Source organism: Lipophrys pholis (genome assembly GCF_963383615.2).
Source record: "Lipophrys pholis genome assembly, chromosome: 14".
NCBI classification, from domain to species: domain Eukaryota; kingdom Metazoa; phylum Chordata; class Actinopteri; order Blenniiformes; family Blenniidae; genus Lipophrys; species Lipophrys pholis.
Window position 1 is genome coordinate 14,301,292 of NC_137633.1, and position 144,179 is coordinate 14,445,470.

General features: G+C 42.1%; 7 protein-coding genes across 7 annotated transcripts in view; 4 read left to right on the top strand and 3 right to left on the bottom strand.

The window, feature by feature from the left end:
* The window catches only part of LOC308120337 (B2 bradykinin receptor-like), a 6,362-nt gene extending 1,641 nt beyond the window's left edge, over nucleotides 1–4,721 (top strand). Inside the window, exon 2 of the mRNA XM_080480885.1 lies at nucleotides 2,309–4,721. Within this exon, the coding sequence (XP_080337011.1) occupies nucleotides 2,309–3,323 (1,015 nt within the window). The 3' untranslated portion in view covers nucleotides 3,324–4,721. The remainder of the gene's footprint in view (nucleotides 1–2,308) is intronic.
* Nucleotides 4,722–8,587: 3,866 nt separating this feature from the next.
* gpr65 (G protein-coupled receptor 65) lies at nucleotides 8,588–9,535 on the top strand (the record flags this gene model as incomplete). The annotated part of the gene is made up of 1 exon (XM_080479854.1): nucleotides 8,588–9,535. One exon carries the CDS (start codon nucleotides 8,588–8,590, stop codon nucleotides 9,533–9,535), a length of 948 nt encoding a protein of 315 aa, XP_080335980.1.
* Nucleotides 9,536–21,564: 12,029 nt separating this feature from the next.
* kcnk10b (potassium channel, subfamily K, member 10b) lies at nucleotides 21,565–37,735 on the bottom strand (the record flags this gene model as incomplete). Its single annotated transcript, XM_080480675.1, has 7 exons — nucleotides 21,565–22,212; nucleotides 23,172–23,314; nucleotides 23,394–23,586; nucleotides 24,278–24,438; nucleotides 26,431–26,548; nucleotides 34,116–34,531; nucleotides 37,681–37,735. The coding sequence occupies 7 exons, from the start codon at nucleotides 37,733–37,735 to the stop codon at nucleotides 21,565–21,567; spliced, it is 1,734 nt and encodes a 577-aa protein (XP_080336801.1).
* A 4,263-nt stretch (nucleotides 37,736–41,998) lies between these two features.
* Nucleotides 41,999–47,743, top strand: spata7 (spermatogenesis associated 7). Its single transcript, XM_080480699.1, has 12 exons — nucleotides 41,999–42,206; nucleotides 42,719–42,781; nucleotides 43,485–43,574; nucleotides 43,690–43,737; nucleotides 44,232–44,335; nucleotides 44,432–44,886; nucleotides 45,014–45,059; nucleotides 45,194–45,315; nucleotides 45,399–45,449; nucleotides 45,556–45,633; nucleotides 45,812–45,869; nucleotides 45,971–47,743. Exons 1-12 carry the CDS (start codon nucleotides 42,164–42,166, stop codon nucleotides 46,577–46,579), a joined length of 1,767 nt encoding a protein of 588 aa, XP_080336825.1. The 5' UTR covers nucleotides 41,999–42,163; the 3' UTR covers nucleotides 46,580–47,743.
* A 585-nt stretch (nucleotides 47,744–48,328) lies between these two features.
* On the top strand, nucleotides 48,329–63,593 carry ptpn21 (protein tyrosine phosphatase non-receptor type 21). The gene is made up of 19 exons (XM_080480280.1): nucleotides 48,329–48,502; nucleotides 49,143–49,472; nucleotides 51,337–51,506; nucleotides 51,623–51,720; nucleotides 53,406–53,473; nucleotides 53,562–53,632; nucleotides 53,876–53,963; nucleotides 54,070–54,158; nucleotides 54,564–54,651; nucleotides 55,124–55,203; nucleotides 56,241–56,301; nucleotides 56,541–56,622; nucleotides 56,777–58,308; nucleotides 59,503–59,643; nucleotides 60,086–60,304; nucleotides 61,427–61,555; nucleotides 61,668–61,902; nucleotides 61,989–62,149; nucleotides 62,229–63,593. The coding sequence occupies exons 2-19, from the start codon at nucleotides 49,293–49,295 to the stop codon at nucleotides 62,355–62,357; spliced, it is 3,621 nt and encodes a 1,206-aa protein (XP_080336406.1). The 5' UTR covers nucleotides 48,329–48,502; nucleotides 49,143–49,292; the 3' UTR covers nucleotides 62,358–63,593.
* Nucleotides 63,594–63,837: 244 nt separating this feature from the next.
* On the bottom strand, nucleotides 63,838–67,779 carry fam98b (family with sequence similarity 98 member B). Its single transcript, XM_080479500.1, has 8 exons — nucleotides 67,592–67,779; nucleotides 67,326–67,474; nucleotides 66,388–66,516; nucleotides 66,123–66,301; nucleotides 65,617–65,697; nucleotides 65,418–65,534; nucleotides 65,163–65,330; nucleotides 63,838–65,067 (listed from the first exon to the last, which is right to left on the bottom strand). Exons 1-8 carry the CDS (start codon nucleotides 67,627–67,629, stop codon nucleotides 64,750–64,752), a joined length of 1,179 nt encoding a protein of 392 aa, XP_080335626.1. The 5' UTR covers nucleotides 67,630–67,779; the 3' UTR covers nucleotides 63,838–64,749.
* A 5,659-nt stretch (nucleotides 67,780–73,438) lies between these two features.
* Nucleotides 73,439–106,474, bottom strand: spred1 (sprouty related EVH1 domain containing 1). The gene is made up of 6 exons (XM_080480542.1): nucleotides 105,650–106,474; nucleotides 91,292–91,562; nucleotides 85,782–85,950; nucleotides 81,492–81,538; nucleotides 74,866–75,021; nucleotides 73,439–74,748 (listed from the first exon to the last, which is right to left on the bottom strand). Exons 1-6 carry the CDS (start codon nucleotides 105,679–105,681, stop codon nucleotides 74,062–74,064), a joined length of 1,362 nt encoding a protein of 453 aa, XP_080336668.1. The 5' UTR covers nucleotides 105,682–106,474; the 3' UTR covers nucleotides 73,439–74,061.
* Nucleotides 106,475–144,179: the final 37,705 nt, after the last annotated feature.

Here is a 144,179-nt window from a genome sequence, read left to right on the forward strand (position 1 = left end):
GCTGCTTCTGTGCTATGATGGGAATGGAACCCAGACAAACTGTTCATAGAGCTTATTATTGGAGGGGTGACAATGAATTTGAGATGATGCAGTTTTTTTTCCCAGACAGAAATGGCAAATTACAAATGGGAGTAAGGTTATTGAAGTTGTTCAGGTTGGAGCCAGTTTTCTTTCACACTGGGGTTATACTAGCTTTAAGTGGCGGTGGAATAAAACCAGAGGAAATCAAGGAAGAGATGATGGCAGTTATCAGAGGTGAGAAGAAGGAGGTGCATGATTTAACTAAAGCCGTTGGTATTAGGTCAAGCTGGCAGGTATGTGATTTGGATTTCTGGATGAGATCTGACACGTCAGCAACTAGGGAGATGGAAAAAGTAATGAAAAACAGAGGGAGGAGAGCTGGCGAAGCTGAGATGGGGGTCCGTTGCTTGTGGATCTGGTCTATTTTTGGAGTGAAAACATGTCACAAGTGTGTTACAGGTGTGGAGTAAAGGAAAAAAGTGTAGGGGGGGGGGGGGGGGGGGGGGGTGCAAGTGACACTGAGATTTTGCTGTAATTAGAAAGTCCTTATATATGTGGTTATGGTACATTTGTTTATGAATAGTAACACCAGTTTTCTGGTAAAGTGTTTCCCGTTAGTGCTATTTGGCCTTGAACAGAGGTAGAGGTGGAGAAAACCAGAGGGTAAAGTGGGTGGTACAGTAGTTGTTAATGGAGCATGTGAGCCCAGCAGAGAGAAAAGAGTATTATTATAATAAGAGACCAGTTCATCAGAGGGAGAAAATGAGTTTAAAATATGGAGATTGTCACAACCTGATTGTAATTATGTTAATGTTTTTGATAATGTCGTATGAAATGACTCGTAGTGTTTTACTTTGATGAGAAATGAGAAACTGCGCTCTACATGTACTTAGACGCATTTGGCTGTTTTGTAGCTATTGAGGAAGCTTTTAATGGGCGATACTCAAACCACATGGCCATCACTACTTTCAGTCAATTAGTATTGCGTGTTAACGAATTTCTGAAAAATACGTTATCACAAACATCAATAATTTATCTTATTTAATCTTAATGTCTGTGCGCTCACCTGTCACACCCTGTGTCTGGGCTGCTCCTCCCTCTTTGGGAAGAGGAATGATCCAAAAAACATGAATGAATTTAATCTTTCACCAACTCATGGTCATCAGATTTCCATTTATTTTCGCACACATAATAACCACATGATCAGGTGTAGGTGATGGCTGAGCAACTTAAATTTGTTTCATGTTTTATATTAGATATCAGAGAGTGCTCAACAGATGGACTATAACTTTAAGGTTAACTTTAATAAACGTAGAGGAAAAACGGTTGTTCATATTCCTGTCTATTTTAATGTTTGTGCTTCTGATCCGTGGATCATGGAGAGGCTATATATGTTCTCAAAAGAACTTGTAAAGACTTTTCAGGGCTTATGAATCATAAAGAGTTAATGGAAACATTGCATGGATGTAGAGTATTATGAGTTGATTGGGTGAAAGCTGAATTAATGTCAAAATAGCAAAACAAGGCTATGCTGGTCAGACTCTGCACTTTCACATGGTTTAAGTCAAATGGTCTAAATTAACTAGGAAAACAATGGCAATATTTGGAATTTGTTAGACTTGTTTACATACAAAATCCTCTTGTGTCCCAATTCATTTTAACCATAGCTCTTCAATGTACATTTTGACGCTATCCCTACTTTTAATTCCACTTTTACCACAAGAGGATAGATTGGACATGAAACATGCCACAAAATCAGCATTATTTTAATTTTCCATAGTGTACCTTTAAGAGTATTCAACTGAACTCTTACATACCCCCACTGCACAGCTGCTGTGCACCCTTTCTTTTAATGCTGACTCAGTATTTTCTTTAGTCCAATTCAGTTTCTAGTTCATTTCTTTCTGAGTCTTATGGTGAATATAACTTAAATTCAGGCAGAAACATTTCCAAATGTCAAGTAATAACCTACATTTTAATGAGTCAGAGGGGGATTAAAAGCAGATCTTTAAACATTTTTGAGGCATGTTTATCTGTTGTTTGAAGTTGTCTCAATAAAATTGTTTTAATTGGCAGTTACTTTTATTAACAATGCTTGACCAAGCCTCCATTTTTCATCTCGACAGGACATACCTGGATTGATTTTTTTTTTTTTTAAAAAAGGCCTTAAATGAATACAGTAGAAATCATTAAGGCAAAATTAAGTGTCACTTTTTTTTTATTATTATTAATCAGAATATTTAGTTTGTTCCAAAGGTGATGTTTGTTTTCTCCATTTTCTCTGCAGCAATCCCGGCAACGTCAGCAATGAGACATCAAAAACCTTTCCCTGCTATTACAATGACCCCATGATATACACTGTGATTCCAGTGTATATCATGATCATCAGCGTGCTGGGAATAATCCTGAATGTGTTTGTGCTGCTGGTATTCTGCCTCCACAAGAAGGCCTGCACCGTGGCTGAGATATACCTAAGCAACCTGGCTGCTGCTGACCTCCTGCTGACAGCCTTCTTGCCCTTCTGGGCTCAGTATACAGCAAACCGATACGACTGGCAATTCGGTGACTTGCTGTGCAAACTTGTCAACGCCGCCATCTTCATGAATGCCTGCAGTAGCATCTACTTCATCGTCATAATCAGCATCGACCGTTACCTGGCGCTGGTACACCCGATGTCCCATGGAATTATGCGCAGGCCACGTAACGCAAAGCTGGTGTGCTTCGTGGTCTGGGGTCTGGCTTTGGTTATGACCTGCCCTACAATCATCTATAGGGTAGTGAAACGTCGCCCCAATAGAAATTCATGTTTTTTCAATGTCCCACATCGGGTTCCCTATGATGCACTAATAATCATACTCACCTTCATCATCCCCATTGGCTTCATCTTATTCTTCTCTGTAAAAATCTGTAAAGCTGTGAGAAACAGGTCATTAACAAAATTGGCATCAAACTCTCAGGTACAGGAGCAGAAAGCCACCGTACTGATCCTATCAGTCCTTCTGGCATTTCTGATATGCTGGGTGCCACACCACATCCTTAAGATCATATCCCTGGGGGCCGAGCTGAACATGATGGGAGGATGCACGTTTGCCCTCAACCTGAGCCTCTCCAGAAACATTTTCGCCTACTTCACTTTCTTTAATAGTGTTTTGAACCCCATTCTCTATGTCACTGTGGGGAAAAACTTTCAGAAAAAAGTTAAGGAACTCTTCACGCCACGGTGTGACAATGAAAATCGAGTGAGCTTCAGCCTTATTTCTTCACGCCTATCAAGAAGCGTCATCACAGACATTTCAAACTGATCAGCAGTGTGGCACATTTTGGGGATAAGGGGCTGTTCAGTATCATGACAATGATAAATAAAGTACTCACAAAAAATTGAAGGTGTTGGGCTTTCGAGTGAAATTTCAGGATGAACCTAAAAAGCCATTTCACATTTTGACATCATGAGGCCAACACCACAGCTAACAAATGGTCAACAGGATCTCGTTATAGAGAAGCTTGAAACAGGATGTTCTCAGTTTCAACTGAGCTCAGAATGTCATCAGCAGGATGAACAGACATACAGAGAGACTGTGAGAGTGAGAAGCGAACGTCCTTTTTCAACATCCCACACTGATGACCTCCCAATATCATCCCAAGTGGACCGGACCCTTAAAATAGTGGCATAATAATCTTTAATTTAAATGTTTTTATCACTTGCAGGACTGAGTATTAGTTTTAAAATGTCTGTTTTTGCTAAACCCAACAATTCCAGTGAAAATTGCTACAATTCCAACAGCCACGCTGACAATAAGCCGACTTGTGAACAGCATGAGACGTTGTTGTCCAGCTGTAAATGATGCGGCACATTGATTGAGGCACAAATGTTGAATGAATAAAACTGTTGAATGTTGAAATGTTGAATGAATAAACTGTGGACTCATCGTCCCAAATGATTACTCAGCGTTTCCTAACAGTCTCATAAACCCTAAGAAAGTAAGCGAAATAAGAAATAAGCTCTGATGTGTCAGTTCACTTCCTAGACTGGCATAAATTAATGTTTTTTTTTTATTATTATTTTATTGTGGAAAATATCCTCCACTCCGGGGCACTTTATCATATCCTGTTGACATTTCCATTTCTGTTTCCGTAGCATGAGTTTCAAATAACAATCCCCCATCTTCCACATGTATTTTAATCCTGTTATGGCACGGCTGCATATTTAAACTGCACTGATGTTGAGTTTCATGTTACCAGCTTAATGGACACAATCACAGTGGCACTAATGTACAAAAGACATGAATGTAGACTCTGTGTTTCTGTTATGTCATTCTTAATGAATCCTATAAATTGTAAGGTATCCTGCATGTCTGTATGTGCACTTCTGTAGACCTCCATGTCTGTGTTGTGACAAATCTTAAGTGTTGTCAGCATTATGCTTAAAAGGATCTTCCATACTCAAGCATTAATTGTAAACCGTGTGTGGTAATATGACTTAAGCAATTCATTCTGCATGTAAAAGTTTCATTGCGCCAAAAGCTGTGCACACATTAGATTACTTGCACTTGTAGTTATTTTGTACTTGGTATAGTATAGTAACTTACATAATTCACTCTCACCAGCAGTAGCTGGTAATGACATAAAGCATTTGTATTTTACTGAGTTGTACTATTGCACTACTGAAGTATTAAAGTTTGAGACCTATGACTTTTGTTCCCTACATTTGTGTACAAATATCAGTATTTTACACTTCGTCCACTACTTAGAACTGATTTGTTACCATTTTCTGTATTTAAGTAAATAATTTCATAACTTATGGCAGCCCTGTCCCGCAAACAACTTAAATACATTAATCAAGAAAATTTTGTATGAAGTTCCCTTTTTCACCTGGACTGGGCCTCACGGGACTTCGACTCAGGGGAACGCAGGAAACTATAGCCTCGGGGAAAGCAGTGCCTGATGAGGAACCGGGGGAAGGCCAGCAGGAGCAACATCGGTCCCTCTCCTCCGACGACAGGTGGGCTAGCCATCCAGTCCTCTGGGGCATCTTGATTGCCCCCACTGCCCAGCTGCTGTGGACCCTGCCAGGGCCTGGAAGCATCCTGGGCCCCCTGGAGAAGCAAAGAGGTGGGCTGCTGGGTCCATGAGTGGTCGGCTCGTTCTGTCAGGACATGAGCAGATGGACCCAAGCGCAGACTCACAGAGTTCCATAAAAACCAGGTTCATTGTACAAAATTCCAGGGAACACAAGACAACAGAGGGAGATGGGTTTAAATATACAAGGAAAGGGGGGACACAGGTAGAATTCTTTATGACAGGTGCACACAGAGACACACAGGGGCAGACAGACACGGACCTGACACTGAGGCCATGTTTACACGTACCCTGGTCTTTACAAAAACAGATATTTCCACCTCTACCTTTAAACAAAAAATCTCTGTTCACACGTACCTGCATATACACCTGGTTGAGAGCTGCTATTAGCATGCCAAACCTGTAGGGGGCAGTGTAGCGAGAAGCATGAAGCCATGATAACCAATCAGAATCTTAGAAAAAATTACAGCATCAGAAATTGTAATGTGTTGAGGCCACGTTTCCACGTAATACACATAAATAATGTAGTTTGTCCATGACCTGCACATCGAACCCCCCCACCCCGAAAATTCTCAAAAAGAAGATGGATTTTTGTAAAGATTCGCTATTGAATTATCCTTTTTGCTTAAAATTGCAGCAACGAGGTCCCGTATTGAGTGACTTATTTCCACGTCCAGTTGCAGCTGCATCCAAACATTACAAATGACAAGGTGGCGACAGTGTCTTGTTGACTACAGTCAGGTTTTATTCCATATATTCAAAGTTCATTCAATATATTCATGGTTTCATTCCACATATTCAAGGATTTAATTTCCTAGATGGTAAGATGCCATACATATATATATATATATATATATATATATATATATATATATATATATATATATATATATATATATTAGGGAAGTGTGCATCTCTATTAATTTCTGTACAGCACTGAGGTCTAACTGCTACACTGAGCAGCCATTCATTGTACTATATCCCACTTCACCATAAGAGGGCAGTACAAGCTTCAAGATTGTGTGAGACACACGTTTTACAACCTGAGGCCAACGTCGCCCTCACTTGGAAAGTCTTGGGGTACATTTTCTTCACCATGACTTTATGTTTCCAGTCATTCACACAGAGCACTTCCTTTTTGTCCCTTATGCCCCACCACACTGTGTTTCTGCTCAGGACTTTACTGGAGCCTGGGCTCAACTTTAGGAAACTTAGAGCTGAGTTTTATAAAGCAATGCAGAAGAAAGATGCAGAGATGAATCCAGGAAAGAAAGATAATCTATAATAGAAGAATTAATGTATTTTTGCTTGCAATTCAAAATAGCAAAGGTGTCACATCAGATATATATAATCTTCATTGGCTTTCAAAAAGTTTCAGTTTCAGAAAGTAATTAATTATACATATACCTTATAAAGCTCTAAATGGCCTGTCAACCCTTCATATTCTAAATGACCTCTTTCATTCACCACTGACATGCTGCTTAGGTCCTCAAATCAATACATATTAATGGTTAAACAATAAGAAAACCACATCTATTAAACCCTTTGCTGTCACACCTATGCTCCGTGACTTATAATAAGACCAATGCATTTTTTTTGTAGTGCACTTTATGTTTGTGAATCCCAAAGTGCTAAAAACAACAATACAAAGCTAAAACAACAATACAAACACTCTTTGCTGAACTTGACTGCTTTGACTGCCATTCCTGATGTGGTTTTGATGTTTATTATGGATGGAACTATTGCAAATCTCTGTCTATATGCCCAACAAGCATTTTATGTGCCATACTGAGGCACACAAGAAATTTAGTTTCAGTTTTACGCATATTAGAGACCTTATCTATCCATTGCTTGCTTTTCAACTGGTTTAAGAGAACAAAGATTCACTTATAACCAACAAGACTAAACCTTTATCATTCTCAGTGTTGTATTGTGTCTTTTTTGTTTCATTAGAAAACACAATTAGGCTACAACAAACTCAGGAGACAGCATTATTCACCTAATGTTAGAGGTTAATAGAGGTGTCCTTATTCCTTGATAATGCCTCCAGTATTCGTACCATTGTTATTTCAGATTCATGTTGAAAATTACCGAGCATCTCTGTGGCTGACAACTCATCCAAACATGGCTTTATTGACTTTGTGCAGGTTTATATTATTCAGTTTATTACTTCTCAACTAGCTGGCAAACAAAACTTTATTTAAAAAGCAGTATTTGTGGAGGGGTCAAATAAAGTGTTTGTTGCAATCTTGCAGCAAAACAGTCATTACATGTGCTTGATTGCTCAAAAAGTCGGTTTCAGGACAAAGTTGTTAATTGTTTTTTTATCTGCTTTTTCAAAAGCGCAGCTCTCACTCCCAGTAACCAGGCAACGCAACATTACACTGTGAAAATTATTTTCTTTGGCATGTGGTTATTAAATCAGCTGAGTATAGTATGTCCATATTGACTAATCAAACATGCAGACACAGATATACTGCAGCGTCCAGGTTGTGTTTCCGTCATGGCTTATCACCCAGTAAATGACAGATGGTCATCGGAGCAACAAGAATGCAGCTGCAGACCTTTCCTGTTTCTTCAAAGCCTGATGTATGAAACAGGAGATGGCAAAACAACTCCCCAAATCAGCTCTTTGAGGTTTTTAACTTCAATTCAATGATTTTAATTTACAGAGTTTGGAGTCAAAATACAACTGCTTGAAAAGTAAGTAGAACCATTTTTCTTCTTTTGGCTGTTGATTACATAATGTTATTTTTTACAAGTTTATTAAATTATAATGGTAAATCTTACCGCAATCACAAGTTCAATGAACTCCAATAATATTTCCGGGTTCACGGTGATCGAAAGGATGTGTTACAAATACTCCAATTAATATAAATATGTAGCATTTTTGGAGTATTCTTAAACATGTGCCTTCACTCACACTCAAATGCAGCGTACACAATGTATTCTACTTAACCATGACCAAATGTTAAACCTCATGGTCTCTATTTTTACTTGGCCATTGTTGAAGAGATCCTGCTTCATGACCACACTTTACCAAAACAGACACCCAACCTTTAGATACATTATATTGTACATATATCAATCAAAGAAATTCCATTAGATTGCTGATGTTTTATAAATTGCAGCAAATTCATGATTTTGACAATGTAATTAAATTTGCTTATAAAGGAATTAATGTTTTTGGATAATTTGATACTATTTGAACCAAGTATTTTCCCTGCAATTTTTGTAATCTGGTATAAGTTAGGCAACATAGTAATAGAAGTACCACTTTTAGTAACTCTTTACACCTTTGCAGTTTTGAAAAACTTCAAGAAAATCTATTATTTTCACAGTCCACATGTCTACTAAGACATACAATATGAACTGACCTAATTGTAAAGTTTTTGTGAAACCTTAAAGGTTTAAACTGTAATTTGGATTACTTTCTGCCTTCCTCTTTACATTTCCACAAGGTTCAAGCAATATGAACGCTCTTACCACGATGGAAAACCTGAGCCTGACCGCCAATCTGTCTGATTGCTTCGCGGTCCAACACCAATCCGGAGCGAAGCTATTTGCGTTTTTCTACGTGGCCCTCATCGTCATTGCGATCCCGTCCAACACTTTCTCGCTCTACGTGTCCTGGCAGCACATCAGACAGAAGAACGAGCTCGGCGTCTTCCTGTTCAACCTGGCTCTGAGTGACCTGACCTTCACCCTCGGCCTCACTCTGTGGCTGGACTTCCTGTGGCGGGGGCTTTGGACCCACGGAGGCCACCTCTGTGTGTTGTGTGTCTACGTGATCTACATTAACTTTTACACAAGTGAGGCTCTCCTCTGCTGCATCGCTGTGGACCGCTACCTGGCCGTGGTCCACCCGTTAAAGTTCGTCAATATCAGGAAAGTTGGAACTGCAGCTGCAGTCACTGCTGCCATCTGGGTGCTGGTGCTCTGTTTCACTGTGACTACTGTCACCTGGGTGGACTCTGACTATGAAGATGAGACGTTTTCTCTGTGCATTAACATCTCCCCGAGGTCAGAGAGTCAGGTTCGTGGAAACATCATTCGCTTCTTCCTGGGGTTCGTTGCTCCGGTGGTCCTGGTGTTCTTCAGCACGTGGGGCATTTGCGTGTCTGTGAACACCAACCAGGCCACAAAGGAGCAGGAACGTAAACGGATCTCAAAGCTTTTGGCTTTAGTTCTGTTCAGCATGTTGTTCTGCTTTGGACCCATCCACATCGTGATGCTTGTGCGCACACTGGCGACCGACTGCAGCGGTTTTCAGCGGCTCCTCAATCCATCAAAGATCAGCATTGCTATTTCGAGCCTGAACTGCCTCGCCGACCCGCTTCTCTATTGTTTTGTCACTAGAACCGGGCAAGCAAATGTCAGTCAAGTCGTTCTGTTCTTGCAGGGAAAGACAAGAAGCAAAGATGAGAGTATTACATGATTAAAGTACCAACACAAAGAACTGTGTTCACCCTCAATTTGCTCTAAACGTTGAATATTTACTAGTGAAGAAACAAATAATTCAGTTTAATTTTTATAGATCAACAAGATGGATGTCTCAAGGCAGTTTCTTTTTACCATGACCAAACTTCCAGAAGCAGCTATACTTGCACTTCTTGGACTTAGTAAGATTTCATAATCAGAGACAATGAGAGTCAGTTGTTGTGTGGCAGTAAAGGCAACAATTAGGCTTGATGTTTTTTTTAATGTTTCTAAATGCCAATATAGCCTATTAAATATAGCACTGTTATTTAGGACCTCAAACTCTTTGATCGCTTGTTTGTGGGACTTTGTCCTCGACTGGTCTGCTTGATTGAAGATACGCACTATCATACATGAGCGATTCAGCGTCCCAGGATGCATGTTGAAAACTACATGAAACTAAACTAAATATGTATCTAACACAGTATGTCCTGCCATCAAATTGTGTTCCATTGTAAATCTCGATTATTTTTTTTAAATGTATTTTCATTTGTGAGTAAGATGTATTTGTGGGCTGCAAATACTCATTTTGAGAAAAGTTTTTCATGCGCACAATCCTAAAAATGCATGTTCTACAGTGTAATAGAGTTGTGCACCATTTGACTCGGAAAAAGAGATTTATTGTCAAGAAGCATTGCTTCCAAAGAAAAATAGAAAAAAAGAAATCTGACATTTTACTACTTTGTTCTCTGTTTGGAAAAATTATAGAAATCATATCGTGCCAGAAATTTCCACCAGCAGTTGATGAAAGACAATATAGTACATCAGTTCACCTGAGAAGTGACCGCAAATTATTTAGATGTTTCTATGTGTTGCTGGATGTGTAGATAAGTGAAAGTTATCTTTAGTTATTGTCCTTTTCTGCAGCTGGCAGTGGTATAATAAAGCCTCCTTAATCTTTGTTTGACTTGAACAGATTTTGGTTGATGAATGCAGAGTGCACAGCAGTCAGAATTGTATACAGTCTCATTTCAGACTTTGTTATTCAGTTATGTGGTTTTGAGGGCTAGATTAACCGCATAAAGGTCAAGTCAACCAAAAATCACCATTAGATCGCATTAAGCAGACTCAATTATTGCCACATAAAACAAAGACGAAGGACCAGTGTGGAAGGTCTTGGCAGAGCTGAAAGTTAATGAGTTTCTGCAGCAGTTCAGAGTAAATGTTTACAGTATTTTTATTATACCCTTCCGGTTTACACTGACAGGTACATGTACTGGTGAGATCCTTTATTAAAAGCTTCTTGTTTTTTTGTCAGCTGTGAGCCATGAAGCATTTGTTCTGAGACAATGTGTGCCATTGCATGAAACCTTCAAACAGGTACAAAGATAATAAATTGTATTTGACACCTTTCGTCTGAATGAAGTGTGAGTTTAGAGAAATAATTACTTTCAACCAACTGTGGCTTCCATCGACAACAAGGTGACACATTTGAATACTTTCACTTCAGCTTTTGATCCTTTGTTCATAGTCACACAGTGCTTTGAGTTTTTTTTTTTTTTGTGTTTGTCAGGCAAGTGTGTGTGCATTTCATCTAAAATTATTACCATAAGAACAATTTTGAACAAAATATTACATTTAAGAAGATTAATGAAAAGTAATTACCAAAACACACTGGAGTCAGAAATGTTTGACGTGTTTTTCTTCATCTATAGTCTTTTACCCTCGGGAGTGACCACAGTGGATCATCTTCCTCTATTTCATATGATCTCCGGCTTCCTCCACTGTTACACCAACCATCTATGTCCTCCTTCATTATATCCACGAATCATCTTCTCATCTCGCCAGCAAATGTCTAAAACAACTCAGCTTGGCTTTTCTTTTAAAACTCAACTGTTCAACCTTTGCCGTCAATCTGATCTGTTCACTTATAATCCCGTCCATTCAGTTTACTCCAATGAAAATCTAAACTCTGCCTGTGGGCTCAAAAGTCTGAAACTGATTAATTGCTGTATACTTTAGATGAGAGCAGAGGAAATACAAACAAATTGAGCTTTCTTAAGATAATCACTGAATTTTTTATTAAAAAAAAAAAACAAAAAAAAAACGAATTGCTGATAAAATATCAACCCATTTTGAATATTTCCTACTTCAATTTCATGTTGCAGTGTTAAACCTGCAGTTAGCACAATAACGAATTTCTGGCGCCCCCTGGTGGGTGGTTATGCAAGTGCATGAAGTTGTTTACCTTCGGTAGTGTCCATAAATCTTCTGTACTGTACTGTCTTTTGCATGAGATCATGTGCTATGTACTTTGTAGGGTTTAGTGGAAATTTATCTAATATAGAAATGCAAGCACATCTTAACCTTTGACCTCCATCAACTTTTGATTAAAAAAAAAAAAAAAAAGACACAAATCTGACTCAGATAAAGTAGGTAGCATAACTATAAGCAGAATATCCAGATTCCAGCAGTTTACAGATGTACCGGTATCTTTTGTAAGCACGACAACCATCCCACAAAGATCAACATTCATGTTCTCAGGAGGGAGCTGAATCTGCAACACGTGGTATGTGATCTGACAAAACAGTGCGTAGATTTATGACCTTGCACGATGTCTTTAATCGGTTTATTAACAACGCATGCCTCTTCCTGTGCAGACTGTGTGGTCGTAGTAAACCACAAAGGGATGAGCAGGACATGTGCTCCTCCATGTGAGAGTTTGTCCCTCTCCCTCTTCCCTCCATCCATCCATGTCAAATGACATGCTCCATCTCACTCCGAATAACCTGCATCAGCAGAACCGAGCAGCGATAAAGCCCCTCTGAACCTCCCCCCCCCCCCCCCCGACTCTCACCTTCCCATGTCCTTGGCAGTGTAACAGACATGCTTCTTTATATGTAAAGTACAAGCATATCAGGAGATAGTGAGGATCAATAGGTTTTGTCAGTGACGTCTGGTCTTCACCTGGATGTTTGGCAGAGTTTCAGCAGCCACACGTGCGGGGAGGCCCGCGCCGTGTCCGTCATGATGAATAAATGTGCCTCTAATCTACACCGCTGATCTGACTGCGTGCACACAAATGTAATAGCAGATTATTCCTGGACGTGAAGGTGAAAACTGAGCCCAAGCAGCGACTGCAAAGATTATAGATGATCTGAGAGGACTGTTGCTCTTATCTAAGTTTCCATCGCATGCAACAAGCATCTGAATCAGGTGGCAGCGCTACATTTCGAACCAATCCCAGCCATGGCAGCTGCGATTTGCACTCTGTGCTTGCAGGCTGTGGGAATACTCGGGGCAACGTAGACATGCACGTGCCGCAGAGAAAATCTGAACCAAACGCACACATGTGTTAAAACAAACAGATGGATAAATATAGCAATCAAGACTTGTGTGGTAATGACATTACATAAGCTATTTATAACGTAAACAAGAGCAGAATTGTTCCATCTTCACTGTATTTACTACGGTAGCCTAGTACACAAACGGTAGAACATAAAATCTCTAATAATGTCTCCTTTTATAGTCATTGCCTCGGTGACACGTTCAACTTTACTTTTCTCATCTAACATCCTTGAGAAATCTGTTCACGCGGCACATGTCTCCACGGATACAGTCCTTCTCTGTCTTCAGTCCAAACCGTCACACTGTTTCTCACTTGTTTTTTCTCACCACTCTGCAGATGTGCACAGCCAGGATAATTGTTCTCTCTTGTCATTAAGAGAGTTGAGAAGCAGAACGCATCAGGGCTGCTGACTCCAAATGTCTCATTAAGCAACACATTTTTTGGGTAATGGAACAAAATTAAGCTTAAGAAAAACAAAAACAAAAAAAAACAATTCTAGGTCTATTATCATTTAGTTTTTTCTCCCCCATCAAAGAGACCCAACTAAAAATACATTTCTCACTAACATCACGCAGCAGAATGTTCGGTCCAGGGGGGTCAAACATATGGGCCAAAATCGGCCTGCAAACCAAACTTGCACAATATAAAAAAACAACTGATATTAACAACATTTTTTCCAATAAAGGGAGAGTTCTTCAGCAGTGAAAGTGAAACACCTTGTGGCCAGTGAAATGAAATTCACATCAAATCATGCATAAAAGAAACACACTGACAGGAATAATATTAATTTAAACATTTTCGAAAAGTACATTTCAAGTTTTTTTAACAGATTTTGAACAAAATCGTGAAAAAATGTGAAACTTTGGAGTTGCCATAACTTATAAATTATTATTATTATTATTCTTTTCACAGTCTCGGCTGCATGTGATCCCTGGAGTGAAATTAGTTTGACCCTTTCGTCCATAACTGAACAAACCATTGGCTGCACACTCAGACAAAGATGGCATCCGGCTGTGTGTCTATTTGATAACTTACTGTACATGAACTTACATGCTATCCTCGTTTGATGCACAGAAATATGTGGACCAATAGGACCCGACCAGACTCGTGCCCGTGATTAATATATACCACTGTGCTTCTTCACATGTACGGTGTTACAGCCAAGGGTCTGAAAGCCAAATGTTAGAATTGAACCATCAAAGATGGTTCTTTTAGCAGCTATTATCTTCCCAAGCTGAATTAGTTAACTGTTTATATCAGGGATAGGGCTTATTACAATAATTGTTGCTTTTTCTTAGAGGAATAGAAAGTTTGAATATGTGTTTTTTATCCGTTCACCTGCTGGGTCAATATGTCCACATTTTTCTATACACTGCACTGTTGTGTACTCCAGAGACAACATATTGAACATTTACTATGTTTAAGGTGCCAGTGAAAGAGGAGCAACATGAGTAAAATACAGTTATGTTTCACATGCAGGGAGTTTAAATAGAATCATGGGCTCTGCTCCACAACCATTCAGCCATCAGGTGACCCCAGAAATTACTTTTTTTAATAAATAATTTTGATATAAATGTCAATCAAATCAAACTAGACATGGCATATGTCAGTGCAACATGATGTTCCTGCTTCTTCCTGATAACATCACATTACACCTCTCTTCACTGAAGTATCTCAGCTGTCAGGCACGTCAGGCAGATTTCACGTCTCTCCTCTGTGGCGCCTGCTGAGCTCCTCCAGGCCACCGTCTGGCACTCCCTGCAACCTCTCCTCTGCATCGTGCCTCCTGTCACTTCCAGCACTTTCACACTTCTTCTCACTCTTCTTCACAACTCCTCGTTCTGGCAGCAAACTCTCAAAGGCTCGCGGGGTCAAATCTGATAAGATGCTCAAGTGGGATGTTGGCTATTGACGTTGAAGCAGAGTCATATTTGATTAGCAGGTTTTAGGCTAAATACCTTCTACTTGTTCCAATTTTGTACCGATAACATATTGATTTGTTTTGTGTAGTCTTTGAAATGAGGAAAAACATGTGCACTGTAAGTCTGTTTTGTCCTCTGCGTCCAAAAATTGACCAACATATTGTGGAGTCAGAGTTCATCCCACAACCGAATGAAGGGAATACAGCCCGAAAAAGATCTAATATGTTCAGTCTTTTTCCCCCAAAAAACTTCCCAAATCACAAAGTTCATCTGACAAAAGGGAGAAAATATTGTGCTTCTATTAAGCCACAGTTTTGACGTTTTAGGTGTCATCTGTTTTGTTTTTTTAAAGCTTCTGATCTAACAGCACTCAAACCGAAGCCAATCTAACCACGGAGACCTTGAAGAGAAGGAGCTTTTATCGACTCCCAGGAGAGCCGCTCAGGTGAGATCAGTCTGACTGATTACTGATCACACTGAACAGACTCACGGCAGGAGCGAAAATAGAAGGAAAAGCACATTTTGTCAACTTCTCCGATGCTACGATCATCTTCATATCTACTGCTTGTTTGTGACTCATCTCATTCAATGTTTGAATTTTTTGTACCAGTTACTCTGCGCAACGTGGGTCTCTCAAACACGGATATGACAGTAGACTCTTGATTGCTCCCCTGGAATGAAGGTTGCAACAAAGAAATTATGATAAATATCTGGAGGGAAGTGTCACTCTCCAGAGGATAAAGTTATCACAGAAATTGTCTAATAAAATCTTCACTCACTTGCTATTTTGTGTTTCTCTGATTCTGCCATTCTAAGTCTCCGACAGCAGGATTTTAGCCTGTCTTTAGGCTCTGCTTACATGAGGATGGTTGAACTGGAAGAGATATAATTATTCAGTTTCCGACCAAGTACGACATCGAAAGTAAAGGTTTCAAACATACAGTCCACAGCTGGACAGTAACTGCACTTTTGCCAATAAAGGTAACCACGTTTTGTCCTTTGTCCACTGGAGACTTGCACTGTTTCAGTGAAAGTACAGAACAAAATGCAATACTGTCACCAAAAACTGAACAAGAAATACTATTCAGCTACTTCGAGATAAAAAGTATTAAACAAGTGTGTTAAAGAGTACAAATATCTTGTTTCCGAAAGCGACAGGCTTTAGAAATGTTTTTCTCTCAGAAAATAATTCAACAATTCATCCCAAAAATGGGAACTTTTTTTTTTGTGTTTGTTTGTTTTGGGGTTTGTTTGTTTTTTGCTCTAAGCCTTAGGGAAGATTTGGGAATTGTCCAGTCTCACTGAGATGAAATCGGGCTGCAATGTTCACAACAAGATATGAATTATTTTTGTGTCAAGCCAGCAGCAGTAGAAGCGGTGATGTAATGGTTGGCCCTCTTGACTTGTCGAGGTGGGTCGTGGGTTGAAACTCACCCTTGATCACTGGTCTCCAGTGTCCCTCCACTGTCCAAAAACATTCATGTGACCATCTCGTTGTTTTCCCCCGTGATGGACTGGCAACTTGTCCATGGCGCCTGCGACCCTGCACACGATAAAGCATAGAAGATGGATGTGCAGATAGATGCATGTATCAACCGACACAAATGAGACAAGCCCTCAAGGCCTTTTGCACACACTCTTAATGCATTTCCCTTTGATTAATGACATCTGTTAAGATATTCTCATTCGTCAGAGAGCCAAGACAAAGACCTGAGTCATAAGAAACACTTTTTCCTCACCAAAATAGCTTTCAGACTAGAAATAATCTCTGTCATTATCTTTAGCCAAAGGGTCCGACTCTTTTCACATGAAGCTCAGATGAGTGACCTCAGAATTAGATAAACACCTGGTCTCTGCTGTTGAACAAACTCGTTCGTCTAATTTACAAGTGTAAATTGAAACTGCACAAAAACAAAGTGCCAATAAAAACACTCGCAGTTTGACACATCCTGTGTAACCTCTGCTGATTGAGATCACCTGCTTGCAGCTCCCAGTTGCTGGAGTGTCTCTCCAAACCCTTGTGTCAGCATATAGAGAATTGCTTTCCAGCTATTCTCTATATTCATGTTCTTTTCTGATTATTCTCTTGGACTATTTTCTTTGCCTCTCTTTGTTTTGGCTGGATTTTTTTTTATTTCCTTTTCTGTATGGCCTGGACTTCCTCTCAGGTTCTCATTATATTCTACACTTGGCTCCCAGTTGAACGTTACAATTTTCCCATACAGCAAAAAAGATCACGTATCAAGGTTGCAAAGTTACAGTTACTAGTTTTAACAGCTTTCTCTTTCTCGTTAAATCCATCTTTACAAATTAATACACAATGCATAGCACAATGTTAAACTTCTGCTTACCTGCATAATGGTGGAGGTGAACGCAATGATTTTGAGTTTTTAAGTGTGTATTCAGTGTTTTATGGGACTGTCATACACTGCAGACACTGACAAATGTCAAGATGTTTCTATCCAACATTCATCTTCTATTTTCTGAAAGCCAATTCTATAGATAACAAAGCGAAAGGATTTATTTTTTATTTTTTTAATCCTTGATCAGTCAGATCTGTGAATTTCACTGCAGGGTACATTTTGATCCTTGGCGAACATTTTCAGCAACAGATTTCCTGAGCCGATCAGAATATTCTCTGCCAGCTTCATCCACACATTTGAAATTATCTAACTGCCTATTACAAGAGCATGTAAGCTAATAAGAAACACACACATACAGAAAATACACACATGTGGGAAGGTAAAGATATAAAACCAGAAAAGCAAAGAGGGAGGCGGAGCGGGTTATGGCCACTTTCACCTTGGGCGAAAACCACACACACACACACACACACACACACACACACACACACACACACACACACACACACACACACACACACACACACACACACACACACACACACACACACACACACACACACACACACACACACACACACACACACACACAGAGAGAGAGAGAAAGAGAGAGAGAGAGAGAGAGAGAGAGTATTCCCCTCCCTTTACTGTCCTCCTTGCCTCCCTGGATAATTTATTTTCTGATGCTGTCAGCTTCACCTGTTTATTGGGCGAACGTGACTCCGAGGTAGACATGCGCGGATGGAGACCTTGGGCTCCTGCACTCAGAAACACGCCATGAAACGGTTACGTAATGCCTATGTCTGTCTTTTAATTACCTAAAAGCTGCTTCGAGGCAAGTGCTCGGTGATATAGTTTATATTTAACAATGGCTCGGTGTAAATTTTGAAAGGCCTGTGAAGGGAATGAAAGAGATTGGGTGGTTCTGCTTTATGTGGTGTTTGAAAATGTGTTTTATTAGTTTTATTTACTTGAGATTTATAACTTGTAATCACTTAATAGGCTTTGATATGGAGTGTGCTTGCATTGAAAGTACCTACTGTGCCGACATGATGAGTCGAAGTGCACTGTACGGTGGAGCGGGGGTCCAAATCCAGCCGAGGGTTAGGGTGTGGAGTTTGCATGTTCTCCCTGTGTGTGTGTGGGTTTCCTCTGTGGAACTCTGCCTGAGTGCTGCTCTGTGTGGCTGCTAACGATAGGTCATTCGCCCGAAAAATGGCCTAAAGAAGGGAATCAATTCAGTTATCTAAAAAAAAAAAAAATTGAATTGAAAACTCTGCCCACTCTGGTTTATTGCAAGTGATTCAACAAAAGGTGCATGATCCCCGTTTCTCTTCAGTGGCCTTCCAAGAGCCACTGTTCCTCGCAGGCAGCCTGTGCTTTGGGTTTGGCTCAAAAACTAGAGAGATACAATCTGCAAACATCGATGTGGCTCCAGATATTTGGAAAAACAAGTGATAGGCATTGAAAAGGAAAAATACCATCCAGTTGACCTGAATATGTGAAGCGTAGGCTGTTTGCATACACATATTGCCACTTTTATATCTTTTCCTACATTATTCTGCCAAAAAAAATGAGTCTCTGTTTTGTAGTTCGTCTTGTTTCCATGGCATCACTTATTCTCTCTTTTTTTTTTTTTTTTTTTTTTCCTGTGTTTTTCAGAACATTTGAATACGTTTATTATTGATTTGGGACATCTCTGGATTTCAGAGCTGAATGGTCAAAGCATGTTACAAAAAGAGTTTAAGCCCTGAAATGCTTGAGTATCTAAGGCTGAAGGACACGGTACACCCGAGACAGGTATTGAATTTCAAACATATCTTACAATCCTTTCCGAGGTATCAACTTATATAATCTGCTTCCTCTGAACACATGAGGCCTTTTTCAAGTATTGGTATTGACTGGTTTTCACTTGTTATCAGAGCAGCTGGCTGAGGGTGGTCGACACCAAAAGACTGAACAGATTCATTCGAAAGGTTAGCGACATTGTGGGAGGCGGAGGTGGGATCTGTACAGGTGGTCTGAGAGAGGAGGTGGCTATAAAGAGATTTTTCAGTCCATACCGGGAAGGCATACTTTAAGTAAATTACAATTATAAGGCATGTTTGTTGAAACATTGAGTGTGGTTTACAAAACTGGGCCAGGTGTCCTCTTTTTTGGAAATAAAAGATGTTGTTTCGTGACACTGAAAGCCAATCAGCGGAAAGCATTTGAAGCTGGATGTGAGTGGCTGCAGCAGAAAGTTTGTCATACTGGGTCCCAAAAGAACATCGGTGTTGTTGTTGATGTCACATGCTTTTCCTTCCTGCTGTTGTGGCGCATGTGACAGCATGCGGAGCCTCGGGCACAAGTCTCTCTGCCAAATAGTGCGATTATTTTAATACAGATAGAATAAAGGTAAAGGTAAGAGGTAGCTTTAAGAACAAAGTAACGGCGGGAAAAAAAACCTTTTTTTTGTTCAGAATTATACGTAAGTAGAAATGAAACGTGTGGTGCTTTAAAACTATTCTGACAAGTACAATTTATCCGAAAAGTGTGTATATTGTGACAATGACTAATTTTAGATCTTATATATGTTAATCTATTTCTGTAAATTACTATGTTTACACTATTATTAACAATTCCCCCGTTGAGTTAATATAAGGATCTCAATTATAATAATATCAAGTATTTTCCATTGTACGATCATCACATATTCTCTCACCGCCACATCTCACATCTCCAGCTTATGCTTTGACTCCGGGTTTAACATAATACGACAAACTTAAATGTGTTGTTGGATTGTTGGAGGAAGTTATTGTACACGCTAGCTCACATTGCAAATGCTATCCCTAAACTACCATGCAGCCAATTATAAATCCTTGTCGGGTCAGTACTTTTGTAGAGGGTCCATACAATAAGGAATGTCCTTTATGTAAGAAAATAAAATATGTGTCTGTGGCATGAATAATTCAACGCTACTAGTCGTTACCAGTTTGACTTCTTGAATCATATTTATTACCTGGAAAAGGCACTCACTACATTTATTGTGATCTCTTCATAAAATAAACTGTACACAACAAACAGTTGCTTAACATGTCACAGGTCATGGTCATGGAAAGGTGATATCATCACCATCAGATAAGCAGGTGTGTGGAACAACTGTGTGTTATTCCCCTTGGAAAATGCATTGAAAGCATGCCAGTGATACATATAAAAATTACTGTAAAACTAAAAGTATCATCTTTGAGTCGTGGTTATTAGTACCAGTTTGTAAATGCAAATAGTGGGTCAGGTGTGAAACATTTCTGTGAGTAAAACCTCTAGCAGCTACAAGAAAATATTAAGAGTGAAGATGTCCATAGCCGCAATGTTAGTCTTAGAAAAACCGAGCAAAAGCAAAAACGAAGTTATTTAAGTTCTATTTTACAGGGCAGCTTGGCTGATGTTAAAAAAAGTAGTAAACATAACAGCAAAACATGTTCGGTGAATCCAAAATGATATTGTCACATTCATTGAGGCACACTCAAAATGTTGGTGGTAATGTAAATATAATGTACAAAACTTGAAAAAAGTTTGGAAATTGTGTTCAACATGACAGACAATCTTTGTGTGCCGCTTTGTGTGTATCCCTCCGTTAATATACAATTAAGAAAACAGTCCAGAAACACATGTTGTGACCTGCAGATGAGCCAGAAAAATATGAATGAAAGCCCAACAATTCATTCTACTCAAGAAGAGACGTAATTACAGCAGTGACTCCGAGCTGTCAAGTGGGTTAATACCAGATATCGGCTATGGTTGTGTCTCAAAAACCATGCATTAAGATTTGTCCGTTTACATAATCAATGCCACATACATTGTAGAGAATAGTTGTACATGTCGCCTAGGTAAATACTCGCGTTGTTTATATTGATCCAATGGAAGACACATCCTCCCACTCTCCATTCATTAAATGTCGAGGTCCTTTTGGAGCAGGCTGCTGGGATAAAAATAGCTCCCGCAGTATGAGATGGCAAATGGATAATCGATGATGTTTCTGAACAAGGGTGACATGAGTGAAGCTCCCTGGCTGTCCTGCCCACATTATCAAAAAATAAGATTCAGCATGAACAGATGGCCGTCGCCCAAGTGTCTCAGGAGAGCCTGGAGGGCTGAGATTCTAACGAGCCCCATTTCAGAGCAACATCTGTAATGAGGTATTTTGACTACAGTCTCTTCTTCAGCTTCAGTTTTTTATTCATTTTTGGCAAAATATTTTCTTCCCACGGCTATGGCACGATGCATGTGTCCTGGGAACAGTTCCAATCCAAGCATAGGAAGCAGAAAGGCACATTTCTTGACATCTCTAAGGACGTGCACTCGTGTCTGAGATCCGTTCTCTGTGTGCCTCTGCACTCCTCGTCTGTCTGTGGCTTTTCTTCAGTTCGATTCCTTAATCACTCTCTCTGTCTTTGGCCTGTTCTGGTATGAAGCCATTCAACTTGGCGCGCTCCGTCGCGTACTGCGACAGGTTTGTCAGACTGGTGTTTCCCTCTTTTCTTTCCCCGCTTCCCTCATCGGGCTCCCCATCCTCCTCTTCCTCCGTCCTCTCCTCCCCCAGCATCTTGCTGCCATTGTTCATGCCGACACTGGCCCGTCGAACGTCCTCGGTAATATTCCTCCTCAGCTCACGATTTCTGTTGCGTCTGCCGAGTTTGGTGAGGGATCCAAAGCGGAGGTTGAAGAGGTTCTCCTCCGAAGAGGAGGCAGTCTCTGGCGTTTGTTCACTCCCCCGGTGGTCATACATCTCGCAGGCGCCCTTCAGCCTCAGGTTGTTGAGCTTGGTGTCGATGCTCTCCTGGGAGGAAGTTTTGAAACGGCCGGCATCCAGACTGGCAAACATGGCCCGTTTCTCGGGTGACAGCATGTCGAGGGAGTGAGCTCGCTGCTCCAGGCCCAGCTGACGGCGCTCCATGCTGCGGATGGTGGCAGCCCTCTGGAGCTTGTCATGGATCTCCACGCTCAGGCGTCGCCGAGTTTCACGAAACTCTGCCCGAACATTGGCTTTCCACTCCACTGCGTGAGCCTTGAACTCCCCCACCTACGATAAAAGTACAATAAATAAAACATAAGGCAAGAAAACCATGTGTGAAGTTTCAGTCTAGCTCCTTACTGATATGTACCCAGTAATATGATGGAGAGCCTGCAGTTAAGTGTCCATATTACATAGTATACATATTCTGTCAGTTATCTATAGTCACAGATTGGCCTCAGATGTATGTTTACGAACAGAACTGTATTACCACAAGCATGCACACACAGAGAGGATGTGCAAACCCTCCGTCGAAATTCCTCCGAGCCTGGTCTCAAACCAGTGATAATCTCACTGTGAAGTGAGAGCGCTACACTGACATGTAACCCACTCATAACTTCCACTTGTTTTTTAACTTTAACTTAAAAGATTGAAATAATATTCTGATCCCATAATTTTTATGACTTATAAGAAATAAAGTATCCAAAAAAATGTAAATTACTTAAACACCAAAATATCAAAATATTTAAAAGTATGTTTAATAAATCAAATAATTATGTAAACACATCAGGAAATTAGTTTTTCTCCCATTATATTGTATTATTTTTGCAATGAACCTCTAAAATATCACAATAAATGACTTTTAGCTGAATATCCCATCAGTAAACAAGTAGAAATTAACTTGGTTATTTAAAGTTCCCATGTTATGTACTCCTATGAAACTTTTTTTTGTTCAATCCACATGTAAAAGACAGGAATTCATTATCAAAGAAAGAATATTATGGCATAAAAAAAAAAATTCTTCGAAGAGGATTAATAGACCGGATAAATTGATGACACGCAGTGATATATTAAGCATTTAAAGCAATAGTACTCCGTGACAGACCTTTCTAACATGGTCCAGAAATCACTTAATAACTAAAAACAAAGCGAGCAGGCAGACGGAAAAGCGGAGGCAATGAGTGAGTGACATTTTATTTAGTTGTCGTCTTATATAATCCTGGCCGATATAATCAAATGAACCCCACCTCCTCTTTGGTCTTTTTAGAAAGCGCTCGCAGCCAGTCTCCAATCATGCTGAGGACGGCCGCAAAGTACGCTAAACCCACAAGGATCCAGAACCACACCAGAGGTTTGTACCACTTCATGTAGTCGATGGTACGATTCCCACCTGGGGAAGGAGGGATGATAAGCAGTGATCAGAAACGTGTCTTTGAAAAACACTGATTACACTAACTTCGTAGTTCTACCTGCCACGTAGTCTCCTATTCCCACTGTGGTGAGAGTGATCACAACGAAGTAGATGGCCTCGAGAGTTGTCCAGCCTTCGATGTGTTTGAAGATGACAGCAGGGATGGTGACGAAGACGATGCAGCCGGCCAGGATGAACAGGATGACGGAGGTCACCCTGATCTTTGTTTGGCTGATCTGTTTGTGTTTTTGCTGAGGAGATAAACAGGAGAACACGTGACTAATGAAGATCATCAAACTGTGACAGTGGGAATAAACAGTGACAATCCGCCCTCATTAAATTCCTATCAAGTAGATATTAGTAAATATACCCAAGGTATTATTTGCTTGGTGGGATGGAAGGAATCTAAATGTTTTACTATAAACATTTCTGCAAAGTGATTAATGGTACATCACCAGTAAACGGAACTAAGAAACATGAAATAGAGCTGTTATCACACAGCTTATGTTTACCTTATGAGTATTACATTGTGAATAAATGCTTACATCTGGGACTTTCCTTAAGGTTTAAATTATATCGATAACAGCTGAAGTCTCTGTCACCAACATATCTGCCACCCTTGATAATGATCCCACATTTCATTTTCATCATCACATCTATATCACCTATGTTCTACTGAAAAAGTTGTGAAACTTTGTGTTAAAATGAAATTACCATTTTTTTCCCCCAGATTCTTTTTTTTTTTTTTTTTTTAATCTGGTTTCTTTCCATTTTTAGCTCTTCCCCTTGTCCCCCCTCGTCCATCTGTTCACCAAAACTACTCCCTTCCCTTCTGTCATCACATATCACACTATGAAAATGCTGTTAAAAATATTTGAAAGACTCACAAAATCCTGATGATTCTCACATTTTTCACAATGCGGTGTAGTATTTGAAGCTCACCCTGAATATCCTCTCAACCCTCAAGATGCTTTTCACAAATATAGTCCCCAACTGGTCTCCGATCCCCGCCAGCAGGAAGCCAAAAAGAGGGATGCCAAATATGGCATAAAGGATGCAGAAGATTTTCCCGCCTTCTGTGCTTGGAGCAATGTTTCCATAACCTGTTGAGACATGTGGCGCAGGATAAGGAGCGGAGAAGATGGGGGGGGGGGGGGGGAGGGGGATGAATGAGAGAACATGAGATTAGTGACAAAAATAAAGACACAGCGCAGTGCCATGAAGAGGTGGTGGGTAAGACGAGAAGCAGAGGGCAATCAGGGCTTCCTTACGCAACATAATCAATTGAAACCCTTATGCAATACCCCTGAGTTCCTAGGGCAAGGGTCTGAGGTAAACAAGCCCATGCAGACAGTAATTGGGTTCCCAGTAAAGAAAATTACATTTCTAATGACAATATATGAGCATAAATTGGTCCATGAGACTCCGAAACATTTGTAAAGATGAGAAGCGGCGAGCAGAATATTTTACCATCCGTCCGTTCACTGGCATGTTCACTTTCATTTCTCTCTCACTTGCTCATGATGTTCTTGCAGTTTTCTCACATCATTAAAAAGTTTGTATCATGAATATCACATAGTCTACGTTTTCATCCAAAAGAGTGGAAAGAATGAATCCTGCATTGTAATTTTTTTGTGGTTTTTGTCATTAATTCCTCATTCTGAAGTTAATAAAACCACTGAAAATCCTTGGCACTCTGCACTAATGAGAGGCCGAGAACATCGTGTTTGTCGAGGCTCCCACATGAAGGTAAATGCAGTTCACAGAAGGAACAGAAACCTTTATTCCGCAGCATGTCTCTCGTAAATGAAGGCGAATTGACTGGTCTCATATGATCAAAGCTGCTGTGCAACAAATGTCTCTTTGCGTTCATTTTTGAAAGAACTGCGATCAGAAAAAGAAAAAAAAGATTAATTTCACAACCAGGCTGCAAAAGCAACAAATGCCTTACAGGGGAGGGAATGCGGCATTTTGAGATAGGCTGAAGAAAAATGACATGTCTTCTTTCCAAACGTTTTTATGAGAACGGTTGTTAATCCCCACAGTGTGTGAGCTTTGCATCATTTAGCACCGCTGTATGAGCACAAAGCCATTTTGTAAAAACCCACAGGAAGACAAAGAAGCAACAAAAAAAGGGCTCACTTTTTATGGTTCGCATTCTGTTCCTACAAAAAGTGCTTTATAAACAAAGTCAGATTGATTGATAAACATGACTCGGGACTTGTAAATTGAGCCATTTAAAGTCATTTCCACTAATCACCATGAGACTAAATTCTAATTACCTGACCCCTCCTGCTCAATTATGCAAGAGAGTGAAGATGGAAATTTCCTAGTCTGTGTCTTTCAGGGTATCTTATCACATCCAGGCAACACAATCTTCTGATCTCTCTGGAAATGTTAAATCTTTCTTTGCACACGGAGACTTTTTAAGCTCAGCGATGTTGGTTTAGTTTAAGGATCAAACAGAAGACGAGGGGTTAAAAGAAATGGTTCATCTTCATGATCTGAGAAAAATCTGCCTATTTCAAATGCAGCAGCAGCAAAAAAAAAAAAAAAAGCACAAAATCTGCTGCTAAATTGTTCTCATTATTCCTCCTTCCCACGCGGTCAGAATCGGCTGAGCTGCAACACTGACGTCACCGCATTTGTCCAATTATATTTCCACCCTCGTATTTCCAGCAGAGATCAATCTGTACTTTCTGCTCTTTAAATATTCATTCTGCCTTCATCCTTACATACTTTTCCACCTTCCTCTTTTCTTCATCTGGATGACCACGTCATTTTGCTTCCTATTTCATAGCACTTCAACCAGCATAGTTAACCGTTTTTAACAAAAAAATCAGGTTGAGAAATGATACTTCATCACTTACAGTGTACTGAAGTAAAACATTGTTACTGGCATCCAGAGGAATAAAGAGGGAATTACTTAAAATAGTGTCTCCCATTATTTTTCCTCCTGGACACCTTTGAGACTGCCTCAGAGAAAAGCTGCGGACCCCCTTTCCCACGTTTGATTTGTCAAAACGTGGCAGTAAAGTCAAACAATGGCCCAAACATCATCATTATCATCAAGAAGCTTCAGGTCGAACATTTACCTATGGTTGTAATGACCGTTCCCGCGAAGAAGAAGGAACTGCCCAGGTCCCAATAACTGGAATTGTAGGAAGTGTCCCCAATAGGCCTCACTCCTGCACTGGCAGCATCTATAGCATGCTGGAAACAGAAATATTTAGGCGTTATAGGGACAAAACGAAATGACCTGATTTAGCAGTAAAAGCATATGGAGAGACACCCTTAAATAGAAAAACAGTTTAATAGCACCTAGCTTTTTGATTGTGTACCAGCTTGGCTGATGCCAAAATGTTTGCTCTGATCTAAGAGAGAGTAATAAACAAACTCTTTACCTACGTGTCTGCGTATGTCAGTGCATTGCGTGCGTTTATGTATTCATGTGTGCCCCCTGCCACTGATTGTGTAACACTCCTGAGGTAACTGAGGATAAATGGAGTGAGACTATACACAGCATCAGCGGTGGAGGAAACCACCTGAGTACAAAGAAAATGTGAAGCGGGGAAAAAATCAAAAGACGGGCTTGAAAATGGAGGCGAGTGCAAAGAATCGTAAAAGAATAACACAGACATGGGAGTGACATGTGAATTACAACTCATTGAATTGCCCGACTGTTATCGTATATGAGTAGAAATTTAACTGTGTGTCAAAATGCAGTTGGTAATGCATCCATATACTTTCATCTTTTCAGCTTGGCTAAATACACAAAGTTGAACTCTTCTGTGAAAGTAATCATATTTGATCACTTCTGCATTTCTTCCTGTTGTTGCCCTTTCTCCTCCACCCAGTCGATGCAATTCAAGGTGCAGGTTTTCAAGAGCTGCATTTGTGCCTGAGACGAATTCTAAACATACAAAACATCTGATATATCAGATTCGGATTCTGACATCTTAGATAATCTACTTTTCCACTGATTGCATTAGCGAATAACTTCATAATATCACATAATTGTATTAAATGGTGGAGGATATCACAGCACAATGGTGTGAGATATGACAAAAAGGGAACCAACATAGAATATAATTTATTGTAGTCCATATATTTTAACGTGTGCCCCATGGAATGTCAAAAGAGATTGAAGATTCCATGCATCCATCCACAGAAATGTGTGTCTGGGTTCTTTTAGGTAAAATAAAACTAGAAATAAAAGCCAGGTATGTGTTCCCTTGTGACCTTTATAAGATATCTGACTATGCCTTATCTTATCCTGTTGGACAGTTAAGTTTTGAAGACACCAGGTCCGCCAGATGGTCTTTTCGTGTTTACTCGGAATTTCAGTATTAATATTTAGATATGAATATAAAAAATGCATGAAATCAAACCATGGTGACTGTTACACTCGTCCTGCGGATACAAACATTTGTGTGCGCACAAACACACAGAGCACCTTGTGTAGATATTCCTCAGTCTCTACACTCAGCCCAGTCTGCATTTGTTTACAGTTGTCATAGAATTAATAAACATGCGGCTCTCTTCTTCGTCAGAGTCAGTCCTTTTCTTTGGTCCCTCAGCCCTTCTTTAGTCCCAGCTTGTCTAACGTTGAGAAAACCTTTACTACATCATTATTCTCATCGATGCACTCCTGCGGTCAACATGGAACTGTTAATGCACTTGGGTGTGTTGCCTCTAATTCCGTTTTTTATCAACTTTAAAATTTTGATATATGTAGCCTCTAGGTTAAAAGAAAACAGACATTGGTTTAACTGGCATGCAAGTCACTGAATGAATCCCGTAGATAAGGAATACTGCCGTTTCTACCAAACATCTTTAAGGATGTAAGGTTTAAGCTTTAATGGAGTTTCCCCATTCAAAGCAACCCTACTATTTCTCCAGAGAGGCTCAAATGATAAAATATGTATTAACTCTCGTGACACACATTTCAAAGCAGACAGAGAGTGCAGGACCACTTCTAAACACATCGCTGCACATGCCTACTCACAATCTTACATGTGATTACCTCAGCTTCACCCAGCCTGCCCCACCCTCCCCTAATGGAGCCACATTTTATATCTAACATTAGCTGATTGCAATAATGCTATTTCATAGGTTTTAATGGACGCAGCAAATTTATTGGGGGTAATATCAAAGTGGCAATTATATAATGAACTGCAAATAGCCTAATTCTGGAGTCAGGGGAGGGCTATATTTAGCTGCACAATGTATCTGAATTCTTTATGAGGGGATCTATTTTTGTCTCTTGCCTCTTTCACAGCCAAGTTCATGCTGCATGAGAGATGTGAAAAATCCTGCTTTCACACGTGCGGATTCGAGACACGAGTCTGGTGACTTTGCGATGTCTGTTATCGAGACAAATGGTGCTTCTTCATTTTTTTTTTTTTTTTTCCCTCACACATCGAGTTCTCTTCTATTTTGATTTCGGGTTAGCCTTAAGAATCGGCCCGCAGACATTCCTGGAGATGTGCATCGATGCCAAGTCATGAGCCCTCTTAGCTAATGTGTTTTCACTTCCTCCACCGCAGGATCATTAGAGACACGACAAACTCACTGCAGATTTTTTTTATCCTCCCAGTGTGCCTTTCTACCCCACAGCAGGCGGCTGCACTGATCCAGCCAGCAGGGCGCATCACTCTCTCCTTCACCCAACCTCGTTGTGGTACAGTGCCAAGCACCTCTCTATGCAGCACTTTGCACATCAGTAAAAGATCCTAGATTTATCTGAACCACCTTGAAGCCCTAAGGCTTGCCGTATAGGAGGACTGTGGTGCATCACTGCAAGCAGAGGCATAGCAACAGTGTCGACATCGTTTAATATCAGTGACAATGTACGAGCAGCATTTACCTTAGACACCGTCTACAACAATAACAATACAGTATGTCGGGAATCCCCCAAATGCAGCAGCCCGATGTTGCTCTGTCGTGGCTTGAAAAGCATGAAGACGATGTTCTTTTTTGAAAATATTTATTTATCTATCTTTTGTTTGTATTTATACATTATCTTTGTTTACTGGTCTAGAAACACATCTGGCTTGTTTAAATTTTTGCTACGAAACAAGCAGTCAGATTGAAGTATTCAGTTACATTCAAGGAACTTGTGTTTACAGAATGAATAAACAAAAATCGAATTGAAGTCAAATGAAGTAGGAGTATGGACATCCTGGTTCAATTACAGGTGCAAGACTTTTCTGTGCAGTGTTTGCGGGTTCCTCCTGAGCATGTGTAGGTTTTGTCTGAGTACTCTGGCTTCTCCCCACAGTCCAAAGAAATTCTTGTTTAGCTTATTGGATGTTAAAAAAAATGGCTGTATTTCATCTGTCGACAGTTGGGATCAACCCCAGCTTGTTTTTAGCCTTGATTGTATAAAGTAGGTATAAAAGACGGATGGAGTTAATAAATAATTGTTGTGTAAATTGTGTGTTCAGTATTAAAAAGAAAATAACTTGTGAAAATAGTCTATTTGTTACAAAGTCTCAATCTGATTTTTTTTTTTCAAATCAACAAAACACACTCATATTCATCCCTGTAAGCAATTTATGCCCACCGGTAAACCTCAAACTTATGTTATTTGGAATGGGAGGAGACTGGAGTACCCACAGAAAGCCCACTCAAAATGCAAACTCTCCACAGATCGCAAGAATTGAAGAGTGCAAACCACTTCATCACTGCTCAACTCCCTGGCGGAATCCCCTGACAATAAAAAGCACAGTACTTTTGATGCTACTCAGATGTTTTTAACTTGCATCATTTTTAAGTCTGTTTTCATCAAATAATAGAAAATACATCTAAGAGAAGGCATCACTCAGTACTTCATTATTTAAATAAAGTAATTACATTTTTGTTCCATCGCTGCTCTTTGCATGTTCTTACATCAGTTTACTGCAGGTAGTACAAAAGCTTAATGATACATGAGTGCGTCCTCAACGAACGTGGCTGCACGGGTGTCGGTAACAGCACGGCTCCACATCATGCCACAGTGTGAGTCATCATAAAGACCCCAGGAAAGCCAATTAGGTCTGCCATCTCATTGGGCTCGCAATGGGTGGGCGGACGACACGGACACTGTAGCAGACGCATCGAGGTCAGCAGACGTGCATGGACATACATTTAAGTCAACACAAGCTGAGCAGCAAGCCTGAACAAGAGCTCCCTCTTAAATATATGGACACACACACACACAAGCGCGCGCGTGTGTGCGCCTCCCAAGGTTGCCATTTTTCCGTCAACTCCTCCACCAAACAGTTTGACAACAATGAGTCACCACTGCTGTGTCCTCGCAGAAGATCTTCCACTGAGTGACGGCTTGACACAGCATGAACAGACCCATAATGGAACCTGTTAAAGGCCCAGACAGACTTTTTGATGGAGTACTTGTGAAGCAGCATGTCCCAAAGGCCCTTTTATTTTTGTGATGGCAAGAAGAGAAATTGTGTTGTTTGTCAATGTGGGCTTTACACATGGCGTGGTATTTGTGGTGTCTGTTTACTTATTGCTGAAATAACCAGTGGGATGACAGATCAACGTTATCTTTTTGGGGCGAGCACCAATTCGTTTTCTTGACAGGGCTCAGCTGAGAAAACGCCACTGTAAAATATAGATAGTAATTATGACGCTGCACCCGCAGCTTATCACGACGACTGGAAACAACAATACAGGCTTTATTTCCCATTTAAAATCTGAAAATAACAAGTTATGTAATGTCTATGCAAAGTTTGCGGGATCTCTCTGTGAGTGGCATACAGTACTTACTATAAGTTTTTTTTCAGGTATCCCCCCCCCCCCCCCCCCCCCAGTCCACAAATGTAGTGCATATGAGGGAGGGATGGATAAAAGCTGAACGGGCTGATTAATCAGTCCATATGGAATAAAAAACGTGTTCTTTGCTGTGAAAAGCATCACATAAACCACAAATCTGCTCCTGTAATGCACCATTTAAGACAGTTCACTTTAAGCTCTTTGACTTTTCATATCTAAGATTTCGTAGCATGCGATCATATGTGTTTAATCTGTTCGTGATTCCGGGGACACCGGTCTCCGTGAACCATCTGCTACTGCTGGTGTTTCGGCTTGGAGCAGCGGGAGGTGTGTGACTGCTGGCCTGCGCTATGAATAATTGATTCCCTCTGGACCCCCGGCACACCACGGTAAAGGTTTTAGTTTCCCACATCTCCTCAAGAAAAACAACCATTGATTTTTATAAACTCATGACAGGACTTATGTGGCTTCAAGGTTGAGTTCAGCAAGGGGGGGTGGGATGTGTTTCAGAGAGAGATTAAAAGACTTCATAAATATGAGTGGAGATGGGGAGAAATAGATAGGACAGTATTCACTGGAGCAATGTTGAGGATGTCAACATCAAATGAAAGCACTTGACTGGAAAAAACACACAAAAGGCAACTGTTCTGGATTCCATTAAACATAAGACAATCAGAGTGGCCCGCTGTGGCACCAACGTGGGTCATGTGTTTCCTACTCTGAGAGAGAGAGAGAGAGAGACACTGAAAAACCTGGAAAGCAAGTTATTTTAACAAGGTTATTTTTATACTCTAGTAAACTGTATCAGAAGGTCATAACTATTTGCAGTGCTCCTCTGATTTCTGCTAATTTCACAAGGTGTTTGTGTTTCCAGTTTTGGGTCACTCAAATCGTTTCATCTGATGGTGTTTCTAAAAAAAAAAAAAAAAAATCTCCACTTGAAAAGTCTCTGATTGATCTTGCTTGCAGTTTTTCTACCGTTGTATCTCCTCACAAATCAAACTCTCCACTCAGCCGGCTCCACAGATCTCAAATCATTCTCCAATCCGGCTTCCAGCTGTACGTGTCGGGTTGATGGAGTGACCTTAAATCTTGACCCATAATTCCAGGTGGGATGCCAGAGAGCACGGCGAAGTGTCGAAACACTCTTTGCTGTAAAGTAGCCGACTCCATAAAGAGAAATTGTAGTTCAGTTGCAAGGTGATGGTGCTTTTGTGTCATTCTGATGGTCGAGCTCCGTTGTTAAAATGCAGAAAACGGCAAATAGGAAGCTTAAGTCAAACAATCTATCCCACCGTTGAGGCTCAATGTTGTATTTTTAACATTCAACGGTTCTGAGGTCGACATGCAAGTTACAATGTTAGCTTTTCCTGTTTCACAGGATAAAAACTAGAACAGATTTTTATCCTTCATGGGTTCACGTGAAGGTGTTAAAGAGTTTCGAAATGTTTTTTTTGAAAATCTTGGGTTCTGTTTTTCGTTCAAATAAAAACAACATCACATGGCAAGGTAACACCGACACATTTTGGCAGTTAATATTTCTGCAACAGTGCTGTTATGGGCATGAGCGAGTTTCCTTATTTAAAATGTGTGGGTGTTGTTGAAGCTGCACTCTGGAGGTTCATACAGTACTAATACATCTTTGATGGTTGTGATATTATTTAATTTTTTTATTGATCCCCACCGATAAATACATATATTACAAATGTAACAGCAATTGCAACTCTCAATCCTACAATTTGAATAACAGCTTACATTGTATTGGGACTGATTCTACTGTCAATGTATTATTTTGCACACTATTTATTTGCTGTTCTGATAACGTTAAGACATTGTATAATCACATTTTATTGTTCTGTTATGTAAAAAGCTATGGATGTCTTTAAACAAAATACATTTCTGGACTCAGTTCATATAGGATTTTTAAATTCTTTGATCTTTGAGTCAGTTTGTGGATGAATGCAACCCACACACTGTAGCACACATAAACATGTATAAAGGGCATCTATAGTAGATACCAACTGAAGGAGTAACATTCCGAATATGTGCAAATACGTATAGAGGACATAATGATAATGTCAGAGACTAAGCCTCTTTACGCAACCATTGTTTAAGAGAGAAATTACAGATTGTTAGTCATTTATTGACGCACTTTTCTGTGTAAAAAAGACTTCTTTAACTCTTTCATTAGTTTCACAAACAAATGCAACACACATTTTTAAATGTGATGTTTTAGAAATAGAGATATGGGCAACTGTGAGGGTTTGAAGTTAATGTTGAATAGAGGATGACAGTCTTCATAGTTGTTTATGGAGAGCAAAAGAGGAACCAACCAGCAGGTCGTCATAATATCATGGCTGACCGGTACAGATCAGCACTTTTTTTCCACATGGTTGACATGAAAGTGATCGGAGCTAGAGGCTGCTAAACACAGGTGAAACAAAACATAAAGCGGCACAGAGGACACGCAGGGCAGCCACAGATGACTGATAGTGATACTCTTCTAAAGGTTAATCAACATGAGAGTCGCCGTTCGCAGCCACGGAGATATAACAGTGACAAAAAAATATTGTTTAAAAAATGGTTTTAGATCAATTCAGACACAAAATAAAACATATTTTAAATCAGTATTTGAAGAACCCTTTTGCTAAAGGACAATCTGCCCCTGAGGCATTGCATTTTAAGTCTGTCAGGATCATGTCACTTGCAAATGAAACCAGAATTAATTACCTCTTGAACTCGTAATTACCCCTGATAGTAGTGATCATCTATAAAACTGCTGCTAAAAAGGTCACTCCTGGCTTTTTTTCCCTTATCGATTGATTAAAATGACACAGCATAATGCCATTCATCACTTTCCTTTTTCAACCTCATTTTCTCATCCACTTATTCCTTAACAAGCTCATGTGTTCGTGATAACCAGATGCCTGAAATGCAATATGCTGTTCCGAGGCTGTGAAAGTCTGACAAAATCACCATACTTTCACTTCCAAATGCTCACCGTGATGATCGCGTCCAGCTCTTCAGGAGAGACACATGGATGTTTTTTCAGGAAGGACACCTTCTCCTGGGTGATGCTGGTCTTCTTGTCGCTTTCAAACGGCTGCTCCAGGGCCTTGAATACCAGTCCCCCACAAACCAGGTAGAGGACGACCACGATGAACACAGCCAGCACCGTCTTCCACTTCATCACCGAGTGCAGCGCCGCGGTCGAGCCGTCACAGCTCGTGTCCATGCTGGCCACCATGCTGGCGGAGCGGGAGGAGATGGACAGGCGAGGCAGCGGACAGTGGCCGTTGGTCTTCGGGTCGCAGCCCATGGGGTTCTGCATGGTGGCCACGCTTGCCTGGACGAGGGTGGACTTCACCATGCCAGGCTGGACCTTTTTGGGGGGGACCAAGTTGGTCTGAACCGCCACTAGAAGAGAGAAAGAAGCAAACACATGAATAATATACACCTTGTTTAGGTTGTTTACCTTTTTATCATGAATTTTTTTTTTTCTGTAAATTGTTTCTAAAGAATGATGAATCATGATAGCAAGTTCTAAAAGTTGTCCGTCCGTCCATCCATCCATTTTTTTCCACCCATTAGAGTTAAATCAAAGCTTACAGGGAGCAAAAGACAGCACACACCTTGGACAGATTGCCAGTCCGTCACAGGGCCAAGCAACAAGATAACCACAACCACATACTGTCACACGCCCAATCAATTTAAAGACCTCAGTTTAACTTACGTTTAGTCTTTGGACTGTGAAAATAATCATCCATAAAATGATTGCATTTTCATATACTATCATATTTCCAGATTCATATCTCTGTCATTTGTGTGGATCCGTGACGTGTGACGACAAATTAAGAAAATGCAATCTACTCTATAATATGAGTTCATTTACAGAGATGAGATTTATTGTGGCGTTTCATTGTTTTGTAGCTGCACAGGGATCCTGATTCTGCATGAATTAATAGAAGTTCATTCCAGCTAAAGCATACAGCATTCTGTATGAAACTTTAAAAAAACATTGTATTTTTAAAATACTGTAGACTTATTAGCATTAAATAAACAATTTCTGGTTAAAACAGTCACAAGGATGTGACATGTGAGAGGGCAGAGTGGGAGCTCTCAGCCCTCTCTTCCTCACTGCCTCCATCATGTCTTGCCGACGCAAAGGAAATGTTTGTGGTCCACCATAAAGGTGGTTTGGTTGCTCAAAGAAACACGACTGAAGCAAGGTGACGGGGTTTGAAGACTGAAATAGAAATGTTAAGTGATGGGAAGGTATTTGATTCTGTTCAGTTTTCTGTGAATTAGCTGGACAAAAAAAACATATATTTATGACAAAAGTGATTAATACATACAGTGTGTGCTACTGTCAGTTGTTGTCTTCTCTACAGGTTTTATAATAATAATGGGTGTTACAGCATGCCAGCCCTGAGGCGAACTGTACCAAGGAGGCAGCCAAATTTAGATTCTTTTAATCTATATAAAACACTGCATCGGCTTTTCAGAGCTCTGGCCTTCACCCTTCACACCGCCACTCCCCTCACATGGGATAGCACGGATTCCCCCTGAGGTCTGTTGACTATAATGATGTAACCCGTCTCAGGTGAGAAAATGAAAAAATGGGCTGGATTGAGGGTGGCGCTCTTTTGTTTTAATAAGACACAATCATTTGCGGTACAGGCTCCACAAAATGTAAATGCCCCCACACTAATATGTACACACACAAACACACATACACATACACACAAGCACACTCACTTGCATGCACACGCACTCCACCCTGATGAGTCAAGGACATCCAGGAAGTGTCTCATACTCTGATCCAGGAGCTATGAATCTTGTTAGTTAATCCCTATATCATGAGTGAATCAATAACAGCAAAGTGATACAAGCACAGGGAGGTGCAAAGCAGCCACTTTCAATTAGGCCTGTCAAGACGGTGGATGTTATTCTTAGAACATGAAGAGAATTAAAAACAGCTAGTTTTTGTATTGGATTTGTTGTTTTGATTTTCGGGAAAGCATGGGAGCATCTTCTGGCTCATCAGTTGTTGATTGTTTTTCATTTCTTGTGGTGATTAAGTGAAACAAACTATGTTGTGGAATAGTATCAGCTCCGATAAGTCAAAAACAACCAAAACAAAGCGGCGCTGAACACTGTTTGGTTTCCATTTTCAGATTCCTCAGGCTGGGTGCCATTAATACAAAATCCCTTTCAAGCCACTGAAACAGCGTTACATTGATTTTTGCAAATTAAATAAGGCCTGAGTGAAAAGCAACGCTTTTCCTCTGATAGTATCTAATGCTCCCACTCAGCCCTCTCTTCCTCTCTGCTTCCATCATGTCTGGCCGAAGCAAAGGAAATGTTTGTGGTCCACCATGGAGCCGTTCCTCAAAGAAACACGACTGAAGCAAGGTGATGGGTTTTAACGACTGCAATAGAAATGTTAAGTGATGGGAAGGTACTTGCTTCAGTTGAGTTTTCTGTGAATTAGCTGGACAAACACATTTTCCACACGCTGGTGAACAAACCTAAACTATTCCTAATAATAGTAAACATGTTTTAGGGTTGACTTGGGTTGTGTCTTAGCCCAGTTCTTCCCCACAGCACTGGACAGGTTGCAGGCTTTTTGATTCACCAGCTGAGCCTACAAATGAAGCGTCAAGTCAGTCTGAATGTGAACTAGAAAGAAATTCCACAATAAAAGTGTAACGGAACTTGGAACACTGTTCATGTATTTTAGACAAAAATCTGAACATTTTGTTTTGATGTGAACTTAAAAAGACCAGGAATATTCTCCCCAAAAAGGGACAAAGAGGACACGCAGAGAGAGAGAGAGCGAGAGAGAGAGAGAGAGAGAGAGAGAGAGAGAGAGGGGGGGGGGGGGGGGGGGGGGGCTTAGTCATGAGATGTGCAAACACAGCATGTCATCGTTATTGGTCAATATGTTGGCGAACTGACATGGCACGAAATATTTTTTTGTTTTTTTGCTTTTGGAAAGATGATCATTGTAAACTTTGATAAAGTGTGAATACTTGGTGCTCAGATGGTGATATTTTCAATAATCTAGTCACAACAATATAGTCAGTTTCTGCAGATTTTGAAAAAAAAGGTAGACACTTCAGATATAGGCGAGTACTTAGCTGAGGGCGTATTCTTTTTGTGGGAGACGCTCTTTAAAGGCACTTTTTACCTTTCTCTTATTTTTTCACGGGCTATAAACGAATGCTTTTATTTTGATTTCTTTGCACCCGCGTGCACCGGTGATTTGTGCGCGCTTGAGCGAGCGCAGCTGCTTACAAGAGGAAAGGATGGAGAACAGAAATACCCCCAATCTCTTTGTCTAATTCCAATGGTCATTTTACAATGCATGAATAAACCTGCGACATAAATAGAGAGCATTTTCTGAAATTGCGAAATAATTAAGCAAGATTCAGTGAGTCACGAGTGAAATGTGGTTTTGGTGCGATTGATTGCGCTTCAGGTTTCCCCCAGAAGCAATTACTACGATTAAGAGTACTACGTATTCTAAGTTATCAAACAATAAGAAAGCAGAAATCACTGACCTTGCTCCGGGTCCCAGTTAACTTGTTTTCTCGGTGTTTCTATTGGAAATTTCATCTTTGAATTTGTTCTGAATCAAAACGCCAGTAAATATAATCTTTGAGATTTGGGGTGGGGAAAAAACGTGAATTGAGAAATCACGTAAAAATCTTCCCGGTCCTCATCTTCTGCGTCTCATTCTTTTTGTGGAAGTGGGTGTTAATTGTACAGAAACGCATCGTAAAGCCGCATTGTCTGCCCTTCTGGTTCCCCCCCTCCTTTTTTTTTTTTTCTCCCTCCACCTCGCGCGTGGTGCTCGTCTGAAGGACTGAGATACTTGTGACACCTTTCACAGAGCCGTCGCACCACTCAGAGGTCCAAACCACATCCCATCTCACACTCAGCCACACACGCGTAAGTGGTCCGGTCCATTAACGTAAACGGAGAGTGGCTAAAGATCCAACTTTACGCACGCCTTACACCGGCAGTAAGAACAACGGGGAACGCTGCTCTCTCCTCCCTTTATATTCCAGTAACGCGGACTAAATCACCTGCATTTACTCAAAAATTCCAACGATCTCATGATGAACTACGCCTTTACTAAATCGTCCAATTCATTTTTGAATACTTACTCTTGTATTATATTTTCTCCTATTAGGATTATCCTCTCATCGTTTGGCAGCCGGCGAATGAGCACATGGCGCAGAATGGCAAGTCAAAGATGCACACCAAATCATTGGCGGACTTAAACCATTACATCATTCACATTTGTGGGAAACAGTGCATTATTTATGGGCTCCGATGGTTAAAGACACGTCTGCACCTCCATCCGGTCAGTTGCTCCACACTGTGGAGTAAGTCATCATGCAAGAGCATCAGATCATAATGTGGCCAAAGTCAACTAGTCCCAGGAAAAAAAGGCTGAGAATAAAGCGAAATTAGACAAAGATCAGAAGTTGGAATCTTGATTATACCATGTTTATTTATGCTCGAATGACTGAAGAAGAATAATAATAATAATAATAATAATAATAATAATAATAATAATAATAATAATAATAATAATAATAATAATAATAATAATAATAATAATGACGGCATGGTAGTGCAGTGGTTAGTATTCTTTCCTGCATTTATTTATTATGTTTTTATCTGTGTGCATTTAATTGTTTATTCTTTCATTTGGTAGGCCTGTATGTATGTATGTATGTATGTATGTATGTATGTATGTATGTATGTATGTATGTATGTATGTATGTATGTATGTATGTATGTATGTATGTATGTATGTATGTATGTATTCTACCAACTTTTCGCAAGAACTATTAACTCGAATTGCATGAAGTCTTCAGGGATGATTTGTCGGCATCCATGGACCAATCGAATGGAATTTGGGACGTTGACGGCTAAACGTTTCCAAATGAATCCCCCTAAACTGTGAACAAATGCCCCATACAAAGCTAATAAGAGAAGCACCTCATGAAGGAGATCAAAGGAGATCGGTGTCTGTTGCCGTGGAGATGCACTGGAGGGCTGCAGCTGCTGTTAACCATCTGCTAGCACACTGCCAACTCGCCCCCCTTCTCCACTGTCAGTGAATCACATGCCAGCTCACTCTAACAGTGCATTCAAGTAACACAAAACAATGGGACCAACAGTAAACATCGTTTAACCTTAACATTGCAAGGTGGCATCGGCGAAGGTATGCGCTCTACCGAGTGCCCCTTCTCGTGTTTGTCCAATGATGCACTGACGACCTGTCCAGGGTGTATCTCGCCTATAAGCTGCGATTGGCTCCGCAACCCTGCACAACATAAAGCAGGATGGAAGAGGTAGAACATGTAGTTGCTTGACGAAAGGCCCCAAGCTCCGCCCATTATGAACTCACTCACTATCTGAACTCACATAAAATTAACAAAGTCTGGAGTGATTAATTGGAACGAGGAAGGACACATCTGTATCACTTCGGTATATTTATAATATTTTGTAGTTTCTTCAATTGATATATTGTGATACTTTTATTTATCTAATTCAATCAAAAAATATTTCTTGCATCGACTTAAACCCATAAATGCATTTTTTTTTTTTTACATATTTCTACTTTGTTTTTACTTGATCTACAGGATATTTCACATTGCTGTAATTCTATGTTGTTCCACTTGTGACTGCTATAATAGGGAGAGGATTTTTTTTTCAGTCGGCTATACTGTATGTTTTAATGGATAATACAGTTTGGTTTGGGTTTACCTTAATGACAAAATGACAAAATATAAAACATAAATTGTTTTCAAATGAGTGCCTTAATGAGTTAGTGTGAATCATATTTACAGTTCCATAAAAAATAATAATATACTGTGAATACTCCTGATTGAATGTTGATTTTATATTATATGTTAAGGGTCGCATGTGGTGCAGTGGTGCAGTGGTTAGGACTCTGACCTCATAACAAGAATCTCCCAGTCGTGCGTTATAACCTTTTCTGTGCAGTTTGCATGTTCTCCCAGTGCATGCAAAGGTTTTCACCAGCTATTACTGACTAGAGGGGTGACTCGAGCACTCCTAGCTATGAATGTGAGTGTGAGTGAGACTGTATGTCTCTCTATGTTTGTCCTGTTTAGGGACGGGTGACCTGTTCAGGCTGTACCCTGCCTTCCAGTTTCAGCACCCCACAATACAACATTGGACAAAGCGGTATAGAATATGGATAGATGGATTATACATTAAAAACTGCATCTTTGGTATATAGTGATAATTTGAACATATATGTAATGCTTTGATATTCCAACATTTAACATTCCATCTTAGTTTGAAACATACAGTATATTTATTACCCCTTGATGCGTTGAAGTAAGTGAAATCAAATCTAAAAACAAGTCAAATAGGCAGCAAACATTATTTGAAGCACAATGTTGTCTGTAACACAAGTAATTCACTGCTTTTCAATGGTAACTGATGTAAGGGGTTAAAGGGTCAATCAGACAATACAAGGAACATGGCAGATGTAACAATACTGTGTTGACAAAAAGTTTTTATGTTCAACCTACCCAGCTGAATCATAATTTATATTTGCTATCGCGCAATGTTTTCCAAAATTAGCCACTTTTTTTTTTTTATTGTAATTGAGACCACGAAGGGGTTGTGGTTTTCATGATAACAGAATTCTATGGTAGCAGTAAAGAATGAATACTTAGCTACCATTACGATCATGATTATTCATGGCCTTGGACCCCCAGGGAGCATGAATGGAAAAGAACTTGAATTAGTAACGTCATGTTTTGCCTTTTGATCGGCACATTGACAACCACGTTATGGTATTTTAATCCAGGTTTAGACCAGCAACTGTCTGGGCTTCGTCATATTAAACAGAATTTTCAGTTGCATAATATGTTTTTCAAAATTAGCTTCACATTGGATATATTTTTAAAAAGCACAGGTGGAAGTGACTAATTCCTTTATGCATGCAGTTCCAAGGTTTGGTCTTTGTATCATCCCTGATTGCGGATAGTTGTCATGGATAAATGGAATAGCTGAATAGCTGGAGGAGAGGGCTTTTTTTTCTTTCACAGTGAGTCAAATTATCTTAGGTAAGAAGCTAATTGCCTGCAATTCCTGGGAATGTTGATGATTTACATGCAAAAAAGCAGATGCACTTTCTGGCAAAGTATATTAATTGAATGAGTAATGCGCCATTTTTATTCCACACATTTGAAAGTAAGTCCTATTATCTATAAACAAAATAATATAATTGTCAATATCCTATATCCAATAAATGTCCTATAATATAAAATAATTTAAAGAAATAACTCAATCCGGTGATGACAGGACGTTTGATGCTGTTTCTGCTTGCTTTTATCATAGCTGTTTGCAAATTGAGCTGGATATTTAATATGACTAATGTCTTCTCCTATTAGGCATAAATGTCAATAGAATTACAGCCACATTTCTGGGTCGTCTTGCTTCTAGAGGCTCTAACAAACTGTGCTATGACGAATTTGAATGTGCTGGCTTTTCCTGGGTTTAATGGCTTTTACACTGGCTCCACTTACCTCACCCTGCCTGTCTAATGTGGAAACTGTAAATCTAAAAATACAAGTCCACACCCAGAAGTCCCAGAGCTCCATCACACATTCACACGGATGCCTCCTATTTGTGTCTATATGACTTCAGTTTATCTGTTAATTGTCTGCATAGAATTGAATTGAATAGAGTCAATAAACATCAGCCTCTGCTACTTTCACAAATCATGTGTATTTTAACCTTTTTTTCCATGGATATTACATCAATTATCCTCTGCTAGAAATGTGTGCGTCTCCCTTACGCATCAGCGTGATGACGTGAGCAAGCATAGCAACCAGCATGGCGACGGAGAAGCTTTGCTTCGTCTGCTTAAGCTAGGCTAATACTTTCGACTTGTATGATTATTACACAGAATTAACATGTTTACAACCGGGTGCAGTGCAGTTTCTGAATGTGTCCCACTACTGTCGTCTGGTGTTCCTTGTGAAAATGGGATACGCTAACTGTAACGTTATCATGGAGTCCAGAACAGGTATGTAAATACTGTTAGCAATCGCTCGCTGTGTGGCTAACGAGCAAAAGGAGCTTTTTTCTTCTTGTGCTCCACTTGCTCCCTAGATATGAACTCGAACTGCCTGTGTACACGCTCCTAAATGTGGTTTCAAGTCCGCACGAACAATGAGTGTTTTGCACTCATTCTTCTTGCAGTGAGATCTCAAGAAAAAACTTCCATACATGCCCAGAACGTTAGCATGTATTGCGATGCTGTTGACACACGGGTCCGTTTTTTTATATAGTTCTTTTTTTCTTTCTTCTTTAAGTTTTTACGTTTTGATTGTTCGGTCAGTAGATTGTTTGAACACATTGTTTGCGGTTCAAATTTCGAAGCTAATCTACATTTATTTATTATTGCATCGAATCAACTTGTTTGTATGTATTGTACACCACGACAGCAAACCACATGTTTCATTGCTGCATAAAAGTATTGTGTAAACTTTCTGTTGATTAACTCAGATTTCCCATGTGTATGTGTTGTAAATGAAGGGAGTGTGTCATCTGGACTGGGCAGCAGCTCGGGTGTGAGGGGGCAAACTTTGAAAAGTAGTCGTAAGTATACATACGTACATACATACATGCTTATATAGAATAGAATAGAGCTACTTTATGATTCCCAGAGGGACATTATTTTACAGTATTGCTCCACACAGAATAAATAGAAAAGAATGCTGAAAATCAAATAATACAGGGTAGAAATTAAATAATATTAATTAGTAATATGTGCAGGCTTTATGATGACTACTGTAAGCATAGAAATGATGGCCTTCTGTAGTGTATTTTGGTGGTATGAGTCTGTTGCTCAAGGTGCTCCTGCTGTTGACCAGGACATCATGGAGGGGATGAGAGACAATGTTCAGGATAAAGCTCAGATAAGACCGTATCCTCCTCTCTGAGACAACCTGTACAGAGTCCATCTCCACTCTCCACAACTGCCTTTTCTGATCAGCCTGTTTGTGTCAGCCACCTTCAGCTCGCTGTCCCAAATGCAACGACATAGAGTATGGCACTCGCCACCACCGACTCATAGAACACCTTCAGCATAGTGCAACAGATGTTGAAGGACCTCAGCCGCCTCAAATAAATCAAGATGGCTTTGGCCCTTGTTGTAAATGGCGTCACTGATCTTAACCAAGTCCAGTTAATTGTTTATGTACATCACCAGACAGTTGTACTACTCCAAAATATTTGTCATTTCAAAAGTTTAGGAGCTTATTGTTTTTCAGTCTGCTGTATGCTTTTGTTCTGTTTTTAGCTTTCTGCCCGCGCTCTTCCAGCAAGTTGACGCAGTCCATCATTAAAGACCACATGGTGTCTCATTACAAAAAGGTTTACTCAGCAAAAGGTCAGCCACATGTATCACACGTTTCTATGATCATTGCATTATTCCAATTTTTTAAATGTTTAAATATTTGTTGCATGAGTTTATAAAAGAAATATTGTTTTTATTTGTTCCACAGCTGCCATTGATGCCTCAGTACCCAAAAGTTTGCTCTGTAGTGTGAAGTGTGAGTATCGCACTTTCAAATAATGCGTGAAATATTGATGTAGCAGAATACTTTTGCTTTTGAATTATGAAGGTGTCTGACAATAATATGTTTTCAGTATAATAAACCCGATATACTTCTTTTTTTAAACTAGTAAAGTTAAGGCCTTTGTGTTTATCAGTCAGACTCAGCGATGAACTTTGTATTACTGAACTCAACATCATACACAAGCAGTGGATCAGGCATCATTAAACAGGCAGATTGCATCAGCACCAGTCCCATTACATCTGAGTACAAGATGCCCGTCATCCTCATCTTTTATCTCTAATGGTAATGGTCTTATGACTCTGCAGTCCTAATTCCTCTTTTGACATCCGACACAACCCTGAGTAAAGTGTACTAACTCTTTTATTCCCTTGAGTCTGCTGGAAGCATCATTCCAACATTAATTTACAAAGTTCCACACAAATGCTTTGAATCCGTGCATCTATTCGTTTATATTTTCCTATTTGCAGACAATGACCAAATCAGGCAGGAGCGACTCAGGAAAGGAACTCGTCCCCATTCTGCCCACTCTCTCTCCCACAAAAACAACGGAACATCCTGCTCGCCAGCTCAGGTAAGAATCCAAGACAGGGCTACTGCTCCATGTGATATAGAAGAATAAGGGAAGCTTTAAATGCCTTGTCTCATTCCTTACATGTTTGCTTTTTAGAGTAGATCCTCGGTACAGTACGACGACAGCCCCTACTACTGTTCTAGGAGTTCTATGGCCTCCAGCCCCAGGTTCACCACCAGCTTTAATGCCAAGGAGACAGTTTATCCATCCTGTAAAATCAATTCTCATCCCACCCGCCCTGCATCGGAAATAAAGTACTGGAGCCCAGAGGCAACTTTGCAAAGAAAGCAGTCTGCATGCTCCCTCGGGACTTTGGGAGATCAGAGTTCGTTCAGGACTTTCCAGGACCCTGTACAGAAGACATACAGCGGCGACTTACTCCAGAAGCATTCACAGCACTTTACCCAGCACAAGCCGTTCACTCCGAAGACCCTCAAATCAGATAAGAGCTCATACCTGTCTCAATATCGCTACTACAGAGCACCACAAAGGAAATCTACTCAAGACTACAGCAATACGAAGCTGACCAGAGAGGATACTTATCCTGGGAGGTATCCATCTGGGCTTCAACTACTGTTCATTTGAAACATCAGAAATACATCTTTAAAACAACTGATTCAGCTGTGAAATCTATTTTTTGTGGTCTTAAAATGTCCAACATGTAACAATCTTTTACAGCACAAGAAGTAAGGAACGCACGCAGGGCTTTGACGAGCCATCTCAGGTACATGTCGTAAAAGTCGTCACGACTACTTTCATGTTTATTACTCCTTTGACAATGGCAGCCATATTTCACACAATATATAATCTGTATTTGGTGCAATAGAATTGTCATTTTCTTGTCTTTCTTGTTTTCAGGAATTTGTTACAGAGCACGAGTGGTCTGAAGACGACTTCAATGACACATATTTATCATCATCCAGACAACATAGTCAAGCCACCAGGAGCAGAAACCGAACCTTTCTGGACTTTTCACCCAGGTGAGATCATGAAATGAAAATATCATGATGATATTTTTCTGTGGGGTAGAATAATATCCAAGTGTTTACGTTTCATCTCCTAGATTCTCACCAGAAGGAGGGAAATTTTCCAAGATGAGGAGTGTCTCTGCAGAGTAAGTTAATTACTAAGGAAATGCGTCGAGATTTGTCTCACTAAACCTTAAGAATAAACTGAGAATGTATTTTCTGTTAAAAGAGTATCACTCATTTCACCAACAGGGAAGAAGAATTATTGTACCTGGAATTCATTTCTGCTGTGACAGAGGATATCCTATCGAAAGGGCACATTTCTGACAGGTTTCTTTTTTAAATTGACTTCTTTCAATCCCCTTGAAATGCCTTGAATTTTTTCTTATTTGTGCATTAATTCTCGCTATGGTGTAAAGATGTTTGGATGCTATCACATAACAAATTGATATAGCGACTATAGATCACCTGTAAGTCAAAATAACTGATCGTCTCTTTCCGGCACAAGGGTCATAGACCGTGTGATGAAGCGTCATATTGACATGAACCTCCATAAGCTCGATGAGGTCAGTAGTCACCTTCCTGCATCTTAATAAGTTTGGAAAAGAAGTCCCCTTGAGGGCTTTTGAAATTCCTCTCATGCACGTGATGGATTGTTTGTTTTCAGGGTAAAATGCGCCACCTTCTGGAAGTGCTGCGTAAAGATTTAAAAGAACCGGCCAACACATCCAGCTCCAGTGTAGAGCTTGAAAAGAAGGACACGTATCACCTTGATTCACTCCTGGAGATGAAGGGTTCACGAGTAAAGACCAAAGAAGACAGTGACCTGTTTCCTTATGCGTCACTGATCAAATGCTACGACTCACCTCATTATGACGAACCCCTGATGGTTTCGACACCCACCTGCTCCCCTGAAAGAGTCACTCCAAATGAAACTGAAGAAGATGACGGCAAGGAGGATGAGGAAGAGGAAACTGGCCCTCCTCTGCTCAGTGAGCATGTCCACAATGATGCAGGAGCCGGTGAAGAAGACCTTCGTCAGACCGACACAACGACAACAAACGAAGCCAGCAATGAAAACCACGAGTGCAGCGATGTCACCAGTGATAAAGACCAAGCTGACATCCAGTTTCATGGTCGGTCTGAAGAAGTGGAGGATCTGGGGAAAGATTTGTCAGAGTTGTTGCACTTGTCCAGCAGCTCACATGATGAACAGGCGGCGGCAGTCCCAGAAAATACAAACACTGCTGCTTCAGTCAGTGATGATGAATTCTAACGTTGGTTGTTCTCAGGGATTTTGGATTTGGTTTGATGATTCTGTTACCGAGTGAGTGTTTTTTCAGTGAGATTTGTAATCTTTCCATATAACTGAATGTTTAGTTTTGTAAAGAAAAGAAAAGAGCAATTTATATTTGACACTGGATGTGTTTTCCATGTTTTATAACTCCCCTGAAGAGGTGTTATTCGCTTGGATTGCCTTTTTATAGATATTTTTACAAGAGTGCATTGGAAATGTAAATCAGAGACTTGAACTTTTTCATTTGAAACACTGTAAAATGAGACGTAGCTGAAACACTGCTGACCTCTAACATGTCGCTGTAAATGTAGAAAGATATTTCCCAATAGCAACTACAAAGATTTGAATATTTTCAAAGATGAGATGCATGTAGGTCTTGATAACAATAATTCTGTGTTATTGGCTAGGCTGAGAGGGCTGCAGGCTGTTTTCATTATGTAGCTGCAGTTTGAGATTTTATTTAAATGTGTGTGTATGCCTCGTACATGGAGCCTCTCGGAGTGAACCATTACCACAGTGTCTTTCTTGCACTTGCAATAATTTTTTTCTACTGTGTTCCTCTGAAAGCTTCCATCTTATTTCCACTAATACAAAAAGCTCAATAGTCAGAGACGATCTTATGCCTGGAAAAAAATACCGTTATCAAAATTTGAGAGCAAACGGACTCATTCAAAGGGTCTTTTATATTATCTCATTCAGACGGTACGAGTTAAAGTCAGTGCAAAGAAAGTACGTGTTACTTTATATGGTTTCAAGTAAAATATCTAAATAAAACTGTCTGAAACTTTAGGATTGCTAAGCAGTATTCATTACTTCAATCAAAAATATAAACGTGTCTGCTTATGTACATGAAGATAAGAGATTGTTGAGTGCTTCAGATCTACTGGTGTCCACATTGCAGTTCACCTGGTTGGACTACAAGCATCATCTCCATTCAGGTCAAGAGGACCAAGCATGGAGAAATCCCATCTGCTTCATCCCTTGATTGTCCATATAATATTCTGGTTTACTGTTGCAATGTGTGTTTCTCCAATTGGAGATCAAGAAGGACGTGCAAGAGGCCCCAGACACATTTACACCGATAGAATTCAAAGACAGCCACATCTCCCCCCCAAAAAACAATAAAAGAATGATTCAACTAGTAAAAAGTACCTCTTGTGATTATTGTGATATAATATGACTGGCCATAATTCTTCAGTAAATCTGTGAGGGCTGGAAATGTCTTGTAATGTGCTGGGAGGGGGCTGGCCAACACTTTTGGAGTTACTGCTTGATTATAAATTATTGTCACAAGTGCTGATGTCTTTGTTTTGGGCCATTTTAATATTTATGGGTTGAGTGTTTGTGTATGTAGATAGATAGGAAGCATTCAGAAAGTGTGACAGTAGCTGTGGGGTGAGCATAGAGTGCGTGTCTAAGGTAAACAGAGGTGTAGAGGTGTGCTCCTGACAGCTGTCCCGTTTCTAGCATTTTCACCGCTCTGCATTCCAGCTGTCTGATGTCATGGCTCCGAAAACACCGAGGTATCCCTCCGCCGGGCACTATAAACCGCTTTTACACGGCACCCCTGCAACAAAACACGTCTACAAGAGTTTGAAGTTGCATTTTTGTGAAACAGCGCACATATGACTAGACAATTCCTCTGTTGAAGCGCAAATACTGGAGTAAGACAGCTGGCGGATGAAGACGCAGGACACTTGTTGCTCTTCCAATCCCAGGAAGCGAAACGCGCTCTGTGGAGGCATGGAGAGCTGCGTTAGTCTGGATCGTGAAACTAACTAACTACACACTGATGATCTGCCTCTAACTTCATCGGATGTCACTCCCGAGACCTCCTTCATGGCGGAATCACTGAAGACCGACTTATATTTGGATTACTGAAAGTACACCTAGTGACTAACGGTAACGTTCATGGCTTTTTTTCTTGCAAAATATTGACTGGCGACGTCAGCTTCCCGGGGGGGAGTAGTCTAATTGCTGGAGCGCAAGTTAGCACGTTGGTGTTAGAACTAATGCAACTGTTGTTATGGTTATCGCGATGATAGTTTCTCTAGAATTAAGCCCAACACCTGGATTAAATTGTTAATGTTGCCAGCGTAACTTGTAGCATTATGGAATGCATGGCGGAGGATTTCTCTGACTTGTTGAATCAAGTTGTTGCTGCTTGGTAAGAGACTATTCTTTGGAAAATACTACAAACTTGGAACATTACAAGTAAACTCTTTAAATCTGCTATACTCATTTAAAATATATCATATAATAACTTTCTGTCTAATCTATATATGTGTTTTTACATCTTCATGCATTTTGATGAAATTTAAGATTGTGAATGTACTGTTATCTTCCAAAATGCTCCATTTAAGAGGATCACAGGAGTCTTGTTTGTCTAGTGTGACATGTGTTTCCTCAAGTCAGATCAGTGTAAACACAGTGACAGTTTCTTTACGTCAACGCGGAATTGAACCTGTGCTGTATCTCCTTTTTCTAAAGCTTTCTGGTACCACCATGGACATGTTTTCGAGATGTTTGTCTCACTTTTCAGGTCCATGGTGGTGATGACGAACTTCAGGACTGGTCACATTTTAATGATTCCAGAGTGGATTGCAGGAAGGTGGACTCAGTGACGACCCCCACCTACCCCCCTCCACCCCGCCCCCACCCCTCCATCCACCCTCTCCAAGCAGTGTGAAACATGCCCTTGCCATTTGGCTTAAAACTCAAAAGGACTCGACGGTATACGGTTTCAAGCAAGAGCTGTCTGGTCACTCGAATTCAGCTTCTCAATGGAGAGTTTGTTGAATTTACTCTTTCAGTGGAGAGCACTGGACAGGAATGTTTGGAGGCAGTTGCACAGAGACTGGAGTTAAGGGAGGTATGTATGTGAGTCTGTTTTCATGCAATACAAGTGCCGATTGTTCCCCCTTATAGACTGTTTTTAAGACCTGCCATGTCAGCAAGAAAGTATTTTTGTTAGGTCATTTGCACCTGGTTATAGCCGACCCACGGAAACCAAGATAACCAGTCACTCATTATGTAAGCTTTGATCATCTTATGGCCATACAGAAAAGATTTGTCAATTGTATGCTCAAGTCACTTTTGCACGCAATTTTAGTCATGCAAATCATTACCCAGATCAGGTTATATATGTAGCTCACACTTTCCAGTCTCGCGCAAGTGTCATCTGAAACGTAGCCTGGACAATAAGGTCAAGAAAAGTAGCTCTGAGTCACTGCTGAATTATGCTGAAGTCCCTTTCTGCATGTGGTCATTTTTGTGTCACACGATGACACCGTCTCTTAGTCATGAAGCGGATCTAGGTTTTGGTGCAGTCACACCCAATCATACCTTAAATTAGTCGTAGAGACTCCTGTATAAACATACACTCTGGAATAGGAGCTTGCGTGATAGGAAAGTTCGTATTTTTGTTGCTCAGTGAAACAAGGCTTCATTTGTCACCGAAATTGGCTTGCGATGGTGGCGACAGGTCTCCACCCTTGTCTGGTTTTTTACCACATTCTTTGTGTTTGAAGTCAGTGGGGTAAACTGTGTAATCGTATGGTTCTATCAGACGTCGGGTTTTATTAGAAAGGTTATTTGGATTCTACCACATTTCATTTAGAAATGAGATGTATTGGTACTACCACAGAGATTTAGTGAATAATTATCTAGTTTCAGCCCCGTTTTGCTGAAATGTGAACAGTTCTTGCTGCGTCAATCTGGAAGCAACATAATCCTGGTTCTTTAGGAGTTTAAACGACATACGTGTAATCACTTCACCACAGCTAGAGATCTCTAGAGTTTCATAATACTAGAAAAGGATTGAATGTGTAATGTCTTTTACGTTAAATAGAAAATAGCTAAAACACCGAATGGTTTGGGGCTGACTAAATCGCAGTGGTGCTTTTCTTTAAGTTGTTGTGGTGAAGAAACCTCCTGCAGCTGTTCATTCTTCCTTCAGAGTCACAAGACTGCGACCTAAAGAAGTGCTTAGCTGTTTAGGTCCTTGTGTGTTTTGAACATTATCTCCATGAATACCAGAAGGGGGGGGGGGAGCATGCAGATTTGTGCTTTCATATAGTGTACGCTAAATTCTGACCATATCATCGTAATGTCAGAGCAGAAATCGAGACTCATCAAACCTGATGTGTTTGAACCGTCGCCCCAGTTTCTTGTTCTTAGATGAACTTGTTGTGGTCTTCAGCTTCACGGTTCAAATGTGTCGTGTGGTCGGAGATGAGTTTCTGCATACCTTGGGAGTTATGCATGCTTATTTGAATGACTGTGTGCCTTTCTGCCATCTGGAGCCAGTCTGGACATTCTCCTCTGACCAACAAGACACTTTTGCCTGCTGCTCACAGGATATATATTCTCTGTAAACCTCAGGAGATCGGCGTGTGTAAAAACCTTAAATCAGCAGTTTCGGAATTACTTTCACCAGAATGTCTGGCTACATCATTTGTGTTTAAAGCCACTTAAATCACATTTATTCTCCATTGTCTATGTCTGAACCTCAGCAGCTCATCTTCACCATGTGAACCTAGATATGTAGATTTTCTGCCTTATGATTGGTTGATTTGCTGTCATTGAGAAGGCGTACCTAATGAAAGGGCCAGAGAGTGTATAATTTGGTTTGCAAGTCAAAATTTAAATAAAGTGAAGGAAACATGGTCTGCAAGTTTCCCCCAGAATTCGCTGCATGGTCGAGTTGTAACGCAGCCGCTCTCTCTGCTCCTCAGATAACCTTCTTCAGTCTGTGGTACTTCAACAAGCAGAACCAGCAGAGATGGATAGACTTGGAAAAGCCTCTGAAGAAGCAGCTGGACAAGTACGGGCTGGAGCCCACCGTTTACTTTGGAGTGGTGTTTTACATACCCAGTGTCGCCCAACTGCAACAGGAGATAACAAGGTGATTGGTCACAGAAATTGTCTTGAATAATAGCTATAATAGTTTCAGATATTGGTTTGTAATGTAGTTTTTTGTTTTGTTTGTTTGCTTCTAACTCCTCGCCCCTGTCTCCACAGATATCAGTATTACTTACAGCTGAAGAAGGATGTTTTGGAGGGAAAGATCTCTTGCTCAGTCGAGCAGGCCATACGTTTAGCGAGCCTGGCTGTGCAGGGTAAGAAGCATAAGTTCTACTAATATGTCAGAAGTGCTTGTTTCTCAGGCCTGGTGCTTCTTGTGAAACCTCAATGCCAAACTGATATTTTTCAGACATTGGGTGTTGTAAACTACTACACCTCTTTAGTCTTCGACAGAGCTGTACATACGCACATGTCTAATAAATGCGTTTGTGGATAAATGTGAACACGATAGGCATGTCCTCCAACATTTGCCCAGCCGGAAGAATCTCAAACACTGCTGGCAAAGTTATATCAGGCACTGCATCTTATTGAGTTTGGATGTTACCACTGAGATCACTGACGGTTGCCGCCATGTTCAAATGCCTGAGCAACATTCAATATGACCCCCCCCCCCCCCCCCCCCCCCAAAGAAAAGCCTTGCAAAATGTCTTTATAGTTGTCTTAGTATTTAGCTGCCCTTTCATTAGTTATAAAAACCAGGAAGCTGTGCCGTAAATAAAGTTGCTCAGCGGTATTGGGTCACAGGCAGGATGAGCTTGCAGTGAGGGGCAGTTGTAGCCTTTAGACGTTGCTGATTCTTGGGATACTCGACATACTTGTAAATGTTCCCAGACGGCAGCCTCAAGCTGTAACACATTCGGACCTCTACGTTGTCAGATGTTAGATCCATAACAAATGGCCTCGTCCTCCTAAAATTAGCCCATCAAGTCATCGTACGCGACAGCGAACCACACCATTACGCCGTTCTGCAATTCCTGGGCGCTTTCTGTTGGCTTGTGCCAAATGCAGGAATGGACGCGTAACAAGATGCGTTTAGAAAACGGTGTCGTGAATTCAGTTCTGTTTTTATTTATATCGGGCCAATTACAACATGGCCACATTGTCACATAAGCCCACATAAGCAGCGGTGGAGGAGAAAGCCTCTGCAGAACCTGATGAAAGGAGGGGACAGAAACGGATGGACGTCAACAAACAAGTTGATATGAAACAACAAGCTTATCCGCTAAGTGCAGGGTCGATGTGGTTCAGAAGCACACGTCACACACTTCCAGTTCCACAGGCAGAGATCTTGCAAGGCGTTACTGAGAGGACATATTAAAGGGACGACGAGTGAAAGACGCATCATTTTACAGACATGCAGTGGCAACATACAGTAAGAATGTATAGAGAGTGAGAAAAAGAGAGATGGGCTCGGTGCAATAAAGGTTTTCCAGCGGCCTAAACCTACAGCAAGTCAACTAGAAAATGAGGATTCTTCTCCAGGAACCTCCAGGAAGTAGCACTCTGAGAATGAATTGTTCTCATGTCATCATATTGTATATAATAATACTAATAATAATGATGCATGGATTTTATATAGCACTTTTCTGGACACTTGGATGCTTTTACATGCGTTATTCATTCACTCCCTACTACGTATGTAGCCACAGCTGCCCTGGGGCAGACTGACAGACGGACATATAGCTGCTATAAGTGAAATGATGGACCTGCTTGTTAAAACTTTACGCGTTAAATAAAAATTTTGAGTTCTCTAAAGTTTACAGAAGATACATTTCTATATGGAAATAAGATCGCTCCTGCTAGATTTCATCTTCTTGCTGCAGCAGTTTGAATCAATTGACTTCAAAATCCTGATGACATGGAAGTAAAGTCGAGAAGTAACATTGTGCTTCAATGCATTTGTCCATGATTCTCTAATGTGGCTTCTCTTTGTCTATAGCGGACTTTGGAGACTTCAATCGATATGATTCTCAGGAGTTCCTACAGAAGTTTGCACTATTTCCTATCGTAAGTGTAAATACAGATGTCATGTAAAGAAATATTTGATATACTTTGAGTTTGTTTGGGATTGGAAATCGTCTTTCTGTCTTTGCAGGACTGGATACAGGATGAGCGAGTGCTGGAGGAGGCCACTCAGAAAGTGGCGCTCCTTTATCAGTCCTTCAGGTGAGCAGAATTTTGAAGCGTCACCTTTTCGGTACCCTGATTTCATACGGAGATAAGCTGTGATCAGTTGCAGCTCGCAAAATAGAGCCGATTCGATACCTACCTGGCAGATGTGGCTTTGGTGCGTTTAACCTGTTTATTATTTGACCACTTCACGTAACGCCAGAGAATTCCCTATCCCACTAACCAAGCACAGGTTTTTATACCTTCTCATGAAGTTTTTCTCCTTTTTTAAATCTCCAGAGGATTGTCGGCCCCAGAGGCGGAGATGCTGTACATGCAGGAGGTGGAGAAGATGGAAGGCTACGGCCAGGAGAGCTATCAAGCCAAGGTCGGTCAACAAGGTTCAACTAGTTTTCCTAAACTCCAGCAAACATTACATCGGTCCAGTAGAGTTCGGATTAAAGTGAACATCTCCTTTCTGAATTTCCCCATAGGAGAGTACAGGCACCGACGTTACCCTCGGATCCTGCCTTGATGGTATTTTTGTCAAGCACAAAAACACACGGCCGCTTCTTTTATTTAGGTAAGTCCGGAGAGAAATGTCCAACTGTTACAGCAGCATATGGCGTGTCTCTGAATGTGAGGCACTGAAGAAAAGGAAATCACATGACTCTCAGCAGTAATTAAATGAAATCTGTAGATGTAGATGAAGTTTTGAGGAGATTGTCTCCTGAATGCTTTTGCACCCAAACATGGCCCAAGAGGAAATGTGCTATTGAGTGAGAGCTGAAGAGAATATCAGGGACATTATTTGTGACTCTAGTTTGTCTCCATTGTAGGACTAGTATAATATGTGAAACTGTCATGTAGTTGTATCTCCTCCATGTCACAATGTTTAGTTTTTTTCTCTCTCTCTTTCTCTCTCTCTCTCTCTCTCTCTCTCTCTCCCTCCCTTCTTCCTGCCACTGTGCGGTGACTGGCTGTGTAGGTGGCATGAAATTAACAACATGAGTCACAACAGGTCCTTCTTTGCCCTGGAGGTAACCAACAGAGAGGAGAGTGTTCAGTTCCAAACCGTAAGTCACCGCTCGCTGTCATCGCACTGCCTCGCTTCACCGCCCGCCCACAGCGACATTTCTGTTCGTTATTGGATTCAGCAAAGTTAGGGATGACCTTGAGCGTCGGGGTTATCGTCGTGTGTGTGTGTGTGTGTGTGTGTGTGTGTGTGTGTGTGTGTGTGTGTGTGTGTGTGTGTGTGTGTGTGTGTGTGTGTGTGTGTGTGTGTGTGTGTGTGTGTGTGTGTGTGTGTGTGTGTGTGTGTGTGTGTGTGTGTGTGTGTGTGTGTGTGTGTGTGTGTGTGTGTGTGTGTGTGTGTGTGTGTGTGTAACTTGTCACTAGTTTGGACATCCACATACCACTAGCAGGAACAATGCACTAGTATTCCAGGCACACACAGGAATACTTTAACTCGTACATAAGTGAGCAAACACCACCTCTCTACCAACTGTCTCGCCACCTAATGTTCTTTTTCGTTCTTCTCGTTTGTAGGAAGACATGGAAACCTCCAAATACGTGTGCCGGATGTGTCTGGCCAGACTCAAGTTTTATAAGATCAACAAGAGTAGCCTGTAAGTGTGTGTGTGTGTGTGTGGGGGGGGGGTTTATTTGTTTTTTTAAACCGTGTCTCGCCTAGTTCCTGTCTCTTTGTTCCTTGTTGTCTCCTGCATGTGTCTCTCCTGTGGCGTATCCTCATGTGTGTCCTCCTCTCTCTTCAGAGAGGAGTGTGACCCCCTGCCTTCTGAGGGCTCCCAGAAGTCCCTTCTCACTCTTTCCTTTCCTCGTTTCCCAATGCTCTCTCGTCCCTCTCTGCCTTCTAATAAGGGGTGAGCAACACAGGCAGCCACCGCCTATCTACTGTATGACTGCTGAGCAGGCGCCAGGATTATCAGTGGCTTTCTGATGGTGCAGCCTGCAGCACTAGTCGATATGACACGTATCAACTCTTAGGTCAAACTGCTTTCACGGAGAACCACATTAGATTATTTTGGGATACTTTTAAATCAGTACATCACATGAGCACGCCACACTGTATTTGTTGGTAGGATGGAGTTTCAACTTGAAAGTTTTGCTTGTGCCTTACATTGACTTGCACCACAGTCATTTATACAGCTGCATCTGAAAGAGTTGAATGAAAATGTTAATTCAGTTCAGTTAACTTCTACTCCGTCCATCTTCCATGCTGCTTTATCCAACATGAGGTTGTGGGATGCTGGAGAAACTTGACTGTAGGTGAAGACAAGCCCAGCGAGAGACACTAACTCACACTGCCTCTACAGGCAATTTAATCTGAATCAAACTTATATTGTTGGACTGAGGAAATGGTCGTACTGTGAGGGGAAGGGGGGGGCCCAATCAAACTCTCATAAAGACCCAAAACGCACCAGAAAAAGACCTTCATCCCCAACCAGACTTGACCCGGGAACCTTCTCCCTCTGAGGCCAGCGTGGTTTCAAATACACAGTGTGGCCCAATTCTCCATGATCTTCTAATTGTTTGATATTCACCTGTATATTACAAGGTGCACTACAAAAACGCCAAACATCAGCAAACATCTTCTTGAGAGTTTTATGTTGAGGTTTAATTATCTGTTTATTTTCCTTTCCAGCCAATCCCAGCCCACAGTCGTCAACCCCGTGAGACGGAGATCATCCACTCGAATCTCTCTGGTAATGTCTGCTCTTTATAACTGCACTTGTTCAAAGTCTGGATGTTCCTTCTTTTTTTTTGGTTTTTTTTAATGGCTGTCTCCATAATTCCCCACCGAATGTCTATATGGTGTTGTCGCACATGATACGAGTTAAAATGGTTATCTAACAGCAGTTTATTGGCACACGGTTACGTGAGACTCTTTGCACTCAGACAGTTTTGGATCATATGACTAAATCCCTCTGTTGTTGATTTACAGCCAAAGCCGCAAGCCTACATGATGCCCCCTCCGCAAATGCACTACAATGGGCATTTCACAGAGCCTTACACATCATCACAGGGTTAGTGCTGTATGGAAACTGCCTGCAGCTGCAAACTTGAAAATGAGTTGCATTAGAATATGTGTTATTACGTAACACATTCTTTGTTTCCAGCTAAATAAAACTCTCGCTCTGTATTTACGATGCTTTGTCTGCTGTGTTCTCTTTCTTGTAGATAATCTCTATGTGAACAGTCAGAATGGTTTTTACTACCACTCTCAGACCAGCCTGGACTGCCCTCCTCTGGAATATGGCAGTGGAGGGCGTTTGCGAAACGGCAGCGTGTACAGCGCCCACAGCACCAGCTCCCTGACCAACCCCCAGCACTACCTTCAGCCCTCGCCCATGTCCTCCAACCCCTCCATCACCAGCGACATCGCCAGGCCGGACTACGTCCCCTCCCACCGCCACAGCGCTCTCATACCACCTTCCTATCGCGCCACTCCGGATTATGAGAGTGTGATGCGTCAGAAGAACCGAGGAGTAGGCGGAGGGTTTCTTTTGTCTCAGGAGCACCGGCAGAGCCACTCGATGAGGAACCTCAACATTGGAAACTCGTACGCTTACAGCAGGCCCGATCCACTTGTTTACAGCCAGCCAGAGATCAGGGGAGAGCACGGCGGCGCTGCCCAGCACCACCACTACCCCTTCCACCTGGGCTCCAGCTTCCACGGCCCTTCTCCATACCCCTATCCTACAGAGAGGAGGTCCGTGGTGGGGGCCGTCAGTGTCCCGGAGCTCACAAATGTCCAGTTACAGCAGGCGCAGGAGTACCCAGCCCCCAACATCATGAGAACACAGGTCTACAGACCACCTCCGCCTTACCCGTACGCGCACCCGCGGCCTGCCAACAGCACGCCCGACCTGTCGCGTCACTTGTACGTCAGCAGTAGCAATCCAGACCTGATCATCACGAGGCGCGTGCATCACTCAGTCCAGACTTTCCAGGAGGACAGCCTGCCTGTTGCACACTCCTTGCAAGAAGTTTCAGAGCCTCTTTTCAGCGGGCCGCCGCACAGACACCCGTATCTGGCCCAGAAGCGCAACTCCATCGAAATAGCAGGGCTGGCACACAGTTTCGAGGGGATGAGGGTCAAAGAGAGGACTGTGTCTTCGTCTGCGGCTGAGATGGCCACGCCCCCTCCCGTGATGCGTGGCATTCACTCGCAGGGCTCCCAGCTCAACGTGTTTTTGGAGCGTACAAAGACGGAGGACAGGGGAGAAATGCCGGAGGACTCGCAGTATGGACACAAAAAGTCCCTCTCAGATGCCACCATGCTTGTTCACAGCAGTGGCGAGGAGGAGGAGTTTGAGGACGACAGTGGCCGTCACACTCCACTCTCTCAGGACGCGATCGCAGCCGCCATCTCCGAGCGGCCGCCGCCGCAGCAGCAGCATCGCAGTCTGACGTCTCTCACCTCAAACACGAGCCAGCAGCAGACTCCCGCCGAGCCGCCGCCTGCTTATCCCATAGGCTCCGCCCTCGAACCCTCCATCACCGGTCCCTTGGCCTACAAGATTCACACCCTCATCCAGGACAGCGAGCCCCTATACCTGCTGTCGGAGTTACGCCAGTCCAGGATCATGCCCTCGGTTTCAGAGGGAGACTTGAGCCAGGCCAAGCAGAAGCCGAAGAAAGACTTCAAGCAGAGGCCGGTGTCTGACGTGCCGCCAGGGAAGAAAGCGGTGGAAGGTCTGCCGCCTCCGGTGAGTCCCGTCCCCAAACTCTGTCTCGGCACTAAACTGGTTTCACATCAGATAGCACGTGTAGCGGAAATAGAAGCGGAGCTGTTCATCTCCTGAGATCGCCACCAGAACTGAAACTTGATCATGCGTCTCCCCTAAAGATTTCTAAACGCCTTTACTCTTAAACTTACTGTAAAACTTTGGTCATCATTTAAAAGCTAATTAGCTTTTGTCCTCATCAAGTAACTGGGTAGTATCCACAGGATTAGTAGTTTCGGTGGCAATATTAGATTTAATTACTTGTTTAATTGAGCTATCAATCTTGCTCTTACATTTAGTTTTTAAAATGCTTTAGTTCTGTTTGGAGGTGGACGTTTCTAACTTTCTGCCTCTATGAGCCTGCCTGTTTAATTACACACACTAAACTGCAGCTCCGCTGTTTATGGAATCGGCTGACAGTCAACAGTCTTTTATATTGACTGTGTATACACTCGTATAAAGTTCAGGCAGCGGTTAAAGGTGCAAACTTGGAAATAGACCCAGCAGGAGTGAGAGGAGCTGCTGTTGCATGAGATTGACAGATTCAAATGAGAATTTAAGAAAAAGGTTAGTTTTCTATTTATTTATTTTTTTAGTGGTCATTGCTGCTAATTAATATAGAAATAAATCAATACGTTTTTGTTTTCTATCGGTGATGTAATTGGTAACAGTGTTGTCTTCAATGTTTTTTCGTCACGCAGTAATTGAGTGGAGTTTGAGCTTCTTTGTGTTCCTGTCCTGTGAGGTGTCACCCTAAAACTGGTCCTGCTGGATATGAAACGTGCTTTCTTAAACTCCCATTGAAATTTTCATTTGATTATTTCAAAAATTCAAGCGTGACCATTTTTAAATTACCCTCGGAGATCCGAGGGCAAACTGGTTTGTTTGTTTGCTTAGCCTTGTGTTGTCTGCGTTCGCTTTCACTCATGATGTCAGCGTCTCGCGTAGCGATCACATGAGCGTACATGTAGTTTCAGCAGCCGGCTTTAGGTGACGCAAACCGGCCGACTCCGGCACACGTCGGAGGAATGTGGCCGCCCGATCTGGGAAAACCGGACCGTTGACATTCTCCCACGGAAAGCGCGGAGCGAGGCTGCACCGTCCCTCCCACCTCGCCTCCCTCCGCTCTCACACGGCTCCTCCATTCAACCCGTTCTCACTCTGTGGTCACACCAGGGCATGAAGAAAGGAGCCAGGTCCGAGGTGAAGAAGATGGGCCCACTGAAGGTGGCCCATCTCAACGGGCTGTCGGTGTCCCGGCAGCCGATGCACAGCCAGATCAAGGATGAGCCGGAGCGAGCCTCCAACGACGAGAGGGTAGGACACCCGGGAGCAACTCGCTCAACTTTGTGCCGACTTACTGTGGTTTTTGCTTGTTTGATCTGACTTGTGGTTGAGATGATTCAAACCCTTGTTTGTTAGTTGAGGCCTTTTATGAAAGAGTCTTGTTGCTGCTGTTTGGACAAGACTCCCCCACTTTTTCTTTTCCCCTGCATCTTTATCTAGTCACTGTGTGCACGTATCCTGGAATACCAAACATGCAGGTCACACCAGAGTTAGTTGAGCATTGATAACAGCGTTTGTTCGTCGTCATGCATCAAAAAGTAGGCGGGCCTTACAGTTTACAGTAACGATTTCGCTTTCATTGAAAACCACAATGTTTAGTGTCCCTGCTTCTCCTTAATATAGAAACGGCCGTGGGTTGAACAACGCAGCGCTGCAGCCAGGACAGGCCAGTGACATGTCTCCCGTGTTTCAGTGTAAAGTGTTGGAGGAGCACATGGAGATGGGCGAGCTGATGAAGGAGTACGAGAGCATCCCGAAGCGCCACCCCGGCGGGGAGTGCAGCGTCGCCCTGCTGCCGGAGAGCGGCGACAAGAACCGCTTCCAGGACGTCCTGCCGTACGACAACACCCGCGTGGAGCTGGTTCCCACCAAGGAGAACAATACGGGCTACATCAACGCCTCGCACGTTCGAGTGAGTCGCTCTGAGAGCCGCCTCTTTAAGACGCCCGTACCTCTTTTTTTTCCCCCCCTCTTACTTCATTTTTGATGGATTTTGTGATGGCAGAGCTGAAAAATTCGCAGCACTGATTTTATTCTTATAATCTGGATTATAACCACAGTGTGAAATCAAAACCCTAATATGTGTTTACGTTCACCACGACAAGGAGAACAAACCCTGTTTTATTAAAAATAAACTATTGTGTTTTCTTATCTCACTTACTTACCTAATTGAGTTGGGTTAAAAAAAAAAAAACAACCTTTTGATTTTTGAATGACGTGTATTCTAAAAGAATAAACAAACCTAAACCGTTGTTTACAGAACCTATAAGGAGAACGTAGTTTCCCACTGATTTTTCTTTATATTTACTGATGAATTCGGCCTCCTGTATTTCTCTAATCGTCATGCAGAACTTGAACTAATTATCTGACAATCAGATATTTTACAAACGATCCGGAAGTTAAGCTGCTCAGGAGAATTACTCTTCGGTTCCAGTCGTTAAAAGGAATAGAGAAAAAGAAGGTGCGCCGAAACGTTTCCTCCGTCTTGAAGTTCATGTGCCTTTTGGCAGATTTACAGTCTGTGGATATAAAGCCTCAACTGATACTCACTTTTTACAGCGAAGCATAAAAGTGGTCAGTGAACGCCTCACTCAAGAATTCTGCAGCTTCTCTGTCTTTATAAGAGCAGGAGCAAACAGGATGGTTCAACAGAAAGTGTTTACATTCGGTAATACAACTGTATTCCTGTATATGAAGGACAGGGAGGCTTGGCGCAGTACAAATAAAAGCGTGGTGGTGAATGACTGGTGTTAATAACTACAGTCAGATGTCAGTCGGTTTATTTACACGTCTAACCTTGATCCAGGCTCTCATCTGGCAGCAGATGTTCTTTAGACGTCGGACATTAATGTTTAACCATCCTGCACTCGGGCTCAACGAAAGCTTCACCGGATGCATCCAAACGATGTGACTTGTTGATGAACTGGAACGCGAGAAGCCGTTTTTTTCCCCCAGAGGAACTTCGTTCCCAATTCTGAGCTCGAATGTAAAGTTGAACTAAAGTTGACTGACCGACTGGCGTCTTTGGGTGCAGGTGATGGTCAGCGGGCAGGAGTGGAGCTACATCGCCACACAGGGGCCGCTCTCCAACACGTGCCAGGATTTCTGGCAGATGGTGTGGGAACAGGGAGTCTCCATCATCGCCATGGTTACAGCTGAGGAGGTGTGTATTTCTTTTCTTTCTTTTTTTTTTTTTTTTTCAAACGTTCAGGATGAATTTTTTTTTTTCGTGTCGACCTGTGCTGACCTCCTCCACCTGCGTTTTCCTCCCGCAGGAGAGCGGCCGGGAGAAGAGCTACCGGTACTGGCCGCGGCTCGGCTCGCGTCACAACACGGTGACGTACGGCCGCTTCAAGATCACCACGCGGTTCCGCACCGAGTCCGGCTGCTACGCCACCACGGGGCTGAAGATCAAACACCTCCTGACGGGGCAGGAGAGGACCGTGTGGCACCTGCAGTACACCGACTGGCCCGACCACGGCTGTCCGGAGGACTTCAAAGGCTTCCTCAGTGAGTGGCACCCGTGGCGCCTTGTCCTTCAAACCCCCCCCCCCCCCCACGCCACTCAGTTTCTACTCCTCCTCTCTTCTTTGCAGCGTACCTGGAGGAGATCCAGTCCGTGCGGAGGCACACCAACAGCATCAGCGACCCAAAGAACACCAACCTCCCTGTGCTGGTGCACTGCAGCGCCGGAGTGGGCCGCACCGGGGTCGTCATCCTGTCGGAGGTCATGATCGCCTGTCTGGAGCACAACGAGGTACCGCCATCCAACCGGCACCATCCTTCAGCCACTGAACTCACCAGACTAATCGCGCGGCCGTTTCCTCTTCTTCCAGATGCTGGACGTCCCGAAGTTCCTGAAGTCGCTGCGCGCTCAGAGGATGTTGATGGTTCAGACTTTATCTCAGTACACGTTTGTCTACAAGGTCCTCGTCGAGTACCTCCGCAACTCCAGACTCATCTGATCCGATCCGATCCGATCTGATCCGATGGCACCAGATTTTTTGCCTTTATGCCAATTTGCACTGTAACAATGCAGCTGCGTCAGTGTGGTTACAGAGAACACAAAGGATTCATTGAGACCCGCCTTTGAACAGTATTATTGAGATTAGATTATTAGATCATTTTTTTATGGCTTAAAGCAGAGCACTTTCACAGTATCTGGCTGTACAGATGAACCAACATGAAGCTGCATTAAATCCTATATTCTAGATTTATTATCAAAAAAAAACAAAAAAAACTGCAGATTTATTTTAAGAAGACTTTTGGAGTGGCTGTTGCAGTTATTATTGGTTCTCATGATGAAGGATTTTTTCTGTGGTTGTGAAGTGAACACAAAGCTTGTGAAACGACGATGTGAGTAGTAATTTATCCCGCGCTTCATATTTAAGGAAACCGTGCAAACGCCTGCTGAGGGAAGGGGCGGGGCCACGAGCACTCAAACACTGGACTGATGGGTTTGACGAATCACGATTGATGAAAATGAAATGAAGTCTGCAGGTTTTAAGTACAACTGGAAAAATTATTTTATACTTTTTTGAGTTTTTTTTTTTTTTTTTTTTATCTTAATTTCTAAATTGAGATTGCTGTATTTGAATATCCATTGAAACCCGTTTTATTGAGACAAAGTGCCTGTCTGTGTGTGTGTCTGTCTGTGTGTGTGTGGGTTATGTGTGTGTACGCTTCAGCTGATGGCAAAACATGAAGTGTCCTACTTTACCAAATGGCCTCTTACTGAACACGATGTGTAGAAACCAACAAGACAAATGTTTACAGGCACTGCATGAGTGAAACTTCTTTTATTTCCCCACATTAGAGTATTTCCAACTGACGGTGCCAACGTATGACGTAGCCAGAGTGATCCAAATATTACTTCACCTGATTTTTTTTTTTTTAATGTATTGAATCAGATCATATTTGAAGAAAAATAAACACCTTACTGACGCTGACTATTATTTTCAGTGTCAAATTTGTTTTGGTTTGATTACAAATGAGTCTTAGTTTGGAGACTGAAGTTTTTTTTTTTTTTTTGTCCATGTACAGCGATGTTGTGCATAATGTACACAATGTAAAATTCTGCTTCAATGAATATCGATTCTTGTACAAACTGTATAAACTGTATCTACTGAACGACACACGGTATGCCATTGGAAAACAAATGTAGAGAGAATATTTTCAAGCCAAGAATAAATATTTGGAAGAAAAGAAACTGGGGTTCATATCTTGTTTGCTGCCACCTTGTGGTAGGAAAAAGTCCTTACAATTATCTTAAGTTTTTACATTGAATGGTCAAAAGGGACCAAAAACCCCTGAGGAATTTTTAATATTTGACACTTGCAAGATGCATCGAATGAAGTGGGTGAGGGTCTAAACAAACATGAAAAGGGTCCACAGTTGTTAATAAAGGCAAACTGTAGGAGGGTGCAAAGAAAAAAGGATTGTTTTAGTGGTAGGTATTTTATTTTTTCCCAGAAAAGAGAACATAATATTCAAAAGAACAGAAGCATATGGAACATTCTCCTTTAAAAAAATGTATCTTGTCTTCATGGTACAATTCAGGAAGGTTTCCTATTTAAAAAAAAAAAGGTTTAATGTGATAGTATGATGAAATCACCATGATAAAACCTAAAATGAGACACCAAACTGATATTTCTAGAGGTTTTGCTTTGTTATATTTCCTCATGAAATAAAGACGCATTACAAACACACAATTTGTGCGGCATTAGTGTGATTTGGCGGCTGATCTTCTGTGTATCAGGCCAAACTTCATGCCTCCTGTTACCGGTTCAGATCACATCTTTGAGTCCAGCCTGTGCAGCATTCCTAAACTAACCTAGATAAAGAGACATAACAGACGGATGCATCGATTTCAAAACATATCAAACATGTTAAAACCTATTTCTGGGCTCCTTTTAATACTTTAGCAAACTTTTTTTTTTTTGAACACCTCAGTTTCAGTGTTCAAAAGCACATCTAAGCATGCAATCTGGTAGTCCTTCAGCCTTATTGTGTTTTTAATTTAGTTTGAATGATTTCCAGCTCCTTTAGTTCAAAGGTGACGGATAAAGCCCGGTTCTTTCTTCTCCGGCGCCTGCAGTCAGTGCGCCTGCAGTCAGTACGATGTGATCGCTCTTCAATTCATTCCTATGAGAGACTCGTCGTATCGACACTGCGGAGACTTAAAAATTCGACGCTGCCGAGGTGAAGCAAAACACAGATTAAAGTAGAAGCTTGAGGAAGAGTTTTCACTGCCCGTCGGATAAAAAAAAAATTGTTTACTCCTTTCACATGAAACTTGAGGTCTTGTGGAAAAAACACAGAAGTTTAAAAAAAAAACAACACCACATGCAGTTGGAGCTAATACTGGTACCGTCCCCTCTTTCCTCCGTGTCCTCCGTAATCTCCATGTCTGCTGTGTCCTCCTTGGTGCCATCCTCCTCCTCCTCCTCCTCCTCCTCCACCACCGCCGCCTCCTCCTCCTCCCCAGCCTCCTCCTCCTCTTCCTCCTCCTCCCCAGCCCCCTCCACCTCCTCCTCTTCCTCCTCCTCGTCCTCCTCCACGTCCTCCCCAGCCTCCTCCACCATCCTGTCGTTTCTGCCATGGCGGCATCTCAGGAGGCGGAGCTTGTATCTCTGAGGGCCGTCCTCCTCGGTCCGGCACTCTTCCCATCAGGATCTGTGCAGGTGGTTAGAAGAACGGACAGTATCATTTATCAGTTTGGGGCCATGGATTCTAAACGGGGGGACGGAGTCACTTGTTTCTTGTTCCACCTTGTTGACGGCGCACACAGTCTTCTCTCTGCTGGAGCCGCTGCTCGTCTTCACCACATTGCAGATGTCCTCTCTGGCGGCCAGCAGCTCGGCCACGCCCACCGAGGGCTGCGGCCTCAGGGAGTGTCTCCTCGGCTGGTAGACCTTGGCCATACTGTCCACCTTCACCTAAACAACAAACGCCGAACATGACCCGGCTGAAGTACGATGCGATTGCACCGCCACAGTCTGGCCCGTAGGGGGAGGACGACTTGCCTTGGCTCTGTCGGACCAGCCGAACGACTGAACGGTGACGTCCAGCCTCTTGATCAACATCCTGCGCCGGCACTCGTACTCCGACGACAGGGCTGCGTTGATGCTGTGCAGTTTCTCCTGCAGGGAGTCGAAGAAGCTCGTGTCAACGGCGCAGAGACCATCGTGCCGAGCGCACGCAGGAAGAGGCGGAGCTACATACCCACTGGTCGCCACTGAGAGGCGCTTTCAGCACGGGGCTTCCAACACAGCCGCCAGGAAGACGCCCAAGTTGTTTTTCAACCTGTGCAAAGAATCAAACTGTTAACTCACGGGCTTTTAACACCTTTACGATATTTGTGTGAGCTGCTTATTCTGTTTTGTTCTTTAGTGTGTGTGCAGCACGTTGACTCCCAGAAGCTGCTGGATTGGACTGAACACCGTCGTATTCAGCGTTTTGAGATGCTCCTTTACGGTGAAGAGCAACATAGAAAGCTGAGGCGGCTCTCCTCCCAGTTGAAAATGTTTCATCCACTAAATTACATGATACTTGTGGTCATTTATTTGCATTATGGGAAAAGGATTTAGTTCCCTCAGCGTGCTTTGACACTGCGGGGAGCTTGATTTACCTGCTTCCATTTAATATATTACTCTAATGATCCTTCTTCAGGTTCCACCCTGGATTGAAAACGTATTTACTGTTAACATTTTTAAAGGAAGAAGCTTCACCTTGTTTTGGACCTGAGATAAAACCCCCGCAGCATCTCCTCCTCCTCCGAGCTCCGGCAGCTCCAGAGTCTCGCAGATCACTCCGAGCTCCTGATACAGTGCACTCTTGTCTTGTTGCCGGGCCGAGACTTGTTTGCTCTTCGCCATCTGAGCCGCCTGAAGCTCGGAGCTGAGGAACACTTCAGAGAAGAAAACAAGTTGCCGTGTCACAAAACGGGGCGTTTGTAGGACGACGGCAGCGCCGCGGCGGCGGCTGGTCGCTCACATAGGAACTTGAGATGATCCTTCGTGCTTCGCGCGCCGCCTTTAAGAATCCCTGAAACCGCCTCTTCGTAGGGGCAGTGCAGCTCCTTCATCAAGCCGCTCATCTCCACCTGAAGACTGTCCATGTCATCTGCCGGGAGTGAGAGAGGAAGGAGAACTTTACGGACAATCAACCTTTAATGGAAACACGCAAACTCAAAGAGCCGCACAGTGAAATCCTCACAATCACTTTGTTCACAGCAACTCCTAAACAAAAGAAAGCTCCAATGCTACGTTAGCCATCATCACTTCATACCATATCGCCCGTCTAGTTTTCTTCAATGCAAGTGCGTAATGTTCAATAATCTTTGAATCGTCCATTGCTGAAATGCAACATGAACTACAGCGTCGCTCTCGCCTTTGTTTGTATGTTCTCCCTATATTCGCGTGGGTTTCCTCACACAGTCCAAAAACATGCATGTGGAGTTAATCAGTGGCCCTGAATTGCCTCTTGGTGTGAAGGTTAGTGTGTGCGGTTGTCTGTTATGATGGACTGACAACCTGTCCAGGGTGGATGGATGGAATGTTTGCAGCATTGTGCAGTACCTTTTATTGTTTTTTAGACACTTCTAAATGACTAAATTCAGCCTTTTGCAGTACAATTTCATTGTTGTATGCGCCTATGGTGTGTATGTATGAATGACAATAAAGCGATCTATCCATGTTTTTTGGCAGGGGGCATCGTGGCTCTGGTGATTACAATTATTGCATATCTCTAGACGATGGCAAATAAATGATAAACAGAGATGCGAGGATTATCAAGTCATGCAAAGCAAATTTTTTTTATAAAAAAATAGATATATTCAATGCTAAAATGGATGAGCAGCCACTGGGAGTAAATATTCGACAGAACTATTAGGATGTCTTTATGTTATTTTGATCAAACTCTTCCTGCTTCACCTGGATCAGAGGTGATGCTCTCCTCCAGGCTGCACAGCGCTTGTAACCTGGACGCCAGCCACCTGCACAGTTCCACGTACTCCGGAGAGGACAGGCCGACTTCTGCGGCTCCGAGCAGCGACTTCTCCTCCAGCAGAGGGCCGTCATATCTGCGGATCACCACCCGAAAGAACGTGGGGGGGAAAGGAGAATAATATAAAACAGAGTGTAAACACACAGTGGTAAACACAACTGCTCGCTCAACATGCTAACGGCGATTAGCTCACCCGAGCTGCTCCAAGCTGTCTAAAATGTCACTCTCCATAACTGAATCCGTGAGATTTATAAAGTATCTTTAGCAGCTTGAAAAACACAATCAAGTTAAGAGCTGGACTCTGTCAGCATTTTTGGGATTTAGCGTTCATTCATTTAACTCGGCGCTAGCATGCCGTTACGTTGTTCCGGTCGCGTAAGTGAACCGGGTGGAAACTGCAACCGCTATGATTTTGGTTCCACGCTTCTCTAGAGCGGACCTTCGTTTGCGGAACGAGTTGGCATCGCTGGCATGATAAGTGTTACCTCATAGCGACGCTCACTAGGTAGGTCAAGTAGGGAGCGTCTCCATGGCAACAGGCGCTGATCTCCTTAGATGTCCTCCATCAGGTGCCCAACTTTCGCTGGAGAAGATAACAAAGCTGCCGAAAAAAAATTACCACTAAATTATATTTTTGATATATAAGGCGGCTATATTAGAGATCACATGCAAATTGTTCTTGTCCCTGAAATATGCACAATAAATATAATGGGTTTAAGTAAAAATTAACACATTTGTAATAAAAAAAGAAAAGTAGGACTTCAAATAAACTTGACATTTTTTTTAATGCTTAGTAGAATATTACATAATGGCTGAAGTAAAATTTTACATGAAATGGGTTTTTTTGTTGTCGTTTTGTTTTTTTTATGTCCAGGTATATGTATGTCCAAAATACCCTAACTTTGATACATTTAAGGCAATGTTTGATATGCACTCACCCTATTCAATAAGAAAAGTATTACAAACATGGTATGCTATATTAAAAGCTATATTCACTTGCAAGTACTGTTTTTAAACAAATTTCAATGCTTAATCAGTAAAAAATTCACTTCTGGACAGTATAATATGTTGTAATTGATGAACATATCCCTGAATATTGAGTTTTCCTTTCACTGGACACCATATTTGCATATTTCTAAAGATTTTTTTAAACTATTAAAGTGAAGCTTTTGCAATGCGCCTAATTTGTGGATAAATAATGTAAACGGCAACACACACGCAAAGGATGAGCAACTTTGATCATTGTGAGGGTCATTAAAAACAAAACAAATCACCATCACTATGGCTTAGTGGAGGCTTTCTAAAAGTACATCCTTTTCTCTTTCCACCCTCTGAACTAAAGAACGAGTCTGATTCTGCAGGATTCTTCCTGTTGAAAGGGGAGGGGGTTGTTTTTTCTGTTGCTCATGTGGAATCGTTGGTGTTTTCCTTGTAAAAGTGCCTTGAAATGACCGATTGAATTGACTATTAGTAAGAGACATTAAAATCATGGTCACTTATACATATATATATATATAAATATATAGATATAGATAGATAGAAGAAATACATTCCATGTCTCTAAATTAAGTTAGATGTGTAGGAATGGTGAAGAGATAGACAATCATTCACTTTGTGACTAAATTCTTCATTAAATTAGGATCCTGAGGCGACAAGGTGTTTGCCGTCTTATTCAATATTAGTAATACTTACCGGATGGTCAAAAATAAATTAAAAAGGTTGATGATTGGCACTCTTGCGTCACACCGAGGTCGTTGAGGATTCCAATCAGGGCTGGCTCTTCTGTGTCGGGTTTGCATGTTCATTCTTCTATTTTCCAGCTCGATCCAAAACCCAGACTTGAAATTTCTCCTAAATCTTGGGAACTGACGATTTGACCGTGCACATTTCACAAAACCATTTACAGGGAACCGACAAGCTGTTTTATTTTATGAGTGTTCCATGAAACACAATGAATTGTCCACAAAAGATTTAAAACTCACCATTTTATTATGATAATGTTATTTGATATGTCAAATTACAAGTGTATGATGTAACATAAAAACAGTTACAAACATATGTATGCATATTTACATTATATATTTATGAAAAGTAACAAGCTACATCTGTATAAAGAAAATACAACTATGACATGAGTTATCGGTACTAGAAATTTTACACCAGATACTTGGTATTCTCGAACAATGGTAAGAAATACCTAGATGTGTAGAAACCAATAAAACCAGAACGAGAGATGTTAAGTCGTAAGATGGAAACTAGGATGGACGTGAGGCACTTTTTTGAGGTTGTCAGGATGTGAAAGCCGATGGCACTAAGAAACTTAAGAGGGGAAAAGAAAAAAAGAAAAAAAAAAAAAGAAGATGGACAGGAAAAGAAATATGCACAAAGAGGGTGAAAGAAAGAAAACAGGCAGTGTTTTACAGAATAGTTAAGAGTAGTACCATTTATACTGCAAGTTTCAAAACACAAATGTCTTCCACTATTTAGAACTAATCACATAAATGTTACATCAAGCGCTGTAAGATGAAAAAAAAAAAGCGTACATATAGTATCATCAGTGCACCAAAGCATCGGAGAATTGAAACATAACCACTCAACTGCTGTGAAAAGTAACCTTTTTTTTTTTTCTTTCTTTTAAAACAATACACTGAAGAGAAACTGGTTTATATAGCTTTTTTTTCTGCTTTTTTTCTTTTTCTTTTTAAATCTACACAATGTCAAGAATGTACACTTGTATGCATTCCCAAAGATATGCACAATTTTCCAAAGACCGAAAGAGGATAAAAGACTAGCAGCAAAGTGGTTAAAACTGAAGTCTTGTATAATGCAGGTCAAAAAAAATAGATATATATATTAAAGCAGACAGACACATGTTGCATATATAATACAGTACATGACAGGAAGTTGCACTGTGCTGGTTAATGCAGAATGAGAAGTGTTATTTTCAGCATTCTCTACACTTTGTATAAATGCACGTCCTACATTTTTGCTTCTCAGCCAGCAAGTTTTAATCAGGCTCGTCAAACCTTGGTTCAGCTCGCAATAATGCAGGGCAATCCGATTACAAAGGGAGATTATGACAACCAACCAAAACATTTGGTTACACCCCAACCCCGCACACACACACACACACACACACACGCACACACACGCGCACACACACACACGCGCTCACACACACACACACACACACACACACTTCATCACGCAGAGCAATCAAACATTTAAAAACTGACCATCATCGTATATATGCTGTTGGAGAATTAGGATTTAACAGTCGTTCATAGCTGATTTTCTCTTTCAACACAATAAAATTAGTGATTGTATCTAGCAGCTTTATATGTATGTATATATTTATATATATATATATTTATATATATCAAACTTTAGAAACAAGTGGACTGCCACTACTGTACCGTGTTAGCACTATCCTCCCCTTCTACCGTACAAAACTAGAGAGAAACTCTATTAGAAGCTCAATAGTCATTTCCATCAAACGCCCTCTACTTTTCAATGTGAAATAATACTAAAAGGTGACTTATGTACAAAATGCTGTCATTTGAAGCTACAGTATATGCTGACAGCGACGATAAATACAACTCTATCTTTAAAATCTCAAAGACAAAACAAAAAACAAAACAAACTGGGATTATTATCAGTACTTAAATATAGTGTTAGGTATTTACAGGTGTTTGGAGTTTTTTGGGGGGGGGGTGGGAGGGGGGGGGGGGGGGCGTTAAAGTGTCCCGTCTCGTCACTGACTCAGCCTGCAGAGAGGTCAATGTGTTTCCCACGTGTTAGAAAGTTTGCATAGAAAGTAAAGGGAGGATCGGTCGGGGTGGATTAGGAAAATAACTGCTTTTTCCTGTACCACTTTGTTGGGGGGTTTTTTTGTAATTTTTTTTCTTTTTCTTTAAACAGGAAGTGACAAAAGATGCATATCTGTTAGCGACAGCATTTGGATGTTGAACCAAATCTGCTATTTAAAAAAAAAAAAAAGAAATGGAGGTGTGTTACAGTTAGCACTAATTGGAAACGAGTCGACGCCTTCGGTTTGGGAGCGTTTGGGTTATTGCAGCCAGACTTTGTGGATCGAGGAGTTTCAGTCGGTGGAGGTTCAATTTTCAAACTTTCTGCTTTTTTTTTTTTTACCCGGGTGGGAGGTGGCGCTCCAAAAAGCGACGCTCGGAGAGATTTCGAAGCAACGGCAGTGTGCTGAATGTGAAGCTAAACTTTCGCTTCGCACAGACCGGGGAATGAAACGTTGCCGTGTTTTACAGGTGATGTGTGTGGGACTATCCACTCGGCCACACCGTGTGACCTCACCCGGTCCGGGACGACGACAGGTCGCCGTCAGATATGCTTCCACTTCACTGTGAAGGGGGGAAAAAAAGCTTCGCAGAGTTAATGGAATAAGGCTTAGCCTTGATACGCGGGGTGAAATTTCTTCTGCTTTTCCACAGACTCGTCCGATTTAGAAGACGTTGGGCGTGATCGACAGGAATGAGTCCCACACGGAAACCCAGAACTATGTTAACACTTCACATTAAACACAGAAACCTAAACGTTTCAAAGAGCGTCGTCGATCGCCATCCTGCTCGGCAAAACGAAAAAAAAAAAAGTACTTTTCATTGGACTTTTATCAGTTTGAAGCCGATAAACAGGACGCTGGTTCACACTGTTAGCAGTCCAGACCCTTTTTTAATCATGTAGTCAGTGGCGAGGTTACCCGACGTGACACCACCTGTGCACACATACGCACACACACACACACACACACACTCAAGCACACACACATAACATCTGTATGTTTTTGTTTTTTTAAAAGCTAAAATACTCAGCATTACCAAAACGATGCTTTCATTCATTCACCCAGGGCCTGTTAAATGAAGACATGGACTGGACTGAGGGGAAAAAACGTGATAATAACACAGCATGTGCAGGGAAGGAAAAAAACAAACAAACAAACAAACAAAAACAAAAACAAAAAAAACTGAAGAAACGACTGATTCGGGGGGGGGGGGGGGACAAACAAGGGATTTTGGAGAGGGTGCTGCAACCAAAGCTTGGAGAGCAGTGCTTTAAACGGGGGCTTTTCCCCCTCCGCGTCATAAAACCGGATGTTAAATTAGTTCAATTTATCTACAGAATTCTCAGGGCTTCCCCCAATGAAAGAACAACCTAATTTAAGTGCCTCATCGTGTAACCAAATAGCAGTGGAACCCCTTTACCTAACTGAAAGAAAACTTGCTGGTTGAGCAACATTTCAACCTTTGATTCAAAACTATAATTATACAAATGAGCAGGAAAAGAACAATGAAGAAACAAAACCACCAATTTCACGACAGCAGTAAATAACTGGACCGAAAACAACAAAACAAAAAGGAGAAGAAAAAAAAAAGGGATTCACCAAAGGAAATGGAATAAAAACAACTTATGTGTGGTTTTCAATTTAAATAGTTTGGAGAGGTTTGAATATGCACATTTCTTGAGGTGGCGATCTGTTTTTGGGGGAACTCGCCGTGGCGAACTGGTCGCCATTCGTTTTTCCCTTGTGATCGTGGAATCAGCCAATCCCTTTGTTATGGAATGCAATCAAACGGTCTGATTCACCTCAAACAGACGAGTTCATTTTTGCCATGAATGTCAGAAGCTGTGCCGAGAGCCGTACCTTCCAAAACACGCCCGTCCCCTTTTCGCCTTTCTTGGAAACATTTGATGCAAAACAAAAAACGGGTCAAGTTGGCCGTGCATCCACCACAGCGACGTCTCTCACAGGTTAAAATTACACTGAACATGGTGGTTAATATACCAAAACAATTGAAGAAACCCCGGGGGAAGAAACCAATTCCAGTGCACTTTTCTCTGTCTAGTAAATTACATTGTCCGCAGATGCTTAAGCCATTGAAGGAAAGGCCACTGTTACCCAACTGCAGATTCACAGAAAAAAAAAAAAAAAAAAAAAAAAAAACTAAAAACAAGAATATATCCCTTTTAGCAGACTCAAATAGCAAGTAGGTTGGTTTTTTTTTTTTTTTTTCCTCAACGCAGAATACCTTGTGTTTTCTTTTTGTCATCAAGTTGTCGCTCTCTGTACAAAAGACAAAATTCCTTCATAAAGATGCACATTACTTGTACTGGAGTTCGGATATTTGTGGCCTGGCTTCACCAATGTATGAATGAGGATGTGAGAGAAGGTGTGTATGTATGTGTGTGTGTGTGTGTGTGTGTGTGTGTGTGTGTGTGTGTGTGTGTGTGTGTGTGTGTGTGTGTGTGTGTGTGTGTGTGTGTGTGTGTGTGTGTGTGTGTGTGTGTGTGTGTGTGTGTGTGTGTGTGTGTGTGTGTGTGTGTGTGTGTGTGTGTGTAGTAACATCTCCAAGTCTGTTAATCGTGACGTCTCCTCCATGTCTTCACCTCAGATTAAGCTCCTGAACTTAGCTTGGTGCTCGGAGCCCCCACAAAGCATTATGGTTTGTCCTCCACTGCTGCTTGTCGGCGACAAACACAAACTGAAATCTCCAAAAGCCCTCAGAGCTGGGGATCAAGAACATATCGCCCCGTCTGAGAGGGGAATGAAAAAAGGATGCCGGCTTTTAATTTTCCGCTTTTATCCACTTCCTTTGTTAGCTAGCTTTGAGGGTGTCCCAAGGGTCCGGCGTCGGGTCACCCCGCGGCCTTGTGCTTGCCCCCACAGCAGCGGCAGGCCTCGCCACAGTGCTGGCAGGCGCGCAGCGGCAGGTAGCAGCACATGCAGGGCGCGATGAAGGAGAGCGCCACCAGGGCCAGCCAGCGCAGGCAGAACTGCTCATCGGACGTGTCACACGAGCAGGGGTCCGAGAAGTCCCCCTCCGAGTCAGACATGCAGTGGTACAGCATGCTCTCGGCACACAGCATGCAGCTGACTTTGTAGATGCACTGCTTGATGGGATCGGGGGCGTCCTGGCACTGCCCCCGCCAGTTGTCTTCGTGGTTGAACATCTCCCGGCAGTAGATGCAGCGCGATCGCTCGCCGTCCTCTCGCCGCCGCCGGCCCTTCTGGGACTTGAGCAGGGGCGAAGGCTGAGTCTTGATGGCCGTGTCCTTGCCCAGGCCGAGCCCCATGCCTGTGCCGAGGCCCATGCCAGGGCCGGAGTGGGAATCCCCGCCGGGGCCGTCGGGAAACAAGTACTCGCACTTCTTACTGTCCAGTTTGTGAAAGGCGGTGGGGAAGTCCAGGTCCTCGCGCTCGGCTTCTTGTTTCCACATGACCGGGTGGCGGTAGTCCTCGTAGCCGCGGATGAGTACGTCTTTGCGTGGGTTGATGCGAACGATCTCCTCTTCGTCCATGCGAAAACTGACGCGACGAGTCGACTTTGGGGGAGGAAAGATTTGAGAATTAGCTGCATTCTTGAGCACAGAAACCTCGCTGTGTGACAGAACGCCACACATGAAACCGAGTGCGTGTGGTGGGAAAGAGGAGAGGCAAACCTGTGGAGGCAGGTAGCGGCGGTTACTCGAAGGGAACTCGTCGAAGGGCTGGGCGCGGACGTAGTAGCCCCTGAACGGCTCGGTGGACACGACATTGTTCAGAGGGGAGAAGGGCTCTTTCATTGGAGTGCAGATAGAAGGAGGCTCGTCACACACCTGGAAACACACACGACGACACATAAGTATGCAGAGTAGGTCTCATTGCTAAAAAGAAAAAATAGCAACAAAAATACCCTGAATAAAGGTCACCGGAAAAGAGCAACAATGGAAAAGTTATGATTTTAAGTGTATTAACTATGTGGAAACTGCTGGTACTCAATCCCATTTTAAAGTCAGTAGTCTGGGCTTTAGCAATAGTCACAGTGTAGTTTATACAGTAAAAATACACAAAACAAAATAAGAGATAAACAACAAGAACACACAAGAGCTGCAAAGTTAAGCATTTGTCACTCTTGCATTCTGCATCACAATCAATTCAGCATTCTAGACTGCAAACATGCTTTGACTCGAGGTGTGTAGGCTGCGTGTGTGTTTCAGTTTAACCACCAGGGGGCACCCTGCACCCACGATTTGGCCAAATGACTGTGCTGTGTGGCGATGACTCAAGGCCCTTCTGTTAAGAACTCAGAGTTCCCATCAGCTTTGCATGTGTTGCCACAAACATTTTTACTGAAGCAAAAATCTACAAATGCGGGCCTAGAAAGAGAAGCTCTTAAACGTCCACAAAAGAAATAAATAAAGGTGGAAACTGTGCAAAGTGATGGCAAGCGAGAGGTCAAATACTCCTACAATTGTAAGTTCTTGCTGTTGACAAAGAGTGAGACGTCTATAAATAACATCCCGTGACAGATTTCGTGGAAAGTAGTTTGTCTGAGAATCTGCGGAAGTAAAATGAAAATCCAATTAAAAGCGGTGTAAGAACTCCCGTCTTCATGGCGAGGAAATCAAACGCAATGGCAGTTTTATGATTCATGCACGCAGAGGTGATGGGAGATGGAGGAGGATAGTCAGTTATTACATTAAGAGCCTTGTGATATTTTGAGCTGCATCATTTCACTGCAACACTCTTCACCACTTCCAGTGTGTTTGCATGTCACACTGAGGCTTGTACAAGCAAAAGAAATGAACGTACACAGAACTACTGTTGGTTTAATCCCATCGACTATTTAAAGACTCGCCTGTAACTAAAAACTTAATTGGTGTCTATAAATGTTTCCCCCCCCAAAAAAATCCTTTGTCTTTTCTTACTTTATATCAATCACAGAAGAAGAAGAAGGAAAAAAAGAATCAGAAATGTGTATATGAACACATGCCGAGGCATCTTCACACAACTTCGATCCAAGCATATTCAAGCCTTGTACACACTGGCTAGCTGTCCCTCTTTTCCCACACACATCCCGACCTCATCAAGGCAGGGTTAGTCCTCCTCTCTTCTCCTTCTCCCACCCTTTCTCCTTCTCTCTGTCTCTCTTCTCAGTGTGTGGAGGAGGCTGCTGGCTCTGGTTAGTCAGTGCCGTGTGTAAAGTAGCCCACGCCAGTGCTTTAACGCACAGCGGAAATCTGGTTTGCTCCCAGCTGCTGCTACAGTAATTACTGTCCTGTGGTTGCTAAGAGATGCTTCCTTTGACTTCTCCCCCCCCTTTCTCCCCCCTCCCTCTCCTCCACTTGCCTGCCTGCCCCCACCCCCCAGACTGCTAACACATGGTCTGTGTGTGTGTGTGTGTGTGTGTGTGTGTGTGTGTGTGTGTGTGTGTGTGTGTGTGTGTGTGTGTGTGTGCGAGAGAATTATTTGCCTCTAAACACACCGAGTAGTGTAACACACATCCACAGCGACTGCAGGGGGAATGTGAGGAGCAGAGAAAGAACAGAGCAGGAAAAAAATGAGATCGTGTGTGTGTGTGTGTGTGTGTGTGTGTGTGTGTGTGTGTGTGTGTGAGAGAGAGAAAGAGAGAACGAGAAAGAAGGGGAGAACCGGAGAGAGAGCGAGAGGCCAAAGAGTCTGCCGAGGGAATGTCATAAACCAGCTCCAGCTGGAGAAATGCAGCACGGAACTTAAAAAGCCAGATGACAGCTGTGTGTGTATGTGAGAGAAAGAGAGAAAGGAGCATGGGGTGGGGAGGTGGGGGGGGGGGCGAAATGGGAAACAGACTTGGGCTTCCTTTTAAAGCGCTTGCCTAAGCCCCACCATTCAAAGGCATGCGTGGGGGCCAATCTGGAGCTGATCTGACCCTAGAGATGTGGCTTGGTGAGAGAGGGAGAGAGAGGGAGAGAGAGAGAGAGAGAGAGAGAGAGAGAGAGAGAGAGAGAGAGAGAGAGAGAGAGAGAGAGGAGAGAGAGAGAGAGAGAGAGAGAGAGAGAGAGAGAGAGAGGAGAGAGAGAGAGAGAGAGAGAGAGAGAGAGAGAGAGAGAGAGAGAGAGAGAGAGAGAGAGAGAGAGAGAGAGAGAGAGAGAGAGAGAGAGAGAGAGAGAGAGAGAGAGAGAGAGAGAGACAGAGACAGAGACAGAGAGACAGAGAGACAGAGAGACAGAGACAGAGAGACAGAGAGACAGAGAGAGAGGAAGAGAGAGGGAGAGAAAGAGAGAGGGAGAGAAAGAGAGAGGGAGGGGGGGGGGTGGGTGGAGGGAGCCAGGGGCAACCTGGCTCCACACCAACATCAGGGATCCATGCACTTCCGCCCTAAAAGGCACAGGGGTTCAAGACGGGGAAGACTGGGGTCTGGCCTCGTGCTAAAACCTCATTTGACACACTTTGACTCGCGCTGCCTTGAAGAAACGACCGGAGAAAAAGGAAGGAAGGGGGGGGAAAGTGCCCATGTCAACTTTCAAAAACTATGAGCATTAACTAAATGCAGTTGTCACTGTAACGTCCGGCACACAAGCTATTCAAACAGCTAATGAAGCGGTTGCACCGATCAGTGCCAGTGACTGTGCTGTTCTTCAAGTTGTGTGTCATCTGGCAAATTGGTGCCACGTTAATATCATAAAGGAAAGGGGAAGCTGTTTCTTCACTCAATAACTGAAACCAGGTCTGAAGTGAAGTTTTCATGTTAGTTTTGAAGGTGGAGGGAATTATGGGCCACAGATGCATGACTCACAGCATTCACATACACTCTCCTTGTTACACAAATATACTGCCGGCAGCTGCAGCCGTCTTTGTAGTTTGTTTTCAGGAAACGTGCCTCCCGAGTTGATTAAATACCTGCAACGTCAGACGACAGCTGGATCTATAGACGCACATCTCCAGAGTGTGACAGGTATGCACGACGACGTCATTACTTGACCAATATAAATAACGACCGATATCACAAGTTGTACCTCTACTATACTCCGCACAGGTGAGCTGCTGAAGAGCGACGGTTTGTTACTTAGTGGGCTTTTCGACAGCTTTCCAATTGTAACACTTGAAAGTAATATCCAAAAGTGCTGGGGGAATGAAAATGGCACTCTGATTGGTTTATAGCACAGAAAACAAAAACTTGTGTATACAACACTTTAAAGAGAAAACACCAGCACAGCCCTTTTGAACTATGTACTGTCGTTTCTCTTCAGATGGTCACACCAGTGGCTCGAGGAAGTTTAGATGTGTGTTGTAGCTCTGACACTTTCCAGTATAATACACATAAATGTGTTTTACAAAGCTCCAGTGCTGCTCCTCTCTGCACCCTGGCAACTTTTACCAATGACGTGCGTCCATCAAAAGGATCATTTTGACGCTTCGGGAAATGAGGCATCCTGTCTTATTGTAAAGGCTGAGACGAGCGGATCATTTCCACTTTCTGTCTGTAAGTCACAGCGAGTAGAATGTTTAGCATAAAATAGGTTCATTTCTCTAAACTATTCCTCTGAATCACTTCTTCCATGGCTTTGAGGCGCTTTAGAGAGAGCGACCAAACCAAACCAAACCAAACCAAACCAAACCAGTCGGAGAATTCCTGCTCTGTGAGCGAGGCTGTAAAAGTCAACTGACCCACAAAAGCTGTGTGTACAAAACTGATAAGGAAAACTTCCTGCCAGTGCTAAATTAGATGCGGATGTTTTTCTGAAGCATTTGGGGGGGGGGGGGGGTCTACAAGCGGAAGGACTGGTGGTGGAGGGACATAATTTCTGGCAGGGGGTCATCCCAGCTGAGGAGGGTGTTGTGCAACCACTTTTCTTTATGGGTAAAACATGTTGCATGTGCTTTGTGTGTGTGTTTCTGAGTGAGAGGAAGACTGTGGCGAGCTTGTGAAGGGCATACATGTGGGTGCTCAGCCTCAGCGGGCAGGATGTGGGTGGAGAGGACAGCCTTTAATACACGCACACACACTTAAGAATGCAAGGCTGTCATGAATTCCAGTAAGTTTTAATGTCCAAAGACGTCTGAGTCTAATCAAAGAACTAAACAAAGCTTGATGGTGACCTCCCATACAGATGAGACACTGGCATTTGTTTTATTCGCAATGTCACAGCTATTCTACACAAATCTGCTGCTCGTAAGAAGGCCCGACAATAACAAACGCCGGAGCACAATTTGAGTATGGTTTTTAATCCAATCCTGGTCTGTACAAACAGTGGTTGGACTTGATGATGAGGCATTAAGCAACACACTTGATGTCACACATTTTTAGGGTGTTGGTATTTGCTGGTTCTCTAGTCGCAGCTCTCGCGCCTCTGGTTCACTTCTCTTTCTCTGGAGCCCAGGTCTCCGACCGCAACATTCGGATGCCAAATCACCATGGTGACACCCTCGGTGGCTCACTGAAACTTATGAACACCCCCTTCTAACCCCTCTCTGGCTACATACACCCCCACCTCTCCCACTGCCTAGCAACAGTGGTGCCATTGGATTTCCTGTATGTTCGGGCTGATTCCTTAAAGAGGAACTTCGCCACAGGAACAGGAACGCAGCTCGACCTCCTCGGTCCCTCTTCTGGTTCACATCACACAGGGTGTGAGACACCATGCAGCTCAACCGCAGTGACAACGGTCTGACAAGAGCGATGGTCTGTCCACGCAGATCATCCTGATCCCTGACTGACCACCTGCCTGACGTGGTGTAGGACCACCTTTGTTGCCAAAACAGCCCTGACCTCTGGAGTCTTGACTTTACTAGAGCTCTCAAGGCATGCTGCAACACAAAAATGTTGTCATGAGATACTTTTAATTGTGCGAGTCGAGAGGTAGGCCCTCCATGCATCGGGACGGTTTTTTTCAAAAGCATACTAACAATGTCAAAATCTGTCCCTCTTGCAAAAGTCAAATTCTCAAACTTGGTTGTTCTACTCACGCCGCTCCTAAAATATTTTCGCTTAGTGGCAGGAAGCATCATCCCTCTGAAGGGAGAAGAGTTTTCATGAATTTGTGTCATGCAACAATGCTTAGGTAGGTGATCCAAAGAATCACACCGTGCCAGCTTTGTGTTCACCAAGTAGAAATGCTTGGTCACCAGGTCATCAACGTCATGCAAGAGAAAATAATACACCTTCAACTGTTCTATGTATTCCAACCCTTTTCTATCAGAATCCCCAGTAACGTCCGAAGTGTTTTATGTAACTGGCCTGTTGGATCACACTGCACCAGTCAGCATTTGCCCTGGACATGCATCAATAAGCCATCGACTGCTCTACCCTACAAATGTTACAGTTTTGAAGAGAGTCTGACCGAGTTGTCTAACCATAATGATTCAACTCCTCACACATTTTTTTTTTTTTCCCGGCTCTTAACACTTCAACTTTGAAGACGTGTTCAATTTCTGCCAATTGCTTCCCATCCACTAAAGAATGCATGACCAACAGATAATTAGTGTTATTCAGTACACTTAAGCTATCCTAAAGTTATAGTTGATCGTTGGTAATGTACAATATAGTGAAACATATTACTGTAATACCTTTCGGGAGATATCATAAAAGGTCTCACGTTTATTTTATAGCATGTAGCCAAATGAGCAGTGAAGACCTATCTTCTGGGACAAGAAGTACACTGAATCCTGCAACAGATGGCGTGCACCCCACACACAGCTGATATCAGCATTACCGAGACCGTTTGAGGTTACTTGGTGAGACGGAAGCAACTGAGACAGCCTGAATGCACAGAAGATCCGAGGCAAGTCGACCAAATATCTCCGTGCTCAACACCTTGGCAAAAAAAAACAAAACAGGAAGGTAACTTAGACAACTGGTGTTGTTTTGAAAACTCCCACAAAGTATGTTCCTTCAGGTCACTGAACATCAAAATCACAAAGCGTTTGAAATTGCCTGTTAACAGCCAGCTCCTGGGGCAATATTCTATCATCATCAATCCTAACGAGACTGACAAGCCAACAAGTTGGATTCTGAGAGACAACTATGCTTTGCTCCGTCACATTTGCTGGCCAGCACCCAGCTTCACCACAGAGCGTCTGATTGGCATGGCTTTACCGCCTGTAAATCGATGAGAACAACCGTGGAACAACAAAGGCAGGTGTCATCACCTGGCTGGGACACATCAGGCCTCAAACATGTGGCCCGGGTTCGAGCCCCGACCTGCCTTCTGTTTAAACAAAACAGGCCCTTCTCTAAGTCTTGCAAACACACTGCTGCAGACGCAAAACACACTTTCACCTCGTACAAAAATCTGTTCAGACACTTCTGGGTTTTGAGCTCACTCACCGGTAGCCCGTCCTCTGGAGAATCCCCCTCCCCAAACGGCCGACAACCTGAAAGAAAGGCAGGAAGATTAGGGGATTGACATATTTATGCCATGCACGCTGTCCAAGAAATGAAAATGTACTCTGTAAATTACAAAGCATAGCCCAATTATTATTGCAATAATAAAGATGATCAACAAACGCATGCAAAAACTTGTGTTTGGAAATGTGCCACTAGATGTTGAAAGCCAATAGAAATCCGTTCATCTACTTATTGGGATATTTACATTTGCAACCATTGTTACAATTTGCAAAATAGAGAAGGGAAGGATTAGGTAAGTTGACTTCTTCCTACCCCTTTTTAAAGGCATATCAATTAGATGTCTGTCTGTGTGTGTGAGACGTGTATAGTCAAATATAGATTATCTATTTTATCGAAATATCTTTTTTCTAAAATAATTTTTTCTTCAATTTTTATGATCAATCAGGGTTTATAGGATAGGTCAAGACTTCTGCTGTTTGCAGCCCATCACCTAATGGGGAAATGAAAGTTGCCTTGTGTTGGTGAGGCACACAGAAGTCAATTGAATATCCATCCCGAGAATCACGTAAAATCAGCCTCGGCTAAAATGTTAAAAAAAAATGTTTTTAAATGTATACGTCATTGCCATACTTTTACATCATTCATATTTCCTGTACTTGATTTCTGTTATTTCTTTTGTTAAGTGTTTGCTTTTCAAGATTTGGACACATTTGGTCATGTATTCTGAATCGGAATTATTTTCAAATTTAAAGCACTGACTATAGTCAGAATAGGTGGTTATCGTGAGTCAGAGCAGCATTTTGAATAGGACTTTTTTAAATAGTGTTTGCTCTAAATTTAGTTGCAAATGTTAAACGGGCTGCTTTTATTTTATTTTTTTTTAGAGAGATTCAAGCCACAACCTGGTGGATATTTTTAGGTAGTGTTTCAATTTTCTCCAAAATACAGATGACTCAACAGCTCAACAAAGTCGGCAAAAAGTTAGACGGCAGTAGTTTGGCTGCACTACTCTTGTATATTTTCCTGAAAATCAAAGTAGGACTGTCATCAGTTGCATTATCAAAAAAACATGAACAAAACAAAGTGTTGTAGTCATGTTGATATGCTACATATGTTGAGTGGGTCACTGACATTATGATTTGTGATACTAAATTGGCTTTTAAAGCAGGTATTACTTCCATTTGTTTCAAACATATAGTCTTTGGATTTAAAGGAAAAAAGCTTAAAAAAACCCCACAAAAAAAACAGGACTTAAACTATGGCCACTGTGATGAGATGCAAACTGTTTGTACCTGGTGTATCATGAGGTAGTTTTTATAATTTGGTTCACTGAATTAGGATCGCTGAGGTCTCATTAGAAGCACCGAGGAAGCAGGTTTCCTGTCTGCGTTCAACGAGAGAATGCCGAGATACATGGCAATGTCATCTTCGTCACTGAGACGACAGAAGAATTTACTGGGCTTGTGTTAGACACTGTGTGTCCATCAGTCAGTCAGTCTGTCTCTGAATCACATTTACTAAAGGTGTGTGTCTGTCTGTGTGTGTGTGTGTACATTTCGCCACTACTGAGAAAAAGAGGGCTCCTGCAGCACGACTCTGGCAGAGCTGGGCCACGAAGCTGCCTGAGCCATGTGCCCGGCGTTGCCATGGCAACAGAGGACTGCAAGACTGATACACACACGTGCGCTCACATACACACGGGCAAAAACATATTCTCTCTCTGCCTCTTCTCTCCCCACACACATTCACACAGCAGTCCAGCAGCAGTGGCGGCGGCAGAACGATGCAACAGGAATACAGAAGGACTCGCCTGCCTGTGCTGAGGAGAGGCATTACACAACACTGGCAGAATACAGAAAATGCCAGGAGAGCGAGAGAGAACGAGAGAGAGAGAGAGAGAACAAGAGGGAGGTGAGGACAGCAGGAGTGAGAGAAAGAAGGAAGGGAGGGAGGCACAGGCAGTAGGGACTCTACCATCACCTGCGACAGCTGATATTCAATATAAAGAGTCAAAGCGTTCAGCGTAAGGACCAAACTGCACAATATCTACACGATGTCATGAGATTTTTAACCTTCTTTCCAAAACAATGCATTTAGTGTACCAGGGCAGCAAATATCAACCGTTATCAGCAATTCTTTTATTGATTAAAATATCAAGTATTAGACATAATGCTGCACATGTGCAACATGACCTCCCAGTTCAAGGTGACATCTCCAAAGGACGACATCAGGAGGGGTTTTACTGCCTTTCTGTGGCAAGTCCACATCATTTCTGGCTGTTTTGTTCCCAGGACTGTCACATATAGTGAATTACATAATTTGGTCGAGAGCCTGACAGAATGGATGGACTTGAGAGAGCACAATATACTAAAACAAATGAGTAGACTGTTTTTAATAAGGACAGACACAACATAAAACAAGATCACCCAGGCCGTCATCTGGGTCAGGGTACTGCTGAAGAATTTCTATGTTCTCCCTGTGCAGGTTTCCCCCAAGCTTTCTTGGCTTCGCCCAACAACCCAAAAACACGCTTATTAGGTTTACTGGCGACGTTGGAATACCAAATATATCTGTGAATTATTTTCCTGTCTGTGTTCTGGGATGTACCCTCCTCACCACCCAATGTGTTGAGCAATGAGTTTCTCCTGACTTTGATGTGGCACTAAAGCACATGTGCAGCCTTAATGTCTTCTTTTGTTACACTGGAATGACGCTCGTAGTGGTGAAGCTTTAATTTTTGCACAGAGCAGTGACTCTCTGTGTCATGCTATATATATATATATATATATATATATATTTTGGTTTTTCAAGTAATGAGTACAAGATTATAGAAATAGCGTCAATGTGACAGGCGTCCCAAACCGGCGTATTTAACAATTTGTGCTGTTATTTGTGCAGCTTAGTCCCTCATTCAGTATGTGAAGCATGAAGGGAAAACTGGTAGTATTTTGTTGGGGTATTTTTTGCCTAAAACATTTATCCTTAAATGATTGTTGAATCCCCCCCACTCACTTTTAATACACCATAATGTTCTGTTTATAACAATCCATTATATTTTCTGGGCATTATGTTACTTGTACAATTGTCTATGATTAACTTTTACACACACTCTGTGTGGACTTGTGCCCAGGAAGTACAAATCTCAGATAAACGCTTGCGGGCAAGAGGGAACTGATGCCCAGCGGTGATAAGCCTTTACGATATGTTCTGCTGCGCCTCCTCTATGCTCCCCAGGGTTCCTAGGTCTAGAGAGTAAAGGAGATTATAGCTCCCGAGCCACCCAGCCAGCCAGCCAGCTAGCCTCTTGTGCAATATGGGGCTGGATAGCAGATTGCTGAGTTGGCATTTCTCCTACTAATTGGATGACTTTGCAACCTCTGGCACTGTACAGGAAAATAATGCTTATTGAGACCCAAAGCTGCCAACTCAACTAAGAGACTCAACTCTACACAAAGTAATATGCTGTTTAGCTAACAGAATAACTGTGACACTGTACACAGCCAGAACAAACACGGCCTCTTCTTTTTTTTTTTTTAGACTCGTCTAGCCAGTCCCAAAGCTTAGTTGCCAAGAGAGGAAGACACAAAAGCTGAGCCTGGTCATGTTTCCTCCGACTAAAGTTTAGCCCCAATCTCAGGTTGCCAGCTTTTCAGTAAGCGTCTCCTCTTGCCCCTCTCTTTCCTAAATATCCTATCCTGTCCCGTATCACCCACCGTCTGGGTGCAGCGTCACACTGCCAGTCTCTACAGGAAGTGCCAAGCTTATCCGGGTAGCTGGAACTGATAAGATAACACAAGAGAGGTCATGCTTGGGTGAGTGAGCAGGTAAAAGTGGTGATGAAGGGGAGTCATCAATGGTAATCAACGCTACTCATCTCTCCTAGAACAGACGCCAGGTCAACCATTACAAGCCAGAGATAAACTTGCAGAAAAACGGTGTGTGGGTGCCCGCCTACAGAATGCATGTCACTTTCGTACACGTACACCCACATGGCTTTGACTTGTATTGAAAAGCTATGAACACACTGAATATAGAGCATTTGTAGTTGAAAGGAGGAGAGCGAAGGACGGGCTGAGGGTAGTCAACGAATGCTGGGGGCTGCTCAGATGGGTTTGATAAGAAAATAGACAATGCTGGTTGATTGATGTTCAAGTTAAAGTCTGAGCTGCTACCGACTTTGACATTTTGTTTGACCTCCCTTAAACTCTGTGAGAACCTGCGCAGTCAGACACCACGGCAATGCAAAAAAGACACAAAAAAAATCCCCACCTTGGTTGATGTCCTCAATAGCCCGGCGAATGCCCCGGTCAAAGGCGCGGGCGTCGGCGGGACTCTGGAACGTCAGGCCAAACTTCTTGTCATTGATCCTCCAGTGGTGGAAGATGGGGTTGACCTTGTTGTATACGACGTCTTTCTGAAGAATGCATTCCAGGACCACCTGACGACACATGCGACAGTTCAAGAGTTAAATAATTAAACTGCACGCTGACGTTCCATTGTGAGGTTTATTGAAGTGCGTATAACATTTACTGGGGGAACACACATGTAAATCCTCCATCCGACTCCCTAAGCCGTTTAATGTGTCGCATTCAATCATCCCAACACAACGTGAGTCAGGGGAAAAAAGAGGGCAGGAGAGCTCGAAAGAAGAGTTTTGCAAGTGGAATGATACTGTATATATAGTAACTCGAGTTTTTAAAATAGAAGGGGGAAAAAAATGAGCACCCTAAAACCAATAATTTCTCAAAGTTTTGGGGATAATTTGTAAAACACATTCTAAATGATGGGGTTTTCGTTACAGATGATTTTAAAGTTGAAGCGCAGCGGTGGCAGGAGGGTGAGAGTGTGTGGGGGGGAGGGGGGGTCGAGGTGTTTCGGAGCCAGGAAGCCCAAGTCTATGGCAGAGAGTGCCGGTGTTTCCAAAGCCTATTATTAATCAGGGCTAGTGGGCCGCCTCCCGGCCTTCCTCTAGGCAGATTAAATGAAATGAGAGACGGCCATTACAGTCTTTGAGGTTTTTCCTGACGTGCACGAGAGTTGGCTTATTGGAGTGTGAGTGTGTGAGCGTGTGCACGGTCGTCTGCGTGTGAGTGCCGGTGTGATGAAAAGCTCAATGATCCAGGCGCTACACTGTGTATCTTGTTGATGCAAATGCCTTGTTGGGGGGTGGGGTGGGGTGGGGTGGGGTGGGGTGGGGGGGTCACGGTCACAGACCAAAACCCAATAGCTGGAAGCAGATGGGATCGTTCTCCACCACCGGATATGGACAACAGTCAACATGCTCGCTTTAAGATTCTGATATGTGGCAACCGTACGAGTTTTCGTCGATATTCGATACGAGTGTGTCAGTGAGGGCGCGCAGAGGTCTACGTTTCATTCTGTCTGCGTGAGATACTTGTTACACTTAGTGCAAGTGCACTGCAACATAACCCACACTATCTATCCTAACGTCACTACTGCATACATGCCTTCAAACAAAACAAAAAAAAGGAGGGGCAACGGTTGAGTACACATGTTTACCCAGAGAGGGAAGAGGAGAGAAAGAGAGAGGGATGTGAGACGATAGGGTGGCAAAAAAAAAAAAAAAAAGGGAGGGAGGGAGGGAAGGGGGGCGAGGGTCCACTGTGCCGCTGGGGGTGATTGTGGAGGCGAGACTTAATGGAGCCGGAGCAGGTAAGGTGAGCGTGCGGCGCGGCCGACAGAGGAGGAAGTATCACAGTTGCATGAGAAGGATGATATTCAACACCACATTCCACAAAAAGAGGAGGAGGAGGAGCCACACGGACAGAAAAACAGACAGAAAGGGAACAGAGGCGGGGGATGTGGAAGGAGGAGAGGGACAAAGACGGATGGAGGTGAGACGTGCACAGAGCAGAGGAGACAAAAGATTGTGTTTACATGTACACAAGAAGCCGCAACAAACTTAATCACAATCTTGAGGCTTTCCTAATATGTTGTAATGCAAATGCATGAAATCAACAGCTTTTCGACAGTCTCAGCCTACAATGTTTGGTGGACTCGAAAACTACAGTTTAAATGTGTGTATGTATTAATAATTCAATACTGGGATTGAAAGCATTAATAGGAGCAAACTGATTGCTGTCCTGCCTCTTCCATCCGAGACTTTAAGCCGATAACCCACATTTCTGGGCTTGAGAATAAGTCAAAACAATCAATGACAAGGTCAACAGCAAAAACTAACAATATCCAATAAGCTCGTGCAACAAGGCCAAGCTATTCTAAGCAAACGCCGACTACGACACAGTCGCTGCTGTGTCCATCACAGGGAGTCGCAGGCTGAGGAAGCAAGGTGCTGCGGGAGAAATGTTAGCCAGAGATTTGTCATCATCCGAGCACCAGTATGGTAAGTAATCATCAACCAATTAGATCTGTACGCTTACAAGAGTCAGAGAACAAGAGTGAGAGTGAACGGGAAAGAGAAAGAGAGAGTGGGAGAGTGAGGAGGGAGGGAGGGAGGGAGGGGGGGCAAGAAGGAGAGTGATTGGTAGCTATATGGAGAGCCAGCTGAGTCATCACCAGCACACTCTGTGCCGCATCACTGCGCTTATAGACAGATCCCCTCCACCTCTCTTCTTCCGTCTCCCATCTATCTGGCTCCACCTCCATTTCCTGCTCTTTGACTACATGCTACACATTCGCCAATTCCTCTGTCTTACCGATCCCAAACGTTTTGGATTTCAAGTGACTGCGTCGCTATGCCTCCTCCGTCTACCTCACGTTTCGGCCAACGATGGGAGACGCGGAGACGCAGAAAACAAATACGCGTTTCAAAAATATCATTTTTTTTCGAAATGCGTATCATAAACAGGATCACATAGTGGTGCAGTGGTTCACACTCTTGCCTCACAGCAAGAAGTTTCCCCGGTTTGAAGCCCGGCTTAGGAGCCCTTCTGTGTGGAGTTTGCATGGTATCCCTGTACATCAATGGTTTTGTTCTATTTCTGTGGGCTGTGCTTTTATAGCTATTGTGATTCACTCACAAAACTTGTCCAATTAACCACTTGAAAATGCTTTATAGGCTGACAGTACAAGTGATGTTTCTATTCAATCTCAGTCATCAAATGTTCTTATTCATTGCAATCTTTTTTTTTTCCCTTTTAAATCATATTGTTATTGTATTGAGGTGAATTACTCCAAAATTGTGTGGAGGTGGAAACGTGAGCGCGTGGGATTACTTTGCCCTGGGGTGACCTGGGAGCCTTCCCCCATAGTTAGCTGGAATCACATCATTAAGTTGGATGACGTGGGATAGAGGATCGGTCTAAAACAAGGTAGAGTACTTTCATTTACTGTGTTTCAGAAGCAACTCCAACCAAAAGCTCTTTCTTGGGCCTTTTTTTGGGGTTTTTAACATCATTCATACAACATAATTATGGTCTTTCATTTACCTCTGGAATCAAAACATTGAAGTTACTGTTTTAAAAAGAGTGGTAACATACATCAGTATTGCCCAGTGTTGTTTTTTTTTCTTTTTCCCCCCACTATGGCAAACATATTCTTATGTGGTTTTGTTTGTTGCCGTTGTTCCCTTGGACTCATCACTCTGCCTTTTCTTCTGGTGTCCTCAAGACTGTCGGTAGCACTCTGGTTGACACCAACACCCTTGGCACTGGGTGGCATCCCGACAGACCCGCGTATGGCTGGGTGTTTGTTGTGGTGGCTCGGGACTCTGACAGTGATAAGGGTGTTTTACCGCATCCCACAACAGTCGCCGAGGTCTCTGAACCTCGACTATACCCTTGTCTGAAGAGAAAAGCGTTCCCGTCACACCCTTTCCTGTGCCACACACATGCTTGGATAGCAACGCATAAAACACAAACATACCATAAACACTAAACACACATAAAATCTATTCCAGTCAAAGACGTTTTTTTTTTTTTATATATTTTCTTTTTAAGTGATTTAAACGCCCTGTTAATGCCAAATTGTTAGGACCACCGGATTCGGTGCATCGTGGTGGCCTCTTCTTTTCTCTGGCATGTGACACACAAATAGATTTACACTCTCATTAGCACAGATGCAGGATTATCCCAGTTCATCTACTGGATCTGTTTTACATCTCCAGCACAGACTGAGTGGATGACTAGAAGGTCATGAGCTTTGCAGCAACTAACCCAAAAGCCCTACAGATTACAGCCAAAGGCCTGATCTTTGGGAGCCTCTTTGTTACTTTGCTGGAGAAGACAGATACTAAACACAGTTCACGACTTTAGAGTTTCCATGTGGATGATCAACTTGTAAGGTTTTCAAAACTATCCCGAATTGATGCATTTTGTTAGCTGTATAAACTATACAATTTACAGTAACCATACAGTTAGAATTTTTGAATAGTAAAGAAACCTGTTGTGGAGATCCGTCAGTTTTATTCTGTGTTTGAACGCATTTATGTTTTTACATCTACCCTTCTGAGAAACATAAGCTAAATAAGAACACTAACATCGATAAAGCTCATACACTTCAATTAATATAAAACGCTACTCATACCGTTACTGCACCATCATATTATATCAATGCTACTACCAATCATTCTATTTGGCTTGTATTATTTGGGATTTGAACCCAGATCACCTCCAATCAAGGTCACGATTTCAGTGGACGTGCCATCCACAAGGGGATTTTAATCACAATACAAATGAATTATGAAAACAAACAGGCATTCATTTTGACTTGTCATTTAAATCTTTTTTCAGTCTTGAGTGATACTGAATGCATATCTTTACTATTAAAAAGTTGGTTTGGAAATGACAAATTACTGTCAAATTATCTTTGGCAAAAGTTGTTTTTTGAGGGGTACATGAGAAAACAAAAACATGTTTTAGCTGATTTTCACCTACTGCCCAAAAACACCAACTAACCTCCATCCATTCCGTCAATAATGAGAGACTCTGCCTGGAGACGTGTACGTGTGTGTGTGTGTGTGTGTGTGTGTGTGTGTGTGTGTGTGTGTGTGTGTGTGTGTGTGTGTGTGTGTGTGTGTGTGTGTGTGTGTGTGTGTGTGTGTGTGTGTGTTCTACAATGGATTGACATCCTGTACAGTAAAACCTTGCCTTCACCCAAAACTGAATAAATCAGTATTTAAGATGGATGTTGGTGAAAGCCAAACTAAGAAAGATAAATCACCTGCATTAGTTTCTGGTTTACATTGGCTCAACTTGTCAGTCAAACGCAAATAAATATAGTCAAGTGTTTAATGTCTACGGGTCATTTTGTTTGGAAATATTTGAGGAGTCACACACAAACACAAGGGATTCTTTTTTTTTTCTATACTCCAAAAATTAAATGTATATCCTCCTGCCTTAATTTACCACTGACAAGTGCTGTGTTTGATTCGCTCTTCATGAAGGAGGAAGTGCTCATAAAATGGAAGGAAAATACTTGTGCATTCATGGAAAACCGGAGTGAGTGTGAATTTCCAGCCCCTATTCCATCCTCTTGGTCCCGTCGTGCTCTTTTGTGCGTTTCCCACATCCCTCATCCCACATTCTCTGCTCTTGAGTAATCTGCCTGATGATGTCATCGTGCATCACAGAATCACGCAGTTGGATCCTATTTTGAGATACCTGCGCTATGGAGGAACGCCAAACAACAGCTTCCTGTGTGAGTGTGTGTGAGTGAGACAGTGGCAGGGGGAGTCTGGGACTCAGTGATCTCATTTACAAGAATACTCTCAATGATTTCCGCACCTGAATTTACATCACAGGGAAGAGCAGTGTAGCAGAAGGCGGGTTTTCACATAGAAAAGCTCGAGGCTCACTTACCAATTTGTCCTTAAGCCTTTCCCCCTTGATGTGGAACTCCACGGCGGTGGGACTGAGACTTGGACTGGGACTGGGACTAGGACTGGAACTACAGGGACTGAGGTTGCTGCCGCTTCCAGCGCTGCCGCCGCTGTGGGTACTGCCACTGTCCTCCGCCCGGCTGACCTTATAGACAGTGACACAGCTAAGGCCTCCGCCTCCCAGAGGAAGCCACCCACCACTGGAGTCATCCCGAGTCATGACCACTGCTCTCACACGCGCATAACTGTCACTGTGGAGGAGAATGGGAGGAGGAAATGGCGGGAGAAAGGAAGAAAAAAAAGGGGGAAATTAGTCAAGATAATCTGGAACAACAAGAATTATTATCTTTTCTTTGGTGATATCACACTGGCTAAATCCTCTGTTTGCCCACAACCTATATCTTTCTCCCTGGACCAACATACATTGTAAGAAGTGTTTCATTATCAGGAAGATGAAGGGAAGGACAGAGTTATTCACTTCAGGTAACTTAAAGCACAAAGACACTAAAAACATGCAATACACTGGCCTGCCAGGACCTGGATTTGACACATCTGGACTATATGAAATATCAGCCCTTAAAATACGCCATTAACAAGGTGCCATGCTGTACATAAAACCTACATAAAATGCTAAATAAATGAGAAGTGCGAAAGAAAAAGGCCAGATGTATAAATAAGGGATGGATTTGATACTGTCTCATACTTAGCCAACAATTTTTAACATTTACAAGACATTTAAAAAAAATATAAATTAAAATCTGGGTGGCGGTGAAGACTTTTGCACATAACAGGAAGGTTTTAAAAATGGATACTTCCACACCAGGCTGATGGTATTAGTTTGCTATGAAACTGCAGGTGATTTCTGCAGTAGAAGCAAGCTTATAGCTCGACATTTGCCGATTTGAACGCTGGCTTTGGGTCCTTGAGCAAGGCCCCTAACCCCCAGGTTGTGTCAGGAAGGGCATTTTACATAAACCTTGTGCAAAAACCAACCCTGGGATCACATGATCTGCCGTAATGACTGTGGAGAGGAACAGCCAAAACTCATTCTGTATTATTACACCTCGGACTAAAAGTCTGGCTTGATGTTGAAGAAAGGTGACAATATAGCAGCAACGGCCAAAAAGTTGTTGGGAGCCACAGAATGAGCGAGCAGGTCTCCTCAGCCAAAGTTGTGTGTGAAAATAGTTTCCATTTAATGGGTCCCATCAACAATGAATAGCCAAACGCCATCACACAATGTTTTTTTTTTTGCATAAAGCACGGTCAACTTCGATACAGACCTGAAAGACACAGTCAGATCTTTACACGCATCGCAAAATGTTTCTATGTGTTTTACCACCGTTCCAAACACAGTTTTTGGCATAGGCTCGCATTAGCACATTCACAACTAGCATAGCATCACAGCTGGGTGCTGCTCCTGAAGTCAATCATCAAAACAGACCGTCCTGTTGGATATTCAGAAGGTGACGGTTTGGAGCTGCACCACACGACAAAACTCTTCTCACAGTCTCAGCGTGAAGAAGATGCCGAGTGAGAAAGACGCGGGCAAAAAGTAGACAAGCGACTCACAGTCGAACATGTTCACTCAGAAAATATGACAAAAATTCACGTGGAGCAAGAAAACCTGATGAGCGACTTCTGCAACACGCAGGGCGGAAATTCCATGTCATTGTTTGAGAAGGGGGTAATAAGGGAGAGAAAAAATTCTCGAGAGCAACATTTGAGGGGGTGCCAGCCTGGGGTCCGGGAAACCCTTGGAGAGGTGCCAGAGATCACAGTGGGGATCTCGGCTTTGCTTACTTGGAGGGTGTTGAAAAAAAAAGAGAAGAGATTACTACAAGTTAAAGAAAACCAGAAACATTTTAGAATTTAAAAAAGGCTTTTATGCATTTCAATGGGCAATGTCTAATATTCTTCTTTAGGGGCAACTGAGGACAGGGCTCCACAGGGTGGTTTTTCATGCCTTTCCTGCCACCAGGATTTGAACCCAGGGCCACAACACTCAAGGCCAGTGCGAAATGTGCCTCCAAAATATCAAAATTGATATGGTTTCATGAAATTAAATAATCAGGGGAACAACAGTGTCACAAGAAAAGGAGATTCAGTCTCCCCTGACTTGTCATGATTTACACCTATGATAAGAGAGTACATGTTTTTGGAGGCGACATGCTGATGGCTGTTATAGCTACATTTGCTACATTAAAGCTCTCTTCTATTCTATTTGATCCTCATCTGAAATCTTTGAATAAATTTTTGATTTTAAATACCAAGAAATCACAGAAATTCAATGGTTATTAGTACAGAGTACCACATTTCTCATAGGTGATGCCAAATCGAGTCGATGATTTGCAAGGAACAGAAAGATAAGGTCAACAATTTAAGTTTGGATTAACTGAACATTTTGCTTTAAGATAGGATGTACTATACTATCAGATATGGGAAGGCATCGGTGTACGTTCAACTCCAGCACATGATGGCGATCCAGTGTGAATTGGATTGTCTCCTTTGAAAGCCGCAACACTTCTACATGAGCGGTGCACTCATCACTGTAACATCAATGATTTCAGAGGTGTAGCTTCAGAATTTCAAGTTTGTAGAAATATAACACATTTATCCATCTCATTGTCTTCAATCCAGACACTGTTTTGATTTCATCTTCATCAATTCTATTTGTGGAGGAATTGTTTTTAACTTATTTTTCTTGCTCGTCTTGAATGCTGTGAGATGACTGAATGTAAGGTATCTATAAATAACATGTTTTTATTACCATAAACTTGCATCAGAATACCAAACAATCTCAACGAATGCTAAACTGGCACAACATACAAAATGCTAAACGGATATTACTTATATAGAGCTTTTCCACTGCTTCGGCCGTCCCCAAAACACTTCACATCGTTAATCATAGTCACTCATTCACACACCGATGGTGACGGCTGCTACGCAAGGCACTCAATCCATCCATTGAGAGCAATTTGTGGTGCAATGTCTTGCTCAAGGACACTTTGACATATAGACAAGGGGAGATGGAGGTTTGAAACTGCAACCTTGTGACTGAAAGATGACCCAGTATACCAACTGAAGAACAGCCACCCGAGCCAAAGTTTATACTCTGATTAAAAAAACTACTATATGTGTGCTAATTTTTAAATAAAATACCACAGAATACATAATATTACACTGATTGTCAATCGCACACCTTAATTCTTAATCTGCTTGTCCCTCATTCCACGTCTTTACAGGCCCCTTTACCTTCACTTGGAGTCAGATGTTTCCCTGATTAGATAACGCCGCATAAGGCCACCGGAAATTACAAAGGTCAGGGCGTGCTGAGGGCAGCATTTTGCACAAGCTGCTGGTAACATATTAAAGACAGGGAAAGATCCGAGAGCTGACAGAAATGGGCAAAAGGGGGGGGGGGGGGGACTGTCGGACGTCGAGTGAGACATTGCTTTCTAACCCAGGATGGCGTCATCGAGTTTGAAACTTTTCTGATGAATGTCTTCTAAAGCCAGCGACCAAATCTGAAGCTGTTACCGAGTGCATGAAACGTTACCAACAGGACGTTGTGCGAAAAACACTTATCTTGTCGCACTTCATACAAAAGAACAGCTGCCCCAGCGCCCCCACCCCTCTCGCTGTCTATCCTCTGAGCCAACTCAATAAGGCTAACCTTTAGTCTCCTTCCGTCCACACCCTTGGCAAACCTTGGCGTTCACGATATTGGTTAGTAATTAATCCAAGAGCCGGCAAGCATTAAATCTGGACCTATCTTTGTCTGCATGTGGGAGCTGCTATATCCTGGCAGCGTGTAATATCTGACCTATGTCTCTTTACGGGACGGATAGGGACCATAAGCAAGAGTAAGTTTGAAATATAGTAAAGTACATAACAGGTTGTCTGTGAAAAGGATGTGTTCATATTCACTGCTTACAAATTGGAAGCATTTGTCAACCGTACAAGATGGTTTTTTGCCGTTTTGTTTTTGGTCGTTTTCGTCAACACATTTTACAAGACTTTTTATCCTACCCTCCTGGACTTGTACTCAAATAAATCACAATCTCCTCCATACTGGATTTGTACGTGTGCAGAGTACTAGGAAAAAAGAAAATCAACTTAGTCCATAAATCTTAAAATATATCAAATAGTTAAGGTTTTAATTCTTAACATTCTTTCTATGTCTGATGATGTACAAGATCTCCAAGTGTATGAAGTGATAGCAAGTGTTACTACTACAACTTGCTCATGATCCAAGACATGTATGTTGGCACGCTTCTATGAGGTTTTGTTTTTATAACAATCGCTGACTTCAAGATCAAAGTAAAGACTACATTGCATGTGCAACATTTTACAATTTATATAATATACCTCATTCTGATGTATGGTATAAATGTTAGTTTTTTTCCCCATTGTGGAATTATCTGTAACCAAGCATCGTTTTCAGCCAATCACATGATAGTCGAGCCGAGTCAGCGCACTTGTAGCACATCACAATTAATCACTGTTTGTCCCACTTTACAGCCCAAACTAAACAACAAACGCGATGTTTTTCATCTCAGGAAATGACCTTTAAGTATATTTTACATGTTGGCGCCGATTAACAAATATTGTGTCTGTCAGCGGTCTTTTAGACTCTGGTTTTCCTCATTTACACAGCTGCGTTGATGTTCAGAGAGCTTTTCTTACAGAATCTAACAAGCTTGCATGCAAACATATATGTGCCAACATGTAAACAAAATATAGAACGTCTCTTCCCTGGATAGAGCAGATTTCCATTTTCTTTGACAAAACCACCAGAAAATGATACACATTTGTGAAGTTTCATGATAGAGATTATATTTCTACTGAAACAACACAGTAAGAAAATACCGTAACTCAATCAGTGTTAAAATGTAATAAATAATATATTTCAATGCGACTTTATAAAGTCAAATTGTAGGTGAAACTTCTCTTCTCACAAGATGGCTTTAGATACACAATGTGGTTATAGTGCGCCACGATATCACTAAATCACCTCCTTGGAATTAAACTCATGAAATCATCTGAAATTTACAGCCACTTCTGATTGGCTACAGAGAATTCCAGGTTGAAGAAAATGGATGGAGATCAGATCATGCTCGAGACACTTAAATAATCCACAAATGTGTGTCCTACACTTTGTGTGAGCATCAAAAAAACATTTGTGAACAATGTAATTATTCTTTTTGCATATGAAAGATAGGTTAATGTGGGTTGAGAAATACATGTGTATTTACTGTATATATATATATATATATATATATATAGATTACAAAATGTATTTGTGAATCCCTTTGTTTGCATTCAAACTTTTTGATAAAGATTTGACTCCATATGAATCTGTTTGGTCCCAAGAAAGTGCAAAATATAATTAGGAGAAAGTGACACAATTATGTCTGTTGAAACTTGACATCTTGCCTGCGTGCAGGTTATACCAATGGAAGACTTTTGATTTTGTTGGTATATGCCAAAGTACATTTCAAAAGTTAACGTCGTAATCTTACCACCATTTGTTAATTCTACTTATCCAAAAACCAGATAAATGAAGATGATCACGGTTGAACAGCAGGGTGGATACAAGAGATGTACTTTCACTAAAAACATAATAGTCTCAAAATCTTACTCCTGTTCACCAACATGAAGCCTCAAGTGTATCAAACAGTAACTGTAGGAGGACTGACACACAAGCCAAACTAACTTCCTCCTTTGTAACCCCCAGGAAAACACCCATTCTAGCTACATCTTCTAACAGCAGTGCCACAGAAGTCACACAGGAGCGCCAAAGAAAAAAAAAAATGCATTTTTGAGTCGTATAGCTGGCAGTAAAAGAGGAAAATACTGCTGCTGTTACACCCCTCTATGGCCCCCAATAAAGGATGCGGGTGATGGGTGCAGAAGGGCCTGTCAGTCAGGCAGGGGTCCCTGGGGTGAACAGAAGGCAGGCGGTGGTGTCGCTCAGCCATGACCAGGGCACAATGACCAGGGCCTGACCCTTCAGACCTACCATCACACACATGCCAGCAACCGTGACACTCACAGGGAGGGGGGCCGGGCTCAGAGAGGAAGTTAAGTGGACGTGCATACAATCTTTTTTGCATGAAATTTGGAAAATGCCCCCCCCCCATAAAAAATAACTTGAAGTTACTATAATTTCCATTCAATATTTTCCAAACAAATGTATATCTACAGTAACCGCAACAACATTGAAAATAAAGTGAGAGGAGCCCTTGAGAAAATCTTTAAAGAATGAAAAGGTTCCACTCTTTCCTCTAACAACAAAATTGTTATTTTTCATTATAACCAACAATTTGGAGATATTGACACACACACACACACACACACACACACACACACACACACACACACACACACACACACACACACACACACACACACACACACACACACACACACACACACACACACACACACACACACACACACACACACACACACACACACACACACACACACACACACACACACACACACACACACACACACAGAGAGAGAGAGTTCATCGTGGGATGGTGGAGACAAAGGCTGGCCTCCACGCCCCTTGCTGGGAGCACACAGTCGACTGGACACACAATTGGGAACGGAAGCAGATCAGCTGGCCTGGGCCTGCAGGGGAGGAGGCGGCGGCAGAAAGAAAGGAGGCTCCCCCCTCCAAATCCAAATTATTCCAAGTTATTCTGCTGGATGACTGACTTCATTTCCGACCAAAGCAGGAGAGAAAAACAGAGGGAGGGGTGGGAGTGTAACATGGGGTGGGGGTCTGTCATGGAGACCAAGATGACAGTCAAGAGATAGCGCTATAATCGAAAGAAGTACTTCTTTCTTCCACGAAAATTTTGTGTATGGTCCTTAACAAAATGACATACATCATCTGTGAAATTATATTGTCTGTAAACAAGTTATGTGGCTTGAAAATGTGTAAAGAATTTAATGACTTCCAAGTGGACTGATGATAAAAGTGTAGGGAAACATTTAGATGTAAGTCAGATTATTTCATGATTTTTGCAAATACCCAAGAAAAACAACTCAACTAACTTTTCAATACACTTGGGAGTTCTCACTTACAATAAAGTGTCACTGGCATACGTCTGTAAAACTTTTAGCATCTATAGACTTGTCAACAGAATTACAGATTTCGAGGAGAGGAGGAGAGGAGAGGAGAGGAGGCGTGATGGGAGAGCACGTGCAGACCAGGCAGCATTGGGCCTCGAGGCCGGCTGCTCCAGTGTGTGGTGGAGAAGGGGGATCCTGGGACAACCATTTCCTAAGCGGACAAAGTGGCCGTTTGTCTGCTGCTCTGGCCCATGGCTCACTGAGCTCCGGCCCATGGCTCGCTGAGCTCCAGCATGCCATCATGCTTTGCTCCTGTCTCAGCCTTGGGTTTCCCACCCCAAAGGGGAGTGGTGGAGAAGAGAGCAGGGGTGTGAGGGGGGGGCACCGAAAGAAAGACAGGAGGGGAGGAAGAGGGAGGAAAGGAGAAGGAAGAGAGGGAGGAGAGAGAGAAAGGATGTGGCCTGAGCCCTGGGTGCTCGCCAAGTCACCCTCCCTTTCCTCAGCTCTGTCTCCCCCTTCTACCCAGCCCCTTCCCGGCTGCCTCTCTCTACACAATGGCCGCTTCTCTGCTGAAATTTCACGTTATTGGATCCCGGGCCTGGAGTTTTGTCCTCCTACAATGTCCAGGCAGCGGAGCATGCTGCAAGGGAGACACACTCTGCAAGCTAAAAGCTGGAAAACCATTCCTCCTTTCATTAGCATCAGAAAAGGGGAGAAAAGCCCCCACCACCACTTTTTTTTCCATCACCCCCTTTTCCTAGCCATCTCTCCCTTGTATTAAAACCGGAGGAAGGCTGTCAAGCCTGGTCAAGCTCCACTAGACCCCTTTGGCTAGTAGGACTTTTGAGAGAGTTACAAAAATGGTTAAAATATCATTGAGGAAAATAAACACAAGCTACTTATCCCAATCCGATTCTATAGATTATCCTCTGAAAGGAAAGCAATCTTACGAAAGTGGGTGGCAGGTAGTGCGAAAAGCCACTGAAAAGCCAAGTGCGATTTATTCACTTTTTTTTTTTTTTTTAACACTGAAATATGTTTATCTTTCACGGCTGTTATCACAAATAAAGTCAGACTGATATCACAACGTAAGGCTAATACGTCCTGCTATTTTGCATGGGGATGGGTTTGTCTAAAGTGACCCAAAGGATTTAATAAAACATGAAGTGTGTCCGCCAACCTAAAGAGCTCGGGGTAAAGGTAACTCGGTTGTAAGAGGATGAAGTGGCGCGAGCTGGTTCGCCGTGGTCATGCCTCATTGAGGAAATAAGTAACATGCGATCTGCGACTCAGCCGTTGATTCCAGCAGTGCATCTAATCTGAACGGCGCAAGCTAGCTGGCCAATTAGCCACGGTTCAAATCTCCTAAATAACCAGAGGCAAACTCAAGGGCACAGACATACCCAAAACAAATACCAACATGGATGCAGAGCAAATTACAACAGGAGGTCGGAGCGAAATGCTTTAAAAATAAAAAACGGGGATGTCTGGGAAACCATAACGGGACGCCATGGCTTGAAGAAACACCAAACCAGCATCCCAGGCCTGCTTACATTTGCTGCAGCGAAAAACTAATACTCTGGCTACAGAAAGAGAAGTGAAAGAGAAATTTGCCCTATCTCTTCTGAACACCTCGGGCTGCTGGTGAGTCATCTCCCTCACAAGAACATTCAGCCTAGCTACCAACTGACTCAGGAAAAAAAAAATAAAAAAAAAACAGAACAAGCCTACTCTGCTGCTGCACCACACAGCGAATCTTGACATCAAATGTACCACCATCCTTTCATAGATATACTACCCAACATTGCAGCAAATTAGCTGATCACAGCCACTTTTGGTGGGATCTGTCACATGCGGGTCAAATTAGATTGTAGTCTAAATCAGAGAACGGTCTACTCAGCGCGCACACGTCAGAACTACTCACTTAGACGGCATATCTAACACTGATTTCCAAACCAAGCCCTCTATTACCAGATTGGGCCTGAAGCCCCAACACCAATGTTCTAGGTACCGCTGCGCTGTGGCACTGTAAATCACCAGAATCCCATATGCGTATCAAATGCCAAAAAATTATTCTCATACATCAATCAAAGCCACATATTGAGATGATCTTAATTTGAACCGCAAGCATTTGGAAAATTAAAACCTTTTGCTTGCCATAAGAAAAAAAAAAAAAAAAAGAAAAGAAAAAGAGGGAAAAAAAAAAAAATGGAACCACAGATTTCGACTGCTGCGGCGTCTCTGGTCTGCTTTGATGTGAGTAGTCCCGGGGGACCCAGCGTTTATTCGTCATTGCTTCTCTGAAGCTGAGGGGGGAAACAGGAAGCTGCGGGGACATGGCAGCCATCTAGCTGTGGGAGAAACCATCAATATATCTCAGGAGCAACTTGGGAAAGATAAACCACCAAACCAACACGATGGGCCATTGACGCTAAGTGAAACTGTGCTGACAAGTTGTAATTCATTACAACATGGCCAGCCGTGGAGACTGCCATAACATGATGATCTCCATAAGTGTCATAAACCAACCTATTAGGCCATCATGAAAATCAACTCATGTGTCTTTGTACCCAGCTCTCAAGAGTTTGAGAAATCATGAGCCACTTCTACCAAGCAATATAATTCTATTTCAAGTTCTAAATATAGCCGCAAGACAGGAGAAACTGATCAAAAAGATTACTGAGCTGTTAAAAATACATGTTGTTACGACCCATTTCAAACTGTGACTCAGAATCAGAATGGTTAAGTAATATATTTGATAACACAACATTATGCTTGCATAAATTCGATCATCCTGGATCTGGCCCATCTCTTTCAAAAACACATGCACATGCCAAATGTTTCCAGAGGAATAAACACTGGTGTGTGTGTGTGTGTGTGTGTGTGTGTGTGTGTGTGTGTGTGTGTGTGTGTGTGTGTGTGTGTGTGTGTGTGTGTGTGCGTGTGTGCGCACACACACACAAAAACCCCTTCCTGTTTTCAAAGCGTTTGGAAACTCAAAGACACAAGGTTTAGGATTTACATCTGTGCCCTTTTATGTCTGTGGCCTCACAGGAAAGAACCATCTTAGCCCAGCTGCAGCAAAGAGCTCACAACAAGGCGCAGCCTTCATGCTCCCGCATGCAGCACAACTGAAAACAATATCCACAATTCAGACACTTAGTGCTAAAAGCACTTCTTAGAGGCATTAAGATATGGTCTGTGAACATCAGAGGACCCCTCCTTAACAAAGGAATAAAGACAAGCCCTGCTATGTCGATGCTGTGACACAGTCACACACGGAGGAATCTCCAAGTTTACTCCGGCTCACCAAACTACATACACTACATGCATACACACACACACACACACACACACACACACACACACACACACAAGGGGGGGGGGGGGACTCTTAATAGTTTGAAATAATGCTGCAAATACACTTCTAACATTTACACCACTTTGTGCGTGCTCCTAAAATACTTGAAGAGGAAATGAAAATCATAAGAGGGAAGTGGCTCAGGTTTAAAATACACAGAATCCAGGCCCAAATGTGGCCATGGGAATGGAACAGTCCACAACTATACAAGGCCTATTCAGTTTGCTGGCTTGTCTCAGTTTCAGACAGTTCAAACTCTCCGCTTGAACAGAGGATCGTTGTCATTAAATGACATAAACGGCACAACAGCTTCTATTAAAAGACAAATGATTTTGAAGAAACACATAATTACATTGAGGACTACACGACATACAGCCATCACTGAATAAGTCAAACAAAGGTTAACTGTGACATTTATCAGAAATACCTTCTTTTTTTTATCATCATTAAATGTATTTCTTAGATTAACGTTCAGTGCATGTACATAAACAGCTACCGGAAGAAAGAAGAACGTTTTTGCAAGTACGCTGATGTATAAATGTGTCAAATAACACATTTCAATTGCCTTTGTAGACCGCAGCAGTCTTAACAAACACTTCCCCAAAATAATACAGAAGCAAAACCAAGGATATGGTCAGCTCAGCAGACTTCGTCAAAAGGTAAAATGGATCTGTGACTTAGATCAGGCTCGCTAGTAAAGCTAAATGTTTGTGGAGGTCATATCCAACAACTGGCTGTAACCCTAAATAATACCATCTATAAAAAGGGTCCAGGAAATTATTTAGCTTAACATAAGGGCCACAGGATATAGGCAATTACCCAGGCCATAAAGCATCGGCCCTAACAGCTGAAGTAGCTGTCTCCCTTTGTCGTTTCAGGACATGATGGGGGTTGTTTGGAAAGAATGTGTATGGAGAAGCTCCGCAGCAGGAATGGGAGTGCAAAACAGCCTGCAGGTGATAAGATCACGACACCCTCATTGGCAGATAAAACGCTGAGCAGCCAAATCAATCACAAAGATAGGAAGAGGACATAGAGAGAGAAATCACCGAGGATCACCTGACTGGCAACAGACAATGGCACCCTACTGCAGGAATTTAAAACAATGGGGCCATACCATATCTGTGTCTAATAGAATACATGGAAATGTGATGACAGCCAGCTTTGGAGGCCGACCCGGGCTAAAACCTACATTAACGTGTTTAAAGTTCAATTGCAATGGACAAGATAGAAGCAATGATAGACAGAAGATGTAATGTCTCATCGAACAGTGGAGAGGTAAGAGTTTAAACACAAAACTGTAGTTTTCAAAGCAACGTTTTATATTAGCCGACACCAAAATGGATGAATCAATCTCAATACACAGCAAAGATAAAAAAAATTTATTAAAAAATGAGTGCAGTTCATATGGCCAAGCTGCTAAATGATTGAGCGAAATATTTGAGATAAACCTGACATCCCGAGTCTCACACATGCTTTCATAAACCTCCCAAGGTCCCAAGGTAATCGTATCCCTGAACTGCAAAATTCGCATTTTTCCTTACATCAGGCATCGCTCCCGCTCCGCACAACCCAGACAAGACGCAAACCAAAAGTCTCGCAAGGCTTCACGCTGCGTTCTTGTCATTTCAGCCCTGCGAACATGGCTGCACCAAGGCCAAGTAACATGTTCTCAGCGAAGGGTGTGCTGTGTGTACACCGGCCCGGCTCAACCACATATCATTCAAACTAAACCACTTCAGGGCTATGTCTTCACAAATTTGGGAAATGTTTTCAAATTAAATGGCTTACGTGCAGATTACAGGATCAAAGCCTGTTACGTGTCTTTGTTATGTTAGAACATGCTTCGATAATCATCATTTATACAAATAGTCTCTTTAACATGGGATTAACTCATGGAATACTTTTTTTTTAATCAATGAAATGCAGATGTCTTTGTATTATACTGGAGCACTAAAGTGAAAAAAAATTTATAAATGTTCCGAAATGGATTGAAAAAAAAGGAAATCACGTCACAAAATACGACATTTTTTCTGAAAACGTGTGCAATGAGAAATAGCTACTCAAAGACATCTTTTTCCTTCAAAACAGACAGCTCAGGCAAACGCTCAGTATTCCGTCCACTCCCATTACTATGAATCATACAACAGCCAGAAAGGTGGTGGAATCATAGCAACAATGTTTGGATCACTTCGCCATCTTAGCTGCTGCCATCACGCAGTGTGGAACATACCCAGCATATACTGGAGCTCCCACCGCACTGCTGATATGTAGCCCGTGGCGGTAGGTCCAAAAGTAGGGCTGCGAGGCCTGGAGGAGTCCCTGAGGTTGTTGCAGGGAGCCACCTCGGATTGAGAAATGCTTTGATTCCACCCATTTCTTTCGCTGCAGGTTAACACAAGGCGGCAGCTCAAACCAGCGCTTTTACCCTTCCTGCTTCGCACGTTCTAGGTTATTTCAGAATTTCAGCTAAATCGAGGCAAGAATAATCTCAGATGAATACCCATAAAGTGAAATATTTGTTTAAGTGTGGGGTGGTTGTATTGTTATTTGATATGACTTGATATGAAAGGGGGAGGGGGCTTCATAACATACTTACATTAAAAATAAAGAGTAGTTCAAGGACAAAAACCTCCATGCAGCAAATAAATCAAACTCAAAAAGGCGAGATGGAGGGAATGGGGTGAAAAACAAGGGTGTGTTTTGAACATTATACCATGACACTGGAAATGGCTGAACAGGGCATATGACTTCCTCTGTGACAAATACATTATCAAAGATAATCCTCTCAGGCGACGAAGAGACGTCGGTTAAACAACACACTCGTAGGGAAATAAAGGCTCAATAGGCGAGCACTGGCGCTTGGGTGTTGTAAATGCGTTGCGCTTTGAATAAAGAAAATGTGATCGTCGGTGCAATGCGAAACGGGAGTACAGTGCTGTGAATGGGCAGGCAGGTACTTTATGAATGGAGGGGATCATGTGACCGCAGCACCTCCCGAAGCAGATATTTCTCACTGACTGTCAACAAGCGCACACAGGGGATCAGCCCATTAAAACAATACCGAAACGCCACCTGAAATGGGCGCGACGTGGGTGAAAAACATGACACGCGCGGATCACACTTCATCCGGACGGCTCGCGGTGGATCGGGGCGTGAATGTGACGCCGTTTTTAAGCGTTTTTATGAATGGAGATTGTGATATGTAAATGAGTGTGATTGAGAAAAAAAAATGGCATCTTCAGCCTTTCAATGCCGACATTGTCGCAATAAGGACGACGGGCTCTCGGTAAATAAAGGCTGGACTGAGATACAAACGCGATGTGCACGATTTCTTTTTTTTTTTTTATCGATGATTATGTTGTGAAAATCATGGCGGACGGCAGTTACACAGAGATCGGATTTGTCAATGTATTACTATCAGATCGTGATGTTCTGAACAAATAGATATTATACTAAACCTGGAATACTGTTTTCTACGTGTGACTCCGACTGATCCTGCATTAAGTGTTTTATAGATCGACAGCGTTAGTGAGTATATTACATATAATCCACCCAGGGAAACACTGCTCAAAAGATTGGAGATGTTCACAGAATATGAGCTGATTCATGGAGTCAAAAAGAGGAAGAATCATGATTTATTCACGATGGCTTGCTGTAAAAGCTTATTTTATAACCTCGTGAATTTAGCAACATATAAAACACCCTGTGTGGCTCATCGCTGATAAATAATGACAAAACATCCAACGTTGCGTGGTTAGAAATGTCACTGGATACACTGGCAGTGTGCGTTAGCGTCTAAAGACGTGCAACTGTCCGACAATGTATAATATGTAAAGGGTGCAAACACAGGATTTTAAAAACAAAAAGGTAAACAGCACTCACTCGTTGTTTGGATTTGTTGAATCTTCACTCATTTTCTTCCTCACGGGGATCCAAATCCTAGCAATAGCATCGACGACGCAGTGACGGCGGGATAAAATGCCACATATATCACCATTTTTCCCCCTCGCATACAGAAAGCAGCCCCTCTTATTTCGGATTGTAGGTGAACGTTGTGGAGAGGGGCATGCTCTGGCCAAAAAAGCGTCCCTGCCGAGAACCGAGTGAAGCTAGCCGAACGTTAGCTCTGCCGCCCGGGGACGGACGTTAAATCGCGAGGAGGAATGACAACCGTTGATTCATTTTATCCTCCCTGGAAGTAAAATCCGACCACAACAAATGAGCCATCATCGGCATCATCCTCTTCGACAAGGGGGGAGAAAAAAAAAAAAAAAAAAAAAAGAAACAAAAAAAAAAAAAGAAAAAACGACAAATCCCCACCACCACGACCACCGCCGCCGGTTCGCAGGGAACGTGTGTAGATCCTTTTAAAAAATAAAAATAAAAAATAAATTTTTTTTTAGAAAGGGTTGCAGACTGTAACGTTTGGTAGGTTATTTATGGCAGGCTGTCGAGCATCCATTCGCCAACTTCGGGTCCAGGACAACACTTGAAAAAGCGCCGTGCAGCGTTGCTCCGTCAACGTGTCCGAGTAATTTGGCAGTAAAGGCATCTGACGCCAAAAAAAAAAAAAGAAGGGGGTCGACTGTTTTCGGTATTAACACTGGACACGCAGGAGGTTTGGAGGGGAAAAATACGATACGCAAGCTTGAGATTTCCTTGAGAAGTTGGTGGACATCTGCTTTAATCGAACTCCATTTTCAACTCGGGGGGAATGAAACGTCGGAAAACTGGGCGGATGTGTCGACCCTCGCATGAGAAAATTAGATCCTTCCGCGACGTAGTAAAAACATAACGCTCTTGCGCTTTAATGGGCGCACATTGCACCGAATTTACAACGGCTGGTTAAAAAGTAACTAATATTGCGCTTGGATTGAACCCTCTCCGAGCTTGCGTGGTGAATTACTCGCGTTTTGTTCCAAAGTTGACCTAAAGTAGTCCCCCCCCCCACCCCCCCTCTCCCCCCCCGCACTTCCAAAAAGAAGTTTCCCTTCAATCACGCATTGATACAAGAGGGAAGCGTCTGTGTGATAGCACGCAAAGTAGAAAATAATCTGGAGGAAGGACTTGGGCTGACACACAAGACTCCGGCCATTAACAATTTCTGCTGCTTTCTTTCATTAAGCAGTTTGATCGCGATCGACCGCCCCCGAGTCACTTCAATAAATGCCTGTTGCAGAAATTGTGGGTTTCGTACTGGAGATGTACACAGGCGAGAAACTGCTGCAGCACGTGGAATTACATCAGACCCCTTTTCCATGGTTTATGTGGGCTAAAAGCAAGGCTATCATTTCTATCTCACAGCAATTTGTTTCAGTCGAGTTATACAGGGCTTAAATGCACGCATGCGCTTAAAGTGAAAACCTACAACAAAAAAAAAAAAAATGATATTCTTAGAAATATTAGTAATTATCCCAGGGGCCATTTGGGGACACCGGAGTGGTGCTGATTCAACAGTGCAATAGCCTGGTATTGTTGATGAAAAACAAAACAAAAACATACTATTAACCTGCAAGGAGGAGGTGTGGGGGGGGGGGGGGGCATCAGTTTATTTGAGCTGATTATTATCAGTACAAGCATCATATTGGTTTAGGCAAAGCATCTTGTGCATCAACCCAAACTCTTCCCATCTGCAACCCCTTTCAAAATACACCCTCAAAAGTTACCGGGAAGAAAAAAAAAATCTAGCCTTTGCCTCTGTCGATCTTATTTGCAAATGTGTTAAAAAGCCTTGCAGAGTGAATCGGGGGCCTGGTTGCGTAAGACTTAAATGCTATTGGATTTCTGTGCTGTGTGGAAAGGCAAGAGATCAGGCTAAATGATTCTGCCTGGTTGTCATAGTGACAGCATGTTGTGTGAGAAGTTTCTTTGTATTTCTCTGGCTTTCATACAGCTTGTGCCACAGCCTTATGTTGCAGTCATATAAAACATCCCTGTGTGTCACTGCATACAGACAGCTCAAGCATGCATAGCCCTCACACGTGCAGCCTTGACATATATTGTAGATTGCCTTTGGTATATGAATACAATTTTCAGCCTGAGGCGTGTGCTGTTATTGTTTCAACAACCTGAGAGCAAATGTGACTGATTTAGGATTGTTTTCACAACAAATTTAGATCCTAATGTTGTTAAGACCATATACTTACTGAAGCAATCTGCATTTCTTGTACTTGAGGTGCTCAGGATTATAAAACTGGAATAAGTACCCCTGGTTTTAAAATGATCCAGGAAAGGGTGAAAAAAAAATAAAACAAATCAATGGCCATGAATTTTCCCACTCGCATGCCTTTATGCTTTAGAGTATTCAGAGTTCAAGAAGTCAGCCTTCTTTCTCATCTCACAAATATGGATGACCCTGGTGCGTTTCCTGTCTTTTTCACACAGTGAACACAACACAATGGAGCATAGACTTAAACAAGGCAACAGGATGTTTAGCGAGCAGTCATCCCCTGACCTGACACACTGAGTGCAATCAGAGTCATTAGGATTCTCTTTAAGGCAGTAAACAAGCTAACAGTCCTGTATTGCCAACAGAGAAACTGCAGAATAAAAGATTCATTTAGCCCGGCCTCATTCAGATGTTTTACTTGAGTTTCAATAAAATTTTTCTTTTAAATGACTGAAGTGATTTGCAGATCATCTTTGCAACTTTATTTGGTATTTGTTTTATTATGCTGTGGCGTGAATTCAGTACCAGTATTTCATTTGTGATTTGTTTTACTTCTACTTTCCCTGAGAGAATGGATTACTGTCCGAAGTTTTGAATTGTGAAAATGCAGTTAAAAACACAAAGTCCAAATAAAGTTCACTTATGTGTCCATTGAGTCATTTGTGAGACCATGTTTAGGTTTATAGGGAACTATGGAGCTAAATTGCTGACCTATTTTATTAAAATCACTTGTAAACATGACATAATGTTGAAACAAAAAACATCATGTTTAGTGACAAGGTGGAGCTTTATCACCTTTAGAAACACATTCTTATACATTGGCTGTAATGTTGAAAAAATTATTTTGGACAAAGTACTTGAGGGATTTAGTATGTTTTTAGTCAACACCATAGTGTCTGCAGGGGCCATAGGAGACCAAAAACTAATGACTTAAGAGACCCGATGAAAAGTTCTTGGTAAATTGTTTACTCCAATACTCATCTGCCCTTTTTTTTTTTTTCCCCCTGTTAGTTATGTCCAACTACATTTAGCTAAGTACATGTTTTTGGTGAGCAGAAGGAAGCTTTCATGGTGGTAAAATGCTGTTTCCTCTTCTTTTAAAGTAGGGGGAGAGAAAAAAAAGGCCCTGTAGAGTTTCAAGAAAGGATCCTCTGCGGTTTATCTTGCAGATGTATCAGACAGTCTGGCCAAGAGGTGTGGCTTAAACAAGAGGTGCTGATTTTTAAAGGCCTGGCAGCTGAACACAACAATGCATACCTATGATTAGTGTGGGCCTGGCCTCGGAAGCCTGCAACTTTTAGGCAAGCTAATTGTAGGTTGGTGAGTAAAAAAGGTGTAGTGGCTAGAGGGGAAGGAAGTGTGAGGGCCCTCGGGCATGTTTGAGTCACTTGTGAACTTGTTCTGTCTCTTTCTGTTTGTGACTGTAGCGTATGAACAGTTGTAAAAAAAAAAAAAAAAAAAAACTAGAAAAGAAAGCAAACAATTATTACGTCGCTGAAGTTTGCCTGGGAAAGTGGTTTACACATTTCTGATTGTATTTAAGTTGCATGAGGGGGATTTTTCTGACCATTTTTTTTTTTTCTTCCCAAATCAGGAATGAAAATGATCTCTTTCAAGACAGACGGATGCAGATAACTAGATGAGTAAAGTGTGTCAAGCTTAAAGAGACGGTCTTGTGACCGTGCAGAAGGATGTTGGATCACATCAGAGGTCACACAGGCTACAAAATCCCACAGAGAAACACATGTGTAGAGTTAAAACGATATAAATGATTTCACTTGTAGTATATCATGGATAAATGTATTTGATCTGCCAACGCCTTCAGTTTACGGCAGGTAAAAGAGCCGTGCGTAACTTAAAAAATATGCTTTGAGTCGGTCATTCCTCAATAGATTGAGCTTTAAAAAATCTGTTCTATTACAGTTAACACTCAAGCAGATTTAGGTCACTCTGTCATGTCTCAACAACAAGAATGAGAAACTAAATTGGTTTCAGCCACACTTGGCCTTTTTAGTGCTCCAGACTCTGTTACTTCCTATTGTTTGTATGTTGTGCGTGGGCTTGATTGAAACCTGATCTCGCTGGGGAAGCTGTGTTTAGGGTGAGGTGGACAGGCCTTTGTTAGTGCCTGAGGGGTGTTTATTTGGGCGGCTTCAGTTGGCTTCCCTGTAATCATCATCCAGCCCCACAGGATAGAGGGAATTAATGAATATGTTAGAGGGGAAGTTACAGATGACTATTTACCATTCTCATGGGGATGAGAGGGAATAGGATGGGAGACGGGAGAAGAGGTCTGGTGTGTGTGCAGGAAAGTGTATACGTGTGTGTGTGAGAATTTATTTCTAATGAGAAAAAGGAAGACTAAAAAGTCAGATTGTTTCCTCATCATTTTTTATTAGCATGAAGAAAGTCTTTGAGTGTGATAGCAATGTTGTTTTTCTTTATCATCAAAAAGGTAAATGGGTTGAATACAAACTTAGTAGGTTAGTTAGTAACAGTGCGAACTAGACCAATACAAAAGATATAGACAACTCAATAATCCTTTAAAGGAGACATATCATGCTTTTAAATCCTTCCTTTTTACATATAAATCATACAGTTGTGGTCTATACAACGCGAAACTGCAATGCTTGGGTCTGAATTCCTCATTATTATAGCTCCACAGGCCCCTTTTCAACCCCTTTTCTGATGCGCTTCTGAGAGCAACTCGTTTTGGGGCGGTCTCTTCAAATGCAAATGACACACTTCATACCCCTCCTCCTCTCCAGGTTGCAGAGGTGACACTCGGTTCAACGTCACCCTGTTCGGCCATCTTTGTAGTTTGATAGAACAGATACAATTATCTAGCGGCGCAGAAACTTTATATTCACACATTATTTACAAAATGTCAACAACGGAAGATTTGTCCATCCAGCCATACATGTTGGAGCCAGAGTCGGACCCGGCGGAGCGAGATGAAAATGACGATGATGCAGAACAACGTCTTCATATGGATGTAACGCAATGGTGTGTTACTATATTTACACTAACTTCTCCATCCATGCCCACTACTACAATACTGCCTGTATTACAACGACTATTTAACACAGAAGTTACATTATAATCTAAAACGAGCACACAGCGCTAACATATGAAGACGGTGCAACTGCTAATGCTAACAAAACAATGACAGGGACGTCTTATCATCACACTTTTTAGCGTTATATACAGCTTACCGAAGTGCTCTGTTCGTCGTCTCCATAGATAGAAGGAACTGACCGCTCAATCAGACGAAGTCTTTCGGCAAATCCTTCTTTATACTGGCGGAGGTTGCTGAAGCAGTCGTCCTTAAAGTGCTTCGCGCACACAAAAATGACCTTACCCACAGATGTGGGTACATTTCTGTGAAAAATAAAACTCAACCAGGCACTTCGAAAAGGTTCTGATGCTGGGAGACGGTGTAACGAAGCTTGTGGGTTACTACATCCAACAACCGAACATTTCGACTTATCCTCTCGTAACTTCGGTTGGACTACAAAATCGCAGCGAGAAACAAAAATGGCGGATTGCTCGAAACGTCGATGTCCTAATTTGGCAGTTCCGCTGAGAATACTGTGACGTCATTGTTCAAAAAACGTAATAGAGAATAGAAAAATCGAAACCGATCGCAAAATATGACCAAAACAGAATATAAAGATATCAACGGAGCACCTGAAGAGACTACTTTGAACTTTTCTGTACTTCTAAACACTCTAAATATACACCAAAATGCATTTAAGGGCTAAAAAAGTGGATTTAGCATGATATGTCCCCTTTAAGCAACCCTACTATGACACTATACTAAATCACAAGTTTGCCTCCAAGGTGCTAGTTGATAGATTTAGGCCCCGTTTACACGATAACAAAAACGAGTGTATCCGCAAAACTTTCTTCACTTTTGGGGTGGTCCGTTTACAGGACAACGTTTCACGTGAGGACACCTAATCCGTTAAAAAAAAAAAGGAGTGCGTTTACACAGCAGCAGCAGACACACTAACAAGGATAAAGTTAGTATGCCGGGCCACCGGAGGGCACTGTTGCTTGATTTTGTAATGAAACCACACAGAAGGGTGCAGAGAACAATACGCTGTAAACTTCAAGAAAATGGAGAGAACCCGACCTCCGTATGGACTGATGACCATCGGATGTTATCAGGGGTGAGTCTCAACTATAAAACTACTGATATGGACGATAAAACTAGAATACGAACCGCGAGTCATACCACTACGCGTCCTGTCCATCAAGTGTATAAGAAGAAGGAGGAGGAGGGAGCGGGAGAGATGCACATGCGCAGTATGAGCGCTCCATAGCCTCCAGCAGTCTCTGCAGGACGGAATCGCTACCGTGAAAGAATCTTTCCACCCTGGGAGCCGGGATAAAAACTTTGTGGATGTAATGGATCCACACACCGGTGTCGTGTAAACAGACCCCCCCCAAAAGTGAAGAAAATTTTGCGGATACGCTCGTATTCGTTGTCGTGTAAACGGGGCCCAAAACGTATTACTGGGTGTGAGGAGAACCGTATGATGTGAGTTAATCATGTGACTTTCAATGCGCGAGAGATGACAACTCTACTTTACTTATCAAAGGAAATTATTTGTTTATTGTGGTCTGCTGGATATGTATACTAGAAGTAGGGTATATCCCTCCTTCCATACCCCAGAAATGTCAACCTTGGATTTAAAACTTCTAGTGACTGAAACACTCAAGCAGACATTTCATTTTCAAACTTTAACCATGAGAGCAAATCACCTTACCTTAACTCTAACCCTGGCCTTAACCTTAGAGTTAGACTTTGTCCTGGGCTCCCACAAGTAGGGTGAGAATAACAAAGGGTGCACACACACACACACACACACACACACACACACACCCACACACACACACACACACACACACACACACACACACACACACACACACACACACACACACACACACACACACACACACACACACACTTTACTATGAAAGTCTTGTAACAATAACTTCCCCCAATGTCCCACCCATCTTCAGCTGTGAATCCCCCCCCAGTCCCCCCGTCCCCCCATCCCCATCGCTCCCCTTCTCTCCCCTAAGGCCTCCTCCACCTAATCCTCCCGCTCATCTGGGAACCACCAGCACCCTTCCATAAAGAGAGGTATTGTGCCCAGATTATTTGATTGTTTTCAGATGTCGGAGCATTCCTACACAAAAGGGGAAGAACAGGGTTTGTTCAAAAGCTCGAGGCAACTTGGCCAATAGATGGACACACCGTGAGGACGACTGTTCGGGGGGGGGGGGGGGGGGGGGGGGGGGGATTGTCGTGGGGCTCAGGGAGCCGACACGCGAGTCAGGAAGTGACCCCTGCAATGCCAGATTACAAACAATGTACTCTCTCAACTTCTGCAGTCCTCGCTGTGGAACATACCACTTCGGCGACAGCCAAGGGGGTGGTGCGCACAGGAAGAATGAAAGACGGTTTCAGCCCTCTCCTTCTCCCTCTCTTTCTCTCTCCCTCCTTAATGCTGCATCCATTCAGTGAGTGGCAGCCAGAGTGGGTGGGGTGGGGGTAGTCAGGCCAGGAAGGCACTTCACTGATGAAAAGTCGCCACATGGAAATGGATGAGAAGAGGGCTGAGCGGGGGGTAGGGATGAGTGGGAGAAGGGCGGGAATTGGCTTGCAACCAGCAGACATGAACTGGGATGGATGTAAAGGGAAAGAAAGGGAGGGAGGTGAAGGATGAGAGACGTGGAAGGAGAAAAAGGTTAAGGATAGCGACGGGGAATACAAGAATAGGGGAAGTAAGCGTAACGGTGAGGGAGGAATGACAAAGAGTAATGGTCTGATTCAGGGCTTGTCAAGCATTGGAGTCTTGTGCCTGTCAAATAGCATGCAACCAACAGACTCCTTCTCTGTCTCATGGAGGAACATTGTGGAAAGGAAGCAGCCCGTTAGCACTGAATGGAGCTTTTGTTCTGAAGCTGTTGTGCCTTTACATTTGACCAAGCCCAAGGATGACACTGACTTTGCATGAAGCAAGCATCAACATAACTTTCCCTTTCTTCCCCCTAATCTCTCCATCCAATCTGTTTCACTGTAAATATTTAAAACTCCTTAACTCCTCTTCCTCGCTCTTGAGAAGACGGTGACTCTTGACATGTTTCCGTCATCGTTTCTGGGTCTGTTCATTCAAGAACAAACGAGCAGTATTGCATTTTGTTCTTGTCAAATGTCGAGAGAAAAGAACCAAAGCAAATCTGTGAGAAATTAAAGGAAAGACCCGGATGCGGACACACACACACACACACACACACACACACACACACACGCACGCACACACGCACGCACACACGCACGCACACACGCACGCACACACGCACGCACACACGCACACATACACGCACGCACGCACGCACGCACACACACACACAGTCTCAGTCTCTCTCTCTCTCTCTCTCTCTCTCTCTCTCCACCCCCGTCTGCACTGTCATGAGTGACTCACAGTGCATCGCAGCACCGTATGAACTTCAAAAAGAGGCTGGCTGTACATTCACAGTGTATTCAACCCCAGCTCTTTAAATAGCTCAGCCTCCTCCAAACAGAGAAAAAAAAAAATCCATGCATTTGAAATGATTCAATCAAAGAAAAATGAAAGAGACAGAGTTGTTTTTCAATTATAATGTGCAAACCAGCAACACGGCACAGATGATGTTAGTTGTGGTTAAAGGCACAAGATTATATGTATGTATGTATGTATGTATGAACCCCACTACTCATTTCTTTAGCTCCTTGAGCAAGGCACCAAAAGGGAGTCAATCAAGTATCTTAGATGTGGATGGAGTCATTAAATCGTTTAAAAATTTAAAAAAAGTATTGTCAAAGTGGTATTCTATTATTCCCAGTAAGTGATGTGCAAATGTTCTTGCCCACACATGCCGCATTGTGCATAGATGTGCACTGTAAAACTGTGTAACGTTTGTCAAAGTGTGTATGTGTCCGTGTGTATGTGTGTGTCGTGGAATGCACCTGGCCTGATATGCAGGCAGAGGAATGCTGAATACTGTCTCTCGCCCAGGGAGGCAGGGATGGAATGTGGCCCAGGCCCTAATTCTTCTCTTCACTGCACAGCACAGGAGAGCTGTAGGTTCACCCACACACACACACACACACACACACACACACACACACACACACACACACACACACACACACACACACACACACACACACACACACACACACACACACACACACAGTTGCACATCCCTTCCTTAGGCCGGTTTGCACTCAGAGCCAAGGTTCCACGTGCACCTCTTGTGTGTCTGTGCGCTCATGACCGTGCGTCGTGTGTCGGCGTGCGTGCGAGTGCTTGAATGAACAACTTCTCCGGAGTGCAACCTGAGAGCAATTAATTTTTCCTTTCGAGCGGGCGCTGTGTAATTTTCATTGCTTCACGCATTGTTATTAAGTCGTTCCATGGTGCTGCGAATTCCGACCAACAAAGCACGCTTACTGCTCCTTTTAAAAGTTGCCAGATTGGCTGCCCCTTCACTTTAACCCCCTCACATGCTCCAAAGGAGGTTGAGTCCATGCATCGTAGCAACTGTGTCCATGTCTTATTACAGTGATCAGACATTTAGATGTGAGATGCAACTGCATTGCATGTTTCAGTGAGAAACTACGAGTCTCATTATTTGTTTGAGTTTTAATTATTCAAAGTGTGTATTGTCATATACAAAGCAGGGATACAGATTTCACTGAATGAATGAATGTATTCCCTTTTCAGTCCAGAAGAAAACTGAAACGATAAAAACTTGCTGAAGATAATGAAGGCAACATTTATTGTAGCAGAAATCAGAAGTCGCATGTTGCGTCCGCATGTATGTAGTGAATCGTGGAAACTCCCCGAACCTTACACAATACAGAACAAGAATGGCAGTAATAAAAGGTCTAAACTTTTTTTATTTTTTTATTATTATTATTCAGGTCAAAATAGGGCTAACTCAGCATTTCTATCCTCTTTCTATGGTGTGTTGTACTGTACATGAATTCCCATCCACTCTCCATGTGGCTCCCAGTACTGCCTCTAGGCAGAGTTCACTACGTAGCCCTCAGATCAAAGAGTTAATTAAAAACCTTAGCAACTATGGGGGAAGTTAGCCTTTATGGTTTATATGTCTGTCACCCGCCAGCACACAGACTGGAAGAAAGAAGTCTCCTAATTGATCAATACTAATTTAGTCTATTTCCTACAGCGGGTGTGGTCTCAACACTTTGACATCCATGAAGAAGTGTTGCCTTCAGAGGAGCCAGAATGTGTGAAAAACAATAAATTCGGACTGGAATTGGCATTATTAAAACCCACAATAGCTTTGTTTGCTGTAAATTTGACCACAGGGGAATGACAATACCACAAAACCAATCATGTGCTTCAAGCCAAAAGTCCCTTGATACGAATATATAAAAAAAAAGCAGTTGATATGCCCTCAAAAGTCACCTTTTTTTTTTCTTTCCCCAGAAAGAGGAACAAATAAAGAAGGTCATATGATGCTGTCATTCAGAGCCAATTTCCTGCATGGCAGTCTTGAGACTTGCAGAGCTAATTGATTTTTGCATTGCTTTTTTTGATTTCCTACACAGCACTGGGATCTCTGGGCTGCTGCTGCTGGGACAAATAAATAAAGGCCTGTGTCCAGAGAATGGACATGGTTGAGGGTAAATAAAGGGAAATGGGAGACGATGGGAGCGGATGTGGCTGGAATAATTCTAACCTCAGTGACTGTTGCATTGACTGTCGCCTGAAAACAAAGTCTTTACATTCACACACGCAAGAAGTTTGTCTGATGCCCCTTTCATTTGTCTTTCGTAAAAAAAATTTTTTTTTTTACCAAGCACATATCTCTGGTCAACCCACAGTTTATTTTCATGCGCATGAAGTCTGAGATGAATCATCCCGTGTGCTTGTCTGTGGATGCACTCGAGCCACATGCACATGCGCTTGTGATGAGTTGTTTGTACATGTGAAAGTGGGAAAGGATCACGTGTAACCATGTAGGTGTGTGAATGAACAAGCAGCCACCTTGTTGCTAGGTGAAACTTCAACCGCGTCACGCGCCGTGATTTATTTGAGCCTCTGCCGCCATCAAGCGGCTCTATAAGTTATTGCAAATACGTTTTTACAATTGATTTACTTTCAACCAAGACGACAAATTCAGTTTGAGTTCATTTTAAGATCCAAACCGACTTTTTTATTTTATTTAAATTTTTTTTTTTTGAGAAAACCCCCAAGGATATATGGTGATGTAGTAAAAAACACTTAAAATAATTGACAACAAATTGAAATTGACAAAAAAGGAAACGATATTACCAACCATAAATAAAAAATAACTTAAAAGTCCCATAACAGAAAAGCAGGACTAGATTAAAAAAAGGATAAATTAATCAAACATTTATATTTATAGAAATGTCTTTTTAAATATGTTTTTAGCGCCCTCTTGTGGTATCATAGGTTCACTGTGCAGTCACGATGACTTCCTTGCCCAGAAAAGGGAAAATATTTTGCATATTGTTTGGAAAGTAGCCTTAATATCATTTTAATGAATGATATTATTGATCAAATAACGTGGCTGACTAAATAAATGTTTCTTTGAAGCTCACTTACTCACTGACCCTTTCATTTTCTTGACGAAAACAGCAATGGACAGTTTGTAAATCCAAACCAGACAACATGTTTTTCAGCGTCATAAATAACATCCTCATGTGGCTAATCTGTCTTAACTTATTTGTCCAGTTCAAGCCTGTTAGTCTTATTATTTTTATTGCTATATTTTATTTCCATAGTTGTTGACGCTAACCCTAACCCACACTACTTTAGATTTCATTTTCAGTTACTTTGTCTTTACCTATTTTCTACATTTATTTAATGCTCTCTCTCTTTAAAATCTCTTTAAATTTTACTTGTTGTTTTTTTTGTCACTGAAAACTTTGTGAATGTTCCTAAACGTTAGAATATAAATATTATTAGCGCATACATTTTTGCAGTAAATTTATGAATCAATTTGAGGACAAATAGTGTATGTCACACTTCAGAGAGCAGTTATAACCTGACTTCATATCAGTTGGATAACATGTAAAGAGATAGCCAGAACCTATAAATACTGACACATTCAAACATTTCTCCTTTTTTTAGGTGCCAAAAACCCCAAAATAGAAGTCCATCCTGAAAGTGTGTGCACCAGTCCATGCGTCTTTACTAAACATACTGAGAACCAACTAACTTTCTTTGATAAAAAAAGTGCAATCCTACCACACACCATGTTGATTCTGCAGTCTTCAGCATGTTTTCACAAACTTATCCACCTTCTATTTGCAGTAAAGTAGCGGACTTTCTTCTCTGCCTCCCTGCATGTTTGAGCATTGCTGCCATCTGCTGTTCAGCTCTGAGTTTTAGCGTTACCTTGTGTCCTCCACTGGTCTATTTGGCCCAACACGTCTTACAGACACATGATCTAAAACATATATTTTTACACGAGATGAAATGATTTTGACCTCCAGTAGTACTATAAGTTACTCTTAACCAGGACGGATCATTAGACTCCTACATAAAAGAAAAAGTCTGCAGGACTGATTTCTTCAGTTATGGAGGCTGACAAAGTACGTTTTAGGCTCGACTCAGAATTTTCTTGAGTTAATAAAGCTTACAGTTGGAGCTGGTTTCCGGCCACCCTGGACCGTTTGATAGTGAAGCTGCCACAGGTTTACACTGCTGGGAGGTTTGGACTGAGTTTCTTTGCTTTCTTACTCTTCATATAGTGATGTTGCACAATCTCAGGTCGCTAACACTCGCTCTCTCTCTATCCTCTGCAGCCTGCTCTCTCTGTCAGAGTCTCCATCTCTGATTCCGGTTCCGCAGGTTTCGTCAAGGTTAAAGGGAGTTTTCTCCTTTCCACCGTCTCCGATGCTTGCTCACGAATTCCTTATATCTAAGGTATATGCAAGACTCACAACAGAAAGACATTATACAGAAGACATCAATTGAAGAAACACCCTTGTGTTTTTGGAGCAGAAATCAATGATAATTATCAAGTGATAAAAGTGACACAACTTTCGAATGCCCAAACTAAAGGTCATACAATAAATGTAAAAATAATTTGAATATTGACTATCTTTCACTTACTTGTTTTTGCTCAGCAGACATTGAAATAAAAAATAGTGGCACAAATGAATGTACCACTTTACTGAAGAAAAAGTAAAAGTTCTGCATTTTTAAAAAGAAATTTAGCTTTGAACTTTGTTGATACAGAATGTGGTTTTTAAGACTTTTCAAACCTTTTTTTTAGAAGGTCGTGTTGGGGTATTTGTTTCATATGCATGTATGCATTGCATTTTTGTATGTGTCATTTTCACTTGAAAACACATTTTTTTCCCAATAAAAAAACCAAAACAGAATATTGTCTAATATAACCTGAACTTTGTATAAAACAGTTCTAATTCCACTTCATATTCTTTCAACCGTTATTAATGTAACTGGATCGCTTTTTAATTTGTTAACTGATGCAGCTGGTTCATGTTTGTTGCTTTAATTCTTTCACTGTCATCCTGAATTAGGCTTTATGGAGGGTTAGTAAAGTATGTTGGCACTCAAAGCAAAAAAAATAAAAAATCTTCACAAAAATAAACAGCCAGGTGCCATTGTCTATTACAGCCACGTCAGTACAATTCTTCTTCTTTTCCAGTAAAGCTTCACGTTGAAACGTCCTGATCATGTTGGCGTACACACAGAAATGTCAGCAAGGTTGAAAACGTTGCAGTTTTCATGCCAGGCCACTAGTTGGTGCTGTGTTTTTGTAATAGAAGCACACATGCATGTACGCAGAGAACAAAGTGATGCAAAGCCTTGAAATGAATCCCCTTCAAGCTCAATATGTCACATATGGAAGAAATATGATCCAGATAATGTTGTAGTGATAGTAAAGCTGTTGGATCTGCCGTTGGTATTGTTGATTTCTCTTGCGTGTGCAGAACTGTCGACTGTGACCAATTTCAGAGACTCACAAACGTGCTGAAATTTTTTTTTTTCAAAGTACTGTATTTAAAATCTGCCTAAACTGGATTTGTAGTTATGGCTCGAGTTTGTAAATACACTGTTATTTGTGCTGGGTTTTTTTAGTGGTGGATGCTCTTTTGTGCCAAATGAATCCTGATCCAGGCTGTTTATTAGGCGAACTGAAGTCAGATTTCTTACCTTTCTTTTGCAAGTATCACCTGGTGCACCCATTGAGACAGAAAATGCATGAAGCATGGTCTATGTCAGTAAATAGATGAATACGATCCTGCTTTGATATAAAGTGTGGAAGGACCACAGGATTGTAGTAATGCTCGATGTTTTCTTTCATTGCGTGTTTGTACCGATTCTTTAGATACATTTGTGCATAATCCTGCTGTAAAACATGTCAATATGCATATTTTTAAAACCCCCTCTCCACCAAATCAACATACCCAGCTGGGATCTTCTTGTTTTGACAGGTGCACGTTTCATTATGACATCCTCGCTGTATCCAAATCTTGGCACACTTCCTGAGCTTTCTGTTGAGGCCCAAGGCTTGAGCCTACCTCAAGTTTGGAACTCGCTAGATCAAGCAAGCAGTCCGTTCTCAACAGCTTCTCCACACTGCATGTTAAAGGTGTCTCTGTGCATCAACTCACTGGTTTCAATCAAGTAGGTCGTTGCAGGCTCCTGTAGGAACTCCATTCGATTTAAGTCTAGTGTTATAGAGAACCAGCGGTGCTGATGTTGGTGTTAATCCATTAAACAGTCAGAAATGACAGCGTTGCATTATATGGTATTTGTAAACTGACCGAAGGAAGCTTCAAGCAGCGGCGCCGTCGTTTTAATCTGCGCCCACAATGAAGCTCGAGTAGCATTAGAAACCTGCAGAAACTGTGGTGCAACATGGTGGAGGAAGAAAGTAAGACCTCTGCCTCTAACTGACTCATGGCTTATATAGCAAAATGTTAAAATATATATATATATTTGTATAAATTTAACATAAATGCTCAAAAGGCTGACTGATCCAGATAACTAGTGTTTGTGTGCATTCCTTTAGAATACATTAAAAACACAGTACCTTTAAAATAGTGCTATGAACTGATTGTAACTGACAGGGCAGAATATTTCACATGTGTTCACAATGCGGGAAAAATCAGAAGCACACAAATCAAAGAAAAATGAAGGGAAAGTCCACCAACTATCTAAAATTTACGTGTTTGTTCTGGAGAACGGCCAAATTCTCATCCGATCGCACGAGCTGAAATGCAGCGATTCCTCATCGTAGAAATATTGTTCAAGAAGTAATTCACGAGAGCACATCTTCACCGCAAAGTTTAAAGTATTGGGAAGGTCAAATTGTTAATTATTGCCACGTTGTCGTTTCTTTTGGGGCCAGCAGAATGGATTTAATGTAAAAGTCAATAAGTTGATGGTGGCTGTAGGCCCACAGTGAAGCGCTGTAAGCGTACGAAAGCGCCGATAAGAGTGAGACGGGTTTATCAGAGACACACACATGTCTATAAGATGGCGAGAGAAACTTTGAATTGTTTCGCTGATGCTAAGCCCACGCCCCGCCACGTATACATCGCGCGTCTGTCTCCTCAAGGCGTGTCACCCGCGCTTTGATCATCGTGACGTGTTCATCCTGTTACCACGAGGGGGATGAGTGTCACTGTCATTTAACACACCACCTTGCAGGGAAAACACATCCCAGATATTTATATGTGCAGCCACACACACACACACACACACGCGCGCGCGCCCGCGCACAGGAAGTGTGATTCCACCATCAACCCTTGTCAGTTTCGTGGCATCTTCTTGGCAAGGCGTTTGTCCATGGCGTCAGTGTCTGGCTTGAGCGCGACGCCAAAGAACAATCCCCAACTTTTCCCCCCCGGTGTGCACTTGTTCCAAGTGTGCTTTGTCGAGTGAACCTGTGTGAATGCGGAGGGGGAAATGTAACCAGGTGAACTATTTATAAAGGAGGCGCAGACAAGTTTGTTTGTTTTCCGCAGTTCTGCTTTGATGCGTGAGTCATCCCACGTCAGCGTCGTCCTGCCTCATCCTCGGGTTTCCCTTTTGGTGTTCTCTTGAGGTTATGAAGGTTGTCGATGAGCCGCGTGCCACTTCCCGACGTTTTTCTTTTTTTTTTTTTTTAAACATTCTCGACGTGGCCGACTGGAGATGCCACAAACAAGGAGATTGTTTTTAGATGTTAGTGGAGTGTCTAAAAGTGACATTTCCTGTTTGTTTCAAAGTGATTGGATTGTTTATTTTGGCTGAACAACAGAGATCATCAAGCATGAGCTTTTCACCTAAACTCCTCAGAAAACGCTGATTTAAAAAGCCCCATACGTCCACACTGGGCTGCAGGCGGGGACAGTGGTTAGCACTGCTGCCTCACAGCGAGACTATCCCAGGTTTGAGTCTCGTGCACGCATGGTTTCCTCTTACAGTCTAAAAAAACGTCTTTTTGAGGTGAGGTGGTGACTTTAAAGATGTTTCAATATGAGTTGTCGGTTATCTGCCTGTGTGGATGTGTGTGCGGATGAATTGGAGTTTGACGATTCACACCACAACTTGTTTTTACCCACTTATTCAAGCTGGGTAGACACTCTAGTACAGTAACTCCATGTAACATAATCATTCTAGCCATTTCGAATTTAATAAAGCCAACAGCATAACTTGCCTATAATAAAAGAGTAACATATTTTTTACAACTATAATTAAGAGAGAATGTTGCAGAGTTTGTGTTCTCCATGAGCGTTATGAATATCCCATCCATGATGCCAATTTTTGGTAAACAAATTGTGCAAAAGCTGTTCAAAAAGCCTTTTCTTTGCAAGAAATGCAGTTCTATTTATGTATTAGAACAATTTTGACTGCATTTATTACATTTTAAAAGGATTTTTCTTCAAATGATTCTCCTTAATGTAATAACTTATTACGATATTGGCAAGCTGTTCCTTATTGGCTGTCATTACATTATTGCTTGTTACGGTTACCAAGCAACTGAAAGATCTTGACAGATAAAATAAATTGATTGTCATTGCATGTTAAAAAAAACAATAAACTACAACAGCAATGCACTTCACAAAAAAAACATAGGACAATTTAGAAAAAGTACATAAATCAACATGAAAATATACAAATCAAATGTATGTTAAATGTGGCAAGTGCAAGATGATAATGGCCGAATCAATATGACAAAGTTGATATGACACGTCTGTTTGCCACCAATAGAAATGCCACTCATTGATAATGTAAATTCCCTCTAAAGAACACATAAATAAAGTTATGAGGATTCCTGAATAGAGGACACATTGACTTTGCACAGTGTAGAAGTTGATAAACTTGTTAAACTAAATAAATCACACTGTCTGTACAAGCTTTACTGTTGGCCTGACGTTGACGGCTCCAGCTCTATTGTGATCAACAAACAAATTTCAGATTATGCAGACAAATACAAAAAACTGTCCTTCAACGTCTGCTGGAGAACTTTTCAGCTAAATCATGGGTGACAATGTAGTTGCCAAAAAAAAATAAATAAAAGAAGAAAAAAATCTAATATGCAGCACAACAGTGGCGCTAGTTTGGCTTCTCTTTCAAGACAGCTTCTTTGAATGAGCAAGTATTTGTTTACCTCACGAGAGATTTGAAGTCTTCCAAACTAAATTTAGTTGTGATTATCCCTGGGGCATGAAGACTAAGCTGACATATGCTTCTTGGTCTGCCATTGAGTAGAAAACTTACTTTTGTTCTGTTTGCAGGCTTATAAAGTTGGGATCGGGGTGCTATTTAGGAATAGTTCCCTTTTGTCATAAAACACACATATTTGTTTTTTGTTTTTCAGGGAAATACCAAAACTCATACAAAATGATGAAAAAAAATAGAAAACTATGAGGTTTCAGTTTGATTTAGTGATTGCTCTCATAGGAAGACAAAGCATAAGATTTTATATTTGTTATGCCGTTAAGCAGTAATTGTGCCACATGGGTAACATAACTAAATGCTTTTTAAAATTCAGTTTAACACTCGAGCTTAATAAAAAAAAAAAACAAACACAGTTTCTTTATTTGTAGTCCCAGAACACCCTTTAATGCCTGAAAGTGTCTCTGAGTGTTGCACCACTAGTAGCAGTGAGGCATCTTGTCCACTAGAGGGTACCATTGAAATTGGCTAAAGCTGCAATGGTGTTGGGTTGAAGGTTGTTGTGGGGATTCTTGATGGTGGAGCTCAGCATTTTATCATACTATAACTTAAATAAACTGTGCGTGTCATTTTGGGCCAGGAATATTACATTAGTTAAAGTAGAGCTGTGAGGATTTATGTGTTCTGTGTTTCAGATAGGAGAGAGCACAAACAAATATCACGAGTTACAATCAATAACAGTCAGAATTTAGACAAATTACACAATAAATGTACAAACCCTGCATCAGAAAAGTTGTGGACTCTAATTAGAACGGATTATAAAACGATTTATAATGCTCAATTACACATTCACGATATCAGCTCTTGAAAGTAAAACGTTTTGATATTACGTAAGGTACGTGGTGACAGCAACACATTTCAGTTTCAACAGTGGTGGCAATAAACTAGAAAAGTAAGTTGTGCATGGAATACAGGTAGAGGGGCATTTTTCAACCAATTAGGTTAATGTGCACCAGCTCTGTAACATGTGACTGGGTATAAAAAAAGAGCATTTTAGAGAGGCAGAGTCTTACAGGATTGACTGTTCTGCTCCACTAATACTTAAAAAGAGAGCCTGAAGTTTGTCTTTCATTAATTTTTTTTTAATTAACCGCCTATTTGGCTTCATCATATCCTCTCAAAACTTTGCAAAAACGATCATATCAGACCACATTCATGACAGACAAAATTCTTAATAAGGTATAATGAAAAAAAGAAAATACCACCAATGGAATAATGGCAATTTGACAGAGATTCACTTGTCAGGGATAAAATATGCTGTAGGAGATGCTACAGTATGAGAAACATAATCTTCTTCGTTGCCGCCACCTTCCTCATTTGATATGTTGTCTATGTTCAGAATTGTCAATCAACACATCCTGTCTACTTTTACATAAGCAGGAAATGATTATGGACAAAGTTGAACAATTTTTCATTTATTTTAAACCGACTTATATTGTGTGAGGAGTTGATGATGTTGATTCCATGAAAAAAAAAAGCCTTTCAGGTGATAAAGGAGAGATGGGAGACAGGGTTTGTTTTTGGTTGTAGTATAAGTTGGCTGTACCGATGCCGTTATCTGCTATTGGGTCTGATAATGTGCGTCAGTGCTCGCTCCCACTAAAGGGTTCTACATTTTTCTACACAATGCTCATGTGTCCACCAGGAGCGTCTCTCCTTTGCTCTCCACACAATTAAAGCAGGACTCGTGTTTGACAGAAGCCATATCAAGTTGCACCGAGGAGATCAAGACAGACGGGAAGCACAGCAGCCAAATGACATCATATCTGGTTTGAACAGGTGAGAAATCACAGGTCCAGTATGGAAATGTGTATATATATATATATATATTTTTTTAAATAATGTGTGGATATTTGAGAAACAATTTGGAGAAATTGTGCACTTTTTAAGAACTAACACCAGTACTTGGAATCAGCCGGTAGTGAAATATAAGTAGTCATATTTACTGTTGTACGAGGAGTGGAGGATTTAACATATTTCCGTTAATCAGCAGGGCTAGGGTTGGGGAAAGTCCGTGTAGCATCTATTACAAAGCTTTAAACAGTTTCCGCTCCGGCTATTTCACCTAAATTTTAAGTCCATATATTTCTGCACAAGCTTTTAGCTCTTCAAGTACCCAGCTGCTTCATTATAAATCCTTCATCCCTCTTTTTATGTGAATTACTTTTCAATCTGAACTGTGCAATGCTGCACAAATAAAAAAATGTGAATGATTAATTGTTTGGTAAATCCAGTTCATCTGCCTGTGTCTGCAGCCCACAATTTGCAGACCTGTGGAGTCAAAAGTGCACTTTCCATATGTTGGGGGGTGCGGGGTGGGCGGGAGGGGGACTCTTAATATAACAGAGCTGTTCTCAGTAGGTCACCAGATTTGATTTGAAGTACGTGTAGAGAAGGACGAGTTGCATTAGTACTGTTGTTTTTCCTTTTTTTTCTCCATTGAATTCCGTGTGTAAAAGACAGAGTGAATTTGATCCCGATCTGATTGTAATGTAGGCCACCATTATATAAACACTATAGTCAAGCATCCGACAGTCTGCAAGTGTGCCACGGCATCTACACAAGGACAAAAATCTTCAGTTCCCAAAGAGCAGAGCCGAGCAGAGCAGAGCCGAGCAGAGCCCTGTGTGACTCAGGCAACGGCTCCTCTCCTTGCTCTCTGAACTCGGGTTGCTGCACCTTTAACTACAAATCTAACAGGATTCGCAGGGAGAGAGAGACAAGAGTGGAACAAGGCAGAGAGGGAGGGGATAAAAGGGAGTTTTTTTTGGGTGGGGGGGGGGGGGTGGGGGGGGAGACGTGCCACATTAGAAAAAAAAAAAAAAAAGTTCATCCTCTGATAAACACATAGCTACACATCCCACTGGACCGACTGTCTGAGATGGCAGCCAGTGCTAAATGTGAGCTTGTCTGCGCTGCACCACTACAAGGAGAGGAACCGCATGGAATTCGTGTTTTGTCCCTAGGTTGTTCGTTTGAGAGCGTTAGAGGATTTTAATGTGCCTCTCTGTACCTCGCAGTTCCCATTCAAGGGGCTCTCCAGACGCTTTCGCAGCTCTTCACAGAAGACATGCATAATCACGGCGGAGGGGAGGGGATGAAACGGTGGGGAGATGTGTAAAGCGGCATATACATATGGCTCTTTATATTGTACCCCTTTCAGGTATTCTTATGGGTGTTTTGGTTTTAGGTTTGATTTTTAGTGTTGTTACACACAAAGGAAACAGCCGCAGCTCACTACTTCAAAGGGGCCCCTGCAATCCCACATAGACAGGCCACATTTCTGTGGCGCATGCTGTGCTGTGCTGCACCCTGCTACAGACAGACAAGAGCTGTTATGGAGAAGAGGAGACCATGGCTTCTCATTAAAAACACTACAGTTTCCTCCGCAGATTACACCGCTATGGGAAAACTACACAGGGAAGACACCCTTGCCACGTCTGCGGCTCGATAGATGCGGTGTTACATGATTGGAAACTGTCAAATAAAGCATACAGTTGGAGGAGTCTCAAAACAAGTGTTCAAAAAGAAATGACAAAACATTTTTAATGGGAGTGATTGACAGGTTGTTTACAGACAAATCGGAGTCCTCCTGATGTTTAGAGATGTGCTCGCCTTTTTGTACTTTAAACCTGTTGTTGTGCCTGACACCTGGTCACGGCCTCTGAGCAGATACTAATGATTGAAAGGCAAAGAAGTCAGCAGTCCTGTATACAATTGGTGTTGCACATACATATCTCTGCATAACCAGGCGCACGTATGCAGGGACCGATTTACTCTGTGGCTATGTTTGTCGAACTTTTTTAAACTCTCCATGTACATCCGCTCTGACCAATGGTCACGCTTATTATTAGCTCTGCAACACGGTGCAACACCTCTCTATCCCTCATTTGTACTGCAAGCCCGAACATGAGGAATTTAGAAGAAATAGTCAATTTGTTAGAAATATTAATTTCATGTTTTATTTTCAAAAGGTACAACTTTCCTCTATTTACCAACAGAGGGGCGCTCACTTACCTCTGCTGATCCATGTACCACAGTTTGAGAATCAACGCTGTGGAGGATGATGGGATGAACTCTTCCACTGATCGATGGATTCCGCATATACTGAATTATTTCCAGCACCGAAGGATAAAATCTATCTCTCCTTCATAGTGATTAAAGCTTCTTCACCAGAGGATATAATCAGAATATCTCAAATGTCTTTAAATTCCAAGTGGAGCTACGTTTTCCTTCAATCAGTGGATTTAAAATAACTTTAAGGACCATAAAATGTGCAACTTAATTCTTATTTGGTGCCCTTCTTATTTAAATGCCTACTCATCTACAGCCAAACTAGCAGATCTAAAAGTTGCACTTTTATTATAGAAAATGTTGATGAAGTTCTCACCTGTACATAAAACTCTTTCAGTCTCATTTTAACTGTTTTTGTAGCATCGCTCAGCGGAGGGCATCAGACTTAGGACGGCCAGAGTGCACATTGTATTGACGGTTTCTCTAGAAAGTGCAGAGACATTTATTAGTGAAGCCAAGGGTGGTGCACTTTCATTTCCTGGTTTTAATAAAGACAGTCTCTGGGTCTACACATGGGTCAAAATGAGACTTTATTTAATGTTTTTTTTTTTCTTTTCCTGCAGAGAGAGAGGCAGAGTACAGAGATTCCTATCCCCCCCCCCCCCCCCCCCCCCCCCACACACATATTCTTGTTTGATTCTGAGTTAATTTGATAGTTGCTGTGCTATTGTTTAAAGGGCGGAAAAATGATAGTTTCACTTTCTTTTGTTTTGTCATTTTTCACTGTCGCAGAGGATCAGACATTGACATCTGATGGGGCTTAAAACATGGAAAAATATCCGTGTCTTACATCGATTCTTTGTTGAAAGGGACAGATACCAGACAGTGTCCTAATCCCTTTGGTTATAGTGCGGGCTCTCTGTATGTGAGCAGGATACTAATCGCTGTTTTCCTCTCTAACTTGGATAAATGAGCGAGGAAGGGTTTTCGTCTGTGACTCAGGGCTGACTTGCATGCATAAATGAAATACTGTACTATATCGTGACATTATCTAGGGCAGCTTTAGTCTCCAGTCAATGTCCAATTCCACTCTTATTGGTGTTGTACCAGAGTGACCTGATTTGAAGGGCTGGGTATGACAGTCAGGAACACATACACACACACACACGCACGTGCAGAAATAAATTCATTTTTGTAATTGAAGCCGATCACACTTTTAAACACACACTCCTCAGGGTGCACACTGGTGTGTCACTGGCCAGTTGTACAGAAGAGATCAAGAGTTAATTGTTTGTTTATAATGTTGTTTTTTTCCCCCCTTTCCCCTATTTTAAGCTCTCTTTAAATGTAGTTTATCTGATTGTCTTTAAGACAATTTACTACACTGTCAAAGAATCACTGAGGTGGAACAAGTGTAAACATGGTAATTGACGAGCCTTACCGTGGCTGCCTTTCTGAGTGTGTCCTCTGGATGGCAGTGTCAGGCTGTGCTACCTGCTGTCAGCCTCAGTGCTCTCATTAGTGAGGTCTTGCAGGCCCCCACCGACATGTCTCATAAATGTCAACACCAATACAGCAGGGGACAGTGGGCCTGGATGTAACAAACACAGACGCCATGAAAGTCCACTCTGTCTGTCAAATCAATCATCTGGGCAAGTCACAAGCTTCATGTTCACACCTCGCATGGAAACTACCTGCGAGTTGGCATTTGGGTAAAGACGCGAGGAACACATCCTCGTGGGGTTGTTTCGGCATTATTTTGATCTCGGGTGCAGGATGGAATTTGCAATGTGCAGCGGAGAGGCTCCAGATTACTGTGTGTTGCTGGAAGTTGGTCTAACCTTGCAGGTGGTCAGTAAGCCCCCCTCAGTGAAGCCACAGCCTAACCTCTCCCCTCCTCCTCGCCTTCTTTTCCGTTCCATTCCCCCCCTTCTTTTCTTTCCCATTATCAAGCCTCCGCTCACACTCTTTTCCATTCTCTTCCAATCGGGCCACAGGAGCAGGTGGATTGGAGATAACTTGCGCTGTGCTTTGTTTTCGCCCTGACACTGTCATTAATCATTGCCCAAGCCACACTTCAACATATAATAATAAGGACTGGCTGCTGTGTGGGGGCTGCCGCCCAATTGCCTTTCATTGTGTGGATGCCAAATTGGAGGTGAACGGCCATAGCCAGACACTACTCCCCTGTCCCCAGACTGTCTCATCATTTAGGTATTTATCCATCTCAGGCTTGTCTGTGGAGCTTCTCCCTGGTCTCCCAGGAGGCCCAAGATTGTTAGGGGGAGGATCAGATTTGTTGCTCGGGCTTTTTGGCTTTGATTCTGTGCCTATAAGTTAGGGATTAGAAGCAAATTTCCCACAGGGCAGTGGTGGATTTGCTGGTGTTTAACTGTTTAACCTGTCTTAGTCTTGTGTGGCGAAGAGGTGTGGGAGGGAGCGGAAGCAGGGGCTTCAAGAGAAACTGGTCAACGGGCCCAGAGAGACCCGGGTGGTTTGAGTCAGGGTCGGGGCAGCATTGATAAGTGAGGCCGACTTATCCGTCACATCACCAGTGGAGTTGTTAGAGTACAACATCGTATCTGAGAGCGAGTGGCTGCGATGGAATACAAGGTTGTGCGAGTGGCTTCCCCAGAGCATTTCAGTCTCATATAATTGAATCACACTGGTCTTCTTTTACTTTCAGCCCTTCATTTCTTGCCGATAATTGACAGTGTGTGAAAGTGTGGTGCAGAGGTACCAGTGTCAGTCAATGATAAAGGCTTTCGAGTCATCCTTCAGAGGTGGGCTTTGGATTAACTTCCCCTAAATATTTACAAATGATCCAAACAATTCATGTTTCTTGTAAGAATCTTGTCACACTATGTTAATTGGCCCTGAATGATATGCCGCGGATACATTCTGAGGCTTCCTCACGTTAAAAGCCTCCTCATTTGTAAGCCCCTGGCAGACAGGGGCAGGTTGGTGCTCGGTTTTAGTGCACGGCCGACTTTTGGCTGGAGCCACTCATTGTGGGCTGTACTCTGGAACGGGCAGGGGTGTTGACCAGCAGGAGGATCCCCTTCCTGTCAAACATAATCCAGGAGGATTATAGTGATCTGAGGGGAACTTTGGAGCCTTAAGCGTGAAGTTGTACTCTTTGGGTCCCGCTGTCTTTGCTTCTACAAACAAGGACCCAGTCCTCAGGTGTATTGGATGGCAGGAAAGAGTTGTTGATTCTTCTCTTTTGACTGTGGCTTGCTCACCCGATTTCTGTTGCTGCTCTATTATTAATGAGAACGTATGCTCAATATTAAAGTCTAATATTATGAGTGCTATAAACAGAACTCAGTCGCCAGTCTTTCACACTGTCACTTCAGCAGTGTGACATACATCCAACTAACTGCCCTACCCTTGCAAATGGTCTCATTTTGCACTTTGCATCCCTGCCTATACATATCTTGTGAACGTGTATATCATTCTGACACGCAGACTGTAAAGAGCTCCGTGTCTTTTTTGGTGCTGTAGGAATATACTGCAAAACCGTATTGATCTTTAATTAAAGAAGCTCTTAACCTTGGCTGGGCGGAGGACCCCCAGGCCAGCGAGTTAATTAATGTACTAATAGTCATAATATTTGTGCTGTGCACGGGAGGTACATAAAAGATTATCTATTGTATGAACAGTTTATCAGCCCAATGATGCTGGGGCCCCGTGCTGTGCGTATATCAATATTATGGGCAAAAATCTGCAATACAGACAGAAGAAGAGGGAGAGTCGGTCTTTTAATATCTCCCCTCGGTTCATCAGCAGTTTAGCAAGGCCTCGTTTCACCTCCTGGGATTCTTCTCCGATCATAACCAGGCGGCATCGATGGACCTTTACAGGCACTAATGCTTCGCTACCTTGACAACACACAGCAGCTATAAGCCCTCTAAAAGATCCACTTTTCTCCAGATGAGTCAGGGGTCCCACTCCACCATTTACCCCACACTCCCAGGGAGGGTGTCTCATCCTCGGATCAAAACCTCAAACTACTGACCTTTCGGCTGCTCCCACCAACCATCAGAACCCCTCATAAACGGGTCTCACAGAGGGAGGGAGGGGAGGGGGGGATGGGAAGAATGTGTGTACGGGGGCCCAGACACTGTGATATCACCCTTTATAGCTTTATTGATTTCCTCTCAGGATGCAACTATTAACATTGAACTGCTCCGGTAGCTGCTGCTGGGTTGTACTCTTGCAGGTAAGAACATTGGCTCACACTCCTGGCCTTGTGGATTGTATATGAAGGGGGGTTGGAGGGGAGTGGATGGGAGGGGGGAGCATTGGGGAGGCACATGCTTTTATAATTAAGGTCAGCTGGGATGCATTACAGCATTTGGAGGTGTTAAAACAGGCCCTCCTCGGAGAGTATGTTGGCATTGCCCACGCTCATAAATTAGCCACGCTCCCCGCTGATGTCGGAACTCGGGAACAGGAGATTTGGGGAGAGAGAGATTGAATAGATGGTAGGATGTAGACATCAGGCTGGATTTGAGTGTATTGCATTTTTATTGAATAGCTTTTCCCTCCCAAATCACACATTTTTTACGGGGGTTCATTTTCAATTAGGTATGCATATATATTTGGGGATTTAGGAAGTACTTGATAAAAGCTTTTATATCTCTATCACATCTTATAACTTATGTCACAGAGCAGTTTTGTAAATTTCACCGTCCTTACTTGATCGGATCCTGACTTGCCACCTTTAAAGCGCTATAAAGAACCTGCAATATCAGACCTCCAACAAAACTTAAGTCATGGACAGATAACGTTAAATAATGGGCAGGTAAGTCAACAGATGCTCTCACAGAGTGAGCAGAGGTGTGTGCGCGCTCTCCCTGGACCAACACGGTCTCCAATGAGGCGGGCAAAACAAAACAGGGCCCTTCAGATTCACAATGGGGACACTGTCAGCAAGGACAGGGTGGGGAGAGGGAACAAACAGCACACAAGAGTTTCACAAACAACCTGCCAGGAGGCATTCAGCAGGACAGGTCCGACTGGGACGCCCAGCTCGCACCCGGCGCCAGGGGTGAAGCGGGGGTCATCGCTCTTATGCAAAATGGGACAAGTATGACAAGGCGAAGAAGTGAGAGAGACAGAAGGAAGAAAAACGTCTTCAAATAACTGACTTTTGACAAGATCCTTTGCTTAAAGTCATGATTATGTAACATGTTGTGATCAGATTGTTCGGTACACGAGATCTGAAATTAGATGAATAAAGGTGTTTGCCTGAAAGAAACAAGGCGTCTGCCTTGAGATGATTTAAGGTTTCAAAGGTGAAGCTGTTATGAAAGAGCTGATTGTTTATTGTTTTTCCTTCACAAATATAGTCATTTTTACAGAACAGAAATACCCGATTAGATCTGCTAATATATATATATATATATATATATATATATATATATATATATATATATATATATTTGGACAATCAATCTTAATATTCCTTGACTAATCAACTTTTTGAGAGTGTGATGAAATTGTATAACGTAGCCAAAAACGTGTTTTTCTTTTATGTCTGATCAGTTTAAACTCAAGATAAAACACGGCACTCTTAGATTAAATGTTTGCAACTCCTGCTAATAAATATAACTTTTTTTTTTTTTTTAATTTTAAAAACTTTAGCTAAAATTCAATCTTGAGTGACGAAGCTTGAAGTAGACCAAGTCTGTGGTACAAGTTTGGACTGACTTGCTGTGGCCACTGCTGTGAAAATGAGCAGCCGAACGGAGGCACACAGTCATGTGATCAATTACTAAAAGCTTTGGAAAATTTAGACCCTGTCAGGCAGCTATTAACTGTAAATGTATGCGCCACATTTCATTTAAATCACTTTTAATAGCGTATTGTTGTTATGATCATTCTTGTGCTTGAACAAACAATAACTATTCATTGATTGATGATTGATAAAAGCGCTTTTTGAAAAATGGGGAAGACACTCCATTTCTTATTAGATGCCATTTCCTGCCTTGTACTATATGGGCGTGTCTCTCGAAGTACTCATAAAATAACAATGGTTTAAAAAAAAAAAAAAAAAAATAGCCCATTACATCAGTGCAAAAATCTAAAATTTAATGGCACAGACAATATTTCCCTTTGTGTTGTTGTTTTAACTGATAATTTCTATCGAATTTTTAACTTGTATATACCCCCCCTGAGGTCAAAACCAGAGTAAACAGAGACTGTGTCATTAACTAATATTAAACTGGGAAAATTAGGAGACTATCCTCATCTGTTTGTGTTGTTTTCTGTCACTTTTCTGGGAAAAAAGTTGGCAAAAATGAGACATAATTAAAAAACAAAAAACACAACTTGACTTGCTTGTGTTTGTAAAGTAAGTATTTAAAGAGGCGTCACTATAATTATGTGACTTTCCTACTATTGCTACTACAACAAACCCGGGGTTTGGTGGTTTTCCCGGTACTCTGACACTAAAGGAGGTGACTTAAACTTTTGAGCCAACAGAGAGCAGTGCAGCAGCAGTATGTTCCCAACTTGTCAAGTCCACGTCTCAGATTGAGACTTTGCAGAGCAATGGATATAAGACGGATTAGAGAGTATAACGAGGAAGTGGAGATTCTCATTACTCTCCTCAGATGGTTGCGTCGCTTGTTGCGTCCTTACCTTGCCAGGTTCAGTGAGCTGTGCTCGCGCCACATTTCTGATTCAGCATATAAAACCCGAACGTGAACGTCTACTTTAGTGAAATGGAATGAAATCTGTTGTGCGCTGCCGAACTGTCACACAAAAAATATAGTAATGGGCGTCAACCTGCCACCACTGTTCACAGGTGTTTTTTTACACCGGTATTTATTTGACCATTATGTTAAATTGTCCCTATAAAGCCACTCTTGGCAGCACTATCCTCTGCATCTCTTTGTGAGCCACTTAAGTGTACCACTGGGGGTTACTGTGTTCCATGGACCCATTATGGTTCCTTTAAACTGAATAAATAAGGCCAGTTTTGTTAGTTTCTCTACCTTTTTAGGCTGCTAGTATTAGGGAAATATCTCATATCTTTCAGGTCGCCAGTGGTCTTCTGAAAATGTGAAGCTCGTCTGTGCTACTTGGTTTTGTTTTGGTGTTTTTTTTGTGATATGTATCTTTCACTCTAAGAAATACCAGTTACATCAGAGGTTTTTGCATTTAGAGCTAAATCCTTATTGTATCACGCACATGTTTATAGTCTCTCTTATTAATGTGAACCTTTTGGGAGAAGAAATTGAAAAAACACAATTAAAGGAATTTGAACAATGTGTGATATAAGGAGTGGATCTACTGCTCAGACTTCAACTTCAGCTCAGACTCCTTCATGGTCCTGTTGTGATCTGAAGGACTGTTGACCACAGGCAGGCAGCCATTAAATGAGGGGGCCCCGGCTCTGTTGAGACCACCTCTATTCATGGCCCCGGAGCCACTGGATGTTAAGTGGCAGCCGAAAAATCACAGCTGTGGGATCAAGCACGCCACATTAGAGGGAAGAGTCCGCCCCTGAACAAGCATATACTGCCACATTGATGGCAAAGCAAAAGGAAAGGGGATCCTCTCACAGATGCTGTCAGTTTACGGGCTCCTGTTCAGGTACTGGAATCACTTTCACAAGGTATAAGCAGTGTTTTTAGGGGAGTGACTAACCCGGTACAAAAACAGCCATGATTTACTGTAGCTTTTTGCATTTAAATGTAGTAATGACACATTGAAAACTCAGACAAAGTTTTTGATTTGCTGTGGTTGATCATTTCCTATTTATCATTTTAATGTTGAAAGCAAGGCCAGTGTTGAAATCCAGCTTCAGATTTATGTTTCGTTCATGCTGAAAGCACGCCGAATAAGTTTCTCATGTCTTACTTTTCTGCTTACACAAAGAGACACTTGGTCCTTCATTATACCCTTTGGAGTGTGCCTCAACGTGCATTTTCACTGAATTTCAGAGACAGGGCATTTTTCTGCAGCAATTTACACTCCAACAATTACAGCACTCTGGAGCAGATATGGTGTCGGCCCCTCCTCCTTGACCTCTGCCCTTTGCGAAACAGCCGAAAGTGTGTTTCCTGATTAACGGCTGGCTGAGGTACATGGCTCCAGCTTCAGCACCTTGTGCTCCCAAGCTGAGGTGACAGTCTCCTAGGCTCTTTATGGAAATTAACTGCAAAACATAGCCAATTAGACCTGCGTTATTTAGAACGACTCAGCTTTTCACCCGGAATAAAAGCAGCCACAGATAAGACCTGTACACTCAGACACTGCTGCAAATTAATGTGAAGTTGGTGGCCTGCCAGTTAGCCGGTCCATCTAAATCGGGGACATTAAAAGCATGACGACAAGTTTTTGCAAGAGCAGTGAATTGCTATTAAGCAGAAACATGAAATGATTAAAGACGGAGTTCTGGGGATAACTTCGGAAACAAATATACATAGACACATTTCACAAGGTTGAAATGCTCTTGCAAATCCTCTCTGAAGCAATATAGCAAATTCTTTCCCCCCGTTATTTAGGGATTTGGTTTTTTTTGTTGTTTTTTTTGCTTTTTAGTTCTTGTTTACAGCACAGTTTGTGGACAAAATGTTCCCAGGTCCTGCTCCTTTCATTCCGAATGTGTAACTGAGAATTAAGCATCTGTATAATGTCTTTTCACTCCACCAGCGAAAGATAGGGCTCTTAGCCTGATACGCTGTCTTAATTTTCCCTTTCTCAGGTCACTGCAGAGAGCAACAGCATAAGAGTGAGGAGGAGGGTCCGCACTCTATGCGCAAGAATACACTGTGGAAGTTGCAAAGGGCAGAGTCTCTAGGAAATCTACTCTTTCTTTGAAAAAATGTCACGGGAGAGATAGGAGATTGGCACCACAAAGAGCCCAAAATAGCACGGGCTGCTACGCGTTGTCAGACAAGATTTGGGCTGAGACATTGACTTTTGTTCTGCAAAGTATCGGCCCCTGAAAGGGAGACGGGCGGTGTAAAAATTGTGATTTCTCCTCTTCTCCTGGTTATGTGCAATACATTACCCTCCCGGTAATGCGAGCCGCTGGGACTCAGGTTTGTAACGTCACAATTATTCCGACACAAAAAAAATAATAAAAAGGTATATCTAAGAAAGGTTTAGAGTTGAGGAAAGTCTTTAGAGAGGTTATATTTATGGTTCAGCAGACCAGGACAGAATCACAAACCTCCGTCTTTCCCAGAACTCCAGTGTGACCACATTCAACATTTCTTCCTTCTGCCATTCCCTTCACAACAAAGGCTTTATATATTTTATGCAGGTTTGCCCCTTGGTCGCATAATAGGATTATGAATAATTTCTCCAAATTTACAAAAACAAATCACATGGCATGGCTTAAAGTTTGCTAATAATTTCACCATAGCTGATAGATCAAAGCGAAGGCGCTGGGAGTGCAGAGCCCGGCAGAAGGTTGACCCTAGTCAGGCATTTTTAATGAAAGGGTTAATCTCCTCAGAGGTGACTATTCAGGAGCAAGCAGTGTGACCAAATGAAGAATTCAGGTCTGGGATAAGAGGGAGAATAGTAGTCTTGAGGGTGCTGTTGGGTGACAGTGAGGAAGCCCGAAGGTAAAACTTATGTGTGCGCTGTATTTGAGCCCAATGACCAAGGCCTTCTCCTCAGTTCATTACTAAAAGAAAGGGAAAGGTAAAAAAAGAAAAAGAAAAAGGAGAAAAAGTCTGGCTTTTTGAAGAACCTTTGGCAGTAAGGCTCAAGGTTGCTGCAGGAATTTAGGCAAACAAATGCGATCATTTGGCTGTGGTATCTGGAGAAGGTTCATATATCATGCTCATGTGCAAACTCATGGATGCACTTTTCCATTAAGGCTGCAACGAACTGAATGCACTTTTAGTCTCTGCTGTTTGGGATAAACTTTGTTTTCAAGCACCTCTTGTGCGACCGTAAGCACGCAGGCCCTCTTGTGAGTAATTAGACTTGAATACCTTCCAAAACAAGAGAGGGTATAGAAAGAAAAAAAAAAGAAAAAAGAAGGAGAGATGCTTCTATAAATGTATAGGGCTTGGCTAGTTAAGGAGGTTTAGAAATCTCATCATGACAGTGGCAAAATGGGCCTCTTAGTAATTAGGAACAAACGGGAATTGCTTATCACTTACCGAGTTACTGTGCCAGCCATTTGGCTGCATTCAGGGGGATTAATCAGAAGGCTATTGACATTATATTGTTCCACAATTATCATTCATACGTTTTATGGTAATTGAGCATTTTTTTTTCTCCCCACTCCGAGAGGAATTAAGGAATGTGCCGATGTAATTCAAGGCAAAATTTACATAAGCAAATTTAAACATTAATCAAATCACTGAAATAATGCTGCTGACGGTCACATGACAAGGTACGGAAATAAACCGTGAAAAACAAGGACGTTAAAATCATAATTCATATGTGAATGTTGATTATTTATTCAAACGATATAACCGTTTAGTACGCTTTGTTCGGCGTCCTCTAAATGCACATAAATTGGACGTATGAGTGAAGCTAATTTATTGCCTTGTATTTTACTCTCGGTCTATGCTTATTCGAGATTGTTTCATAAGCTTTGTTGTCTTGTTGCATTCAGCCCCTTATTAGAATAAGAGCAAACCATAAAGTGTCGTCGACCCAATAAAGCAAATGAAAAATGCCTTGCTCCCAATGCAATCTAAACTTTAGACCAGCAACTCCTCAGTTGGGTTCCTTTTTTCCAATACCTCCCCAACACTTCCCACATGTGAAAATTACATGTCATTGTCCTAATGGCCCGGGGGTGCTGATAAAGGAAGACTTTGCCTAATGCTTCCATAAATGTGTTAGGCAAAGTCCAGCAGGATGTAATTGCACTTAATATATTTACAGAGGATTGATTTCCCTCCCACGACCCACCCACCGGGCAGCAACAAGCTGCGGTCAGTTCACTCGGGTCACTGTGGATGGATTCTGTGTCCAGTCCATCCTCTTCACACTGAGCAACAAGGCTGAGCCACAGAGACCGCGGAAAGTATTGGAGTGCAGCTTAATGAGGTAATTAGTCAAAGGCCATGACGATCCTGGGAGGCTAATACCTGTGACCTCTTGATCCTGGATTCCTGACACACGTCTCTGGAGACGGTACAGGACAGACGGCTGCACAATCCAAACACTGTCTCCTCGGCCAGACACTTGCATCATTTTTTATTTTTTTTTGCCAAGAATGTATGTCATATTGTTTTTCATGAAATGAGACGTGGGACTCAAGCTGAGCAAGCCCCCTGTTTCTCTGCCTTTCTCTCACTCTCTTTTTTTTTTTTGCTTAATTACTGTCGCAATGTCGTAATTGGCCTGCCCCCTTTTTATTGCCTGCGGAAAAAAATAAACCTCAGCAAACTTAAACTACTTCACCTGTTTACTTTGAGAACGAAGTTCTGGAGAATTGACAATGGCAGTGAAAAAGCACAAGAAAGGAAAAAGGATGGAGAACACAAAGCAGGTTGATATTTTTTCCCCCCTCTCCTATCCCTTTCTTTTTCTTTTATCAGGTTACGTGACTGGAGGCTTCATTAATCACCACCTCGACAGCCTCTGCCAAGGGGAACTAACTGCATTTGGCCCAATTAGGCACTGTAGAGACAATAGGAACAGCACAAGTTGTGCCTCTATGCCAGGAGCCAAGCGTTGCCTCCCTGTCATTACCTCCAGAAAGGGAAAAATTAACCCCTACCAGCTTCCCTGCTTTCTTCCATTGATCCAAGGCTTTTGTGGTGTCCCTGGAGCGTGGCAGACAATTACAGATATTATTACATCTGCATTGATTCTTTTAAAGAGAGCACAGTGTCTCCAAGCAATTAAAAAAAATTACACTTCGGAAGTGGGCCAATTAAAATGCCCTCGGCCCTGGAGGGTGGCAGCCGCGTTGGTGGGAGTGGAGGGACAGGCTTGACTGTCAGAATGTTACAGATTTTCTTTCTTTTCAGGAAAATTGCACAATGCTTATGCAGCGAAAACTAAAAACAGGCACACATACAAAACACATGAGACGCTGGGCAGATCAAAGAACGGCTTGAAAAGCTTCATGTAACATAAAGGACGAATGGAAAATAGAAGCAATCACGAGTAAGTTTTAAAAAGTTGAAACTGCAGCTATTCGTCAGCACATTTCCAAGCTAATTGTGCTTATGTGACCGCACAAGGTTGGTGGTTTGATCCTCCGTCAGTCTATTGATGTGCCAAAGTGTCCTGCGAGAAACTGAACCCAATGGAGGTCAAGCACCTTGCATGAATGACTGAAAGAGTAAAGCACTTTCAGATTTGAAAAGCAATGAAATGTCCTGCACCATCTATTAATTATGAAGTATAAATACATTTTATTGATAGGCGCCTTTCGGAGCACTCAAAGGTCACCTCCCAAAAGCTAAAAACAACATACTAACCAATACAACCAATGTAAAAGGTAGATTCTCCCTCCTTCATTCTGTCACACAGTCCCCCTCCTTTCCATCGCTCATGTTGGGAGCAAAGTTGGGCCTTAGCATGTCGGGCCGGGCTTCCTGAAACCACAAAAGAAATAGTGCTAATTGAAGAGGGGACTGACCGCGATGAGATAAAGGATCAGATGTGATGCAAATTAACCTCGTTGTTTTCCTGCTCAGCAATTATTGTAAAGGACACAATTACTGTGCATTGTTGTTATTTGGAAGTTCACCAATCCCCGGACACACACACACACACACACACACACACACACACACACACACACACACACACACACACACACACACACACACACACACACACACACACACACACACACACACACACACACACACACACACACACACACACACACACACACACACGTACCTGTCCTGCTTCTGCAGTGGTTTCAGTTGAGCAGGGGGCTTTCGGATTATTCAAACCGTCTTTTGAGCAGGTAAACAATAATAATAATAATAAAAAGAGCATCTTTATTATGGTTCCCAGACACTCGGAAACTGAAAAAGTAAGGGTACAAGTAAAATAAACAGCATTTGGCACATGAGTAAAAAAAGGACAATGAAAGACTGAGCCCCAGTCGTTTTATCACACAACAACGTTGCATGTGTTTGAAGTGGAAAATCACACTTTCTTTAATCCATGGCGCATTCAAATAAATTTATTTCTCTGGGATTAAAAACAGTAACAATAGCAGGCGGTAAAAAACAAACAGCTCCAAACAAATGGTGACGATGCTGAGGCGCAAAGCTTATGGGTAAGCTCCACATACATTGCGGTCTGTTTCATTAACTGAAATGTATTATTATTGCTTATCTATTGAGCTTGTTGATTATTAAAAAAAAAAAAGAAAAAAAAAAGCCATGCTTTTCTTTTGGATTATGGCGTTAGAAAGGTACAGGGTTGGTTTTCCTGTGTAATCCACAGAATTTTCTTCAAGAACTGAAGAGGGGAAAAAAAGGACTTTTCTGCACTGTGGCGCATTTGATTAAAGAGGTGAATTTTACAATAACATCAAAGAGAAGCGTGTGACTTCTGTGTGTATTAGTGTGCCGGAGTTTATAAAGAACTTAATTGCGAAGTACTCGTTTTTAAAGATTTGTCGTCACACACAACCTCAGCCTAACGCTCCGGCTGACTTCGCTACCGAGTGAAGCTCGGTCTGGAAGTGCACACTAACAAATCAAAGTACAGAAATGGACCCGGAAGAGTATGAATGCCTCGTTGCTCCAGCTGCACCTGATGCACCCTTTGAAAATGGAACAGACTAGCTGGAGTGGTGGCTAATTTCAACCCTTAAGAGGCAAAAACAATCTGAATGAAGACAAAGTGATTTTTAATTATGGATCAAAAATGTGCCGGTCAACTTTAGCTCATATATAATTTAGTCAACAATACATTTGACATGCTTATTTATCTCTTCACTGCGTTTCATTTAACATGCTGCTCTGATAAAAGTCATCTGTTTAACGAAAAGCTCCAGCACATTACGCAAAGCGGTGCTTTTAAACATTACATGTATTCCACAGTTTCAGGACACATTCACTGATCACTGCAGGAAAATCTCAATTTCAGAACTTTGCCGAGTTAAAAAATGCACAGAGAAAATGTGATTTCATAACCCCGTGGACCACGCCCATGGACGGAGACATGCAAACTGTTTTAGTGAAATTTCTGTTTTCTTCGCTTCTTAGCAGCTTGAGCTCACAGCAGCAGCCATGGCACTGTTAGAAGATTATTTCAGGCACAATGACCGTCTGTGTAGTTTTTTCACTTTACAATACAAGACCACAGATATTAAGCCACAATCAAATACCACATTTCTCTGCCTTTTTTTGATCCAAACTAGGAAAATAGAACAGTGTGTATCAGTCTTCAAATGAGAAAAATACTATACAAAGCTTTGTCCATGTTTACATATACGTTTTTGATCACACTCTTGCAAATTGGAATTAAAGTTAAAACAGAGCAAATAGATCCTAATCCAGCAGAGATATTGGAGTTTATATATTTAGGTTTATATTTTTCATCTGTATGGCTAAATCTTTACTTCATGGCTGTAGAAGACGGCATAATCTCTTCATCTTGTCTGGAATTAAAGACCCTGGTTCACACAAATGTTTAGATTTTTTTTATCCCTCTAACTTGCAGTGTTGCAATTTGTCAGTGATAGCAAATGTGAAATGTGCACAAGAAAGATGTCAGATGATAGCCACATAAGCCAGTGCTGGTTTCAAGCAGATCATACAAGACTTTCATTCCTCCTGGGGAGACGGCAGGAGGGCTACATTGATTCTGGAAGAGTGAATATTTGAAGATATGAATGAGCCCATTGGCTCGTTTTATAATGAAATATCAAAAAATCACCTGGAATTGTCGCATTGGGCCCCTTCTCGGTGGCAGGCTATGAAAGCTATTGGTTACAATTCAGCAGCTGTAAATTTATGACGAAGGAAGTAATTTTCTTCCGAGGAACGTAACAAGAACCTGTGCCGAATATTCCACTGGGTTTTTTACTCAGACTGAGAGCTGTTATCAGACAGCTATGATTCACGTTTACACTTTGAGCCCACAATCATTCAAAACAGTCACCTTTGAGAAAGCCTCCCACTGAACTGAAACGCCCAAAAAAAACACACACGAAAATTTAAATGAAATTATGGGACCTGCCTCTCCTGACAGTCAGTGTGATGACACGCTTTCAGATCCTATTTATGCGGGTTTGAATGTGCTGAAATGTAAATGACTGGACGCATGGAAGCCCAAATGGGAAGCTAGATTCTACATGGGTCAAAGACAGGAAGACTATAGAAGTGAGATAAACGGAGGGGAAAAGGAGGGAGAGATTCTCATGTGAATCGTTTAACAGCGGACACACCATGCCACTTGCATTATACTGACTGTTGCATCAAGGGGCAATGCAAAGGGGGCCCCATTTTCTTCCTGCAGTGCACCCTAGGGCTTTGAGTTGGCTCGTGAAAAAAAAACGAGCCAACTAGATTTAAGACTTAAGCTTCGAGTTCATGTGATCAGCTATCTGGTGCTCTTGGTGGAATCTCCAAAGAGATCGCGGAGTTTGTGTTTTAGTGTTTTAGGATTGAGCGAGTTTGGAGTTGTGCAAATTGCCTGATTCATGCCTGCAGCTTGTGTTTATGCCATGCACCTCACCATTTTACTGCCTGTCAGTGCTGTTATATCTCCATGCGCAGTTCATTCATGGTGTCTGACGTGCCTGTCTGGTGAACGCTGCGTTTTCCCTGGAAGCTCAAAGCAGACCTTTTTATAGCGACGATGCCTTCTTGTTAGCCAGGGATAAAAAAAAAAAAAAGAAAAAAGGTCATGCAATTGGATTTCCGAGCCGTTGGAAATCCCAAGATATTTACCTGCAACATTGTGTTGAGTCCTATTGGCTCACCTTTCATTTCTTGCTCTCATGCTGATTAGTCAACCATGTGATTGATCAGTTGGGTCTGAAGAGCACGGAGCATCGGAGGTGTCCAGCCACACACCCAATGTGCCAGCAAGCCCATTTTCTCTATTTAAAGTTTTTTTTTTTTGGGCCAGTAAAAGCTTGGATTGCTGTAGACAGAGGCCTGTCAATTAAAAATAAATCTCCCAGCCGTCTTTTTTTTGGGGGGGAGAATTGTGTAGCGTTTACTTTGGATCTTGCAGGCGCTTTTTATTTATTTTGCAGGAGGCAATACAAAAGGCAGTGATGTTCTCTCCAAAAACAGGAATGTTCTTTAATCTTACAAAGAAACTCATTTAAATAGACACGTGTCTCAAAATCCATTAAATTGTTTCATATCGGCAATAAACAAGGTGCATTGTACATTCTGACTGCTTTGAATATTTAGCGTATAAAGGAAAGCTGGTGAGACTGTTGTTTATTTCGATCTCGGAAGACAAGCCGGAGATAAAAAAAGAAATCAGTGATTCTCGACTCATTCCTTTCTTCCCCAGAGAAACAGGCAGGTAGTGC

Bases quoted from the DNA above. Each gene is read 5' to 3' on its own strand.
- ptpn21 (XM_080480280.1), top strand. From the start codon at position 49,293: ATGCCCTTGCCATTTGGCTTAAAACTCAAAAGGACTCGACGGTATACG. The intron at 53,964-54,069 runs GTCGGTCAACAA...ATTTCCCCATAG, and splicing joins AGGAGAGCTATCAAGCCAAG to GAGAGTACAGGCACCGACGT. The intron at 56,623-56,776 runs GTTAGTGCTGTA...TCTTTCTTGTAG, and splicing joins GCCTTACACATCATCACAGG to ATAATCTCTATGTGAACAGT.
- spred1 (XM_080480542.1), bottom strand. From the start codon at position 105,681: ATGAGTGAAGATTCAACAAATCCAAACAACGA. The intron at 91,563-105,649 runs GTGAGTGCTGTT...TCTCCTCCACAG, and splicing joins TCAACAAATCCAAACAACGA to TGACAGTTATGCGCGTGTGA. The intron at 81,539-85,781 runs GTGGGGATTTTT...CCTTTCTTTCAG, and splicing joins TATTGAGGACATCAACCAAG to GTTGTCGGCCGTTTGGGGAG.
- spata7 (XM_080480699.1), top strand. From the start codon at position 42,164: ATGGGATACGCTAACTGTAACGTTATCATGGAGTCCAGAACAG. The intron at 42,782-43,484 runs GTAAGTATACAT...TTCTGTTTTTAG, and splicing joins GCAAACTTTGAAAAGTAGTC to CTTTCTGCCCGCGCTCTTCC. The intron at 44,887-45,013 runs GTATCCATCTGG...AATCTTTTACAG, and splicing joins GAGGATACTTATCCTGGGAG to CACAAGAAGTAAGGAACGCA.
- fam98b (XM_080479500.1), bottom strand. From the start codon at position 67,629: ATGGAGAGTGACATTTTAGACAGCTTGGAGCAGCTCGG. The intron at 66,302-66,387 runs GTGAGCGACCAG...TCTTCTCTGAAG, and splicing joins GGATCATCTCAAGTTCCTAT to TGTTCCTCAGCTCCGAGCTT. The intron at 65,535-65,616 runs GTATGTAGCTCC...GACTCCCTGCAG, and splicing joins CTCTCAGTGGCGACCAGTGG to GAGAAACTGCACAGCATCAA.